The 120,346-nt window shown below is 43.8% G+C and overlaps 1 long non-coding RNA gene across 2 annotated transcripts; it reads left to right on the top strand.

Moving 5' to 3' along the window:
* Positions 1-25,701: 25,701 nt before the first annotated feature.
* Positions 25,702-80,039, top strand: LOC125395019 (uncharacterized). Of its 2 annotated transcripts, XR_014998809.2 has the most exons (4): positions 25,702-25,901; positions 49,197-49,355; positions 71,369-71,477; positions 80,001-80,039. It is a non-coding gene; the product is annotated as an uncharacterized LOC125395019 (long non-coding RNA). The 2 variants fall into 2 exon arrangements; XR_014998806.2 differs by lacking the exon at positions 80,001-80,039 and having other exon boundaries at positions 71,369-72,436.
* Positions 80,040-120,346: the final 40,307 nt, after the last annotated feature.

The following is a 120,346-nucleotide window of genomic DNA, read 5'->3' as shown; positions in this document are numbered from 1 at the left end:
AGGGCTATTTTAGTGGATTATAGTGACATAGACCTAATTGATGAACGATAGAAACATACCTTGTGTTCTCTCTCTCTCTCTCTCTCTCTCTCTCTCTCTCTCTGCCTCTCTCCCACCCCTCTCTATAACATCTTTCCTCTTCCCATCTCTTCCAGGGTCTATCCTACCCCAAGCTGGCTTCAACCTGCTGCAATCCTCCCACCCCCGAGTACTGAGATTATAGGAGTGCACTATTATACCAAACTCATATTTTTTCCCTTGATTTTGTCCACTGAATCCCATCTTCCCTTGCTTTCAGTAGCGTTTAAGAACGAAAATGCTGTGAGGATTATTTTATATAATCCCGTACACCTCACATGAGAATGACACCAATTTTGAGACGTGTAAAATAACAGTGCACCTCTGAAATCCTGCGAACCAGGAATTCCTTTTCAGTAAAACGTGTTAGGGGTGCACAGAACGTTGCAGAAAATAGAACAGTGTCCAGTGAAACCAGATGGGGGTCCACAGGCGCTTCCTGGAGGAGTGGGGGAAGTTACTGACCATAAAGAGCTGGGTGACCCGCTCTGGGAGCTGAGACAAGATGTGCCAAGTTCAAGGCCAGCATGGCGTGACAGAGTACAAGATCATTCTGGGATATTAGAGGGACCCTGTCAGGAAGAAAGTTTGTTGGATAGAGGTAATCCCATACTAGGGAAGCTAGCATGTCTGTTTTGCTTAACACTGCCTCCTCAGCCTGTTTTGGTACAAAAAGCTGTCAATAAATATTTGTTGTATGATTGAGGAAAGAGCTTTGTGGTGGTTTGAATGCTTAGTCACCAGGCACTGGAACTGTTTGAGAAGGATTAGAAGGAGTAGGAGGTGTGGCCTTGTTGGAAGAGGTAGGCTGTGAGGTTTCAAACCCTAGTCAGGCTCAGTGTCTCTCTGCTTTCTGCCTCTGGATCAGGGTACAAAATTCTCCGTTATTGCTCCAGCACCATGCCTATCTGCTTCCCACCACGATGACGACGGTCTAACTCTCTGAAATTGTAAGCAAGCTCTCAATTAAACCTTTTCTTTATAAGAGTTGCCTTGGTAATGGTGTCTCTTTACAGCAATAGAATACTGGCCAAGACAGGCTACTAATGTGTTGTCCTTCCAAGGAAACATGCTGGCATCGGGCCATTTGGAGACTGAAGACACCTTAACCCAATGCAGACATTTTCGGAGGCTTTGAATTAAAAACCCCTGTGCCTTCAGTACCTGCATCCTGCAAAGGAGTGAGTGCTGCTTCCATGCTGAGCTTCCTTCTTGACTGAGTGTGCGGTGCTCTCTGGAAGCAGCTGACATTGATTAGTACTCCCATGTAAACACCCGTATCTAAAGATATGAAGACGGCATCCACACATGAGAGCGAAAGAGAGGTGTGTCTTTCTGGGTCTGGCTTATCTCACTCAGAATGATTTTTGCTAGCTCCATCCAATTACTCGCAAATTTAATAATTTTATTTTCCTCAACATTGCATAATATTCTGTGTGTATATGTACTGCATTTTCATTGCCCATCCATCCAGTGATTAGACATCCAGCCGTTTCCGTGTCCGGGTATTATAAACAAAGTATCAATGAACATGGATGGGCACATATGTCTGCAGTAGGATGTAGACTCCTTTGGGAATATGCCAAGAAGTGGTATAGCTGTATCATATGGTAGACTTATTTTTAACCTGTAGAGTTACTTCCACATTGATTTCTATAGTATTTTCACTTCCACCAAAAATGCACCCCCTTTTTCAACATTTATTGTCTCCCCTCCCCGCAGAGCTGAGGATGGAACCCAGGGCCTTGCAGTTGGCTAGGCAAGTGCTCTACCAGCAGCTAAATCCTCAACCTTTTTTTTTTGTATTAGTTATTCTGACAGGGTAAAATGAAATCTCCATCTCAAAAGTAGCTTTAATTTGCATTTTCCTAGTGACTAAAGATATTGAATAGTAAAAGAAATATTTGTCCATTTGCATTGCTTCTTTTGAGAAGCCTTAAACTCAAAGAGATCCACCTGCCTCTGCCTTCTGAGTGCTGGGATTAAAGATGTGACCCACCACTTTCTGGCTTTTTAAAATCAGTACTTTTTTGTGTTTTGAAACAGGGTTTCTCTGTTTAGTCCTGGCTGTCCTGGAATCTGCTGTGTAGACCAGACTGGTCTCGAACTCAGAGATCCATTTGTCTCTGCCTCCTGAGTGCTGGGATTAAAGTCGTGTGCCACCACGGTTCAGCCAGTATGTTTGTTTTTATTACTGTATTTCTCTAGTATAATTTGAAATCTGGGATGTAAAACCTCCAGCAATGTTTCTTTTATTGATTATGATTCAGGATTGTTTTGGCTATCCTGGATCTTTTGATGAGGATTGTGTTGAATCTAAAGATTACTTTTGGTCATTTTCACAATATTAATCATATCAATCCATGAATATGGGAGTGTTTTTCATCTGATATCTTATTTAGTGTTTTTCTTCAGTGCCTTAAAATTTTCATTATAGAAGTCTTTAACTTCTTTGCTTGGATTTTTGCGATGGTTAATCTTGGTTGTCAATTTGGATGCATCTGGAATCAAGTAAAACACAGCTACTGGGCACTCGCATATACAAGACGTTTCCTTCATCCGATTATGTGAAGCAGGAAAACCTACTCTCAATGTGGGTGGCACCTTCCGGTGGCTGCCTGAACGAGAAGAAAGAGAAGAAGAAAATGACTTAGCCAGCTTACCATCAGTCTTGCTGGCAAAGTCACCTATCCTGTTAGAACCTATCCAGTGTTAGAACCAAGTTCTTCAGAATTCCCATGTCAACTGAAGACCAGAAGCTCTCAAGGTGGTCTTCAGGCCTATTGTGCCACATTGTGCATTGCTGAGACATCCAACCTGGACTGAATAATTACTGGGTGGTTGGCCTCTCCAGTATGAGACAGCCACTATTGGGACCACATCCCGTAAGTCAATCTAATGAATCCCTTTGAATACTCATTCTATCAGTTCTGTTTCTTTAGAGAGCCCAACTAACACAGATTTATTCCAAGATAGTTTATCTATAAAAATTTGATGCTATTGTGAATGAGACCGTTTCTTTGATTTCTTTCTTGGTATGTTTGTCATTGTGTCTGTCTGCCTGTCTGTCTATTGTTTTATTTTTTTGGGAGACCTTGATTGTCTTGTGTTACTTTTGTATCTCTACTGGGATCTGTGTATCAGAAGTAGTTTTTTTTTGTTTTGTTTTGTTTTTATTTCTCAAAGACAGGATCTTGCTATGTAGCTTTGGCTAGCCTGGGAGTCATAGAGCCTCACCTGCCTCTGCCTCCAGCGTGCTTGTCAATCGGTAAGGGCCACCACGCCCGATTTCATCTGAAGAAGTGTGTTGGTTGTGTCTTTTTTCTTTCAGCACAGGCATGTGTAGCGCTCAAGAGAAGATTAAGCTGAAAGAGGGTTGAGAACTTTGCTTTTGTGGAAGGAAAAGTTCCTGAAGGCTGCGGGTTCTGTTACTAGTCTCCCGCTGAGAGGCTGCTGACGTCATCCAAGCACTGGCGCGCCCCTTCCCGCTCCTCTCCTCTGCCGCCTTCTGATGCTGTTCCTCACGTCTGTCTGCTACCGTGAATAAGCTCTGATGCCTTGGTGTGAAAGATCTTGGGAAGCTGGGTGAGGGCTACGAAGACAGGAAGGGCAGGGCCTGCCTGGGATCCCAGAAGGATGGGTGGCTAATAGGCCGGGAAGGAGTGGGCCTCGTTTGGGGCATGGGACAGGAAACGCTGGAGGCACCTGGAGGTACGATCCTGGCGGAACTCTGAGGCCTGTGGTACGCGGCAGAGCGATGCCTAACCCCTGACTCCGAGAAGTGAGATCCCAGAAGAGACGAACTGCACACAGGGTGGGAAAGAACAGAGCTACCTGATGGGTGGGGTGGGAGGCCCCAAAGGTGCGGGATGGGAGGCCCCAAAAGTGCTGGTGAGTCTTTTGGGATAGGAAGGATCTGTCTTACACGACACCCACTAACTCAGGGGAGGAGTTGGTCTTTCCGCTGATGGCTTCATTCATTACTCAACAGAAGGATTTGGTGACATTATCACAGATGTATATTTTCTTCTATGGATTTTCACCCAGTGTTTATTTTACTGTTCGGCTGGCCCCGGTTTGGGTCACTGGTGCATTCTTTGAGATCCTCTAATAGTCGGCAGTGTGGCTGCAGACTCTCCCAAGTCCTGCCTTGGCCTTTGATCCTTCTCTCCCCCTTTCCTGACTACCAGCACTCCAGAGATGTCTGACAGCCTCCCGACCTGCTCCTTAGAAACAGTGCGTGAAGGAGCCCTGGTCCCTTTTACCTGAGAACAGGGTATTTAGAACCAGGATCTGGTTGCTCCTGGGGTGCCATTACATAAAAATGCTCTCAGGAGATGCTCTTAGAAGAATGCTATACTAACTCATGCACACGCACAATATAGATTTCATCTGTGTTACAGAGAGCCTCCAGTTCCAGTCTTGAGGGGGTACAGATCCTTCTAGCCCTTTGTCTTTTCCTACTTAGATTTTTTTTAATAGTTAGACACCTGACTCTTTTTTACCTCAGTGTATTTCCTGTTTTCTCAACCCCAACCAAGCGGACATTTACAAATGCTACTGTAGGTTTTCTTAAATCCTCTTTTTCCCCTCTGTGAAAGCAATTTCCCCCAGCTCCTCCACAGGTAGAAAAACTAGAAGCGCAAATTGTTTTTACAAGTTTTGGAAGCCATAGGTCCGGCAGCATGGAGCAGCCCTACCTGGAGTTCCAGCGACTCAGGAGGCTGAGGCTGTAGGATCACCGGAGTGAATCTAGACCAATGGTTCTCTACCTTCCTAATGCTGCGACTTTTTAATACGGTTACTCAATTATTTCATTGCTACTTCTTAACTAATTTTGCCACTGTTATGAATTATAATGTAAAATATCTGATATACAGGATATCTGATATGTGAACCCCAAAGGGGTCATGACCCCCAGGTTGAGAACCCCTGCTCTTAGAGTTTGAGACTAGCCTGAGGGACACACAACCAGACCCTAAATTAAACAACAAAATAAAAAAAAAAGCAGTAAGGTACCTTTAAGTAACTAAGACCCTAAGTAAGATATATTGTATACATATACTTTTCTGTTTGTTTCGATATTTGATACAAGGTTTCCATGTGCAGCTGGAGCTGACGGGGAGTTTGTGATGCTCCTGTCCCAACTGTGATCCTCCATGGCCTCTTTTCATTCTTTCTCTTCTTTCTCTAGAAACGTAGCATTGATGGGCCGGCAAGATGGCCTAGCAGGCGGAGATGCTTTCACTGAGCTTGATGTCCCGAGTTTCATCCTCAGGACCCACATGGTGTAAGGGAAGAACCAATTCTTCTCATTTCCACGCATGTACCATGGTATACATACCTGCCCCCTCCTCATGTAAATAAATTAAATGTAATAAGAACAGAAAGGTATAATGTTTGACCCGGAGTGCAAACGTTACCAGTGGCGAGGAACTGCCTAGTGTGTATAGGACTCTAGGTTTGAATCCCAGCACCGTCAAACAACCTCAAAAGGCACCAGCTTTGGCCTTGATTTTACCAGCTGTCTTGAGTTTGAGAGAGCTCCAGGAACAAAACTGCGTCTCTGTGGGCCTCATTGTCTAGAAGAATAATGTTTCCTTGGCCTGCTCACTAGCCTTGCCCCTGACTGTCATTCCTCTTATGAGTATTTGACTTATGTATCAGGAAATTCCCTTAACCAGTGTTGCATTTCATTGGTATCACATTGTGTTAAAGATGGCGTTTTAGCAGGGCTTTGTAATTCCCAGCTGTGTTATGTTGGCTGTGTCTTTAAGAAGGGCTGGCCCCTTTCCTTTTCTCTGTGTTAGAACTTCCCTGTAATAGAATGCAACCGTCTTATGCAGCTACCCAGAGGTCTAATCACAATGCAAAACCAACATCGCTAATCTGAACAGTCTCCATGGATGACAGCTCAGTGAAATAGCTATCAATTAACACCATAATCGTCAGTTTACATCGCCAACATTAAAATAGGCGATTGTTACTTCAATGAGGCTTTTGTGATTCCCTCCCCTCACTTCCTCTTCATAGGGTCTGGATATCCGGCAGGGGCCTGAGTTGAAAAGTTTAAACTGATGATCAAGTTAATTTTGTTTTAATTTCTTGATTAGGCTCTTTTATTGGTCATTCAGAAGAGAAAGCAATGGTTCTGGTCCTAGAATTCCTCCTCAGGTGTGGCAGGCCACCCTGTCTGGGTTTGAAAACCCTATAGCATCAAGTGCTATACCAGGTCTAATCAGTGCTGTTGTTGACAGCAGGACATGGAGGTTCTCATGTCAAAAAAACAAGCAGCAGGCTCTGTGTGACGTCACAGCCCGCGTCCGCTGAAAGTAACTGCAGAAAGTTCTTCACTTCCGGCGGGAATAATGGTCTCAGAGTCGCTAGGCTAGCTCAGGATAGTTGCAGGCTGCTGGAGAGGTGGGCGAGCCAGGAAAGGAAAGCACAGGAGAAAAGAAACTGAGTTTAGTGAGGGAAGAGCACCAAGGAAGAGTTTAGTGAGGGAAGAGCACCCTTTTTGTCTGCCTGTCTCTCGCGTGGTTACTTGGTTGGTGAAACCCCATTTCCTGTCCTGCAGGAGTGCCCCAGAAATACTTCCTACAGCCTGAACTTCTGCTTCTGCGTGGACACAGTCCCCTCCACACCCAGTCGTGTTCCACTAGCCAGGGCCCGAAGCTATGGAAGGAGAAACAGCACAACACACTGAGTCTTTGGCACCGGGCCACGGGCTTTGCCCACCCCTGAGTGGCACATTTCCATCTGTAGACAGAGTTTGGCTTAGAACTTGGAACCAATAGCTACCTTTCTCCTTGCGGATATTGAAGTGGAATTTAAAGAAAGCAGGCTGGTAAGTTGGAGCCCTGGAATGGAAGACCAGTGGGGTGATTGTCAGAATGTGGTTTGGTTCCTTTATTAGGTCTTTAATGCCTTGCCTTTAAAATAGTGAGAATCATGCCATCTTTGGGGGTCTTCAAATGATTAAGTGAGCAGACACAGGTCAAGTGCCTGGCCCCTTGCTGGCACTCACAAACGGCTTGTTACCAGTTCAGAGATGTTACAGTTTGAATTGGAAATGTCCCCCCTGCCCCCCATTCATTTCTGAATGCCTTTTCCCAGCTGGGACACTGTTTTGGGATGGTTAGATGGAGCACACTGGAGAGTTAGCCACTAGGGTTCTATGTGACAGTTATGTATTCTTTTGGCCCTGGCTTTGCTTTCTGATTCCCGATCTCCTTTGCTATGACCAGCCATGCTGCAGGCTCCGCCTTACCTCCCCTGCCCTCACAGACTAAACTGTCTAAAGGTGTGAGGCAAAATAGAGACACTTTTATTTATCTAACAATATTCTAAAATCAATACAACTTTGTTTTGCCTTTTGGGTCTCAGTGAAAGGGAATTTAAGGGTTTCTGTTGTTGTTTTGTTTTTAATCAAAGACGTGTCCATTAGTGTTTCCATTATAAGATGAATGGTCTAAGTCATCAGGGGGCTATTATGATGTATAACAACTTTACTAACCATCAATTCCTGAATTAAATCTTTCTGGGCAGCTGGGTTGGTGTCAGGTGGGCGTGAACCATGGAGAGATGTCATGTAGAGGTAGTACAGCAAACATCCTTGGTTCATGTCACATAGAGGTAGTACAGCAAACAGCCTTACTTCCCAGGACCACATCAGTTTACTGTGCGTGGTACAGTTGGCATCCCAAACACAGCCCACATTCTCTCTTCTCCTAATTTAAACAATCACGTTTAACCTGGGCGAGACAGTGCCCCTGCTTTCTGTGCTCACCGAGGAGAGACTCTAGGTGCATGACTTCCAATTGGTTGTCTTGCCCAATTCCTTCTTTAAATGCTTCCCCAACGCCAGACTACTGTGCCTCCTACATCTGGTTTGTGCATGGAGACTCCCAGGAGCTTCTCCTGCTGTGTGGGAGGGCACCGGTCTCACCTTGTGGTTCAGCCCCTCGGAGGTTGCGCTTGCTGCCTGGAGGAGCCGTCGACTCCGCAGACAGGGAACGTTTCATGGCACCCCTTTTCCACACCATCTGTCTGACCTGGACCCATTCCAAATACTTGGGTTCTGCCAGCGGAATGGCCTCTCTGCTACAGAAGCTTTGTAATCTGCTAATTGACAGGGTAAGGAAAATTTACATTTGGGTTACAGCTGAAAAGTTGGATGTTTCTTTGATGGGACTTTAAATGCCGACATATGCTGTGTTGGTTTTTGATTTTAGGCATCCCTGTTTGTGCACAACCCAGTGCCCTCCCCCGGGCTCTCTGCCTCATTGAGAACGTGACATCCTCAGGAGAAGAACACCAATATGACCTACCAGGGAATTAGCCTCTACGTAGTTTACTCATTAGCAATGATTTTATTATTATAATCTCTTTGTAGCAGGAGACAGATGGCAAAGGACTTTGCTTTATTGAGCAAGATGCAGGCTTGGACATAGCCTGGCTCACTTAATGGCTCACATCCTCAGGACTCACGCAGCCTGATAAGCATCTTTGCATTGATACAGGGCCTGGTCCTACATTCAGCACTCAATGCATGTGCAAAGCTGTTGACATTTCTTTTTTCTTTTGTTCTTCACAAGGGTGGCGGGCAGCGGAACCCTAAGACAGCATCGTTACGCTTGTACTGTTGAAGCTGTCACGTGTGCTTGTTCTCGTTTTGAAATGCTGCTTGAGGACCTGGTGTGAACAACAGTGTGGTCACACCTACTGATCCAGACCCACGCACCTAGAGCTCCGCCCGGCAGCCAGGAGCTCGTACGAGCGTGGTGTCTTAGCATGGCCCTGTCTCTGCAGGCTGCTCTCTCTGGTGCCACCAGCAACCTGTACTTGAGCCACGAAGGGAAGACGAGAATGGGAGAGGATTTCTTCCCTACCTTTGAAAACTTCAAAGTTCTTCCCAATCTGGTTCTGATGATCCCTGTCTCAGCGCAAAGCGCATATAAAGGTCTGAAATCCGCACGCTGATCGGAAATAGTTTTTAGAAAGTCAGGTTTAATCCCATGAGCCAAATGATCACTACCAACGGCGATCAGGGAAAAACCAAAGTCCACGGCAAACTCTAATTTGGCAAATGCATAAAAGGTTCAAAAGAGCAGAGGTCTCATTTACATTCCTCGCTCTTATATGGGATTTTCTTCTGTATTAGTAATTAAAGGGTGCAGGCTATGGAGCGCAACTATATCACATAATAGCCATCGGGAACACGCTAACAACTTCCTTGAAGTAACACACACTAGGGTGTTTATGGTTCGGTGTCTCATGGACTCTCTTTGATCTAAATTAGGATTCATTGGCAAACTCACAATAGGCTCCACATGTACCCCTCTCAACCTCTTTCTTTTAATCATGGAAATTAGAGATGGAAAATATCCATTAAGTCACTTAGTCCATTTCCCTGCCAGGGTGAAATTGTTGCCTGTGATTCGGGGGGTAATGCTCCGTCCAGCTTAAGCGTAAATGTCTCCTGGGATATGAGGGCTCTCGGTTTTATAATTTCTTCCCTTAAAATTCAGAGGGGAAAAAAATATAAAACGGAGAAAAGCTTCCTCCCTCCTTATGGCTTGGAGGGAGTGATGGCATGGTGGGCGAGTGTGTTTGCATGGCGTGGGCTTTCTGGAGACCCTTCCTTTGCTGCCGTGGGTCCTTTACCCATCACCTGCACAGGTGAGAGCAGCCTTCTCTCCAGCTTGTTTTACTGTTCAACCTGGTGGAATGATCCAGGTTCCTGAACCTCCCTGTCAGCTTGAGCTAGCAAGTTCTCTACTCCAACAGCTGGAGTTAGCAAATTCTCTACTCTTCTCAGCTTGAGCTAGCAAGCCCTCTAGGCTGGGAGAGGAGAGGCTGCTTATTTTAAACTCCACAGGGAAGCTTACAAGCTGCACAGCCCTGACCGAAGGAAGAGGTCACTGATGCAGCATGAGCTAATGACTGGACCGCTGCCTGGCTTGTGAGTGGCCTGTTGTTGCAATATTCTTATACTTTGGACTTTTGGCATCGGAATGGTACAAAGTGTGTGTCGTTGCACAATGACTTCCTTCTCTGACTCAGGTTCAGCAAACGGAGGAAGAAACTTGTCATTCGGCAGCTGCCTGCAGCCTCTCCAGCTGCGGAGGTCAGCTTTATGGAAAAGCCACAGAACCCACCGACCACGTCTGCAGTGGGCTTTCTGCAGTGCCTGAGACGTGATGACTGAAGAGGTAGTGATCCTCTGTGAGATTTGGTTTTGGGCTTGTGTGAGAGGTTCTGTTAAAATTTGGTAGTTAAGCTGGCATTTCAAATTCTGACCCAGATGTGTAGAGTGTGATCATTTGAATTATAAGATGGAAGTCTTCCCCCACCCAAATTCACCGCGGACTTCAGTAAATAGCTGATTTCCCACAAGCATTTGAAGAGGGATTCAGGATTGCAAAACCTGGTGTACTTAAGGAGGGGGGTTATTTACTACAGAAAGCCACAGCATGCTTCCATTAGAGAATGATGTCTAAACACGTGGCTTCTGTAACATATAATGTTTTCGTAAGATAATTCTTATTGTAAGTACCCTAAAGGTGATGAGAAACAATGGGCCTTTGAATGCATTAAAAGCAACAACAACAATGAACCAAGCAAGTAAGCAAACAAATAAAAAACAAACAGATAAAACATCTAGAGCTGTGGAAGTGACTCAGTTGACAAGACCTGAGTTTAGTCCCCAGCACCTATGTACAAGATAAATGCTATGCTATACACTTGTAACCCCAGGGCTGGTAGGGGCGGAAGCAGGAGTTTGCTGGCCAGGTGAACTGGCTGTCTCCAGGTCCATGAGAGATCCTATCTCAGAAAGTAAAGCGGAGGGTTGACCAGATGCCCAGCGCTTACTGCCTGTGCCTGCCAACCTCAGTTCCACCCCTGGGCCCCACATGGTGGGAGGAGATTACTGACTCTCACAAGCCCTCAGACCTCCACATGCATGTGGTGACGTGCACTCCCGCACTCGTACAGCTGTACTGATTAGTTTTGTCACCTTGACTCAAGCAAAATCACCTGGGAAGAGCCTCAACCCAAGGATCGCCCAGCTCACATTGACCTCTTGCCACGTCTGTGGGGCTTTTCCTTGATGGCTAGCTGATGCGTGAGAACCCAGCCCAAGGGATGGTGCTCCTCCTAGGCACGTGGGCCAGGATTGTCTAAGAGAGAGAGCTGATTAAGTCAGGAAAAGGAAGTCAGCGAGCACTTCCTTCCAGGGTCTGTGCTTCAGTGCCTGCCTCCAGATTCCTGCTTGAATTCCTGCAATGGCTTCCCTTCATGCTGGACTGTAAGGTGAAATAAAATAGCCCCACCCCAGGTTGATCTTGGTCAGTGCTTTGTCATAGCAACAGAGATGCTAACTGGAAGATCTCCCCCCAAAAATGATTAAATAACTGCAATACATTTAAAAATAATGATGAGGAAAAAATAATGATGAGGTGCTGAGCTGAAGGAGACACCTGGCCTCAGTCTCCAGCCTCTACGTGCGTATGAATTCATGTGAACCCCCACATGCACACATATGAACAGATTTCTCTCTCTCTCTCTCTCTCTCTCTCTCTCTCTCTCTCTCACACACACACACACACACACACACACACACGAGAATTGGTTAGATTTAGAATCTACTGACACATTTCTGATTTTGGATCCTCTCCTTAGCCAAAAAACTCAATTGCTGCAGCTGAGTTGGCAGGGATCGCTCATTGGAACAACTCCTTGTGTCGTCTAAGTATCTGGGTTTTCCATCTACCCAGATGTGGAGCAGGACCACGCCTGTGGGATAGTGGTCCAGCGTGAGGTCATGAGGCTGAAGGTCACACGCATCCTAGGAGTGACTGCAAGATGCTTCTGACCCATGCAATTTCTTTGGGCTTCCAGACTAAGGCAAGAGGCCCTTCCTCTACATCTCAACTCTACACAATAAAACGGTGTCGAGTCACTGTCATGAGTCACTGCTTGTCACCAAGACTAGCCCTGATTTTGTAGCTGCCTAATGTCTTGTTAAAGTCTGAGTATTTTGGTTTTGGTTGATGCCCAGTGCTGGCTCACACTTATTCTTCTGAATGTGATCTTTAAGAGTTGGGCAGCGTGATGCCTGGAAGGACCGCCAAGTCCCCAGATGACTAACCTAGTGATTGTCTAACGTCAGAAGATGGCTAGAGAAAGAAAGAGGCCCCGCTTAGCTCCGCGGGCCCTGTTTGCAGCAGGTAGGAACTTGCACTTTCATCCTGGACTTTCCTCAGCCAAAAGCTTATGATTAGTAGTCAGCAAAATAAACGCGAGGGTGGGGGAAAGCCATGAGTCAGAAGATTCAGGTAGAGAGGCACACAGACCCAGGTACTGGGAGCTGAATCCCAGAGTGGTGTGTTCAGCAAGAAATGAGGTGTATGAGAAAAACACAAGCATTTATATGAAACCTTCAGTCATGTTTAGGGTCATTTTCCCCCTGAGCAGCGATAGTGTATTGTCATACTTAGTCACATGGCGCATGCCGCTGGCCAACACGCTTGTAGAAGCCACAGGGCCCCAGGCACGCAGGACAGGTGCTCCATAGCATGGAGAGTTGCAAGGCCCCCAGCTGCTCAGGTTGCTTTCAAGGCATCTCCCATTCCCTGTGGGTCTAGTTACGGGAACCCCTGGCTCCAATCCTTCTGTCCATATCCTCAGGAAAGGAACGTAGCAGCTGAGCGACATTCTTGCCAAAAGGTTGCTGTGTTTGCTTGTCATAATATTAAGCCGGCCCTACCCAGGGGGACTCTGCAGCTATGTCTATACCTCTACCTGGACCTTCTGACTCATGGTTTCCCCAGCCTTTGTGTTTATTTTGATGAAGTAACCGTTAACTTTTGGCTGTGATCTTGGTAAATAAAGGTCTGATTTGTGGCTCAGTGGTGGCCTGCTTGCCTGACACTTGAGAGGTCCTTGGATGGATCTCTAGCACTGAAAGAAAAAAAAAAAGCACTAGCAACAAAATCCTAAACAAAACGACAAAATTACGAGATAAATGCGATAATCTAATACTGTCTAAATGTGGATCTGAAAAATTACTAGGCGATACTTTGGAAACTGTACCCGTATGTGTTGAGGCTGAATCTTGGTCTCTGTGGGTGTTACACTTTAAAACAACAAGTGGTAGTCGAGAAACACAGGTACAACCAATAAATAAACCAATAAATCATTGTATGTCACTAGGGGATTGTTTTTAAAATGGTGAAATGATTTTTAATAAGTTTGCAGACCCCTGATAAGACTATAAAGACATATACTGAAATTCCAATTTTGACTTCAAGACTCCTAACAGTTTAAGTTTTAAAATTACATTAAAACATTTGGTGTCTGTATATGAGTATGTGTGTGTATTTGTCTGTATTTGAGTGTGTGTCTCTATGTCTCTGTGTATGTGTGTTTGTATCTATCTGTATATGTGAGTGTACATGTGTGTGTATGTGTGTGTGTCGGAGTGGTGGGGATAGAATGTGGGGGTCAGGGAATGACTTTCAGGAGTTGGTTCTTTGCTTCCATCATCTGGGTCATAGGGATTGAACTCAGGACTCAGGTCATCAGCTTTGGCAGCAAATATCCTTACCTGCTGAGTCATCTTGCCAACCCCTCCAAACAGTTTTTTTAAATGGAAGGGAGGAGCCTGGCGATGTTGGTGCACGCCTTTAATCCCAGCACTTGGGAGGCAGAAGCAGGTGGATCTCAGTGACTTTGAGGCCAGCCTGGTCTACAAAGCAAGTTCCAGGACAGCCAGAGCTATTACACAGAGAAACGATCGGAAAAAAAAAATTAGAGGGAGGGAGGGAGGGAGGGAGGGAAGAAGGGAGAAACAGATGCGAGACTTGACTCGCATGTTCAGAAATTGCAAACACACTGTGCTTTCAAGGAAAGGGAAGCGTTTCTGTCTTATGGGCTCTGTCCGTGTGGATCAGGGCCTTGGGTGGCACCGTATCCCCTGGTTTCTCTCCGTAGTGTGCTCTGCAGGAATGTGGTGTGGTTGCTTCACAAGGATCCTGGGGAACTGGCCAGTGTGGGCTGTCATTACTCTAAGTGCTTTGCCGATAATTAGCATCTTTGCTTCTAGGTAAATTTTACATCCACATGGCTGAGTTTTCACTGTTACCCCATAATGGGGGACAGATGTGAGGTACTTGGCTTAAAATTCCAATCGGGGCACCTTATCCTTTTGCCTGATACAGATGCTGTCGCTGCAAGCTCCCCTTCCCCTTTACTCTGGTATCTCTAAATCTGTGACAAATTATTACCATATATTGCATGTGTGTGTATTTAAATATATTCACTATATTTATATGTATCTATATATTTCCTTGTAACTTCAGGTTTTTTTCCTTCTTTTTGGATATTGACACTTGCTATGTAGCTCAAGCTGGCTTCAGATTTGCTTGGTAGCCCAGGCTGGCCCTGAACTTAAGATCTTTCTGCTTCTACCTCCGAAGTGCTGGGATTCCATGCCCGCACCACCACCATCGGTCTTTGTACAATTTCTTGATTTAGGCCTTGGAAGTGACAGATAAATGAGATGTGCTTTTACTGTGTCCTTGTGCCTTCCCAGTCCGCCCAGTCCGCTGGCCTTTCTGTGAGCATCCCTCACTCCCTCCCCACTTGGTGGCCTTTGCCCTGAAGCTATGGAAAACAAGACTTTCTTGCCTGGCATTTATTTACTTCTGTCGGTTAGATTTTGGGTCAGTTTTTCCACATAAGGGCCATTTGAGATAAATTTGGGTATTGCTTTAGGAATTTCCCCCCACCAGCACCACTGTACCCCCTCAGCTTCCTTCCGGGAAGGGGTGGTTTGCCCCAGTCTCCACCCAGGGCCCCAGATTGGGCTCTGGTGGAGGAGAGGGAAGCTGTGTCTTTGTTGGATGAACTTGTACCTATGGTCTGGTAGAAGCTTCTGGAACCTTGTTAATGATGGGTTAAGAAAGGTGCCAACGAGCTTTTTAAAAACATTTAAATCTCCTAAACTACAGAAACCTCTGCTCTGTATCCACAGCAGGTTAAACCAATGTTGTTCAGGTGCACCCCAAAAGTGCTCCCTGGCTGGATGAATGAAAATCTCTATGTGCTCTTGGTACATGGCCACTGCCCAAAGACCCTTACCATGTGTATTTGGTCCCTGCTTCTCTGGACTCTGTGGGAGTCTCCATCCCTTCTTTACCACTGGAAGTGTGGCTCCTACATCAATCTAGACGGGAAGGTTGGTGTTTGGCATGTGTCACCCTGCTGTGAATCCTCTAAAGGAGGATCTGGTTTAGTTTTGCCTCTTGGAGGCTCTTTTCTGCACCCTGGTATCCTAGACCCATCTAGAGCTTTGAATCCCGAGTTGGTAAGTGTTTATCTGCCGCCCACAGAAGTGATCTAAGGTCAGTTAACTCACCCTTTCCCTAGAACACCCACTGCAAAATAGGGTTGCTATATAAAGTTAAGCAGGAAAACGAGTAATCTTTTCTAGATTGTACATTAGCATCATCTCCTTCTCTTCCCTCTCCTCCTCCCCTCTCAGCCCTCTCGCCCTTACACTGCAGCCAGGGACCCAGTCCTGTTTGCTCTCGGTCTAAATATGGGCCAAGTTCCTTAAGAATAACATTTTTTTCCCCCCAGAAAATAATTTTGTTTTAGAAAAAGATTTTTTGTAATTGTGTATGAAGTCACTGTGGATTAACATGATGTAGCATATATGTTGAAATATGTAATCTTTGGAAAAAGATAATGGCTCATATGCAAGATAATGTGGCTGGGGGGTGGGGGCAGGGAGAAGCCAGTTGACAGAGAAAGACTGGAAACTCTTCCTTACCTGGGGCTACCTATGACAAACAGCATTCTTAAGAAAAGCGCGTGTGTCTACGTGACTTGGACAGGGTCATGAGTCTTGTGGGCCAGCACTGTGGGACTGCGGACTTTCCCTGGAGTTCACCAGCCACTCCTACTGAACACCCAGAGTGCTGCCCCACCCCCAGCTTTTCTGGTTACAGGGCAGGGCAGGATATTACTACTGCTGGGCCGAGGACCATGGACTGAGAGCCACTGCCTTAAAACATGGCTACTTCCTGCGGCCTCCCAACTCTCCCCCAGACTCACTTGTTAAAAAATAGTTTGTTGAGTACAACCTGAGTCACTCACTTGAGTGACCAGCTGAGTCAGCTCTTCTAGAGAGGGGGCCTGGATGCGGCTTTGTCACTGGCGTTTCCTGATGAACCTTTTAATTCAGCTCCCTGGAGCTCACAAGAATCGTTTGGGTTTGTGAAGCGGCGTATTTATATCAGAAAGACAGTGACAGATATTTTTGCATAATGAAAAGTATCTTTAAGACTGCGAAAGGCAGCGTGAGAGAGAAATTTGAGAACTTGTGTTTGTCCTCACACCTTTATAACTTGCAGGTAGACATTTTTTAATAACTTGCATTTGCATTGTACTGAAATTTGTTTGGTGAGGCTGTCCTTTTCAACGACAAAAACCTCTCAGCTGTCAAACTGCATCAGAGATCTTTGAGAAGGATGAAGTTTTACTTGACTTATTGTTTAAAACATGACAGAGAACTTACTTGGTTGGCACCTAGGGCTGCTCTTCAGCGTCCTCCATGGTTGCTGAGGGTCGTATTTGCCTTTGTTGTTTAGCGCAGGGCCTGCCAGGTTCCAGAAGACCCTGTATGTTTTGAAAGAGGGCCATTTGGAAAGGGTCTCAGAATAATACAAGGGAAAACAGCCCTCCAAGCCTGTGTTAGAATAACAAATACTTTCGAATTGTTAATGGTTTATCTGGTAATTGGGGGGAAAACGTGAAGGCAGACAGAGAAGTGTTCTTCTCTCGTTTCATGAGACTTTCCAACCTCTTTCCATCCCAGCCTTAGCCTTTAGGACACTGATTCTGGCTCCTCGCTTGATAATTTGAGGTGAAAATTTAAACACCCCAGTGGGCTTTGTTTCAGGCTCCAGGACTGAGAATGTTTAAAAGAGCAGGAGAGAGTTGCTGAGATGTCTCGACAGGCCAGGCATCTCGGAGGAATTTTGACCTGCGTGGCTAAATCTGTATGTCCATTTATAAGTAATTAAATGTTTTCCTTTATAAAAGTTGCTGTGGGGGGCTGGAGAGATGGCTCAGAGGTTAAGAGCACTGACGGCTCTTCCAGAGGTACTGAGTTCAATTCCCAGCAACCACATGGTGGTTCATAACCATCTATGATGAGATCTGGTGCCCTCTTCTGGCATGCAAGCATACATGGAAGGAATGTTGTGTACATAATAAATAAATAAATAAATCTTTAAAAAAAAAGTTGCTGTGGTCATGGTGTCTCTTCACAGCAATCGAAACCCTAAGACAACTGCTTTTCAGATGAAATGATATCATTAGTTTGGACAGGAGCCAGATGTGGTGATTGTTGACCTGTAACCCCAACCATTTGGAGTCTGAACTAGGAGAATTGTGAGTTTGAGATCAATCTGGACTACATAACAAACTCTAGGACAACATTGGTTCGCAGCTAATCTCAACAAACAAACAACATAGGCCCTCCCCCCAACACACGCAGGCAACAAAAATAGTTCAGCCAAAATGTGTGTACCAAGGCACTTCGACCTGGCTCTTGTCCAAACAGATACTTCCCACTGAAGTTATTGGCAAGTGGTATTCTGGATAATTGACTGATTAGAAAATAATATTTGATAAAGGAGAGGTACAGCTTGCCGCTGTTGACTCGGGAAGTAGTAAATGTTATCTCACGGCTAACTGAATAAGCTCCAGTTCAAATAGAAGAAGACTTGGTGAGGTGAGCGAAACTATCCACATTGTTAGGGTTCCTTCTGTACAAAAGGCAGGTTTGCTGGGGACACCATTGCTGCTGCAGAAACCGGAAGAGACTGGTGTGGGCGTCCCCTCTGTCTGCTGTGGATACCATTAATGAGTAAAGAAACTGCCTTGGCCTGTAGATAGGGCAGAACTTAGATAGCCGGGGAAAATTAAATGGCATGCTGGGAAGAAGAAGGTGAAGTCAGAGAAACGCCATGGATCCACCGCCAGAGATGTGATGAAACTTTGCTGGTAGGCCATGACCTCATGGTGATACACAGATTAATGGAGATGGGTTAAATTAAGATGTAAGAGTTAGCCAATAAAAAGTTAGAGTTAATGGGCCAAACAGTGATTTAATTAATACGGTTTCTGTGTGATTATTTTGGTTCTGGGCAGCTGGGTCAAACAAGCAGCCCCCTCCTCCAACAAGAGACCTCATCTACTCCAGAACAGGAAGAGATCTCATCTACTCCAGAACAGGAAGAGGAGACCTCATCTGCTCCAGAACAGGAAGAGACCCCATCTACTCCAGAACAGGAAGAAACCCTATCTACTCCAGAACAGGAAGAGATCTCATCTGCTCCAGAACAGGAAGAGACCTCATCTACTCCAGAACAGGAAGAGACCCTATCTACTCCAGAACAGGAAGAGACCTCATCTACTCCAGAACAGGAAGAGACTTCATCTACTCCAGAACAGGAAGAGGAGACCTCATCTGCTCCAGAACAGGAAGAGATCTCATCTACTCCAGAACAGGAAAGATCTCATCTACTCCAGAACAGGAAGAGATCTCATCTACTCCAGAACAGGAAGAGATCTCATCTACTCCAGAACAGGAAGAGATCTCATCTACTCCAGAATAGGAAGAGACCTCATCTACTCCAGAACAGGAAGAGACCCTATCTACTCCAGAACAGGAAGAGACCTCATCTACTCCAGAACAGGAAGAGACCCCATCTACTCCAGAACAGGAAGAGACCCCATCTACTCCAGAACAGGAAGAGACCCTATCTACTCCAGAACAGGAAGAGACCCTATCTACTCCAGAACAGGAAGAGATCTCATCTACTCCAGAATAGAATAGATCTCATCTACTCCAGAACAGGAAGAGATCTCATCTACTCCAGAACAGGAAGAGGTCTCAACTACTCCAGAACAGAAAGACACCTCAACTACTCCAGAATAGGAAGAAACCTCACCTACTCCAGAACAGCTTATGATCACTGAGGTCACTGCAGAAATCCAAAAGTTCTTTTTTAACTAAAATAAAAAATAAACAACAGAATTATTTTTAAAAACCTAACTAAATTTAACTATTAAAATAGCACAGCCATGCCAAGAGTTCACTGACAGGCCACAAGCTGGCTGTGTGGAATGCGTTGTGAATCAGTGGTGTGTTTGTTTGTTCAAAGGTCAGGAGTCCAGGACAGCAGGATTCCTACGGTAGTGCCTCGGTGAACTCTCCTGGGAGCTCAACTAGTGAATTTACAGTGTATGAGACACTTATCCATACACTTGCATTCGTGTGTATGTGTGTGCGCGCGTGCGTGCGTGCATCCACACGCACACATACATACACATAATGAAGACTTGTTTTCAGGAAAAAACCAAGTTACCCGAGGTTAAGTTACCTGGAGTGTGGGTTGCACGTGAAGAAGCTACTTTTAAGGACAGAGACGATTTCTCTGACTCCCAGAGAAACAAGGAACTCTGCAGACAATAGAGTTTCCCCAGGCTCTAGAGGTGCAGCATATGTAGGCTCACGATAGTCCCAGCTGTGCTTCCCTAGGTAGAGGGCCTTGCTTGTTCAACATCCGAGGCCCAAGAAAACAGTGAAAGATAGGTCGGACCATTTTGTTAGCGGCTCTTCTGCCGGCCACTAAGGAAATATTGTGTATGTGGCGGCTGGAGAGGAGGCTCAGTGGTTAGAGCACCGGTTGCTCTTGCAGAGGGCCCCAGATGATCCCAGCACCGGTGTGACTGCTCACAATGGGCTGTCACTGCAGTCTGCAGGGATGTGACCTCTTTTACAGGCCTCCTCGGGTACTGGGAATGAAAGTGGTGCAAAGTCGCTTCCTTCACATTGACTGAGAGAATTCCCAAGGGGGCCAAGTCACAACAGGCTGGCGCTCAGTGGGGGGTGCTCCTCTTCCTTCAGAGAACCTTTTCTGGGCTCCCAGCTTGCCTCATGGATCATTTGCAGGGGGTGGGCGTGGGGGGAGGCATTAAATGTTCCAAGATTGTTCTAGCCACTTTCTCTAAGGTACTGGAAGATTCTCAGGAATCTGAAGAATTGGAGGCAGAGAAAACCAGCACTGACATTATTTTCCCCAATCACAGGAAGAAACTGAGTGGGCCAAGGCGGAGGGACTGTGAAGCACGGCCACTGTAGGCCATGCCCTGGAGGCAGAAGCCGCCCTCATGTCTCAGAGACACGATCAGAATTAGGATGCTTCCAGAGAGGTCTAGGCAAATCCTGGTCAGATGTAATTTCAGTCACTCATATTTCAAAACACGGCCTGTTTACCAGAGCAGGAGAGCTGCAGTTGCTCTCGTGTGCTGGTTTTGCACGTGACTTGAAGGAAGCCGCACCACAGGGCTGGGGAGACTGTTCTGTGGGGTGGTTGTTTTGGATCTGCCTCTAACCCCAGCTCTACAGACTCTTTCCACCATCTGTAAAGTCATATACTGATTTGCTTTGTTTGAAACAGGGTCTTTCTGTGTAGCCCTGGCTATCCTGGAACTCGCTATGTAGACCAGAATGGCTTCAAATTCAGAGATGCTCCTGTCTCTGCCTCTGAGTGCAGGGACTAAAGGTGTGTGCTAGCGTGCCAAGCCCATTAAATTGATTTTTACGGATCCTCACACTGTGGGATACATTACTTTTTAACTTTATTTTTTCTTAAGAGGAGATAGTCTTGTACTCTTCACTGGATTTCACAAAGGTACTAACCTTTCTTAGTACCTTAGTTTGTTTTCTGTAGCTATAACAAAACACCGGACGTTGGGTACTTCACAAGAACAGAGGTTTGTTGAACTTATTGTTCTGGAAGCTGAAAGCCCAAGAGCATGTCACTGAGCTTTTGTTTGGTGTCTGGTAGGGAATTTCTTGCTACATCTTGTCATGGCCCATAGAAAGGCAGAACAGACATGTCAGAGAAAGCTTGTTTTTGTAAGAGAAGCTCTTCCTCTATAACATTAATCCATCAATCCATGGATGCATTAATTCATGCAAGAAGGGTGCCCTCACCACCATCTCCAACTGCCATGAGGAATTTAGACATTGTCATTGTCTGAAATTTGAAGGGCACATTTAAACCACAGGTGGATGAGAAATTCAACCAAGTCAATGAGTTTTTTTCTCCCGCCTGTCATCCAAGCCTGGCCATTGTTAGGCGATGACTGGGCCTCGTCTTGGCCATGCTGGTCAGCATTTTAATCAGGTGGAAACTCTTCTTGGCTGTGACTGAAGAAGCCAAGCAGCAACTGGAATTTATGGAAGGTCATTCTCCTCGTTCCAAATTCTTTAACTTTCCCTATGCCCTTGGTCTCCGAGGAAGAAGTTCTCACCTTAGTAATATCCAGACTTCGTCTTTGGGCTCTACCCAGCATGCCTCAGGGTCAGTGACATAGTAAGCCAAGTAAGCGTGTCAGACAGCCTGGGGTCATCCCGGCTGCCTGACCTTGGGCGACAGGTCACCTCACCAAGCTTCTTCACCTTACTCCCCTGTAAGTGGGGCTGATGGCAGGGTCCACTTCATGAGATTATGGGGATTATGGGATTAGTATAGGAAAGAGATTCAGAATTCTTCTTGAGCTCTGGTCAGCCGGTTAAAAATTCTTCAGTGTTCAGTGTTCTCTTCCTCTGTATGTTCAGCTCAGCTGGAAAATCTGGGTGTTGTCCTCATGACCTTGAGGCTTAGCCTGTTTCTCTTGAGACTGTTTTACAGCAAGATTCTGCTCCTTTTCTTGGACCATGTCTCAAGGTCACTGGTGGGTCATATGTTGTCTGTTCAGTTCCCTTCTGTTTTCAAACCAAGGTGACTCAGGCCCTTCTTGACTCTTCAAGGTTTCCAATGGCTCGGGTCCCTGCCCTCAGGTTCTTCCCTGTTGCAAGGAGAGGCGACTTGTTTGTCCCGGCTGCCCGGCTAGCTTACACCTGAAATAACCACACAGAAACTGTATTAATTAAAACACTGCTTGGCCATTAGCTCTAACTTCTTATTGGCTAACTCTCACATATTCGTTTAACCCATTTTTATCTATCTGTGTTTCACCACAAGGTCGTGAAAAGTTTTAGCACATCTACCTCCAGCCATGGATCCATGGCATCCCTCTGACTCTGCTTTCTTTCTCCCAGAATTCAGTTCTGTCTTCTCCGCCTACCTAAGTTCTGCCCTATCAGCTAGGCCAAGGCAGTTTATTTATTCATTAACCAATGAAAGCAAGACACAGACAAAAGACACTCCTACACCACTTCCTGCTCTGTTCCCTCTGTGACCTGAGAGCTCTCAACAAGGCAGGCCTCAGCAGACCCCACAACTGTGCTCCCTCCAGCTGCAGTCCCTCTCAACAGGAGTGTCTCAGCCTCACTTCTTTTTGGTTCCCTGTGTCTGTTGCTCTGTTTCCCCTTCTCCCATTCTGGGCACATTTTAGGTTCCTTTGGCACCTGTCTATTTTGTGCAGATTTTTTTCCTTCCTTTCAACCTAACTTTTGTCTAGGGGAGCTGTGGAGCTCACCTGTTTATGCTTATCTGTTGGTGGAGTTTTTCTGTCCCAAAGCCTGCCTCAAATAATCACTCAGAGGCTAAAATTAATTACAAATGCTCAGCCCATAGCTCAGGCTTATTACTAACTAGCTCTTATAACTTCAGTTACCCATTTCTATTAATTTATGTATTGTCACATGGCTAATGGCTTTACCTGTCTTCCAGCAAGTCTTGTTCCCTCTGAGTCTCCTGGCGACTACTTTGACTCCTCCTTTCTTTATCCTAGCATTTTCTCTGTCTCAGGATGCCTTGCCAAATTGCTTCCTGCTCAGTTTATTGGCCAATCAGCTTTTTTTTTTAAATTAACAAGGAAAGCAACACATACTTACAGTGTACAGAAGGATTGCTCCACATCACTTGTTCTGAGCAGGTGACCTCTGGCAGATCATCACCAGGGACTCTGTCACATCATTACCAGGGAAAACATTCACTGCCTCCTGGGCTTCCTAACTGACCTTCTCAGTTCCCATTTAACAGCACATTTCAGTCTTCTGTTTACTCGTCTGTCTCTTCCAGGACGAGGTGAGGGGCAAAGGGCACATTCTGGGTCCCTGACACTTTGCTTTCTGGACAATGACAAGGGTCATAAAGTGAGAAACTGACAATTTATTATTTGGGTCACATCTGGGGCCCTCATAAGACAGGAGTTAACTCGCCCCCCAGGAAATAAAGGCAGGGCACATGGTGGATTGTGAGCTGGTCACAGGAAATAATTCAATCAATAGCCTACCAAACAAATGCAGCCAGTTGGGAGACAGAGTAGATGGAGTGGCCAGGACAAGTGATCACTCCCTCTGATTTGGTTGCGGAGAGACATAATCGGGTATGTGTCACTCCCTGGTTCAGCCTGCGAAGAGTTCAGAATGACCAGTCCCAATAAAGATCGTGCAGAGAAACGTTCTTCTAAGTCCCACTGTGAGTTGCATAAAAGCCACTAATCTCGCCGTCACTCTGGGAATCCTTTCTCACTGTCCCTCTGTAAATATGACTTCTTCTTGACCACCCCTTACCATTGTTCTTTGGTGGGAGCCAGCAGACTTGGCAGCCACTGGCTTGCGGTGCCTTTGGTGGCTGTTCATTGTCTGTACCCTAGCTGCCTGAGTTAGATTCCTCAAGAGCCGAGAAGGGCTCCTCAGAAGCCAGATTTGGCCACCCATCTCCAATTAAAGACATAATTTATAGGAAGGTAAGGCCTACCGGGCCAAAAGGAGTCATCCTGGAGTCTGCCTGGAGCTGTCAAAGGTCCTGTCTGTGCCTAGCCAATAAGAAGCGACCAAGTGGTATTTCCTGAGTGCCTAGCCAATGAGAGATGAGTGTGAAATGCCAGCTGTCCGCGGATCAGAACGCCTGGGTGCTGGGAGGGTGTATACGTGTTTCCTCACTGTTAAATAAATGAGTCTGATATAAACCTTCTGCCTGACTCCTGGCATCTGTGGTTGTTGATGCTGTGCCTTTTCACCCACTCCCCCGAGGAAGATGTTATCACCGAGCGATAACAATTATCTGTGAAAAGCAGAAAAAAAGAGACTTATTAGATGGGGCCACATTGGGAAGAACATGAAGGTCCAATGATCCCTTAGGACAGTAAGTAGTTCTCAACCTGCGGGCCTCCACCCCATTTGGAGTTTATCCTGCATATAAGATATTTACATTACAATTCATAACAGAAGCAAAATTAAAGTTGCGAAGTAGCAACGAAACACTTTGGTTTGGGGCGACCACAACTTGAAGAGCTGTAGGAAAGGCTCGCAGCATTAGGAAGGTTGAGGACCACTGTCTTAAGTCCATCTTCAGGGTCCCAGCACGAAGTTTGGGTTCAAACAGAAAATGAGGAGTAGAAGCCAAGCAACCCTAGTTAAAGTGTGGACCATCACCCCGCCACATCTTCACTCTAGTCTTTCCTGCAGGGTGGTCTGGTATGTCAGAACCGAGATTTCTCCAGGAGACAGGCTCCCCCGCTGGCTGGCAGCAGGCTCCCAGTCTTTTTGTTCTTTCTGCATGAGATTCGTGGAGGCAAGTCCAATGCCTTGGAGACCATTGTTTCAATAGTCTGATAGGCAAAGGGAAGGGCCCAAGCATCTCTTTAGAATATCTTAATTCCTGACTGGAAAGTTACAAGGCTTTAAGGAAACAAGACAGCTTTGTGATGTCCCAGTGCTGAAGGTGCTTGTTCAGATGGGGTCTCCCTATGCAGTGCTGGCTGTCCTGTTACTCATGATGTAGACCAGGCAACCCCGAGAGGAGGTGGGCGCTGTGTCAACGACCCTGTCTGTGGCTCGACACTTTTGAGCATGTGCTTTCCCCAAGCTCACTAACCCACTCCCAGTCTCAGGGGCGGCTTTTCTTAACAAACAACACTCTTTTGTGGTCTTGCTATAGAACCCTGGTACAGCTCTTTGTCCTGGGGCACAGTAACTCGGAAACTTCAGCCCGTGACCCTTGAACCCAGATCCACACCGCACGCCACTCTTACCATTCCAGAGGTCACAGCCTTGGAACCACCCAATCTTTAATTCTGAGCCTCCAATACTGTGATATAAGGAAACATTTCCCCCCATAAGTTTGCGCCTAAGATTCATTATACTAACACATTATACTAACTAACACAAAGCTGACCAGCGCACCTGCCCAACACAGAGAGGAAAGTCACCTTCCTACAGACTCCAGCTGTTGCCCAAGTACGCCTGTGTGGGGAGGGAAACCACCACCTCCTCTAACTATGGTGTTTATGGCCTACTCATTTAGCTTCTAGGCACAGCCAATATTGCTGAATCAGAACAAGTCTAGAGATTTATTTTTAGGTAAAAAGATCTTTAATGGCCCTCTAAAATTATTAGCGTAGCCATAGTAATGAGCAAGACAAAAACCCAAACCCTCGACCTTTGACTTCTGGAAAGATTGACTTGGATCCCAGAGATTAGAAACGAGAGTGGGGGGAGGGGTGGAGCGGCTTGCCTACGTCACTGTGTAATCAGTCCTCGCATTGCTTTGTTTACCTATGTTTGGGGTTTTGAGACAGGGTGTCTGCTTTGCAGCACACACTGGTTGTGAACTTAGCCTCTCGAATACGTGGGTTACATGCATGCAACTTCACATCTAGATCTCATGCTGGGCATTATTCATGATTCACACATCTGTCTTCTTTGAGGGAGAGGACCTTTGATCCAGAGAGACACCTGAGCTACTCTTTAGTATCTTAAATGCAGGGAAAGCACGTACATGGTAAGTACCGCAAAGTTACGGCCGTCATATCAGCGGGGTGAACGTTCGTTCACCACATTGCTCTGCTGACCATCCTCTGTTCTCATGCTGTGTTTTGAGAAATGGCTCACTGGGTAATGATGCAAATGGAAGTTGTTTTGCATGTGTGTGTGTGTGTGTGTATGTGTGTGTTTGTGTGTGTGTGTATTTGTGTGTGTGGATGACTTTGGGTATTATTTCTCAAGCACTGTATTATTATTATTATTATTGAGACAGGGTCTCTTATTAGCGTGGAGCTCTCTGAATTCAGGACCTTCTGCTGGCAAGCATTTTACCAACTGGACCACCCCGACTCCCCAGCCCCCCACCCCCATTCAAGAGTTACTTTTTTTTTGTTTGTTTGTTTGTTTTTTTTTTTTGGTTTTTCGAGACAGGGTTTCTCTGTAGCTTTAGCCTGTGGAACTAGCTCTTGTAGACCAGGCTGGCCTCGAACTCACAGAGATCTGCCTGCCTCTGCCTCCCGAGTACTGGGATTCTTTAATGCACTACCGCCACCCGAGTTGCATTTTTAAGATTCAAACTGAACACTTGTGGCATTATGTTTGGATTCCAGGCAGGAAGATACACAGCTGGACAGACCTGGATCCATCATCTCTGGTTCTGGGCTGAGGATGGGTGTGTGCCCTAAGCTTGACCAGGTGGAATATTGCCTAGGTATATATATATATATTTATATATATATATATATAATTAAAATATAAATAAATATAAATAAAATATATATATTTTATATAATATATATAATATTTATAAAATAAAATTTATAAAATATATATATAATATTTATAAAATAAAATTTATAAAATAAATATAAATAAAATATAATATATAATATATATATTATATATATATATAAATATATATATATTTAAATTTTTTATTATTATAAAGATTTACTTATTATATATTCAGTATTCTCAGTACTCTGCCTGCTGGCCAGAAGAGGGCACCAGATCTCATTACAGATGGTTGTGAGCCACCATGTGGTTGCTGGGAATTGAACTCAGGACCTTTGGAAGAGCAGCCAGTGCTCTTAACCTCTGAGCCATCGCTCCAGCCCCTGCCTAGGTATATTTTAGAAGCAGAAGCTAGAGGAAGGGAGAAGACTGTTTCTACTCTCTTTGATTCTAGGAAAATGCAAAGGACTCTTAAGTGGCTGTGGCTCTTGCTTTGGGTGGGAGAGGCGGCTGCGAGAAGGCAGTCAGTCAGCAGAAAAGAGCCGCTGAGCGGGAGGGACAAAGACGGGGGGGGGGGGGGGGGGGGGGAGGTCTTTGATGGGTTTGATTGGCTCCCATTGCTCACATGGCTTCTTTCTCCAGAAGTCTGGCTTCAGGAAAGAAGACAGTTTCCCCCTTTGTTGCTTTGGAAGCTAATGTTTTGCCACTAATGGTGGCTAGGGTTCTAACACAGGTGGATTTTGTTTTGCTTTGTTAGCCTAGCAAGTTTGGCCAGGGTGTCTTCTCTATGCTAGAACACAGGAGAGGTCCTATTATCTCTGTGAGCAGATATCTCTAAGCATGTTTTGTGTTTATTTCCCTCAAGTTCTACTTTGGCATTCACCATGTGTTACTTATTAAATGGTAAATTGGAAAAACCAAGGTAGAGACTCAGAGCCAACGGCAGGGTCAACTTCCTCCAGCTCCCAGGTTGTCTTTAACTGGGAAGTAATGTAGTTATATTGGAATCTCAAAAAAATAAAAGAAATAATTTAAAAAAAATGAGTTAAGTCAGACATGGGGGCAATAGACCTGTAATCCTGGTACACAGGAGCTCAAAGCAGGTAGAGAGGTGACCAGAGCTGACCCCTACTGCCCTGATATTTCAGACTAATAGGGTGAACTGTGTTCTGGAGATTTAGACAAATTTGAAGAGTAGAAAGAGGACATAGTTCCAGCTTTAAACCTGTGGGCTGGGATAGCTGGCTCAAGCACTGGATGAAGTCTCCAAGGGAGAGCGTGATTTTAAGTTTCATTGATTTGGCAAAGTCAGTCTGTCAATATTGGGTGGGAATAGGAATAATGAGATTTTTGTTCAGTTTTGTTCTGGGTTTTGGAAGAGATATTGTAGAATTCTTTGGTCTTAACTAAATGAGTGGAGATTGGAACTAGGAAAGGAAGACATTGGCCAAAGGTATCAGTTTCTTCTATCTATCTATCTATCTATCTATCTATCTATCTATCTATCTATCTATCTATCATTCATCTATCTATCTACATACATACATATCTATCTATCTATCAATCTATAAATCTATCATTTTTCCTTTTATTGAAAATAGACCTTTTCCTCACAAAATATATCCTGATTATGGTTTCTCCTCTCTTCATTCCTTCCAGTTCCTCCCCACTCCTCTTCCATTCAGATCCATCCTGGCTCTGTCTCTCATTAAGAAACAGACTTCTAAGGGATGATAATAGAATAAAATAATAAGATGAAGCAAAAATCAATACACCAGAATTGGACAAAACAAACAAGCAGAAGGAAAAGAGACCAAGAGAAGACATAAGAAGCAAAGACCTTGTCTGCACACTCAGGACTACCATAAGAAAACTAAACTGGAAGCCGTAATAAATATGCAAAGGATCTGCAGGTTTAAAAGAGAGGAGAAAAATATAAGTAAAATAAAATAAAAATAATAAGACTTTTTTAAATGAAGAACTCTAAAAGACATTATGAATCAAGGAAGCTCCAAAGAGAGGGTTGAGTTAATTTTCTGTTGACCATCTACTGCTGGGCCTATTGCCTACCCTTAAGAATAGTTTGTTTCTTCAGTAAGACTCCCTTGGAGGAAAGTAAATTTTCAAATTTTCACTTGCAAGTGGTTATCAATTGGAGATATCCTCTGGGTTGGAGATGGGGGCATGTGTCCCCTTCTTTCATTTCTAGGACCCCATGTGGTATAGACCCATGCAGGCCCTGTGCATGCTGCCTCAGTTTCTGTGAGTTTATATGTGCATTAGTGCATCAATCATGTTGGTTTAGAGGGCCTTTTTTTGTGTGTTCTCCCTGCCCTCTGGCTTTTGAACTGTTTCACCTTCTCTTCCACAGGCTCCCTGAGTCCTGAGGGAAGGAGTTTGATGGAGACATCCCTGTTCTGATGTCTCTCACCCTCTGTATGTCTGGCTATGGCTTTAGTTTTTGTTGTTTGATGTTTGTTTTATTTGATTAGAACAGTAGTATTTGGTTTTACCCTAGATCCCTGAGCTAAATAGTCTCAGGTTCTTGGTCATCTGAGCGATGTTGGGTATGGGTTTCATCTCACAAAGTGGGTCTTAAGTCAAATCAGATATTGATTGGCTACTCCCATAAGCTTTATGCTACACTTGCGTTAGCATATCTGCAGTCAAGACACCATTGTAGATCAAAGGGTTTATGACTGGGTTGGTATAGACAAAAGCTTCTGTCTTGCCTTGTCCCACAGTCATTCGGTCTCAAAAAAACACACAGGGGCTTATGTTAATTATAAACTGTTTGGCCAATTGCTTAGGCTTATTACTAACTAGCTCTTACAACTTAAATTAACCCATAATTCTTATCTGTTTAGCAACATGACTTGGTACATTTTCTCAGTAAGGCATTCTTATCTTGCTTCCTCTGCATCTGGCTGGTGACTGGGTCTCTGCCTTTCCTCTTCCCAGAATTCTTCTGAGGGTGTCAGGTTTTGGAGTTACGGTTATGAGCTCCCATATGGGTGATGGGAATTGAGCAGTCAGTGCTTTTAACTGCTGAACCGTCTCCCCAGCCTCTCATTTCGTTTTCTAACAGCTGAGTATACACCATTGTATACATGTACCATATTTTCTTTATCCATTCTTCTGTTGAGGGACATCTAGGTTGTTTCCAGTTTCTGGCTGTTACAAATAAAGCCCAAGAGAAGTAGAGCTGGATCTTGCTGTAGATCGATTCCTATCTTCCTGAGGAACCAGCGTTTCACAGAGTTTGTACCAGTTTACACTTCCACAAGCAATGAGTGAGTTTAATGATGCAAAGATGTGTTGCATTCTTTTATGTTGCATTTTGCTAACTCTGTGAAGCTGTGTTACCTTACCTACCTAAAATACCTGATTGGTTAAATAAAGAGCTGAAGGGCCAATAACTAGGCAGGAGAAAGGACAGGCAGGGCAGGCAGGCAGAGAAAATAAATAGAAGAAAAAATGTGGGAAGAGAGTGTTGAGGAATGGGAAAGGAAGGAGGACATATGGCTGTCACCCAGCTACACAGCAAACCACAGAGTAAGAAGTAAAGAACAGTATATAGAATAGAAAAAGGTAAAAATCCCAGAAGCATAAAGATAATTTAAGAAAAGTTGGCTATAAATAAGTAAAGCTAAGGCCAACCATTCATAAGAAAGAATAAGTCTCCATGTGATTATTTTGGAGGTGGGTGGTGGCACCCATCTAAGGAGCAAAGAGAAAAAAAAACCCAAAAAAACCAACAAATAAAAAAGAACTACAAACCAACTCTTGTTTCTTTGGTTGTTTTTATTGTTTTTATTTTTGTTTCTATTTTATTGATTTTAGTCTTGAATTTGATTATTTCTTGCTGTCTACGCTTTTGAGTGTGATCTTTTTCTTTTGGTTCTAGAGCATTCAGGTGTGCTGTATAAGTTGCTAGTATAAGATCTCTCCAATTTTTTAAATGTAGGTTCTTAGTGCTGTGAGTTTGCCTCTTGGAACAGCCTCCATTTTGTCCCATAAATGTAGGTATGCTACATATTCATTTTCGTTCACTTCTAGAAAGTCTTTATTTTCTGTCTTGACCCCTTTCTTTTGGTGTTGCTGAGTAGAGAGTGTTTCAGTTTCCATGAGTTTGTAACTTTTCCATTGTTTCTGGTGTTGGTATTGGGGTTTTATACATGGTGGTCAGCTAGGATGCAGGATATTTCAGTTTCTTTGTATTCAGTCTCCTGTTGAGACTTCCTTTGTGTCTAAGTGTGTGATCAGCTTTGGAGAAAGTTCCATGAGGCTCTGAGAAGAAGGTATATTCTTTTGTGTTTAGGTAAAATGTTCTTTATATATGTTAGAGTCATTTGATTTATCACTGCAGTGAGCTTCAGCATTTTGCTGCTTACTTTTTGTCTGGATGACCTGTCTATTGGCAAGAGTTGGGTAGTGAAGTCTCCCACTGCCAGTGTGTGAGGGTCAATATGTGGTCTAAGCTGTTCAAGTGTTTCTTTTACAAACTTCAGTTCCCTTGCACTTGGTGCACAGATGTATTGCAATGAATTACAATGTCCCCTTGGTGGAGTATCCTTCCATATCTCTTCTGATTACTTTTGGTTTGAAGTTTATTTTGTCATATGTTTAATTCATTTGCTTATAATATCTTTTTCCAACCCTTTTCACCCTGAAGTGTTGTCTGTCCTTGATGTTTCTTGGATGCAGCAGAAGGATGAATCCTGTTTTTGTATCCATTCTGTTAGTCTGTGTTTTTTTTTTTTTTTTCTCTTGAAATTGAGACCATTGATATTGGGAGATATCCATAAACTGTGTTTGCTGATTCCTGTTATTTTGCTGTTGTATTGCTGTTGTAGTAGTGTGTGTGTGTGTGTGTGTGTGTGTGTGTATTTCGATTAGAGTTTTCCTTGTAGTACCCTCTGAAGGACTGGATTTGTAGACAGATTCTGCTTAACTTTGGTCTTATTGTGCAATGTCCTACTTTCTCCATCTATTGTGATTGACAGTTTTGCTGGTTATAGTAGCCTGGGCTGGTGGTATCTGTGGTCTCTTAGCGTCAGTAGAACATCTGTCCAGGACTTTCTGTACTTCAGAGTCTCCACTGAGAAGTCAGGTGTTATTCTGTTTATTATGTCTTCGTAGATTTCTTTATGGGATTTATTCGTTTCCTCTTTAAGGACTGTCGTAGTTTGAAAGTAATTGGCCCCCATAATCTCTAGGGAGTGGCAATACTGGGAATTGCGGCTTTGTTGGAGTGGGTATGGCCTTCTTGGAGGAAGCATGTCGCTGTGGGGGGCAGACTTTGAGATTTCCTATGCTCAGGATACCGCCTAGTGTTTCAGTCAACTTTTCTGTTGCCTGCAAGATGCAGGATTCTCAGCTCTTCCAGCACTAGCAAGTCTGCCCGCATGCCGCCATGCCCCCACCCTCTGGAACTGTAAGAGAGCCTCCCCAAGTCAATGTTTTCTTTATAAGAGTTGTTGTGGTCATGCTGGCTCTTCACAGCAATAACAAATCCTAACTCAGATAAGGACCACTATTATATTCATAAAAGCTATTTTATGGCCTTTGTTTTGTGCGTCAAATATGTTGCAATACTCAAGGCCTGCTGTGGGGTGAGGCTGGGGGATCCGAACTGAAGCAGAGGAAGGCGATGTGAGAGTCTGCAGTGAGGCTACCAGTTCTCTGGCCAGAGAGGCCTGCAGAGGGAATGCCTGCTGAGGTTGGGGGCGGGGATAAAATGGTGAGCAGAGTGAAGGATGGTTAGCGGGAGATCCATGTGATCCGTTGGAGATGGGGACAGAGAGGAAGTGGAGACCGAGGAGGTACCTGGCCTGTTAGAGGAGGCGGGGATTGGCCTTGGAGGAGCAGAGGGAGAGGTGAAGATCTGCAATTAGCCTACCTGCTTCTCTCCCTTGTCGGTTTTTTTGGTTTTTCATGACAGGGTTTTCTCTGCGCTCTGGCTGTCCTGGAACTCACTTTGTAGACCAGGCTGGCCTTGAACTCACAGAGACTGACTGCCTCTGTCTCGCAGCTGGGAATACAAGAGTGTGCCATCCCCCCACCCCCCATTCTATAGCCATTTCTTAACCAAAACTCTTAGTTAAAGCAGAAAGAAAGGGAGACTCAGTCTGCTCGGAAACAGTTTTACATGGCAGAGGGAGTGACAGCTTTGGGTAATGGTTTTACTTGTGAATGCTAAAGACGTTTGTAACTGGAAGTTGTCTTGTGAGTACAAGCCTGCTGTTTTCCCACTAACGATCCTGGTTGGCCCGTTCTGTAACACGGTGCAGTGATGGCTCAGCAGCTTCTGTAACTTTGAAGTGCTGGGTGTCAAGGATCCCTTGGCGTCAGTCACTGCAGCAACCGGTCTGTCTACTCTGTGAACATCAGTGATTTCTCTTGGTGGCAAGGTCACAGGTGCTGTGATACAGGGTGGTTTGTTGTCCATATTCCTGGTGGAAGGAGTTACTAAGTTTCAGTCAGAGGTTGGTGAGAATGTGCTTTTTTTTTTTTTTTCCTCACTGGCGTCCAGGAACCTGTGGGGCAGAAGGCGATGTCTGTTTTGGTCAAGGCCAGGACTTTTTGAAGTTTTCTGCTTCCAACCCCTACCCCTGGGAAATGTTTGTGTGACCTTGGGCTTATGAATACATAAAATAGGTTTGCAAATAAAATATGGATTGTTAATAAATCATATGGAAACTTATTTTAAAACAATTCTTTGCTATCATATAATTTACTATTTATAAGAGAGGAAAGAAAATTGTATACTAATGAGATGACGTGCTTTGCTTGTTTTTTGGTTGAGAAGTAAGTCTTGCCTGAGTATTTGTTACTGTAGGATGCTCAATGCCTTCTGCATTTTCCAGTGTTGATCTGTATTTTGATTTTATAATCATCAATGCCAAGGAAGCCACGAGGTGTTTCAGGCAGGGTTTGCTAGGATAGTGTGTGGACACAGCTTGGGCCATGCACAGCAAACCCTCGAGTTGTTTGGAACCCAGGTGGCTGGGAAGATGCAACAGGGCCGCAGAAACACTGCAGATTCATTGCATGTTTGAGACTGAGTCAAATTTTGGTTGTTGCTCAGAAATGTTTCACTGTTGCCATTTTCCCCCCCCGAACTTCAGTTATGTGACCCCCATGCAAGAGACAGGGATCTAGGCTGACCTATTCTCACACTTTTCTGCACGACCCACTACATCCCCATCGAATGCGTGTACTTGGTCCAAATCGCCATCCACTCTGTAACCACGTCAGCATCTGCAGAATGTACGTTTCCTGTCACCCACCCTGCTAGTCGCTCCCTCCTCAGCTGTCTGCCCTTGCTGTTAGCACAGAGGCCTGGGTCTCAGCTGTGTGGGCCCCTTCCTGTGTTGTGACCTCCCCCTTCTCCTCCACGGGGCTTTTACATGTTTGCTACTTGAAATGTTTCCCACACCGTCTTCAGGGGTTAGCTATTTGGGAAGTCTTCCAGGTCTTTTCGGATCAGGGCCACTCCTCAGATCTGCGGTTGCGCTACTTTGTGTCATTCATTGGTTGAGTAACGTCTATCGACTCAACAGCTGAAGCACGCAGAAGAAAGGGTCCCATGCCACAGGCAGGACAGCGCTTGACAGAGAGTAAAGGCTCATTAAATATTTGAGTGAAGAAACGAACTAGTTATTAATCCTAACAAGCATTTAGAAACAGAAAATCCACTGATGGAGTAGGGGTTAGGAGGAAGAATGTTAGAGGCTGGGAGGTTAATCCGGGTTGTCAATGTTACGGGATTGGGGACCGGGTAGAAAACGGGTAAAGCATGTTCCTACATGGATCAGAGAGGAGGTTTCCTGAGACAGTTGGAGTGTATGTAGGTCGGTGAGCTGAGTAGAGAAGACCTACCCTGAACGGGGCGGAACTGTCTAGCAGTCTGGGCACCTGGAGAGAAGGACAGCCGAGAAGAAGGGGGTCCAGAGTGCAGGCCTGCTCCTGTTGCACGGCACCGCATGGCACTCCGAGTTCTTCAGCCTTTGGAAAGCACCGCATCGGTGCCTCCCCAGGGTCTCCCACACCTTCAGCCTCCAGCTGAGGCTGCATCTTTGTTTTTTCTTGTTCTGGGGCTTCTGGCTTTTCCCACTGAGTAGTTCCTGCCTTTCCTGGCTCTCCTCCAGTCCTCAGACAGCCACTGTGGTACATCCTCAGCTTCTGAATATGTGAACCAACCTGGTAAATCCCATCTTATTTGGTGGATTCTGTTGGTTCTATTCCTCTGTGGAATCCTGACTCACATACGACAGCAGGGCCAGTGATTGGCCCTCCTTTAGGGCAGAGGCTAAGCAAGCCAGGAAGTAGGAAAAAGGGTTTACCCTGAATTGATGTCTTTCAGTGTAACAGCAAAAGGGAACTCTTCCTGCACTAACGAGCCCCAAGAACACCGCTGTGTTACAGGAGAGAGTGACTTACGTGTCTAAGGTCATCTCCAAATATGAAGAAAAGGTTAAGCTACATTATTGATAGTCACATACTTAAACGTTACAAAAAATGACTTGAAAAAGCTACTTGGAAAATAAATATATAAGTTCTTATCATGGTACTGCACATGTGCTTATGTGTATACACATGCTTGTTTCCTGGAAATACATTATTTGATGTCAACATGTAGATATTTGTCATTATATTTAAAGCACCCTTTTAACAATATAGCTGGGAGATGAAATTTTCCGTGGGTTGATGATATCGGGAAAGAACGATATTAATCAGGCCACATTATGGGCGATTTCCTCCTAACTAGTTCCTCTGTTCTGTGATTCCCACCTCCAGCCAGACGTGATGCAGATGTAGCCCCCCGTGGAGAAGGCAGTTGTAAGGATGTGTGGTAGAGGTCCAACCTCCATAGCTAAGAAATGCTCCACGGTCACACTGGCTTGCGTGACATCATGGTAAGCGCCTGTCACATTCAGGGTTTGGCAGCAGATGCCAGGTGGAAGTCAAGCCATCACCGCGGCGACAGCATCCGTCTTCCTGTCCTCCGTAAATAAATGATTACTGACACCAGACTGCTATATGAGAACTCTTTTTGGGGGTGGGGAGAATATATAGCTATTTGTGCTGGGTTGGCACAAAATAGAGCGCCTTTTCCCTGATCCCTACAGGAAAAAGTGAGTCACTAAGCAGCTATTCTACGCTTCAAATATGAGGCAAAGCTTGGAGCATTCATTCCCAAGAAACTGTTGCCACATGGTATTCCATGTTTGTGAGCACCCCAGAACCTTGTCCAGGGCTTAGACTGAACATCAAGTTAGCTGGTTGGCTTCTGTCCGCGTTGGCTGAGTTTCAGCCTCTTAAAGCCAAAGCACACAAAAACCCTCCCTTGTGTGGGTCCAGTTGACGAGCCCAGTGTGGAAAAGCCATTGCCGGGCCAGCTGGGGCGAAGGGCTTGGTCTGCAGCCATCGGTGACTCATCGGGGCATTTTCATTCCCTCTTTTTCACTGGGCATGGACCCAGTGGCCCAAAGCAGGGCCTATGAAGCTGTCACAGCCTGTCGTATCCAAGTGACTTGAGATCCTTTGGCCCGGGACCATTGAAATGATAGACTATGGCCGTCTTCCCTGGGAACGCCCATGTAATGCCTGTTCAGGGAGCACTTCATTCACATGTGAGACTCCTGCAATTGTGGCTGGAAATTATGTATTGCTCCTACACAGGGGTTCTGCTCCTATCTAAACGAGTCCCTCGTACTCTACGGACGGGTCTGCACACCTATATCTAAACTGTGTGCAGTATGACTGGCCATGGAATCACAGTACAAAATGTTTGATGAAAAGCTACTCAGATTTCAAAAGAAAAAGAAGTTATCATTTTGCTTATAGTAATTTCTTTTATGAAGAACTGAGAAGAATTAGTGTGTGCAATGAGCTTTAGACTGGAGATTTATTACAGTACCTGTATCTTAGGTCTGTTGGTGAGAATACTAATGTCCGATGGAGACCAAAGACGGAGCTATCAATCAGGTTATTATGCTTCATTTTTATTGGGTAATTTCAGAGATTATAAATAATCTTTCTTATTTCTGTGTCATTGAGTTAAATATATACCAAATTTAAGACAAAAACTCAAAACAAAAATCCAAAAAAGACTAAAAGACTAGCGTTGACCTAGGAGATCTCATTCTAATCAAATATAAAACACAGGAAAATTCTTTATAAAATTAAAGTTCTCACTGGGTATGGAGGCACATGCCTTTAATCCCAGCAGAGACAGGTAAAATCCTGAATTTGAGACCAACTTGGTCTACAAAGCAAGTTCCAGGACGATCAGGGTTGCATGGAGAAACTCTGTCTCCAAAAGCCAAACCAAACTAAGAAAAAAACAAAACAAGCAAGCAAGCAACAACAAACACCCCCAAAACAAAATCAAAAAGCAAAGTAACCCTCCCCCCCCAGAAAAAAACAAAGAAAAATGAAATTCAAGTTCTAACATGTCGAAGAACTGGCTGGGGATTAAGGAAGCGCTTCTGTTCTAGGTACACAGTCCACTCAAGTTCATCACAAATGGCCAGAGTGGGAACTTCAAAATCTCCACGACAAGAATAAAATTAAACTTTAGTCGCCTTTTCTTCTTTAGACATGCTCTCATATTGCCCAGTCTGGCCTTGAACTCTTGGTCCTCCTGCCTGTACCTTCTAGGGTGTTGGAATTCCATAAAAGTGCCATTACACACACAGGCTTTTCTGTACTCTAGGGTGTGTATAAAGTAACAGAACCTGTGTTTTAGACTGTTTATCTTTTAGTTGGAATAAGAAATTAAAGAGTTGTTTAGGGACCATTTCTTGGAAGGAAGGATACAGATGTTTCAAATTGTGGGATGAACTGAGTCTCCAAAAATTGGAAGAAAGATTTTTTTCCCCCCAACTACACAGACATTTTAAAAGATTAATGACATCATTTCAAGAGTCAGTAAGACTTTCGTGGGCTGGAGAGATGGCTCAGCGGTTATGAGCACTTTTTATTCTTGTTAGCATGTGGGTTCGATGTCAGCACCCACATGTTGGGTCACAACTGCCAAAACCTCAGTCACAGAATGCACATGATACAGAAAACACTCTTTCTGTAGCAAACAGTCGCACATAAAATACAAAGCCTAAACTAAACATTTTCAGTAGATTTTGCTGAGCGAAAGTATTTTCATTCAAAAAGTTGGCTTATCTGTGGTTTGAAATACACAACATAGAAAGAGGTGGGTTCTGAATTGGAGTTCATATCACTAATTTATGAGAGTGGTGTGGCTGGCAATGATTTAGTATGTCTTGTAGGGCCTCTGTCAAAAGCAAGCCTTCGTTCCACACCTCTGGTTTTGAAATGCATTTCCCCTCAGCAATTATGAAGCCAGAAATGACTCTTTGCACCTGGTTCATGGTGCCTTTTACTGCTCACAGTGTTCCGTGAATGTAACACCCGGGGGTTTGGATGAGTTGGGTGAGTGCTTTATTTCTGCTCCGCACATCCTGAGATAGCGCGTGTAAATGGGTCTCCATTTTCCAAAGCTGACTGAGCACTGTGAAGGGATTTGTGGTCCCTGTAGAAAAGGTATTATAAAGCAGGGGAAGAAAAATGGGAAATACAAAAGGCTCAGCGAAAATTCCCCAAACAGCACAACAAAAAGATTTTCTGTAGTCATGGAGAGCCCTTTCGCACCCCAAATCCCATTTGAATGGCAGTCCCCACCTCATGAATAACGAGTGGAGAGCTGGCTACAGATAAAATGCCGATGCACGAGGTCCCATCTGTCGTTTGCTTGTTTAACTTCTCAGGTAGGGTCTGGATTCTTGCGGGAGCTTTGCACCTCCTCCTCCTGCTCTCCAGGAGCTCAGCATCCCATCTGGTGTTTTTCTCCTCAGTTAGTGATGTCTGCACCTCACACTCATCTGAGACCAGAGTCTAGAAGGTTAGACTGGACAGGGGATGCTGTGGACCACACCATTTGTTCAGACTCCATGAAATCACCTAATACACTCTCACTTTGGGCTTTGCTCATTAGGCTGCGGTCTCTTTATTCTTCCTGCTCTCCTCCCTCTACCTCATAAAGAGTTCTAGATTTATCGTAGGATGACACTAGGCTTTGCTGATTTTCTTAATCTTTTTTTTCTGTTTCTTTCCACTCTGTGCTTATACTTTTATCATTCTTGTTTTTTATTCAGTGTTCAAATGAGATGCTTAGCTTACTAACCCCCCCCCCCCCCGACAGGGTTTCTCTGTGTAGCTTTTTGGGAGCCTGTCTCAGAACTTATTTTGTAGACTGCGCTGGCCTCGAACTCACAGAGATCCATCCACCTGCCTCTGCCTCCCAAGCGCCGGGATTAAAGGTGTGTGCCACCACCACCTAGTTGGTTTTAAAAATCTCCCAATACTGTCAGTGATGGATTATGTATCTCTCTGTGTGTTGCAGCATCGGTGAGGTTCGATACGCTGGGTTTTCATCGCTTTAGGCAGAAATCCATGCTTTTTGAGTTGTGGTGTTGGGAACGGAACCCAGTGCCTTGTGCACAAGTGTGTTCCAATGAGCTATGGCCCCATCCCTTAGCTTTCTGTCACTGGCATCTGATCTCATACCATCCAAATGTCCTATGATCAGAAAACATGTTCTTTTTGATACTGGGTTTTGAATGTTTGTCCATGTGCTTGTTGGCTTAGAATTGTGGCAGTTTTTTTTAAAAAATATGTTCTCTGTATGTGCTTGGGAAGAAATATGCATCCCTTAATTGTTGGATCTGGGATTCTAGTCTCATTTGTCGGCATCCTACCAATCTGTTAACTCATCCTTATATGTTTGGGGTCTTCTGAGCCATCTTCATATTGTCTCACTTACAAGGTGCTTCAGAAAGTTGTGTGCATGTGTGCTTGGGCTCTCACAGGGGTTCCCTGGCTTCTCTGAACTTGGACCAGTGGGGGATGCTGGAATGAGACTGGGAATCCTTAGAGAGGTCCGAGTCTGAAGTCCTCAGCTCCTTCCCAGTGGCCTTTTGCCAAGGTCTGAAATCCTTTAAGGTCTGGGAATTCAGAGCTGGTCTCATGGATACATCACTGCTTACAGTTATGTGGTCATGTCTAGAGGTCACCTGTCACGTCTGGAGGTCACCTGCTGGGTCCTTAGACTTTTCCAGAAAGCCCAATCTGCTGTGAGACAATGGTCTGTACCCTGCCACTTGTATTTTAATGAAATGCTGATTGACCAGTAGCTAGGCAGGAAGTGTAGGCGAGGTGACCAGGCAGGAAGCAGAGGCAGGGCAATAAAAACAGGAGAATTCTGGGAAGAGGAAAGACACAGTCTGTAATTGTCACCCAGACACAGAGGAAGCAAGATGAGAATGCCTCCCTGATAAAAGGTACCAAGCCACGTGGCTGACACAGACAAGATTTATGGGTTACTGTAAGATATAAGAATTAGTTAATAAGAAGCCTGAGCTAATAGGCCTACCAGTTTATAATTAATGTAGACCTTTGTGTGTTTCTTTGGAACTGAATGGCTGCGGGACTGGGCTGGACAGAAACTTCTGTCAATACCAATCTTTTGAGTGTTTTCATAAAGTCACCCACCCGTGACAAGCTCAATGGAGGCCCAAGTCTCAATAGTTTACCCTGAGGCAATACCTGGCCCTGATATAGACCACAAACTGAGACTATCCAGGCACCATCCAGAAACAGACCATCGGAAGGAAATTCCTAACATTCCAACCATTGTAGATAGGATCACCTGCCAGCACACACCCATAGCTTCTCACCAGGACACCCCTAGACAAATGTCAGCCAATCAGGGGTCCTAAACCTTAGAAATCCCTCACCCACCACCTTTGCTGCTATAAAAACCCAACACTAACTGAGCTTGGGTTTTCCGACCACTCCAATACGATGGACACATGGAGAGTCAGAGTTTGCAAACTTGTATAAGCATAAAGGCTCTTTGCTTTTACATACAGGACTCAGTCTCCTACTTGGTTTTTGGGGGGACTCTGTGATCTGGGCATAACACTCAGGTGTGGCACCTCTATCTGCTGAGGGATTTCCTACCTTTCTCACAGGCCTCTTACTTAAGAAGGAACTTTGAGCACTTCTTGAGTAATGAGAGGAAATTACCCTGAAATTCCCTCATCTAACTCCAGGGAGACATCTAACTTCCCAGAAAGACAGTTAACATCTGATCACCCAGGGTTAGTCTGCTGGAAAACCTGCTGAAAGTCAGACATTAGCTTCGAGGGACTGTTACAAGACAGTGTCTGTCCCTTTGGCCACTAATTTCTAGGTAGATATATCTCTATCATTACTGTTAGAAATTAAAATTTGGAAAGATTAAAGTGTTACTTAATGTTAGTCCATTTATTTAATAAGTTATTTAGGAATAAGCATAAACCCTTTAACATAGCATTTTAATGCTTTAGAGATTTATGAAACTAATGTAAAGTGTATTACTGTTTGATGATTCATGTCTTAGTTTGTTCTACCATACCTGAATACCTGGATTCTCACATCTGTTTCTGTGTAGGCAGATTTTTCTTTGGACCACCAGCTCACAAAAAATGACACAGAGACTTATCATTACATGAAAGTTTGGCCTTATCTTAGCTTCTAGCTTTTATAACTTAAATTAATCCATATTTTTAAATATGTTCTTCCATGTGCCCATTACCTCAGCTTCATTTTGTCCACCTCATTCCTCTGCATCTGGTTGGCAATTTCCTTTTCTTCTTCTCAGAGCTCTCTCTGTCCGCCTGTGTCTACTGTCCAACTGTTGACCATTTAGTCATTTTATCAAACCAATCACAGTGACACATGTTCACACAGTATAAAGGAATATTCCACAACATTTCCCCCTTTTGTTCAAATAAAAAGAAAGATTTTAACTCTAACATAATAAAAATATAAGCAATAAGAACAATTATCAGGTAAGAATTATATTCACAATGTCTAGTCCATTGTACTTGGCATATTATGTATCTTATTTTGATGAATTTAAAGCTTTATGCCTAACCCATTTTTATCATAACTTGTATTACCATCTTAAGACGATCTTTTTAGACCTCACACCATTTTCTTAGGTAAATAACTTAGCTTTTATGTCTCTCAACCTTATAAACTTTACATTTCTTATGCAAGTTTCTTTTCTGAATTGGGTAAGAAGGAAAACGGTAAAACTATAACCATCTCATCTTTAACTCCATCAGAAACCTGAGAAGGATATAATATTACCTAAGTAAATAGAAAGCAACTTCCAAAACCATAGAAATGACAGAGACATCTGTCATGCCTAGATATAATCACCCAAGATTCCTCTGCAGCTTTGGGGCACCCATCTTCAACCTACAGGCCTAGAATATCTGACAGACTTCTGTGAAGCAGGAATTTTGAAGGATTGTCCTATCTTATCTTGGCAAAGTTTGGCCATTGCCTTTTTTGGTATCTTGCTCATCCAATTTGGAGATCATGCTGTCAGCAGTTGAAGCAAGGACAGTTTCTTGCCCAGATGGCTAGTTTTGCCACACAGAAAGAAAACTCTATGTGGAAGTTCTTCAATGCCCATCATCCTTTTTTGAAGTAAATTGGTGCTGCCAGGAGTAGATGTGTCTTACTATCATAAAAACTTTTCTATTAAACCATTTTAAATGCCATATTCTTTAGGTCTTTGAAATAGCCTGCATGAAGACCACCTGTATATCTTTGTTTGACCTTGAAGACATACTCAACATGACTACAAGTTTGATTGTTATAGGTGACTAACTACTAACCTACATTTCTTTATTATCCTAAATAATTTGTAATAATAACTTTCAAGGCCTAAAAATTTACATTACATTGTTAAATGAACTGTATAGGTACAACACCTTAAATAAGAGTAGAAATGTATGTACAGTATGTTCTAACAAAACTAACCTTAAATTTATATCAATATACAAAATTCTATACCAATGTAAAATATTTGAGACTAGTGATTGATCAAAAGTAGACTCAACAATCTACCCCTTTATCTCATTATTTCTATAATATATCCCCCCTTTTCTCCTTTAGGAAAGAGATCCTCAAATCTAATCTTTTTTTCGCTTTCTCCCTGACCATTGCCAATAACAATTTGTAACCAACCCCCCAAATGATGACAAACAACCATAACCCACTGAATGACCAAAAACCACCTACCCCACCTCTTGGGAATGTAGATGTTGTGTTCTCTAGACTGCTTCTTGTTGCCTGGGTCAATGGCATCTTTGGGGACCCTGAGAAAATTAGGATAATGGTTAAGTCCTGGGAGAGTTAGCTGCAACATTTATTGTCTAGTCTCTGAGCAATGGGAAAGAGCAAGGCTTATCTACAGTCCTGGCTGGAATAGTCTGTGAGGCTGGACCTTCTCAGCCAATGGCCTTGAAGCTGTGCTGGATGCAGAACTCTGAGGAAGCTGCAACAGAGGCACTCCGAGGCTGGATCACCTGGTCCCCTTCCTCTGAAAACACAAACTTCCAAAGGTAACATACATATCTGCATTAGTGCAAGTATGGAGTGTGCATTGTACACAAGTCAGTCAAAGATGATCTTTTTTTTTGTATTATGTTTGAGCAGGTAAAATATACATAACCTGTCTTGTAATTTTTTAGGATTTTTTCTTTTTGTCTGTAGCCAGGATTTTCAGGGGTTCTCTATCAACCTTGAATGAATCCACAGCCTTTTGGAAACTCTTCCCCAATGTAGTATATTCTTGACTTCGATTTTGAAGAGAGTTTAAAAATATATTGATTGGTTTAATTTCGCAGCTTTTATAATCCAGTGTCTCTCAGCAGCTATTTCTCTTCTCAACAATCAAAAAATTTAAAGTCAACAAAATACTTTATAGGATCCAGACTCTATGTGTATTTTCCATCTTTACGTGGATTATCCTTTTTATATTGTTTTATTCTCTCCTTAAAGACTATATCTTACTATTTATAAACTGTTTAATTTTTTCATGACTGTTTATACCCATTTCCTTTTCTTTTTTAAGCCTACGCACATTTTAAAAAACACACTGTAACCTGTTTAGAGATTTTTTTTTCCATCTGCATCTGTCTTTACTGAGCATCTGTAGCATTCTCTGATCTTGTGAGACAAATCTCACACTGCTTCGTCGGCCATCACGTGGTTCAGCTTAGCACATGGTGCTGGAGGCTGGTTCCAGCCACAGGCAGCAGCTGGTAGCCACGCCTCTGTTTGCCTCTGAGCACCAGCCTACCTGACAGACTGAAGGACTAAGAAGCTACATCAGGCTCCTTGTCCAGAACTTGCCCTAACTTCCTTAGGCCCTGTGTTTGAATATTCAAGCCTCCATGTTGGATGCCACATGTAGGCGAACTTTTCTTTGGGCTGCCAGCTCACAAAAAAATGATGCAGAGACTTATTATTAATTAATGGAAGCTCGGCCTTAGCTTAGGCTTGTTTCTAACTAGCTCTTATGACTTAAATTAACCCATATTTTTAAATCTATACTCTTCCATGCGCCTGCTGCCTCATCTTCGTTTTGCCTGCTTTCTTTGCATTTGACAGGCAACTCCCCTTTCTTCTTCCCAGAGCAGCCCCACCTATACCTCCTGCCTAGCTATTGGCTGTTTAGCTCTTTATTAAACCAATCACAGTGACACATCTTCACACGGTGTAAAAGAATATCCCACAACACTTCTGCATCTGTTTGGGGGTAAAGAATCTGGAAAAAATTCCCCTTCACAGACTCATTGTGGTTGGGAAGGGGGTTGGCGGCCTTTTCAGATAGGTGATCATGGGTATTCCTCTTGGATGCTTCACTAACAACAAGTGGGTTTTCAAAAAAGGTTTATCTTGTTTTATGTATGGTACATATGCTTGTATGTGTGTGTGGTACAGGAGGCCAGAAGGAGGTGTCAGATCCCTCAAGATGGAGTCACAGGCAACATTCGTGAGCCATCGGATGCGGATGCTGGGGTCTGAGTTCCGGTCCTCTGCAGAGCAGCAAGTGCTCACAAACACCGAGCCATCCCTCCAGCCCCAGTGGTAGATTTTGTTTTGTTTTTAAGATTTATTTATTTATGTATTTATGTTGGAGAGAGGCCACTAGTTTATTCCTGGCTGCTAAACCTCAAAATAATCACATAGAAACCGTATTAATTAAATCACTGCTTGGCCCATTAGCTCTAGCTCCTTATTGGCTAACTCTTACATCTGAATATAACCCATCTCCGTTAATCTGTGTATCACCACGTGGCAGTGGCTTACCCGGCAGAGTTCTCGTGTCTGTCACCAGCAGAGCTACACGGCTTCTCTCTGACTCTGCCTCCTTTCTCCCAGCATTCCATTTAGTCTCCACCCACCCTCGCTTACCTAAGTTCTGCCCTATCAACAGGCCAAGGCAGTTTCTTAATTCGTTAATGGTAATCACAGCACACAGAGGGAAACCCCACATCATATGTATATGTGTGTGTATACATACAGGTGTGCAGCCGCCTATGGAGAAGAGGGTGTCATGTCCCCTGGAGCTGTAGTTACAGACAGTTGTGAACCTACAGGCGTGGGTGCTGGGAAACCAACAAGAGCAGCTAAAGCTCATTATAATAGGGAATCATGAATGATTTCAGTGAGCCTTTTTTTCCTTTTCTTCTCAGGGGTGTGGGTGGACTGCGTGGCCTCACACCGGTGAGGCAAGTAATCTACTATTGAGTCACATTCCCAGGCTTATCAAGTTTGTCACAGGTGGTTAATTAACCTGTTGATACCTCTTGCCCTTTGAATGGGTTCAAGGTTCACAAGGGTACATTAGCACCCAGAAGAGAATGAGGAGGGCGTGGGCCACTGCCATAGTGACAGCACTGTGGATATCAGACCTCGCCTCATGTCTTGGAAAGGCTTCGTTCTGGACTCTGTGGGGTCTTGAATTTCAGCCTCATGGCGGAGCCGACCAGGAGAGGCCTGTGCTACCTCTCTGGGAAGTGGGGTTTAGAATGACGTTGTCCTTTCCATGTCCCAAGATGCAGTGGCTCAGCTGCCACTGATCAGCCTCTCATCTGCTCCTGAGGCACATTCCCTCTGGAGGCACAGTTCAGAGGAAGGGCCGCCAGGCCCTGAGCTGCTCTCTCCTTTTCTGAGCCTCAGCATCCCCAACCCTTTTCCATTTCTCCTCAGGACCTGACTTCTGCCTGGAGTTCCCCAGTGCTCCTCTCCTCCCCAGTGCCCCTCTCCTGTGAGGAGACCCTAACTTCCAGAGCAGAGCAGGCCAAGGGCTGGTGCTGTGGAGTCGGAGGGCGGGGACTTGATGACTCATCTCAAGCGCTGGTGTATTTATGGCTATACTGAAACCTGTATATCAGTTCCAGGGAAACACTCTCCCTGCAATGGCTTGGATTAGTCACCTTCGATGACCCATGTATTAAAGGCATGTCTCCCAACCCACACGTAGGTAGTAGAACCCTTAAGGGGTGGAGCCTGGTCGGAAGTCTTTCAGTTATAGGGAGGTGTGTCTTGAAGAGGGTTACTGGGACCCTGGTCACCTTCTCTTCTTTCTTATTTCCCACTATCTTGAGGAGAGTTGCTTCCTCCACCATGATGCCACAGACCCAGAGACAACCGTCTTCCATCCATCCTCATGGATGGAAGCCTCCAAAACTATGAGACAAAATTCACCATCTTCTTTTCCAAGTTCTCCTCCCGGGTTGCTAGAGTGATGAAAATCTGAGTAGTAAAATTCTGACGTTCTAGAATCATTCCCAGAAACACAATATGCATGGAGTCTTGCTCTTTAAGGCTAGAATGAATTAACGTGACCTTCAAGGGCACATTTTAGACCTTAGCCCAAAGAGTGTGCCCAACAGTAACACTCCTTCCCCCTCTCAGAATCGCACGACAGCAGCGAGAACTTACCCCAAACAGACAAAATCAGCAAAATAGACTCCCAGAGAACAAAACCTGCAGGGCAGACTCTGCAGCAAATGATTCACATCTCCGCCGAATCTGATGACCGCTGAAGCCACCCACAGCGATGTCGGAGATCATCAACAGACTGAGAGAAACTTTAGATCAAATCATCACCAAATTATTTGGAGGGGAAATGAGCCCAAATGCCCAGCCAAACATAAAAAAAATATATATGGATGGAAAAGAAATGGCTGAATACACTGAGTTACGTAAGAGTTTCAGAAAGAATTCATGGGGTTTCTGGAAGCACAATTTCATCAAGAACTGAAGGAAAATGAAAAGGGAGACAGCAGGCGTAATTGCTATGAGCAACAGCTTCCCGCTGAGAGAGAAGGGCTTTACCATCAGCTCGCTGAGAATACATCCAGGCAAATACCGAAAACATGGAAATAAACACTTCTCATAAAATCAGAACGCGAGGACAAAGGGACACCCAGAGACATGCCACGTGTAGCAGAACAGAGAGCGAGCAAAGGCCAGGTGAGGTGGTAATAGAAAAAGAGAAGCGAGAAAATTACATCTCCGTGGGCATCATTAGAGTGAGGGGAAGCAGGCAAATGGAAGGCGCTTAAAACGTAAGGGAGCAAAACATCAGAAAATGCCGCGGGTCAAATCCTGGAAGAGCAAATGATGCCACAAAGAAAATTTCTTTATAACAACACCAACAAAAAAAGGAACAGGGTGGAAGGGCAAAAGGGAAAATGGCAGCTAGGACTCAGGGAAACTGGGTCATACCTGACTGTCTTATTTCTGGCTATGTCTCCTTGGGTACCCGTTCTGAGCTTCCGGGTCAGGCTCTATGGTCTATGGCATCAAAGACTTAACCCAAGACGTCCGCTGCGTTTTGATAGCCTGACCCCTTTGGGCCCCTGACAGACTTACAAATCCTCGTCCCAAAGAAGTTCACACGCGCTTTCGCTGGGTGGGTTTTGCTATTTCCAGAGTCATGCGTAGTTTGAAAGGAGACGATGTACTTTTAGGGCGGGAATTCGAGTTCTCCCAACGGGCAAAACCCATCGACGACTTCCCGTTGTCTAAGCGTTTCCATTCTCTAAGCCACGTTGAGTTGAATCAAGCTTCGCTTCAGTCTCGGGAGGTTCTATTGGAACTGTTCGAGACCTTGTGGAAGGGAGTCAGCTGGTTAGCAGCGGAAGAATGGGTGAGAGGAAGCAGGGGTTGCTAAACTGTTTAGCAAGCTTTTGCTTTTTTTCCCCCAGCACCACTGTCTTTTTCATTTATTCTGCATTTCAGAAGCAATTAACCTGTATACTATTGGGATTTAGCCATCTCGGCTGGTCGCTTTCTACCCTTTATCATCTCGGATTCTTGGTCTCGTCTTCTCATCTGCTTTGAAATGGAGTGATTGGGAATCGAGCCTTGGAAGTGGACACGTTTAGAGAGAACAGTCCACGCACCTTAGGCGGTGCCAGGATTAGATAGAATAAGAAATACGGGGTGCAGGCCTCGGAATACTTGGTGGAAAAGATGTGTCTTGGTGCTGGGCAGGGCCAGGCCAGGAAGGCTGTGCAGGTGAGGTGTGACTTCTGGCAACAGTTCCGTGGAGAACTTGGTAAGAGGACATTATGTAAAGATTTTACAAATACGTTTACTTATCCATCAGTTTGTGTGGGTGTGTGGTGGCATGTGTGTGGGTCCCCACATCTGCGTGGAGTCTGGAGGACAACCGCAGGAGTCAGACCTCTCTCTCCACCTTTGGAGCTGGGTCCTTTGCCAGGTTGGGGGACAGGCGTCCCTAATTGCCGAGCCATCCAGCTGGCTCAAGAGGGGGATATTGTCGTTAAAACTCTTCTTGCGTCTCCTCCCTTCTTTGCTGGGGCCCCTACTAGAAGTGCTGCCTGGAGATTTCACAGATTAGCATCATTTGAAAGATAGATCCATCTTTAGATTGTAGATGAACATCTGCCAAGAGCCAGGCATGCTGCCCCATGCCTTTAATCTCAGCAGTCAGGAGCCAGAGGCTGGCTGATGGCTTCAGAATTCAAGACCAGCCTCACCTACAGAGTGAGTTCCAGGCAGGACAGAGTTGTTACATAGTGAACACCCCCTCACCCCCAACAACCCATTTATCCACTCAGTAGGTATTTATTGAGTACCTACTATGTGTCAGCCATTGTGTTACATTGTGAAAATACAATACATTGTAAACAAGATCTAAGTGGCCGGTGGGTGCCAATGGGCGGCTATGTCTGAGAGACTCCATCCAGAGAGAAGGGTGGATAACAGCTCACTGACAAGTGGATTAGAGGTCTGTTCTCCATTTGCCCTGGTCTGATGGTTCCTGAAGGTTGGCTTGTGGGACCTACATGAAGCAGCCAGGAGCAGAATCTCCGATTCTAGAAGAGGATTAATGTGCTCTGAGGAGACTGAAGGCAACGCACTGAGCAGAGTTTCAGCATTCGGCTCCAGCCTAAGGAAGCTGGCAGGGTGGCAGGAAGGTAACGGAAATCTCCAAGGCTGAAGAGATGCACTGCAGACACCATGAGTTTTACCATGAATAAAAACAGTGATAGGAACAAGTAGAGCATTTGAAAAAAAAAATGCTCCAAAACTAGGCAGCACAAACAGAGATAAATAAAACACACAGTAAAGAGACAAAATAATAAAATACTATAATTTGGCCTCCCAGCATGAAGAAGAAAGCGGAGACCAGAAGAATGGATTAGAATTCATGAGCCATTTGTTCAGCTTTGAATTGATGGAGCCCCGGCTGACTGGAGAGGCCAGAGTGAAAACTAGCTGAGGCCCCTGCAGAAACGGACCGCTCGCTCTTTCTTCCTCTGACAAGGTTAGTGTTATTAGTATTTTTTAAAGCCACAACTTTGGGGCTGGCAGTGTGCCTTGTCTGTGTTATTTCATAAAGGCCTGTAGGAAACGCCGACAGGGGCTCAGAGCTGCCGAGCGGTTTCTGAGCTGGCCCACAGGCCTCTCACGCGCCCTTCATTCCCTCTGTGCTTCGCTGCACCTTCCCAGGTCTCCAGGGTTTTGGTCCCAGCTATTCCTGGGTTCTGTGGGAGCAGCCCCGTTTGTCTCCCCTAACCACTTCCTCTCTGCCTTTCTCCTGCCTGGTTACCAGGCTTCCATCAACTTCCGCTCTTCCTATGTCACATCGATGCTGCTCCGTTATTGCCTCTTCTCATCCTCCTGAATGTATTTCTCTTTGAAAGGAAATGCGACGCGTATGCTCACTCTGGAAACCTCGAAATGCCAGTCCTGAGACGGCCACTGGTTTCTCATCGCAGTTCTATGCGGTAAAAGAATTCAGGGAAAAGAAAAGAAGTCGCCTAAGGTCTCTCGCGTGTGAGAATGAGGACCCACAGGCAGGGTTTTCTGGCTTCAAAGTCTAGACTTTGCATTTTATGTTAAATCGCCTCTGTTACAATGGAGTTCAGTTGGCTTTCAGCTGAGCTTCAGATCTTACGTTATTACATAGAAAATAATATCTTGTTCTTCTCAGGCAGGAGTGGTCATGAGATTTTGTTCATCTCCGGGAGAAAAATACAGTCAACCCTGCAAAATTATACATGTAAAATTTTTATATTAATTTGCTCATTTGAACTGCGTTATTAACGTGTAAACTGTTGTGAAAATACATGTCATTAAGGGAATTTTCTGGGTACAGCTAACACAGCCTTTTCTCCAAGACAGCAGTCATTGCAGGCAGCTTTGTGCTCAGCCCGAGCAAACATCCATCTGTGTCGGTATGCTGCTTTGGCTTGTTCTGTGCGCACACCATGATGTTTAACACTAGGTTTTCTTTTTTTGTTGTTTTGAGACACAGGGTTTCTCTGTATAGCCCTGCCTGCCTGGAACTCATTCTGTAGACCAGGCTGGCCTCGAACTCAGAGACTGGCCTGCTGTGCCTCCCGAGTGCTAGGGTTAAAGGTGTGTGCCACCACCACTTGCTGAACCTTAGGTTTTCTAGATCAATCTTCGTTTCGCTTCTAAAAAGCCTTATGAAACTTATCACCCAGTGTTACAAGGAGTGGAGGGCCCTTTGTTTGTCGTGGCCGCCCAGCTAGCTTACACTCGAAATAACCACACAGAAACTGTATTCATTAAAACACTGCTTAGCCCATTAGCTCTAATTTCTTATTGGCTAATTTTTACATCTTAATTTAACCCATTTCTATTAATCTGTGTATTGCCACGTGACTGTGGCTTACTGGCAAGATTCTAACCAGTGTCCGTCTCAGGCAGAAGATCCGTGGCGTCTCTTACTCTGCCCTTCTTCCCAGCATTCTGTTCTGTCTTCTCCGCCTTACCTAAGTTCTGCCCTATCAGGCCCAAAGCAGTTTCTTTATTCATTAGCCAATGAAAGCAACACATGAACAGAAGAAGCTCTTACACCAGCCTAGACTTACACTTATAATTCTGTCATTATTTGATAAAGGGTCTTTGTGATGGCTCAGCAGGTGAAGGCGGCTGCTGCAAAGGCTGACGGTCTGATTTCGATCCCTGGAACCCACATTTAGGTAGAGGTTGTGAGTCAGCTCCATCAAGCTGCCCTCTGACCTCTATAAGCCCGCCCTAGCATGCCCAGCCCCCCCCCACCTCACACATGCACCAATAATAAAACAAAACGTAAATATTAAAAATGTCTTGATATGGAAGTTTGTCTGAAATAAGTCATTGTTAACAAAGAAATGAGCAATTTCTTTCAGGTGTCCTTCACGCGATAGACTTTTTACCATGTGAAATTAAGTCGGTTTTCAGTGGCTGGTGTTGGTTAAGCAAAAGTCATTCTTCAGAAGTGCAGCGTGTTTTATATTTTACCCAATTTCATCCTTTTCTTTATTCCCGTTTCAGAGATCAGAATTCACAGCTTTAGCGTACAGTCATTCTCTGCAGAACGGCATCCTAGTCAGTAGCAGACTGCAAACATTACAGTGGACAAATCCTACTGCTGGTGGTGATACAGTATCTCTTACAGGGTCATAGTCAAACCCCTGTGGTAACCAAACCTTCTAAGGTGCCAGTCACAGGGGAGCAGCGCTCAGTAACTCTGCGTAGTCCACAGGACTGCACAGAACTAATAGCAATGCTACAAGTTTATGTGTTCACTACACTGTGGTTTTATCCTTATTGAAAGTGTGTGGCAAGTTGTAAAACAACAGTCTGTTGTAAAACCCATGCTTGGCTGGATGAACAACTCAGCAGGAGCGTGTTTGCCTAGCAGGCACAAGGCCCTGGGTTTCAGCACTACAAAACCCAAATCAGCAGCAACAACAGAAATCCCATGTGCTGTCTCACCCGGCAGTGGCCTTGCTGCAGCAAGGGTTTCAGGTCTCGAGATTAAATCCTTTTTGCTTGATCTGATATTTGCTCACCCTGTTTCCTCTGTTCTCAATCTGTAAATGGGTTTTATTAATTTATTTTTGACAGTTTCATACTTGTGCAAAATGTACTATGGTGATGCTCACCCCGTCACCCTCCTATTTCACATCTCCTCCCCCTGGTGACCCCCTTTTTCCCAACCAGTCTCCTCTCACTCTCGTGTCCTTCTTCATGGGTTACAGGTCTTGGGTCAGTGGTCCCAGCTGCTGTGTGTTCATGTTTGCGGCGGCCATGTCAGAGCCAGCAGACAGCATTTTACAACATTCCCCATCTACGACTCTTATGGTTTTCCCATTTTCTCTTTCATATGTCCCCTAGGTTTTGGAAGGGGTGATGTAGACATCCTGTTAGGACTGAGTGCTCAACTTGCTCTCAGCTGTGAGTCACTGTTTTAGCCGTCATTCACTGACATGAGAGGGTCTCAGACCAAGGCCAAGAACTATACTCGTCTAATGGATACAGACACAAATATTTAGGAGGAGGCTGGCTATATATCAGTGTAGCAAAACATCAGTAGTAGATTTCCTATAGTGGTTGTGACCTCCCTCAACATAGGCATTTTTTTTGTATTTGTTTTTCTGAGGCAGGGTTTCTCTATGTAGTTTTGGAGCCGGTCCTGAAAACTAGCTCTTGTAGACCAGTCTGGCCTCGAACTCACAGAGATCTGCCTGCCTCTGCCTCCTGAGTGCTGGGATTAAAGGTTTGTGCCACCACTGCCCAACTTCAACATAAGCTTTTGACCAGGTTTACGGTACCAGGCTAGGACTCTCTCTCACAGAGGACCAATCAGAAGGCAGTTGGTTTCTCCCAGAACAGTCATGCCACTATTGCACCATGCACGCCACCTTGTCTGGAAGGTTGGTAGGATAGCAGGTAAGACCGACAGCTGGTGAGATTGTTGATGCCTTTTCTCCCCCAGCAGTCAGCATAGTACCTTCTGGCACTGGTAAAGCTCACCATCTGGCAGGAAGTCTCCAGACAGTTCCAGCTTGGTTTCGTTGTGTGTAGTGTCTTTAGCAATTGGGTTTTACCATCTAGTTCTGGTGGACAACCAAGAGCTATAGCAATAGCCTGTGTTGTTTAGGGAACTCCCTAGCCAATAACCTACAGGGAGGCAGGCACCGCATATCAGGTACTGGACTTTTGGTTTTAAAAAAAACCTGTGACATCTGGGAGCAGCATTAGCAATACACACAAAGTTCAAGACCCATTTGATGTTTAAATTATATGTATATATATATATAATTATCTATGTTTATTATATACAAAACATATAAATATAAAATATAAATATATACTAGATAAGAAACATTACATTCATAAAAATGTAAATATATTAATAAAACAATATAATAAAATATAAAATAAATTTATGCATTTATTACATGAATAATATTATGCATAATAAAAATAGTTTATAAAGTAGTAGGCTTCTTCATGACTTCTTAAATACATTTTTAGTATTGGTCACACACACACACATACACACACACACACACATGCACACACACACACACACTTTTCACAGCCTAGGTACATGGTAGGCTGGCACCCAAGATTACATAAACTCCTATGATGTTTACACAGCTAAGAAATTGCCTAATACGTCCCTTTGCTTAAGGGTCATATGACTTTAATTGCCATTCTTTGTACAACACAGTAAACATACAACAATAAAAAAAGAAACAAAAACGGGGCTGCAGCGCATGGTTTAATGAGTCTACAGAGTTTTCTGACTTGTTTTCTCCCTTGTCTGGCATCGTCCTTACCTGTTGGAAGCAGTCTTCTAGTGACAGGTACCTCACCTCAGCGGCGCATGGTTGAGAGTGTGAGCTATGGCTCCACACGGCAAGACCGCCAGTCCTCGGCCTTGCTGCTAAGTGTCCCCAGGAGGCCTCTCACTGCCATCACAGCAATCTTAAGCTGGTTTCCAAGTGCTCCCCAGGGGCAGTCTTCTCTCTTTCCTTCCTCCCACCTCCAGTTTCCCTGCTATATTCCTGCAGATTGGCAGATGGACCTGAACAAACTTGGGCACCGAATCGCTCCTGGTGAGGGGACTGAGAGTGTGGGCTGATTTAGGGCCTGCTCCCTGGATACTGACAGCAGAGTCAGTTGAAGAGAGTTCTAGATGTCCAAGGGAGTCAGGGTGGAGTGACTCACCCCCTGACGTACTATGTACTATTCTCAGCTTGCTCTCGCCTCATGGCTAGCTTTGCCAGGGCCAGCTCCTTCCCCTCATGGGCCTCCAGTTCCACCATCTTTGTTTCAAAGCAAGCCAGAGGCTCTTCCCTTTCCTTCTTCTCTCCCCCGGAGGAAACAAAAAGAGGAAGGAGACAAGCCTTTAGAGGCCCCTCTTCATGGACTGAAGGGTGATTAGCGGGGTCCCTAGATTTCATGTGGTCAACACTTTTGTCTGGTGAGCCTAGAGCCTTCTTTAGGTGGAGCGTCTAGGCAGGCCCAGTCCTGTGGGGTCTCCCAGAGGCCTCCCAGAGAGTCTGAGTACACAGGCCCCCCTCCAGCTCCTCCTTGGTGGATCTCTGAAGTCTCATCAAGCTCCCATTTATTTCTTTATCCTACACACACTGGGAGTTCGACCCACTGTCTCTCATTTCTGAGGCCCGATTGAGGAACTATATTCAAAGTGGGCTGCAATTCTTCACACCGACTCCCCTCCTTTGCTTTCCTTCAAGGGGGTCTAAAATGTCTTCTGTTTTATAAGGTTTGTGTTGTTAACCTCTGTAGGCGACAACACAAATCACAAACATGAAACACATCGAGAAAGAGCCACCTGGCCAGGTGTGGTGTCGTACCCTTGGAGTCCCAGCTGAAGGATTTGAAGTTCAAGGCCAGCCAGGGCGGAAGAACAAAACTCTTTCAAAGCTCAAAACTAAGAACAAAAAGAAATAGCGGTTAACATGGTCCTGAATTTTATCCCAAGGTAAAATGCGAGTAGGTAGAGGCTTCTTTTAATCCTCCTTTCTCTAAACCCTCCTCATGTGCAGCGTGTTGGCCACTCCTCTGGACTTTGTTCTGTGAAGGCCTTTCTGGATTAGGTGCCTCTAAGGGACGTAGACAACAAAACACAAAGGTGATTTTACTTGTTCTCCTCCCTTGCACAATCAGCCAACGTAGCTGGCACCACACGTGTGTACTTTTTCTCACACCGGGGAATTCTCCCTCAGACATCGGTGTAGTTGAATTTTTGTGTCGGCTGCCGAGACTTATTACTACTAATTATGAAAGCTTGGCCTTAGTTTAGGCTTGTCCCACTAGCTCTTATAGCTTAAACTAACCTGCTTCTATTAATCTATGTTTTTGCCCATGGTTTTATACCTTTCTTTCATTCTGCATGTCCGACTCCCTCTGTGTCTCTCTGGCATGTCTCTCACATGCCTAGATTGATCCCGAGTTCCCCCCGTTACCCGGAAGTCCTGCCTATTCTCTCCTGCCTAGCTGCTGGCCATTCAGCTTTTTATTAAACCAACCACAATGACACATCTTCACACGGCGTAAACAACCATCCTGCCGCATGTCAGCAGGGAATCTTCTAATGCAATCCAGTCCCGACACTATCTGCCTGGAGAAGCTGTCCAATCCCACAAGACAAGGGCTCAGTACTCAAGACTTCTTCCCTTCCAAATATCCGTCAGGTAGACGATTATGACACAGACTGACTGGCAATAATCAGATTTCTATGACCCAATTTGCAGCATGGTTTTACACCAGCCCACTGGAGCATGGCCTTCACCTTCTCCCCCATTTCTCCTACCTTGCTAGAAACCTTCAGGTTACATTCCCAAAGCTAGCCACCAAGGTCTGTTCCCTTGTTTGGCCACTCCTTCCTCCTCCTCCTGAGGCTGACTACCAAGGTCCAGCTATCAAAGTATTGAATGGCATTCAGCAATCAACTGCCCCCTTTGGCTCACCTAATTAACGTGCCCAATTAAAGTTAAATACCTCATCCTAACCGGGGTTTCCCCTTTTACCTTTATAACTGCCGTTTGCCTGTATGCCAGTCTGTCTCCTCTATGCAGAGGCAGTCTGGTACCCCCTGGGACAAATACCCTTGCCCCTTTTCTTGGCTCCCTTCCCCTTTCCCCTCCTCCTCCAGGTCCTTTACCATAGGTCCCAGCCCATCCTAACACAGGCCTCCCCTTTCCCTCCTCTTAAAATTACACCTGCAAGGTCATTTGCTGCTCTTTTCTTCCTGAGTCGGAAAGCAGCCACTTTAACTTTTCTTCCCTGTTTAATAAAGGATCTCTCCGTGAAAACAGGTGTTTGGGGGTAGTTTGTGCTTAACTGGGGTCTGGGAGGGAGTCCCCACTGTACAGGGGTCTCCTTCAGAGTTCAAGTAATTTGGTAGAGCGGTATCCTTGTTAGGATTTCTGCTGGAATGATAAAACATTGTGACCAAAAGCAACTTGGGAGAAGAAAGGGTTTATTTCGTCTTATGTTTTTTTCCATCTTACGGTTTATAGCCCATCATGAAGAGATGGCCGGGTGGAAACTTGGAGGCAGGAAATGAAGCAGAGACCACGGAGGAACTTCCTGCCTTGTTCTCTAGGATTTGCTCAGCTTGCTACTTTTTATACAACCCAGGGCCACCTGCCTAGGGGTGGCGCTGCCGACAGTGGGCTCGGCTCTCCCACAGCAACTATTAATTTAAAAACTGCCATACAGATTTGCCTACGGGCAATCTGATTGGAGGTATTTTCTCAGGTGAGGTCCTTCTTCCCAGATAACTCTGGTTGGTGTCAAATCAACAAAACAAAGCAAACTGAAAAAAAAACCCCACCCCAAACCTCACTTGCCCACCCGCTGGCAAGTGTCCAGCAGAACTCACTTTAGTTAATCAGTTATTACAAGGACTTTTGTAGCTGGGGATGGCGGGATATATATACCTGTAGTCCTAGCGCTCAGAAGACAGAGACAGGCAGATCACTGCAAGTTTGGGGCCAGCAAGGGCAGCACGGTGTGACCCTTTTTCAAAACACAGAAACAAAACTAACTGGTCATGGTTGTCAACGCTTTTAATCCTTGTAGCCAGGAGGTGGAGACAGGTGGACCTCTGTGATTTTGAATTCACATAGTAAGTTTCAGGATAGTCAGGGCTGTGTAGTGAAGAGACCCTGTTGTTTTCTTAAGGGCCCATAACAAACAAATAAACGAAAACAAAACAAAAACCAACCACCAGTAACAAAAAAGTTACCATAGCAACAGAAAATGGACTTAGATACTTAAATCTGGGCTAGGGGGAAAGAGGTCATAGTGGCCATGTAAGCAGGGTGTGAACTGTTACCAGCTTGTGACTGGTCTCCACCACCAAAGAATCAGTAACACACTGACTTTCCCGGGACCACCCGGGTGTGAAGTAGAGGAGGTGAGCTGCAGAACCGAAGTGACTCTGGAGTCCACCAATGTACAGCTTAGTGTGGAGCCAGCTGCTGAGCTGCTCCATCGCCTGTGGGTCACACTACAGCCACCCGCCACCCTTCCGACAGCCCTCTTGGGTTGCCGTTGCCTTTCACATGTCCATGGTTTTAGGGAGGCTAGCGCCCGCTCATTACTCCGACTACCCAGTGCCCGTGAACCATGAGGTCCTAGCTCAGCTCTGCTTCCTTTGTTCTCAGTGACCTATCACCCAGGCACGGCTCTTGCCCTTGGGTGCTCGTCAATAAAGCCACAAGGCTTACAGCTCACAGAACAGTAACACCGTTTCTGCAGAGGGAAAGGTGGCTCTCTCGTACAGGTGTGGGCAAAGGTGCTGGTCCCGAGAGCCATTTGGGCTTGCTTCCAAAATTCAAACCAAACACACAGGCGTTAATTTATTTTTAGATTTGGAATTGTTCGGGAGCAACGCTCCGTTTCCCACAGCCTCTATTGTTCAGGTTTTTACAGAGGTTCATAAGGAAATGTTTTGAAATACCACAAGAAAGTCTGGGTTGGGTGGTGGGGGGGGGACAAGAACAGCGAGGAAGGAATACTGCAGAGGGAGCCTTTCTTTTTGATGGCCGTGGGGAGATGAAGATCTTGGAAGGGAGCCGGGGCTGTCATATTTCTGGCCCATTGTAAAGCCTGAGGCAGTTTGGCTAAACATCAAAATGTGGGGGCGTTCCTTTGAATTAAGCTTTACTGCACAGAGAACATATAGGAGGCATTCTATTTTCATGAAATTTGCAAGTGTTATCTCTTTTTTCTTTCTTCTTTTTTCTAGTGTGCGTGTGCGCGCGCATGCGCGATGGCGCGTGTCTGGAGGTCAGAGGACAACTTTGCTGGAGTCAGTTCTCCCACTTTTATGTTAGGCTGGGCACGCGCAGTAAGCGCTTTTTACTCATAAAACCACCTCGCTGGCCCTCATCTCTTCTTTCTTTTTGACTCTAGAGGAGCAGCGTCTTGGATACAGAGAGCTTGGTTACACACGGGGGACATCTCTGAGCTGTGGAGGACTTTTTTTTTCCTCTTTAGTAATGAATCGAGGGAGGGGGCCAGGAGAACATACTCGCCACAGAGAGCAGTAGGTTTCTTAGTATCTCGACACAGAGCACCCGGTCAGAAGCCAGTATCATGCGCGACGGGTGGCTTGCAGATTTGTGGATGCTTTCCTCTGAGAAAGGTTTTCAGGACGGAAATCGAATCATCATCATTTTAGTCATAGCTTTCATTAAATAAATTTGATAAGATCACAGTAGTTTTATTTATTTATATTTGATACAGGATCTCACACCACCCCCACCCCTCACCCCCAGTCACCCGAGAGCAGGGATTACATGTGTGTACTACTATGTCTGCCTGCTTCAACTTTTTTTTGTGTGTGAATGTTTGCCTGCAGGTAGCATATGCACACATACCTGCCTGGAGCCTCTGGAGGTCAGAAGATGGCTTTGGATCCCCTGGAGCTAGAGTTACACAGGGTTGTGAGCCACTATGTGGGTGCTGGGAATTGAACCCAGGTCCTTTGCAGGAACAAGTGCTCTTAACCTCTGAGCCATCTCTCCCCTACTTCAACTTAAATGGGATTTCGTTACTATAGAGAACAAAAGGAGAAAATTTAGTGCTTATTCATTTAAAAAATACCTTTCCAACATATTTAATCATAGTTGCATAATAGCAGTTAGGGGAGACCTTTCTAAAAGCACAAGTTAATGCAGCACTTTTCATTTTTTAAAATTCATTTCCAGCTTTTGGGTTGTGGAAATGTGAACACACCCACAGCGATGGAACAGTAAAACGAACCCCATGTACCTGTCACCACCTTCAATAACTGTAAACTCGTGGTCAATCTTAGCTGCCCCCCTTTTTTTTTCCCGTGCTTGTACTCTTCCTATTATTTTGAAGCAGATCCTGGTCACTGTACAATTTTGCCCGTAAGTATTTCAATATGCATCTCTAAAAGATAAGGATCCTTCCCCCTAACATTTTATTAGGAAAAAATTGGAAGCATACAGCAAAGTTGGAAGCCATACGCCCAGCCAGTTATATCGCTTTATTGTATAGACATCCATCTGTTCCCTCATCTGTCAGCCCTCCTGGTTTTAAAAATGCATTTCAAAGTAACTTGCAGACATCTGTAGACTCCCCTTTAAACACTTCAGCATGCACATTATGAGCTAGAGTTTAATAACTGTTTATGACTTTCTTCCCATTGAATACAACGTTTACATCACTGAAATATACATCTGAAGTACACACTGGCGGCATTTGACAGATGTAACCCACACTTCTGTTAAGACACAGAATATTGCCCTCAGTCCAGAAGGTTCCTCTTTTGCCTCTTCCTACTCAATTTCCACCAACACTCACACCCAACTTCGTTTTCTACCATATGGTTGGTAAAGCACTACTTTGGAGGTTTTATCTTGTCTGTTATGACCAGGGAGACTCAAGAGTGTGTATAATATAAACTTTTTCATTATAAAAATGTTTTATAATATAAACATTTTATTTAAAATTTTTTTTTCATGCAGGGGATTGAAGTCTGGCTCCCTGTATTTTAAGCACGTGCTCTACCCTCCCAGTCCCTAAACTTGCTCTTGGATTTGCCTTCTCCTTTCTCTGTTGTTCTGGGCTTGTACAGTGCCTCCCAGCTTTAATAGCGTACTTCATATTTCTAGCCCCATTTCTTCCCTCAGAGTGGACTCCTGTGCCTGTGTGCTGTTAGAATTTTGGTAGGTGCATCTATGAAGAACGGATGCATCATGGAGAGATGGGGCAGTGCCTGCTATGCGGAGAGAGCATAGTGTTGCCCGGTGGGGGTCAGAGGGGTCATGTAGTAGCAGCCTGGAGTGTATGCAGACACAGATTTGGCCCCCAGACTGGGTCCACCCTGGCTCTGGGTAATGACGGAGGCCTGAGATGTGGAATGGTTTGTCCTGCGCTCGGCCTCGCCTGCAAGAACCGCGCGGGACACAGGATCCTTCTGCAGAAATAGCTTTAATCCTCTTGGGAGCTAGAGCACAAGCCACATGGCGGAGACCCAGATATGATGGAACCCATCCCTTATATAGGAAACAGACCCTGCTTCGGACGTGTCACTCTTGGATTGGTCCGCTGCTCCCAGTCCTAGGTGATGCCTCGGGAGTAGGCGGGGATACAGAAGTGGAAAGTTACCAACACGTGTGCGTTCACCTGGCGGTGAAGCCGGATGTCAGCGCCATCTTGATGATGGAGAATGTGGCTGCGGCCCCCCACAATGGTTCACTTCTTGAATTGGTCTTCCTCAAAAGACCACCATTCATTGTCCATGATGCCACTGAGGGTGTTATGTGGGTTAGTGGTCTTGATGTGGCCAGGGACTGGGTTGATGTCTGAGACCTGTGTAGCCACGGAAGGCCATATAGATGTCCATCCATGGTCTATGATGCAGCCTGAAGCCATGTTGGTGTCTATGGGTCGTGCTACCACTGGGGTCCATATTAATGTGAGTGGGCTGAGCAGCTGAGAACCAATAAGCGACCTCCTTACAATAGGAAATAATCGAACAGTCTCCATTTACAGAATGGCACCCAATGTTGGGTAACATACATCCACATAAAGCCTAAGAAAGCTTAAATAAATAAATAAAAGGCTTCTAGACCCACAAGAAGCTAATTGGGTTAATTGGAGTCAATTGGAGCTTCTTGGTAGCCATTTTTTTTTTCAGCTAGGCTCTGTTTGCTGGCTACAAACAGAGAGACAGCTTCTTTAAGAGAAGGCTTCCTGGTTCAATGGCTCTGGTTCTTTTTGGGAGGTCCCATTACAGAGCATTTAAATGGGGTTTGTGTGCAGAATGTTACAAGTTGCTTAATGGCAGTATAGACCTAGACCTGCTTTGTCCCTGGAGTGGGAGGGCAGTGAGCATGGCTCACAGAGGTGGTGAATATACCTCCGCCATGTTGGACTGGATGGAGCCAGCAGCCAAAGCTGGAGCATTAGTTCTAGCTATGTCCACTTAGCATTTAAAAACAAAGCTCTCCTGGTTAGAAAACAATTGCAGATACACAATAAGACAGATTCACATGAAAAAGACCTCTGATTAGGGCACAGTGTTGGAGAAATGTACATGGGCTTAAGAGAGAGAGAAGAAAGAATACAGAAGTCATATATTACAGGAGTAAAGATAATAAGATAAATATTAAAAGTAATAGTGTAATAGAAAAAAGCCACGTAAAGATGGAAAATACACAAAGAGTCTGAATTATGAATATTATTGTATTTTCTTTGAATTTTTCTCTGTTAATGAGTTAACTGCAGAGAGGTATTTGATTGTGGGGGCTGTTAAGCTAAGCCAACATATATATTTTAAATGTATCTTGACTTCAAGATTTGGGCCTAAGGATATGTTACCTTGGGAAAGAGGTTCTGTTTTGGTTTCCACAGAAGATAAGAACCTGTGAATTTCTTCCAGGCTAATGTGGTTTGATGGAACAAGACCCTCAAAAGGTCTCCATGAACCTTAAGAATACTTTGCCCAATAAACGACAGGAAGCAGTTTGGAGAAAACTATGCTCACATTCCCAAAATGATTGTTTATAAATGTTTGTTTTCATCTAAAAGGGGTTGGGTATAAACTGTTAATGGTCACAGTCAATCTCTTTCTAAAGAAAAGTTGGGAGGATATGATATAGAGATAAATACTTTGCATTGGTATGGATTTTGGTCTATTGATAGAAATTTGAGGACAATTTTGTTAATATATGTATTTCTACTCTTGTTTAAGGTATTATGTTTATGCAATTCGTTTAAAAATGTAATGTATAACTAAGAAATACAGGTTAGTAAATAGTCATCTGTAATAGTCAAATTTGTAGTCATGTTAGTTAGGTTTTCTAGACGTACAGAGATATATTTAAGATGAATAGGTATTTTCCCAACCCTTCAAAGACCTATAGAATATGTCATTTAAAATGTTTTAAGAACTTAGACTTTTCTCCACAATGAGACATGTCTGCTTCTGGCAGCACTGATTACTTCAGAGAGAGTGATGGGCATCAAAGAAGCTTGTTCGGGAATTTGCCTTCAATGTGACAAGGCTAGCTATTTGGGCAAGAAAATTCTCTTGCCTAAACTGCTTGATGGTATGCTATATGACCTGGGCATGCAGGACCCACAGAAAAGTGACTGCTAAACTTTCCAAAAGATGGGATGGTACTTCAGGGTTCCTGTTTCATAGAGGAAACCACCAGACATTCTGCAAGACAAAGAAGAAAGTGACTGACAAACTGCCAATACAGGCAAAACAGTCTTTGAAATTTCCTGCTTCGTGGAACAGTCTGCTGGATACTATGGGCCTGTAGGCTAAAAATGGATGCCCCAACATTACAGAACTTTGGGTGATTGTCTTAGCAGTGATATGTCTCTGTCAATTCTAGAGTTTTGGAAGTTGATTACAATGCACTTCCTGTTTACTTAGGTAATATTACATCCTTCTGGGGTCTTTGATGGAGTTGAAGACAGATAGTTATAGTTTTCCTTAGTTATGATCAAAGATAAATTAGATATGAAACTTTAGACTCACAAAGAAATAATGTAACTGTAATTCTTGCTTGATACCTGTTTTGTTATATGTAATTTTACTATGTTAAAGTTAAAACCTTCCTTTTCATTTAGACAGAAAAGGAAAATGATGTGGGATTTCTCTCTGTATGCTACCATTGGCTAATAAAGAAGGTGCTTTGGACTATGATAGGACAGAACAGAGCTAGGTGGGGAAACTAAACTGAATGCAGAGAGAAAGAAGGTGGAGTCAGGGAGACACAATGTAGCTGCTGAAGGAGAAAGACGCTGGAACCTTACCGGTAGGCCGCAACATCATGGTGATACACAGATTGATAGAAATGGGTTAATTTAAGATGTACGAGGTAGTTGGGAATACGTCTAAGCTATTGGCCAGTGTTGTAATTAATATAGTTTCTGTGTGATTATTTGGGTCTATGTGGCCAGGAAATGAATGAGCAGTTTTCATTTACAGAAGGAGAGGCAGGAGAATGAAGGGTAGACAAAAAGGATCTGGTAACGAAAGTTTGGATTATACAGGGAAGGGCAGCCCATCCCCTGGGCTGGAGCAGTTAATGATAGGGAGTGTGGTATGCCAGACATACTTTGCAACAGGTAGGGACTAAGGAATGCTGGGAGAACCTGGCAGTCAGATCCACTTTGATATATTAAATAGTCACTTCAGGTTTGAGACCTAGCAGGGTTTGAGACCTAACAGGGTTTTCAGCTCCAAGTTTATTTGCATTTAAAGTCGTATTGGTTTTTTTTGTAGCTCTCTGAGCATGTCAGAAAAGGTCACTGACCTGATCTTTCCCAGGAAAGATCCTTTGGGAGTATAGACAGGAGTTACTCTGTCTACAAGATTTCTTACTCCATCTCTGGCCAATAAAACAGCCAGACTCGAAAGTGTTCCTAAATAACATTTAAAAAAGGCGATTTAGCATTAAAGCACTCGCCTATCATATGCGAAGTCCTGGCTTCAATCCCTTGCACCTCAAAGAGGAGACAAAAGTTATTTGTACCTTCTCTTCAGAATGCAGACTACCCGTTCCTTTGTAGTACGCGTGTCAGAGAATCCCTGTCCCCTGAAACTCCAGCGACTGCTTGACTGAATTGGCCCCTCTTCCCCTGACCCCGTCCCTGGGCCTCTAGGCCATGGCTTCTTTCCTGTTCATGTCTGGCTGAGGTCCTGCAGCCTGCTGAGCTGTTTGTGTGTGAGTCACCTCCCTCCTCTATGTATTCCTCTTTTCCGGCTCCCTCTCCGCCTGGAAGTAGTGTATCCTCTCTCTAGGTTATGCTGAAACCCACGCTCCTAAGGACTGGAGGGTAGACAACAGATGTTTCTAAAGGTTTAGGAATTTGCGAGTTTACACCAAAGACACACAAAAGATATTTTGTGTTTTTAATTCCAGAAATTCCTATATTTAAAAAACCTTGTATTTGCTTACTCAGATTCTCTCACTGCCCAGCTGTCTTATTCTCTCCACTCATCCTGAAATGCCTACTTGTTTTTATTACAAGTCAGCTTGGTTTTTGCTTTTCCTGTTTCTTTTCTAAGTTGCCCTTACTTTGGAAAGTGTCTTAAGATAATTTTTCTGGTTACACCAAATAAGAACTCATAGTACCAGTATTAAGATTGTGGTGGGTATGAAGAATTTAGTGTATATATATTTATTTATGATACAATATTTTACATAAACTATACAGAATATCGGCGCATATTTACATAAATACGTTAAGTTGCATGTAGTACGGCGTCACTATTTTCTATATATGGATAAAATTGTGACTTTAGTTATAGGTGAGACAATATTTTGAACTCTATATTCTTCCTTGTAAAACAGAGAGAATTCCAGCTTTTTGAAGGGTCAGTGTTTATATATATATATATATAAAATAAATATATATAAATATATATTATATACATGAACATATATGAATATATATATGTTCATCAGAGTTTTCTAGAGAAACAGAACTGGTAGAATGAATAGATATATTCATTCTATATTATATGGAATGAATAAAAACCCATTCTATGTTACATATTATACATAATTATGTTAAGTATTATTATTACGTTCTATATTTCTATAACATAAAATGAATATATTATATATTGTAAACACAATAATATGAATATATATTCATTCTATATATGGAGAATATATTATATATACTCATCTTATATATGGGATTTATTGGCATGGCGGACTGGCTTCCAGGTTATGGTCCTACTATCACAACAATGGCTGTCTCCTGATGGAAACTCCAAGAATCCAGTACTTGTCCCATCCACAAGGCTGGATGTCTCAGCTGGTCTTCAGAATATATCAAAATCCTGAAGAAGTAGACTCCATTACCAGCGAAGGAATGGACATGTAGAGAGAGAGTGAGGACAACCAGGCAAAGACTAGAAGCTTCTTTCTTGCTTTAATCTGGGATGCCATGAGAGGTGGTGGCCAGATTAAAAGTGGGTTCTTCCAACCTCCAATGATTTGTTTTAACTAAATATTCCTCACAGGTATGACCAGCAGCTTGGGTTTTTAGTTAATATCAGATGCAGTCAAGTTGACAACAAAGAATAGCCATCACATGTCCACCCCTTGGCAACTTAACACACAATCACATCTCCATATCATGCTAATTTTCAAATGCAAACAAGAACCAGGTCATAATCGTGCCTAACAGATATAACTATTTCATGAACAACTGCAAAAGGTTTATATATTTTAGACTATGTAGAAGTTAACTCATTTTTGGAAATAACCAGGCTAGCTAAAAGATAAACAATTATATTTTTATTTATTATAAGGGGAAAACTCATGAAACTGAAACGAGAAGTCTAAGCTCAGCTGTGTGGCGAGGGAACCACAGAGAGGGAACACGCACCTGGGTAACACCCTGACTGGGTTCCTCCTCTTAAAGATAGTTGGTTAACAAGGCTTCCCCATCAAGACTAGGCAGCAATATCCTTTGAGGGACATTCTTTTAATATCTTAAAACTTAATTATGGCAAACACTGATATTTTCTCATCTATCTTATTTACTCTTCTGTTGCTGTGAGCAGACACCAGGACCAAGGCAATTTATAAAAGAAAGCATTTAATTGCTTATAGTTTTAGGGGGTTAGTACATGATCACATGGTGGGAAGTAGACAGGCTTGATGCGGGGCAGTAGCTGCAGCTTTACATTCTGATCCACAGGCAGCAGATGGGAGCTGGTACAGGGAGACAGAGACAGAGAGACAGAGATAGAGACAGAGACTGAACTGATAAGCGCTTTTGAAACCTCAAAGCTCACTCCCAGTGATGCATCTCCAGTGAGGTCAAACCTCCTAATCCTTCCCCAAACAGTTCCACTCCCCATGACTAAGAATTCAAATATATGAGCCTAGCCGGCCTTTCTTATTTAGAACACCACAATACATGTGGAAACATTTTGTATACTAAAAGATATAAAAATAAACCTAAATATATATCAGCTAAGTGCTTAAGAGGATGAACACACACACACACACACACACACACACACACACACACACAGAGAGAGAGAGAGAGAGAGAGAGAGAGAGAGAGAGAGAGAGAGGTACCTAAATATTATTCACCCAGAGAATCTGGACATGGCATATTTATAATCCCAGGAGTTGGGAAGCTGAGACAGAACAATTTTCATGAGGTCAAAGCCAGTCTGGGCTACAGTGTGAGACTTACATTAAAAAAACATACATACACACACACACACATACATATATATATCTCACATATATCATATACAAATGTATATATTTATATATATGATTCAGCAATCAATATTTTAAAATATGCCAGGTAATATGGTAACACTTAATAATTACTTACCAAATCTGAACTATTATTTTAGTTTAGTAGTCTGACAATATTTGTTTAGTAGGCTAACAAGTATCTATTGACTTCTAAATCTAGCCATTGGATTTTTTGTTCAAATTAGTTGATATTTTCGCTCTTTGCGCAGCCATAGGGAGTCTAAACTGTGGGCAGAGCCATGGCAGGACAAGATTGTGAAATATTTCTTCTGCTCTTGTGACAGAGTATTGGTTCAAAGGAGTGGTGCAGCCAAAACTGTAACCAGAGGTGGTTTATTGACTATTTATGTCAACTTGACACAAACTATAGTCATCTGAGAGGAGGGAACTTCAACTGAGAAAATACCTCCACCAGATCTAGCTGTAGACAAGCCTGTAGAGCATTTCCTTTAATTGGTGATCAATAGGGGAGGGCCCAACCCATTGTAGGTGAGGTCATTCCAGGGCTGGTGGTCCTGGGCTCCATAAGAAAGCAGGCTGAGCAAGCCATGGGAACAAGCCAGTAAGCAGAACCCCTCCATGGCCTCTGCATCGGCTCCTGCCTCCAGGTCTCTGCCCTGTTTTAGTTCCTGTTCTGACTTCCTTCAGTGATGAACTACAGTGTGGAAGTACAAGCTCAATAAACCCTTTCCTCCCCAACTTGCTTTCTGGTCACGATGCTTCCAGAAAAATCTGAAGGAAAAATATTGTTACAGTAGTCTTGGATGGACTCCCACCTTAAGGTAGACTTTGGACACCCCCGCCCCCCCATTGCCCTGGTAACACTAGAAATGTAGGCATCAGCTTTGCCTAGCCTTAGGCATTAAAACCCCATACAAAAAGGTGGAGCTGTCAGGGCTTTGCTGAAACCAATAAAAGAAAACCACTTCCTCCTGATCCAAAGAGTGACATTTACCTTTGGCCCTGGGTGGAGACATGACATTCTGACCTACTCCAAAGATTACTGCGTTATATATTATTGCCTCTTCTCTTGAGAATTAATTCAGCTGAGACAGTCAATCATAGGCCTAGGAGACAAGCTCCGCCCCTTCCGCCCAGGAAGGCTGATTCTCCTGAAGACAGGCCAAGGAGAGGGGAGGAATAATTATCCTCTAAGGAGATAATGTGCTTACTCTTTCCAAATACTCCATGCAATTGCTTGCAGATCTTCCATAAAGCAGCGTTGCAGAGCAGGCCTGCTTTTCTCAGTTAGGAAAACAGAACTCTCCCTCTCTTCTGTTTCTAACCAAAGCCCGAGCACACTTTCCCTGATCCTCTGGACCCCTCATTCATTCTCTGATACTCTCCACTCCTATTTCCACCATGTTGCTGTTTGTCAGCCACGTGGTGGCTTGGCTGATCTCCTTTGATAAACAAACCACAAGTTCTTTCCTCCTCTTTCCCTCTCCCTTCCCCTTGCAGCTTGTTTTCTCTGTTGCTTTTCTCTCCAACACTAACAAAACTGTTCTTGAGCTTCCTGCTGAATCCATTTCTAAACTCTTTTATTAATGAGGCTAAGAATTGTGGGAAACATAGTCTTTTCTATCCAGAGATTAGCTGAGCCAGGATGACTCCTTTCTGAGAGAACACGTGTGAACTCTCCACATAAGTTTCTAGTTTCTAGTATCTGTGATAGAAATGCTGAGTCTCCTGAGTTGTGCCTTCCTTCCAAAACATCACAACCCTCCAAACCCCAGTAAGTCCATTACTACCAGATCACATTTCTCCATATAAATTCACCAGTTATATGAGAACGTGAGACCAAATTTTGAGCACTAGAGGAACAAAACCCTCTTGTTAGGAATAACATGGCAAGGGACTCCCTACCTAGTGAGCTTGCTTGCCAGAACTTGTTAGGGCTTTGGAAACTTCTGCAGAAATAAAAATGTCCTTAGCCAAGATACTTTGGTTGGTGTGGTCATTCTTGAGACCCTAGCCTCACTTCTAAGAGGACCCCAAGGAGGGTTCTGCAGTGACAGTATGCTAACAGTAGGGGCTATGAATCTGCTGTGGGGAGAAGGTCCAATGGGTTGGTGTGAAAGTAACGGCCCTTGTCTAAAACTACTCCTTGGTTGGAACTAACATTCCAGTTAGGTGTGTCAATTATCTCACTAAAGAATGGCCCCTCAAGTGGTCAGATCTGCTTAAGTCAGCTTAAGAGATAGAGAAATGATCATCTCTTTTAATGAGAAAAGTTCTTTTTCTTTCCAGAGTTCCAGCGATGAGCCAGCCTGCCATCATTTTGACTTAAAAGCCATCTTACAGTAAAGACAAACTAGGCTAATTGTTGTTTGATTAAACCTCTGTTTCTCAAGGTTTGGGCTATGCCCTACCTGTGACCTTGACTACAAATGATTCTGTACTGCCTGTTTCAGAAAATGGTAACCATGTCTTTGTTTTAAAAAATTACTATAACCATCTTGCAATTCTCCCTTCGTTTCAAAGGGGTTTAATGGCTACTTTGTTATGACATATGTTGTCTTGACTACCTTGCTATGACCACCTCGCAATCATGTCTTTGTTTCAGGATGTCATTATGACTAACTTGCTACGTTACAGAAGCTTATCTTCTGCTCCTGTAACTACTCAACCCTGAGCTATAAAATCCTTGTCTTCCTCATAGTTAATGCTGACATCTTGAACCCTGCTTTTAGGGAGAGATACGTGGTGTATATGAATAAAAATAAAAACTTCCTTTAGTTAATTGCTTGCTTTGACTAATTTGGTCATTATGATTTGGGTCAGAGGTCTTTCTCCTCCCATCTTTGTGATTAACGCCTACCCATAAGTGCAGCCACTTCTGGAACTTTAGCCAAGGGGCTTCAGAAGGCCGCCCACCCTTTTTTGATTACTCATAAAAGTATAACTTTCTCTTTTCTTCTTTCTCTCCCTGTTCTAAGCCTGCTCTCCTAGATTCCTTCTCTTAGGCCCCTCTCCCTGACACTTGGCTGCTTGTCTGTCACGTGACTGCCCTCCATTCTAGCTGAACTCAAATGGGGCTGGCTCTTTCTCTTCTTCCTTCTCTAGGCAGCAGCTGATGTCTACAGCTGCCTACCCTGGGGTTTCTTTTAAACTCTAAAAATTTGTCCTTAAAGAGAGATTACTTTCTTTTGACAAGGAAAAGAAAGCTCTGGCTGACCTAGAACTTACCATGTAGACCAGACTGGCCTTCAACTCACATAAATGTGCCTACCTCTGCCTTCTGAGTGCTAGGGTTAAAGGTGTGCACCATTAAACCAGCTACAGATTTCTCTTGGCTCTATTCTTGAAAGTTTTTTTTTTAATTAAGAAAAGTAGGAACCTCAAGAAGGGAGCTCAATTTCCCTAATAATCCTGGACTTTAGTTTAAAAAGGGAAAGATGGACACAGACAAGAAAGATACCATGTGACCTTGGAGACAACCACCTATAAACTAAGGAGAAAGGTCTGGAATATATCCTTTCCTTTGGGCCCTCAGAAGGAGCCGAGCCCACAGATAACATGAGTTTTGACCCTCCATAACTGTGAGGCTGTCTCTGGGTTTAAAGCTGCCCATTCTTGCTGCAGAGAACAAATGCACTCGTCAGTAAGCCAGAGGGTTTGGGGTTTGTGTGTGGATGAAGAGTTCTTGCTTTTGAGTGGGTAATACGTATTTGAGTCCCTTCCACTTTGTTTCTTTCTGTCCTGGTGACAAATTCCTGGTGGGAATTCTGTGGTCAGAGCCACGCCTGACCTCTAGTCCTGATCATCTGTGGAAACAGCTGACTTTCCTGTTGAATGGGCTACAGTGCTCACCCCAGTTGAGTGCTTACAGCATATTATGCTTGTAAAATGAATGGCAAGCTGCCTTTCTATTATAAAGTTATTCAATGAAAAGTCAGTTTGTACATCACATGACTTGATCCACCTCCACTCAAAATAATGTTAACTAGAGCAAGACACAAGGGCAGCCCATTCTCAGGTCTGGCCAGTGACTTGTGTGTGACCTGGTATAGAGAGACAGGTAGGGGCCTAGATAGCACCTGTATTAGTCAGAGTTCTCTAGAGTCACAGAACGTATGGAAATAGGAATGAATCCCCCCCCATCTCTCTCTCTCTCTGTGTCTCATATACATATATGGAATTTATTGAAATGACTTACAGGTTGCAGTCCAACTAATGCATCAATGGCTAGCTGGGAATGTAAAGTCCAAGACTGCTCAGTCTCACAGGCTGGGTGTCTCATCTAGTCTTCTGTGTATGCTGGAATCCTGAAGAAGTAGGCTCCGATGCCAGTCAAGGAGTGGATGTGGTGGCAGGGGGAGGGCAAGCAGGTGAAGAACGAGGGACCCTCCTTCCTCCATTGTCCTTCTATAGGCCTTCAGTAGTGTTGTGGGATTTCCCTCTATATGCTGTGAATATCATTGGTTAATAAAGGAACCACTTTGGGCCTATAGTAGAGCTACAGGGATGTAGAACTAGGTGGGAAAAACTAAACGGAATGCTGGGAGAAAGGATGAAGTGAGAGAGAAGCCATGAAGCCCTGCTGAAGCCAGATGCCAGAACTTTAACCAGTAAGCCACAGCCATGTGGTGATACACAGATTAATAGAAATGGGTTAAATTAATATGTAAGAGTTAGCCAATAAGAAGCTAGAGCTAATGGGCCAAGCAGTGATTTAATTAATACAGTTTCTATGTGGTTATTTCAGGTCTGAGCTGCTGGGCGGCTGGGAAATGAACAAGTGACCTCCTCACAACACAGTAGAAGGTGTGGCCCCATTAAAGGTGTCCCTTTCCTCCTCAAGATCTGGATTGAAGGTTTGTTGTCTTCCTGCCTAAAATCCGGATCACTCTCCATATCTGGATTGTAGCTCACTGCTGATATAGTCCAGCTGACATTCAAGAACAGGCATCACAACACCCTTGGCATTTGGACTGAAGAACACTGAAATAAGTTGCTAGTAGAACTTACTACTACACCCTGAAGAACCCTTACAACACCCTGAAGAACCGTGATACAGTCAGGGCCCAAAGGAATCTGAGGGCTGAAGTTCTGGGTAGAAGCAGCCAGGAGGATTCTAAGTTCTACTCAGTGAACAGAGCTTCAGCTGGAGGAAAATTGGGAATGGAGCCGAGGCAGGAGACTGGTCCTGTCCAACTCCTGCAGTCATCCTTTCTTAAGGGGGAAACAGGGAACATTTTTTTTCGCTTAACTGGAGATTCTGGCTGAAGAAAGAATGTTCTGCAGTAAAGCAAGAGGGCAGTCATATAAGTTATGTTCTTCCAGGTTCTTCTGTGAGCTTACTGTCACAGTTGGGCTGGGACCAAGGACACAGGGGAAGGAAGGCTACCAAGAGCAGGGGCAGACTGAGGATGGACACCATTTGTGGCCTCTCTGTCCCCTCTCTCTGAGACCACCCTGCTGGCCCCACCCCTGCTATCTGTCCCTTCTTATCCTGGCTTCTCTTGCTGAGAGCTGAATACTGCTGGCTTTGTGGCCAACAGAGATAGAGGCTGTAGACAGAGGGCTGGAAAAGCGAGACATGATCTATGGCACTTACGGTCTAACACAAAGATCGGAAGCAAATCAACAAACCCTGTCCAGTGTCATGCTATGAAGACACGAAAGAGGATGACTTTATGGATTGCCATGGAATGGTGGTGGCTGGCAGGTCTGTAGTCTTCCCAGGCCAGTCACGTGGGGCGGCTCCCAGTTTAGCGCTCTGCCGTTGCCATCTCTTGACTATCCAAATAGTAAAATTCAAAACTAAACAAGGGATTTTTGCATTTCTCTTTTTTATTTTACCTGGTCCTGCATGAGAAGCAAGGGAAAATGGGTCAGAACAATAAGGACATAGCTTGCCAAAGCACAAACCATTGGGTAGGTAGAGTAATTGTGTAAGGTGGCCAATTGATAAACCATAAACAGGGAGGAGGTGGTAGAATTCTTCTCTGAAGGCAAAGCAAACAAATAAACAAAACAAACAAACAAACAAACACAAAAGTTAGTACAGAGCCTCGCACTTCTGAAACCTTCACAGGAAGTCAGGGATGGGGCATCATCCTGGGGTAGCTGCCTGACTGTCCACGAATCCTTTGTGAACACAGAACACTTGAAGGAGGCAGAGTACTTCCGGGAGGCAGTAGATTTCACCTTTTCTGTTCATCCAAAGTTTTCAGAGGGCACCATTCCCCCGCCCCATGTTTAAAGAGTGCAGTGAACTGTAGACTCTTGTCAATGAGAACCTTCCACAGTCCCAAGAGACACAAGCATTGTCTTCACCCTAGTACACACAGCCTGCTCATTTAGGGATGAACGAATCAAGGCTGTTGGGACGGTAGCTTTTCTGAAGAAGGCTCACAGCTTACTCAAGAAGACATTCACAAGGAGGTGGTTTTTGTTATTTTCAAAGCGTCTAGGTGTGTGTGTGTGTGTGTGTATGTGTTTCAATCTGGTTTCTGTAAATATTTCAAGATGGTTGTTCACCACGATGAGGAAAGAGGCGGCACATTCCTTCAAGAACGAGGCCCAGCTGCTCTCTAGATTACATTTCAAGTGACTGGTTCCTGAATGATACTTGTGTCTTTGGTTGATTTTAATCCAGGCCTAAGAAATGAAAGAACAATTTTGTTCTTAGTACTCTGGAAATTTCCTGTTTCTGTTGAGCAGGATCGAGGACCCTGAAGAGTGAGGAGACTCTCGTGAGGGTGGGCTCCTCCTGGACTTGGATGCTTTGGTGGCTGGTGGAAGAGTTGGAGAAGAATCCTCAGCTATGAGGTGCCTTCTCCTGTGTGTCCTAGTGTGAAGGGAGCATCTTGTTTCCCAGACTATTTATTTTTCTGTTAGTGTTTCACTGGGGAAGGGGTGGTATTTTTATTTCTCATTATCTAGTTGATTTGAAGTCCATACCACGAAGGAAGGAAAATTACTAGTAGAGGCTTCAGAGGAGCGGTTACAATTACAGAAATTATGTTAGGAAAAAGAACGCCATCCTCGAGAAACTATTACTTGTCTTGTGGAGACACAATTAGGGAACAATAGAAGGCGGTACACAATCAAGAGCTGGCTGTGTAGGGTGGGCAGGGAGCAGCTCCACATGGATTCGGCGAACGGCCGAAGATCAGGACACAGCTCAGCATCTTGGGCAGCCATCGGCTTCCAGGGAGGAATGTCTGCATTTTCCTTGAGACTTAGACCACTTTGTGAATCTACCCTTAATGGATGGGATCAGATCTTTTTCTGCTTGGTGGCATTCTGGTGACAGTAGAGCCTGGATAAATGGGATGTGGAGATAAGTCACCTGCCGGCAGCTCTCCCTGGCATCCGAGGGAGCAGGCAGCAAGATGGCCTCCGCACAACAAGCGCTCGCTTCGGTCTCCCTGACAACAGCTTCTGCCGTGCGGAAAACCATTAAGAGGTGGATCACTGCGGTGATAGCCTGCATTTTCCAAGGGATAAATCTTTTCTGCAGCAGAGGATGGCAGCTAGATTTCAGTTCCCCTGGCTCCCCTCCTGTATGCCGTGCCCAGAGCAGCCAAAGGCCAGCAGTGGCTGATGGTAACTATTTCTCACAGGGTGTGAGGCAGCAGGGAGAAATGGCTCCTGATTTACAGAGACACCACCTTCTTAGCACACAGGGAGAAGATCTGCTAGGCCGTGGGTGTGAGCGGCTTTCAGCTGTTCCCTAGAAAGCGGGATGCCTATAGCTTTTGGAAGATCCTGCTACATCCCAAGTTTTGACCTGCATACACCCTGAAAGATAAATTCTTCATGGGGGGGGGGAGAATAAAAGCCATTTTCTCTGGCAGATATGGTGAGCATGAAAAGAAGCCCCAGCAATCAGGACTATATTCAAGTTCTAATTAAAGAGGGTAATTAATTGAGACCTGGCTCACCTGTCTGCCAGCAGGGCCGAAAACCTGCCTCAGTTGCTTCTTTCAGTCACAGGTTCAGTAGAACATGTACTGTTCATGGCATGGGGTTGTCTTGACTCCTTCTCCTGTTGTTCTAAAACACCTTGTAAACAACTGAAGGGAGAAAGGTGTGTTTCAGTTCACAGTTCAAGGGCTCGGCCCGCCATGGCAGCCAGTCAAGGCGTAGGAACTTGAAGCAACTGGCCACCTCACATCCACAATCAGGAAGTAGAGATTTAGCTTTTCCCTTTTTGTAGTCTAGACCCCAAGCTTGGGATGGTGCCCTCCACTCTTAGGGTCAGTCTGCCCGGCTCAGTTGACCTAATCAAAGCAAGCCTTCCCAGGTGTGCCCAGAGCTAAGTAATCCCTCACAGGTGAGGCCAGGCTAGTCTCTAGGCTACCCCAGATCCTGTCAGCTTGACAGCATTAATGCTCGCAGTAGCCGCGACCTCAGAAGAATGCTTTGTTTGACTATGGTTTTGTTCTTTTCTTTACTAAGTGTGAAAATACGAGCAAGCACATGGATTATTATGGTCACCGGATTATACCTACTGCAACACACCCCTTGTGCGATGGGTCAAACCCAGGGTTTCTTGCACGCTGGGGAAGCACCCCCAGTGAGCTACATCCCTGTCCTATGACTGGATTTTAGTGTGCATTTAAAAAGTTAAGTTCCCTTTGTGAGAAATGTCTTTCTACATCAATGAGTGAGGCACAAATAGTAAAAGAACGCTTTGTTTATTATCCATCAAAAACATTTTTGCTTTTGTATCTCAGGACCTGGATTGAGTCGCTGAGTTGAATTAGGCTGTGAAAGTGCAGCTTGCGTTCAAGATCCCTGAGTCCCAGTAATTTCAGAGATCTAAATGGAGACTATTACCTGGCAATTGAGATAGTAATAATGACAGCTCACAGTTCTCGAGGCTTTCTCACGTGCAGACGCTATGATTTTACATGTTCTTTCCCCGTAACCCTCATAACCAGCATGCTCCTTTGTGTTAGGTACTTTTCTCTCTCTGTGACCAAACACCATGACCAAGACGACTTATTAAAAGAAAGCATCTAATTAAACTTGCAGTTTCAGAGGCTTAGAGTCCTTGATGGTGGCCCAAGAGCATGGTGATGAGTTAACATCTTGAGTCACCAGTAGGAGGCAGAGAGGGAACACTGGGATGGGCATGAGTCTTCTGAGGCCTCAAAGCCCACCCCCCAGTGACACACCTCCTCCGACAGGGCTGAACTTCCTAATCCTTCCCAAAGAGGTCCACCAATGGGGCTTGAATGAACATGAAATGACATTTAAGCCCTGGCAATGCTGACGCATGTATGGGCAGCCTGTATACGGCAGTTCTGTTGAACTTGTCCATACTGGGTTTTATTCATGGTCTAAGTTGATGAGGACGACTGACCAGGTCTCTTCCTCAAGAGGGCACCAGATCTCATTATAGAGGGTTGTGTTGCTGGGAACTGAACTCAGGACCTTTGGAAGAACAGGCAGTGCTCTTAGCTGCTATTAAGCCATATGAATCCATGGAGGTAATTCTCATCCAAACCTCTGCATCCTTGTTTGGCAGACAAGGAACAAGACGTGAAAGATATAAACTTGGCCAGAGTTATAAGACCAAGAGAGTGGCGGAGCTGGGCCCACACTCACGCAGTTTAATGCCAAATCCACGTGCTTAACTGTTGAACTATTCCACACAGCATACTCTAAAGAAAATCTGTGTAAGCTGGGACATGGTTCAAAGCTGCTCAAGCAGGGTTTACCTTTTATTCAAGGCAGAGCATGTTTGCCTTGGTGCCCAAGAAGGCATGGTCTGGGTTCTTCAAGATCTGAGCAGCTTTCAACCGGTTCAGGTAACCGTCTCTTAAATTCTATGTCCCTGCCACAGAGACAGGAATTAGAAAAAGGAAATCTCGGGGAGAGAGAGAGAGAAAGAGAAAGAGAGAGAGAGAGAGAGAGAGAGAGAGAGAGAGAGATTTTATTTCCCCTAAGAAGTTGTTCAAATCCAAGTGTGGGCGGGATAACTACTTTTAATCACTCATTCATTCAGGCCGGTGACGTCACTTGTTTGACCTTGTTTACACAGTCTAAGAAGGTCATTCACGGGTCAGCTAATCAAGGCCTGCCACCTACTCAGGAAACAAGACCCTGATGGTAAAAGTCAGATTAACCCGGTTATTATCTGGCTTGCTGTATTTGCACTGGCCCTGCCCACATGTGCCCACAGCACCTCATCTTTCCTGTAAACGTAGGCAACACTGTATGTTTTTCCTACTTGCTAAACAAAAACCATTATGTATTGATTTTTCTTCAGAGAGTGCGCCAGAGAAATTTCCCTTAAGGATTCGAGCGAAAACAGTGAAAGTATTGTTCAATACATCATATTTCTGGAAAGGTTACCACTGATTTTTATTAGACACATGGGCTGAATTCCTTTAAGCATGCTTTTATTCCTCTTATGGGACTGGATTTGTTTAGTGTTTGGTTTTCAGGGTCTTTAAGGAATCCGCATGATAGCACAGGGAGGGACCTGAGGCCTGCGCACAGGACCTGTCTCTGCACCACATGGGTACCATCTAGCCACACCCGGGATTAAGATTATCTGGCTGAGCTAAACAGAGCCTTGTAACAGTTTACGCAAAAAACTCGTGAAAAAGGAAACCAAACTTCTCTTTAAAACGGAAGTGGCTAGCTATCTCTCCTGCTTCAAAAGCTGCCCCCACCCCATCTCTCACTGTTTTCCTGACCTCTGTGGATATTCCAAAGGCAATAGTGCACTTGCTAGAAGATTCAAAACTACCACCTACAAGAGAAAGCGTGGGATCTTTATCTTTCTGAGCCTGGGCTCCTTAATTCAGAATGATTGTTTCCCGCCCCACCCGTTACCTGTGAGTTTCATGATTTCATCTTTCTTAATAGCTAAATAATATTCCATCGTGTGGATATGTCACGTTTTCGCCGTCCGTTCATCAAGGATGTAAAAGGCAGAGGCCGTGGGTGTTTGAAGGCAGCAGTGTGGGCAGCTGCACGTTCGAACTCTGCGATGGTGCCGACGGCTGCTTCTGTTGTGTCTGGAAGACCGTTTCCTTGGAGTCACCCTCCACCTCCGGCTCTTGCAAGCCTTCTGCTCCCTTTCTTCATAGATCTCTGAGCATCTTGGACAAGCATGCAGAAACCAGTAATTGCGGTGACAATTCCCATCCTGCCATGTGAGACTCGGGTCCTGCCTGTCCCCATAATGACTTGAAAATGAGGAGTTACTGAACAAAGCACTTGGGAAGGCTTGTCATTTCAGCTAATTAGCTACTGCCTTTTAAAATTAGTTTGAGAAGTTTTGTACAGTGTGTTTCTGTCATGCTCGCCCCTCCCCCAGCCCCTCCCAAGTCGCCCCATGCCTATCCGGCCAACTCAGTGTCCCCTGCCCCATCCATCTAGTCCAGTTTGTGCTTCCCATTATTCTTGGAAGTGTGGCCTTCTGCTGAAGCATGGTTGACTTACCAGAAACAGCATCTTTTATTCTTTTATTCACTGCTGAATTTTTCCGTATTTTTTTATTTGAAATTTTTTTCTCATACAATATATTTTGATCATGGTTTCCTCTTTTGCAACTTCTCCTGCATCTCCCTGACCTCCTGACCTATCCACCCAACTTCATGTCCTTAAAACAAAACAAAAACAAACAAAGCAAAAGATGAAAATCAAAACAAGTAAAAAAAAAAACCCAATAGAACAAAAACTGCCAAATCAAAAAGAAAAGTCTGCAAAATAAAACAATTTATTTTTATTTTTTTAAAAAATATGTTTATTGATTGATCGATTTATTGATTTATTTGAGACAGAGTCTCTCTACATAGCCCTGGCTGTCCTGTAATTCACTATGTAGACCAGGCTGACCTCGGTCGGACTCAGAGATCCACCTCTCTCTGTTTCCTGAGTGCTGGGATCAAAAGCTTGTACTACCGTGCCCACTTTGATTTTCCTCATGTAGGATTCTACATGAGCTGGATTCAGAGGCGAATTGTGTGTGCTTTAATGAGAGTGGCGATACCCACTCCCGGTGTGGGCAGTGCCTTCTGGTGGCTGCCCAGATAAAGAGGGCTTGGCAGAAAGAGAATAACCTGTCTTTTGCCCGCATGGCTTGCCTCCTGTAGCTGAGTTGACTCACCCTGTTGTTGCTGCTGCTTCCATGGCAGATACCAGAACTAGTTTCATGGACTTCAGGACCTGTGGCTCTCCAAGAACTTTCTAGGCTTTCTGTGCCAGGTTGGTACGAATGAGGCAGCTAGCCTTGAGAACTGAGGTTCTTAGCCTCTCAGATATAAGACAAATATTATTATTTTAACATAAATTAATTTAAATATATGTATTATATATGAGTATATATTATATACTAATTTGTGATCTATCTATCTATCTATCTATCTATCTATCTATCTATCTATCTATCTATCTTCTTTTCCTTGAGAGAACCCTAATGCAATTGACTGATACAATTGGGATAAAAAGAGAAATTAAAATATCTTCATCTCTAGATAAGATAAGCAGATGGACTGTTTCCCTCAAGCACACTCATCTTATCAGTTTTTTTTTTCTCTTACCTTACTCAATAATTGTGACATAATGTTTAATCAAGCAGGAGAATGGAAAGCACAGCTATATAAACGGAGAGACCCTTGTTAACCCCTGGTTTCTCTAACCAACACAGAGGCCAAGGTTAGGAAGACTTGGCAGTCACCATCACAGGAGGTGATTGCCCCAGGGGCTTCAGGATGGTGACTGCTGGAGCCTAGGGGAGGCCTGAGGAGATCCCAGCAGACAACAGACAAAGATTCCACCTCTGAGTTCTCCCACCAGCTTGAGCTCCTTCAGCAGGAAGGAGATGATGGTGGAGGAAAACCTCCACCTTTTCTAGACTGCTAGTGTCTAATTTTGGTGGCCCATGAGTGTTCACGGGGCGGAAATCTACCGTTTTTCCAGACTCAAGAAAACCAAGTTCTAGTGAATTCGTGGTATCTCACTTCTCCTATGTTCATGTGAAAGATATATTCGCTGAGTGATGCAGAATTCAGCACCAAGAGAAAGACAGAAACAAAACCAGGCAAATAACAATCTACAACAAAGACACCAAAAAAAAAAAAAACACATCAACCAGGGGCCAATTTTACCCTTTCCAGAAGAATTCTCTACTGATGGTCGATTTACAAAATGTTCTCTTAACTAACAGGACCCTCTGTGGTACTTGGTGTGTCTTCCTTTTACAGAGACCCAGTTAACATGTGGTGTTTTGAAGGCTCTTGAATATTACAAACTCTTAAACTTAGCAAGGGTACAGGCGGGGCGTGCAGGCTACCTCTATTTTTCCTTGAGGTTTTAAATGAAATCAGTGGCCCCACTTACTTTTCTCAATTTTATTTTCCCATTAGGAAAGAACACGGCTCAGACGGATGTGCTGGAGGAAATGCGCCAGGAAATCCCAAGCAGGGCGCAATCAGTCACCATTAATGCTCCGAAGGATCAAAGCTACTTGAAGAAATACAGCCACTTATGGATGGACGGGAAAATTGAATTCATGAAGCCGTGCCTTCTCCATGGGCGATTTCCCGGAGCTGAAGTCCTAGAATTGCACACTGACCGTGAGTGCCGGGCTTTCCCCACTGCAGTTAGCACACTTTAAAGAACAGGTATTGAATTTTAGCTGATTCCAGCATCATCTTTTTCAACTCTATGGATAGCTGTTAAACCATAAAACATTTTGAGATTTAAAGCTTTTGCCTTGGAAGATTTTTTTTCCCTCTAGGGTCATCATCTATGAACTATTGTGTGAACAAATTGATTACTTTAAGATGGGAAAGTATTTAGTAGACATCTTCAAGTTGCTATTAAATCTTTTAAAAACCAATGAAAAGTTTGATATTTAAGGAACATTTGCTTAACCACGTAACCTATAGGTAGAGTAATTTGAGTCTGATGAAAGGGAATTAGAACAACACAAATCATTTGATGAGAGCATTCTCAGAGAATTCTAATGTAACTCAAATAATAAGCGTTTTCGTGGTTTTCTTTGCATGCTTATTTTTAGTCTCGGATTCTGCAAGTTACTAGGGAGTTGCTTTCATGCATGGGAAATGCAATTCTCCTCTTGTGCAAACTTGACACAATGCTTACCCCTCCGCTCTGATTGCATTTGCGTGCTCATTAATGTAATTGAAACGTGTAGCTTCCCCCAAAATTTTTACAGGCTCGTTCCTAATTAGTTGCTGGTATTTTCCCACATATTACATCAGGATAGTCAGGCAGGGCTAGTTATTGATGACAAGGGGAAAAGTTATGCAGAGGAAGGGAAGAGGGCTTTCGGCTCACTCCGGACCCATGGTGGTGGGGTCTGGTCAGTTCCCAGAGGGCTGATTGGAGAGCCAGAATGCTCTAGGCAGCAGCCATCTATGTTCGATGTACTTGAACTACTGAACTGGAGTGTGAAGAGACATGTGGGCATCAGGAACATTCACTCCAGAAAGAGGGTTCATCTACAAGAGACAATAGCTATCCTTCTTCCCCAGCTGGTCTCCAAACTGCAAATCAAAGGGCCTCGTGGTCACCTAGGTGTAGTCTGGGTATTTCCAGTGTGTTTGTAAGGTTTGACAGTGATGTTGCAATGGAAAGGTGTAGAAGAAAACAAGGCTTCTGATTCTCTTCAACCTCTGTCATCTGATATGGGTGAGTTCATCTGAGGGCACTCACTTCCTCACAGGGTTTATGTATGATAATTACACAGTCTTTGCAGCCAATCAGGATATGCCTACAAGGCTTAAACAAACGGATCAGAAGTTAGAAATTAAGCACAATGGAGATAGTCAGTAAAATAAAATTAGAGAAAATTTGTCAAGTTAAACAAAATATTTGAAAACTCATTTTTTTGTTCTTTATAGATCAATAGGGGTGAAATGGAAAGGATTACAGAATTCCTACTCTTACCTACTCTCATGTTTGCTTTGTTCTAGCCTCATTTCCCTGTCTGATAGAATTTGTATGCATCTCCAATGAGATAAGGTCACGGACATCTACAAGCTTTTGATTTAAAACCTTTTTAAATGTGTACCAGGCTAGCTTTGAACTCATGATCTTCTTGCCTCAGCTTTCTAAGTGCTGAGAATACAAGTATGGGCCACCAGTCCCAGCTAAAACGTCACCAAAATTGCTCTCAGTGGAATTGAATGAAAATGATTTGGTTGGTCAATTTGTTTGGTATCCTTCTTTCTAGTAATACCTTTTATTATAACTATTGCTATCATTATTATTAAAATTTTGTGTGTTTTGTCTGCATGTATGTTTGTGCACCATGTGCATGTAGTACCCACAGAGACCAGAAGAGGGCATCAAATGCCTTAGGACTGAAGTCACAGATGGTTGTGAGTAACCACATGGGTGCTGGGAATTGAACTCAGGTGCTCTGGAAGAGCAGCCAGTGCTCTGAACCTCTGAGCCATCTCTCTGCTCCCATCCCTCCTAAATGCATTACTTTCTTTTGGAAGTGACCAGTAAGTGAACTGAGGTTACCAAAAAATTAGAACCCAAAAGGTGAAAATTAGGAGAGACTGATTTCAGACTCTTAATGACTTCCAAAGATTGCTAGGAGATCTTTCCCATCTATGGCACACTATTGGGATAGGTCATGATGACCTGATTAATTTAAACAAAACCTTAGATGGTGACAAGGACTTAAATAGTCCCAGGAAATTTTCAGCTGAAGCAGAACGTGAACCCTGGCTAAGAGCTTATAGTAATTTTTTTTGGAGAGATTAACAACAACTATCCAAAAAGCAAGATAATTCAACTTATAAAGATAATTAATTGGATCATTTCTCACATAGTGTGGGACACACCAATAACTGGAGCCCCTACATTCTATACTGGTGCAAATCAATCAGGAAAGGCAGGTTACAAAACAGAAAATTTAAGTAAAGTTGAAAAAAGCCCTTATGATTCTGTCCAAAAGTCAGAATTATATGCTATTTTCATGGTACTCGGGGATTTTAAAGAACCTCTTAATATAGCTACTGATTTGCAATATGCAGAAATAGTTTTTTTTGTGTATTGAAACCACTGAATTTATACCAGATGATACTGAATTGACTTAATTATTTATTCAGTTATAAGATACAATCAGGAATAGGAAATATCACACATACAAGCACAATCTGATTCTAGATGGGTCTGCCAGGTCCTCTAGCACAAGATAATGCAACAATTAATAAATTATTGATTGAAAATGTGCTGAGGGCTTCAGAATTTCATAATAAGCATAATTTCAATAATAAAGATTTAAAAAAGACTTTTCCATCATGTGGCAACAAGCCAAGGGAATTATAAGGAAAGTCCTACTTATTCTTTATACAACCTGCTGGAGGTACCCCAATAAGTACTCAAAGGAATGGAATCTGGCAGATGGATGTGTTCCATTTTTTTTTAGAACTTGGAACAACACATCCTTGATACCTATTCAGGTTTTCAATGGACAACTGCTTTGAGTTCGGAAAAGGTTGATTCGGTAATCACACATTTGCTAGAAATTGTGGCCATCATGGGTATACCTGCACAAATAAAGACAGACATTGCTCACGCTTTATGTCTCTAAGAAAATAAAACAGGTTTTTTGCTTATTATAAGGTGTATTACAGGTATACCACATAATCCTTCAGGGCAGGCCATTACAGAAAGATCAAACTGAACTCTAAAGGATATGTTAAATAAACTGAAAGGAATAATAAAGACCCCCAAAGTGGATTGCATAATAATTTATTAACTTTGAATTTTCTAAATGCTAATGAGAAAAGAACATCAGCTACAGAGAGAGACATTGGATAGTAGAAAAAAAAACTATGGAATTAAATCAGCTGATATACTTAAAGATGTACTGACTTTATAATGGAAACCAGGATATTTGTTATGTTGAGGAAGGAATTTTGCTTTTGTTTTTACAGGACAAGAAAAAGCTATAGATACTATCAAAATTGATAAAGATTCAATTTGAACAAGAGACACTTATTAATTAGAAGAGATGATAGCTCACCAAACAGCATGGCTCTTTAATCTAAACTAATGCACAAAAGTAACAAATACTTTTCATTTGATCAGATATAACTTGTCAAAAGAGAATCTCCCCAAAATTAGGATTTGGGAAGGGTTTTGTTTCTGTCTTTTCAGGAGAATAACGGTATCCATCTTAGAAATCTAAAGACCACCGGACAAATAAGACATCTGAAGAAAAGGGACAAATCATCCAGAAAAAAATGTTTTAAGAAAAAGAGTAAATGGCATTTAAGCATTTTTAATAACATAAGTTCTTTTGTATGACAATGAGGCATGTCTGCTACTGGTAGCACCGATCTACTTCAGAGAAGATAATGGGCATCAAAGAAACTCCACATGGAGTTTACTTTCTTTGTGACAAAATAAGCCATTGGGCAATAAAATGCCCTTGTCTCAATGGCTGACAGTATGCTGTCCTAACTGGGCAAGAAGGACACAAAAGAAAGTAACTGCCAAACTTGTCAAGACAAAGAGGGTCAGCCCTTCAGAATAGCCTGCTTTACATATCTGTTGGATATGCTAGGCCTATAGGCCAAAGATGAATGCCCCAACATTGGGATCACATGTCTTTAATACCAGCACTAGGGAGGTGGAGACAGGAGTGATATGGCTGGGCAGAGAGAGGAATATAAAGGGGGAAGAGACAGGAACTCAGTGGAGTGTAGAGTCTAAGGTTGGTGGAGAACATTGCAGGATCACTCCTTTATTTGTCTGAACTTGGTAGAGGTGAGATTTCTCTAGTGGCTTTGTTTTGCTTTTCTGATCTTTAGGCAAGCTTTATTTATGAAAACACAGATACTATACCACTATAGCAATAGCTGTTGCCCACTACGGAGAGAAACACCACTGTCTAGGGCTGAGATTGGTACTCATCTATGGGTATAAGCATAACTATGTAGAAGGCAGCCTGACAACATGTTCACTTAGTAACACTGCTTACAGTAGGAGGCATGAATTCCCTCCTACGGAGCAGAAAGCAATTGGTTACTCCAGTAATAGTCATGCCATTGTTGTACCATGGGCACATCTTGCCTGGCAGGTTAGTTACAGAATGCAGGGTTTGAGTCTAGTTAATACCATTGGTGCCTTTTGTTCTCTAGTGACTTCATAGCATGTTCTAGTACCATAAAGGCTAGCAAGCAGGGAGGACGTTCTCAGGTCAGTTTCAGCTTGATTCCTCTTTGTCCTGTAACCAAAGTGTATTGTGTCTTCTGCAATAAGGCCTTACTATCTAGTTCTTACCATCCAAGTGGGAAAATAAGGCCAGTGGCAATAGCCTGGGTTATTTTGAGGAACTCTTGGGCTACCATTTACATTGACGTATCTCTCTGGCACCAAGATTTTCATTTTCTTCATTTTCATGTCTTCTGGGGAAACATTGTCCACCCATGTGGACCACCATGTTCAAACTCCTTTTAAAAATAATTGTGTTTCTACACTAGCTTAAAGAAGTAGTGGATTTCCATATACGTTTCTCATACAGCTTTATTTTGGTTAGCTCGCTTCCCATCCATTGTCTCCCTTGTCCATTTATTCCTATCCCTGTTTAATCAAACCTTAAGTCTCCAGTGTCTCCCCTCCCCCTTCGTATCCTGTGCACCAACAGCTTGCTTTTGATGGGCCTTGTGGTGCTCATCTGTAACCCCAGCATTCAGGAGACTGGGGCAGGAGGATACCTTGACTACCACGCTGGCTAGAATTAGAGTGAGACTCTGTCTAAAAACAGACAGATAAATACATGAGTTGAAAGGCATGGTTGTACTGTTTTTTAAGCTCACAGGTTGGCTGTTAAGTGCCGTGAAAGTCAGCACTTCTTTAAAGCATTTGGTGCTCAGCTGAAGCTCTTGGTTGACCCCAGTATCTAGTAGCAGCAAGAAGGCCTTCCTGATCTAGTGCGCTATGCTGACCGCCAGCTGCACAACCTGAGGGGCTTGGTTTCCTCGTAAGAAAAACAAACCAGATTGTAGGCCAGGTTGACCTCTGGGTGTCCCAAACTTGCACACTCCAGGTAATCATGTGAAGTTCTTATTCAGATGCAAGGGAATCAATCACTCGTGGATCTATCTAGTTCAGAGATGGATTCTGGCTCAGAGGTGTGCAGCAAGGCCTAGGGCTGAGTGTTCACTGCCCTTGCTTTTTCAAAGGCCAGAACTTTGTTTTCCCTGCTAGAACGCTACATGAGAAACAAGTTATTATAAGCTGGATACCATGACTCACACCTACAATTCCAGCACCCATGAAGCCGAGGCAGTGGATTACCCAAGCTTGAGGCCACATAGTGAGTACCAGGCCAACCAGTGCTATAAATGGCAAGACACTGTCTCAAACAATGACAACAAGCAAACAAAGCTACAACAACAAAACACACTGTGGGCTCTGAGAGAGTGAGATGGTGTCCTTTCAGTGGAAACCAAGGCCGGGAGCATTGAGGCTACTTGGGAAGTGGGGACGGGGGGGTCTAAGCCCAGGAAGATGGGCATGAAAGAATGATGCTTGTCAAAGGGAAAGGTTCTCGGTTTGAGTTGGGCTGGGGGTGGGGTTTGAGGTAAATTTGTGGATGGAGGTGGGATTGAACCCAAGAGGATTTGCAAGGAGAATTGAATCTAATTTCCTATTGTGTTTAATCCTTAATTGGGACCCGGCAGAACAACACGAGCCCCCTATCTCTTTAATACTTTCCAAGGAGAGCCACTGTAAAACTTCAGCATTTCTGAATTTAATCTGAATTTAATCCATTACAGGCTCCTATACTTAATGAAATTACAACAATTCAACAAATGATATAATTGCCATAAATACTGCTTTAATATAATTATGTGTAGCTCACTGGAACATGCTATTGCATTCCACAATATAATTATGACATATGCTGTTATCAAATTCCTTATCGAAGGCATGCAATGAATGCAGCTAACATGTTAATCAGGTGTTAGGGTTTCCACCTGACAATGTCCCAATTTAACAAAATGATAGGATAGTAAATACATTTTTCAGACGGCTAGGTGTGAGGGCTGAGACAAAAGTGAGGGTGATTATGGTTCGTAGATTTGGAAGTGAGGCCTCTGGATGACCCCCTATGAATGCCTGAGGGTAGTTAAAATGCATTTGCCTTCCTACATATGCTGCTTTTTATATTGTTTTTTGGATCATTTTCTTAGGATAAACTCTCTAAACCAAGGTGGGCACAAGGCTTAGCATTATACAGTGTCAAAGAGCATTTTAAGAGAGATGTTTCAAAGAGAGGCGTTTCAAAGACAGGCTTCTGCTCTGTGTGATTTGTCTGTCCTAGCCCCTATTACGAGCACTGTAAATTTGGTTATACTCTGATTTCTAGCTTGTAGGAGCACTGCAGGGGCCTCCCGTGAGTGGGTGATCTCATCCACAGCTGGCTTTCTGAGACCTTCAGGGAACTGACTCTTCATTGTTTAGAGGCAGAGGCTCACATGTTGCAGGATGGATTTGAACTTAGCATGTAGTTGAGGATGACTTTGAATTTCGGATATTCATGCCTTCATTTCCCAAATGCAGGAATTATGGGATTGTGTTACCAGGCCCAGTTTATATGGCACTGGGAACTGAATCCAGGGCCTGGTATATGTGGAGCATGCCCTCCACCAGCTGAGCTGTATCACCAGTCCTCGAAAAGCTGAGGTTTTGAAGGAATAGCCCACTCTGGGGGTTGAGTATCACTTTCTTCTTTTCTGCTGCAAGAGTCGTTCATTGACTGGTCATAGGTGATATCAAGATAGCCTAAACTGATGGCTGGCTCTGTCTGATAGTGATGATGACGAGGCTTCCTCCAGCATCACTGAAACAAAAGCTTTTCTCTCTCAGGTCCAGCCTGTGGCATGACCAGAGACAAGTCACACACTATAATAGCAGCCGGCACCCAGTGGTACCTCTTGTCTTCATGGAAACCCAAATTCATGAATCCCACTTTCTAGATGGGGAAACTGAGTCTGGAGATGCTCTTCTCCTACTGTGGGGACACTCAGCAGCAGTCCTACAGAGCTAGGATTACAGCTAAGGGAGACCACGGAACGGAAGGCCTTTGGACCACAATTTCAGAATGCTGTTGACACTGTTTTATCTGGAGCATCAAGATTTGCATCAAGAAATTCTTAAGTAACATTTAATTACTGACTGGTTCTAAGATGTGGTAAAGTGAAAAGTGAGGTCAGGGTTTTGTTGCGACTGTGCAGGCTGGCAGAGGGTGAGGAGCTGTGGCATTTACGGCAGGAAGCTGTTGTTTAGCTTCGGAGAAACCTACACACCCGAGAGAGGAAAACTAGGGACCTTACAAAGTATGATTGCTTACTTTTCAATTTCAGTCTTTCAAGTAGTCTAATACTTCCTGGGACAAATAGAGTTTACTATGGAAATGTTTTCTTTGAAGATGCAATTTAAAGACAGATTTCTTGTACTCTCATTTGTGAATATATTGTCAACAAATTGCACATATTTATTCAACTTGTTCAAATAAAAGTCCAATAAGGCTCAGAAATAGATTTCTCAGCAATTTGAATTTCTGATGCAGGGAAGGCAGAGAAGAGCTTGCTGCTTCATTCATTCTCCTTGGATTAAAATCCAGGCAAAATGAGAGGCACGAGGAAATATTTAGGCTGTGGATTTGTTAGTAGCTATAACTATAGTAATGGTTTCATATGTATATACATGCATATAAATGTGAAGTACACATCTAACCAAGTGCAACTTATTGCATGTCATGTCTCATTAGAGCAATAAAGTCAGTAGACAAAAACCAAAGTAGAATAAAACTAATCCAATATAAGAAAGTCATTAAGTAATTTGAGATAGGGTTTCCCTGTGAAGACCACACTGATCTCAAACTCCTGCCTCTGTCTCCTCCAGGTTGTGGGAATATAGATGTGTGTCACCATGCACACAAGCTTGTGATGTGGTGTGTGTGTGCAAGTGTGCACACCCATGCTTGTGTGTTTGGAGGCTAGAAGTGGATGCTATGTCTCCCCTATTGTTCTCCACTCCCTATTTTTTTAAACAAGGTCTTCCATTGACCTGGGGCTCTTTGATATGCTAGATTGGCTTGCCAGCAACTCCTTGGGATTCTGGGGGCTCAGACTGCTCTCAGAGGGGATCTTTTCCCCCTCCTTGTCCCTTTCCCCTTTGCTGTGGGACAATGATCTTGTATCCTGTAAAGATTTGTCACTTGTATTGGTTTAAGAAAATGCTGATTGGCCAGTAGCCAGGCAGGAAGTATAGGTAGAGTGACCAGAATATGGGAATTCTGGGAAGAGGAAAGGTTTAGTCTGCAGTTGTCACCTAGATGCAGAGGAAGCAAGATGAAAATGCCTTGCTGATAAAAGGTACCAAACCACATGGCTAAAACAGACAAGAATTTTGGGTTAAGGTGTAAGAGTTAGTTAATAAGAAGCCTGAGATAATAGGCCACCCAGTTTATAATTAACGTAGGCCTCTGTGTGTTTCTTTGGGACTGAATGACTGTGGGACAAGGCAGGACAGAAACTGCTGTCAACAAATGGCGACCAAATGGCTGGGGCTGACACATATGGTCTGCTACCCACTTCAGGTCCAGGTCCTTGTGCACCTGCTCAGGGTTAGGAGAAAAGCAGCTGAGAGGACGCCAGCAGCACAGCACTCTCTGCCTGGGTAACTGGCCAGATTGGTTCTGCTAGGTGTACACAGGCAGGAGAGCATGCTGGATTCCTGCCTCCACACACAGAGATATTTCCAGGCTACTCAGTGTGCTGCATGGCAGATTTAGCTTTTACTCAGATAAAAAGGGTTTATGTACTGCTTGCCCAGAGTTGAGGTGGTGAGGACGGCTTCTACCCAGCAGTCCCAAGCAGGTGATAAACTACCTCAGCCATATTGAAAGACTCAGAGAGGTGGAGCCGGCATCCAGGGCTACTGAGACCAAGCTGCTTACCATTTTAAAAGTGCTCCTGGTCAGAAAATTATCACAGATACACAATAAAGACAAATTCAGATATAAAAGACCTCTAAATGAATCACAGTGTTCAATAAATGTATGTAGGCTTGAGAGAGATAAGAAACAGTTAAAAGAAAAGTAAATGGTTTTAAAAAGTAAAACAAAGTCTTTAAAGAGACAGAGTACAGACAGTCATAGATTAAAAGAGTATAAAGAAAAATAAGCTACATAAAGATGGAATATATACAGGGAGTATGGATTATGTATATCATTGTGTTTTCTTTGAAATTTTTGACTGTGAATGAGTTAAGTACAGAGAGACATCTCATTGCATGAACTGCTAAGCTAAACCAACATACACACACACATACACACATACACATACACACACACATACACATACACACACATACAGATACACACACATACACATACACACACATACACACACATACACATACACACATACACACACATACACATACACACACATACACATACACATACACACACATACACACACATACACATACACACACATACACACACATACACATACACACACATACACATACACACATACACATACACACACATACATACATACACATACACTCATACATACACATACACACATACACATACACATACACACACATACACACACACATACACATACACACACATACACATACACACACATACACATACACACACATACACATACACACACATACACATACACACACATACACATACACACACACATACACACACATACATACACACACATACACACACACACACATACACAAACACATATATTAAAGGTATCTTGACTTCAAAATTTGGGCCTAAGAATATTTTGCTTTGAAAAAGAGGTTCTGCTTTTGTTTCCATAGAAGACGAGAACCTGTGGATTCCTGCCAGACTAATGTGGTTTGATGAACCAAAATCCCCCTGAAGAATCTCTGATAGGAATGGATTTCCCATATGATACAACATTTCAGAAGACCTCTGTTGGAGTTTTCTTTGAATTCTACATCCAGAACAGCCTCAAGACTGCTGGATGAGATGCTCCATCCGCACAGAATATTCCAGTCAGGACTTGACCATAATCCTTAATTTTCTTTAGATCCCCATAAGATTATCAGCACCCCCAATTAGTAGGAAGTATTCTAGAAAACTATGCCCAAATTCCCAAAAGTTTGTCTTTGTTTAGAGTGTTGGTTACAAGTTGTTATGTTAATAATAATAAAAAAAGCTAAACAAAGGAGATTAGATTCAGAGTCCTTGTTTGTTTGTTTTTTTTTAAAGGGGGGTTAAGCATGGTGGGATAATAGTCTTGTGTCCTATAAAGATTTGTCACTTGTATTGGTTTAATAAAATGCTGATTGGCCAGTGGCCAGGCAGGAAATATAGGTGGGGAGGTGGGGAGATCAGAACAGGAGAATTCTGGGAAGAGGAAAGGCTCAGTCTGCAGTCATCATCCAGACACAGAGAAAGCAAGAGGAGAATGCCTCACTGATAAAGGTACCAAGCCATGTAGCTAACACAGACAAGAATTATGGGTTAAAATATAAGAGTTAGTTAATAAGAAGCCTGAGATAATAGGCCAACCAGTTTATAATTAATGTAGGCCTTTGCGTGTTTCTTTGGGACTGAACAGATGAGGGACCAGGTGGGACAGAAACTTCTGTCAACACCCCTTCCCCTCCTCTCTTGTCCTCCTTGTTCCCCTGTTATACACACACACACACACACACACACACACACACACACACACACACACACATTCCTTGCTTCAGAATTTGAAATAATTTTTGTTTTCATATATGAAGGTGAAATATGACACAAAAAAGATGCAGACCATTCCAATTTAATTCCCTGGAGTTGGCAGGCAATGAAATTCAGGAAGGTCACTTGGAATTTGAAATAGCAGCATTCACCTTCAAGTGTGACTCTGAGATGAGTTAATGTTTGGCAGGAGTGAGGAAGGTTTCAATCTGCATGGCAACAAGAAAAGGTGACAGAATGGCCTGTGAAATGGAAACACTTAATTGCACTGGCATGTAATTAAACACACAAATCTGTAAGTCTAAAGAGCTAAATAACATATTTGGCAAGTACATATGTATTTTTTTTCTGGGCTGAGGGAAGAGTCATTAAAATGATATTTTTTTTTTGCAGAAAATAGAGAAATTTTTGCTTTTTCTAAGAATAGAACTTTATGTAGCTTCAGCATCCATCCTGGCAGTAGAAAGTTAGGGACAACTGTAGGGACATGGGGAGGGAAACGAACCTTTGCTCTGGAGTCTGACTGGGGTCTTACCAGCTGAGAGAAAAAAGCTCCAGTCCAATTAAGAAAATTCACTGTGGAGTTTGTCTACACACAGACATTATGTCTTTTATATGGAGACATTTCAAACTTATGAACAGGAGAGAGGAACCAGTGGGGGAGGCTAGGGCCTGGAGCCTTGAAAATGAGCAATTCTGTTTCTTGTCCTTGACAACTAGTCCTGTCTTGGCTGGAAGCCGTGAGTGTCCTTGGTTCTGTTGGCAGTAATGTCCTGGCTGGAGGCCTGATAGACCAAAATATTTAGAGGCACTGGTTTATGTGCTGGTTTATTGTTCTTAATCTTTCTTCTCCTTTACATAGCAGGTTTAATGAGCACAGCTGCCTGGAAGCATTGCATGATGGGACTTCTGGAGGAGGTGTCTGGAACTCCAGTCAAGATGCTGAGCTGGCAAGGTGCATGGCAAAGGACCAACCGGCTCCCCCCAAGCCCATGCCTCATCCCAGTAAAGTTTTCTGAACTCCTTGGGGATTTTTCTTAACTGCTCACCTATAATAAAATGTTTTCTGCAACTCACTCTTCTGTTGTCCGTGAAATGCAGTCATGAGATAATGGAGGTGGAATTTTAGTGGTCATTGATTACCAGCCCTCTAGCCCCTGATACTGCTCCCCTGAGGTGAGAAGACTGTCACAGTGCAGAAGACCCTTCACCTTGCTTTTCCCCTTTGTCAATACAAGTGTTAAAAAACCAAAGAGTCATGCGTAAGACCTCCATGTATATGATCTCTGGGTACTTGTTCCTTTCCAGGTGCAATTCCTGTGAATTTTTCTGGGAATATTACAAACAAAACTACACACTTCATTTGCATCAAAAGAAAGTGCTGATGCTGGCAGGTTTTGTGTCACTTTGACACAGGCTCTAGTCATTTGAAAGATGGGAATCTCAGTTGAGAACATACCTCCGTAAGATCTGGCTGCAGGCGAGCCTATAGAATATTTTTAAATTAGTAATTGATGTGGGAGAGCTCAGTCTATTGTGGATGGTCCTATCTCTGGGATGGTGGTCCTGGGTTCTGTAAGGGAGCAGGATGAGCAAGCCATGGAAGTAAGACAGTAATTAGTGTGATGGCCAAAGTTATGTTTTAAGTTTAAATTGCTATGATTAATAGATCCATAAAGCAAAAATGCTTTAAACCTGTAAGCCCCACTTGCCCAAGGACAGATAACTTCCTCGAATGCTGGGGGCTGTTGTTCATGTAAGACAACAAGACACGTGTGTTTTCACATCTGTAAACGAGCCTGGTTGTCCCAACTGCTCAAGCCTGATCATACGTAGGCTGGAAGTACGTCAGGATGTGTGCTTGTCCCTGACTGGATGAAGGCAGGAAGTATGTAGTCTTGTGGGAGTTGCCTTTATAAGACCCTGACTAATGTAATTCACAGCCATACTCTGGGAATCCCAGGTATGGATGTGACCAGTGCCCATCATCCTGTCCAGTATTTAATAAAGCTTGTTTCAAATTTGGCTAAAAAAAATTGTGGTGGTGGTCTTGTTCTCACCTGGAAGAATCAACATTTTCTGGAGGCCCCAGTGGGATCAGACCATCCACCCAGGTTTTAAAGACAGACCTTTACTTTGGGACCCCATGGCTGAAGGGCCACCTCAGGAGGTATGCACCTTGAGACTTTGCGAGGTTCCAAGGCATGCTTTTGGGTTGCAGACTGTCAGAGTGAACTGCCATGCTGAGAAAAGCTGTAAGTATGGATGGGGGCCTTCCTTGGTAATTTTCTGTGACTTCCGGCCTTTGGGATCCCTATCTGGGATGGGAGGAGCTCAACAAGACCCAGTCTTCTCCTGTCTAGGGCAAAAAGCGTGTCGTCACCCGCCCACCTGGTTCTGGTTGTTTAGAAAGTTTTGTGGTTCTGTGTTTCTGCTGTGTTCATAATTTTTGTTGCAAACATGTGACAGAAATGTGTCAGACTCAGTTGAATGTATGAATGATGGTGGCCACTGCATGTTTTTTTTCTGACTGATTTCCTATGAGTGTGTGTGAGCTTTCTGTGTGCTGTGTTTATTGGTTCTGTTTTTGCTCTCTCTGCCACTGTCAGCCTCCAGCCACCACCACTAATGATGTTTGCTGTGGCTGATTTGATGGCCAGGGCTCAGAATTGTAGGGAGGCCGCTTGCTTGTTCCTGGCTGTCCAGACTCAAAATAATCACACAGAAACTGTATTAATTGAGTCACTGCTTGGCCTATTAGCCCTAGCTTCTTATTGGCTAACTCTTACATCTTAATTTAACCTATTTCTATTAACCTACGTATTGCCACATGGCTGTGGCTTACTGGCAAGATTCCTTCTGGCATCTGTCTCTTGCAGGGCTACATGGCTTCTCCTGACTCTGCCTTCTTTCTCCCAGCATTCAGTTTAGTTTTTCCTGCCTAGTTCTGTTCTGCCCTGCTATAGGTCCAAGGCAGTTTCTTTATTAATCAATGTTAATCACAGCATAAAGAGGGGAATCCCATATCACAGAATTTATCTCTGGGCTTCCTGGTCACAGAATTCAGTTTGGCAGGGATTCAGATGTCTTTTGGGTGTGCATGACATTAAAGTTGTTTTATGCTTACCTGAAAAGCTGGCTCTAAAGTTGGGTTATGACTCTTCCTCCTCTAGACCCAAGCATACCTGTTTAACCTCCAACCATCCTGTGTCAGGCAGGCCACCTGATTTTGTGACAGGGATCAGAGAGCAAAACAAAACAGCTAAAAAAAAATTTAGACAACTGGTTTCATTTAACTGCCTAAAACTTCTGCTAAGTTATAAACCTTATCTTAAGAGTTGTAAGACTATTAGGTGAATTTCCTGTACTTCAAGATTTGTAAGTGTATCGGGTATGGTCAAAAATGTGTAAAATATGTAACAAAAAATTAACTTAAAACTTGTAACACAAAGGGTTGATAATTAAAAATCTATATGTAAGAAATCTTAAAGGAACTGTGTGGTGTGATGCCTTCTTGGGATAGAAGTGACTTGTGTCTTGCTGTCATCTTAGCTGCTGTTTGCCACCGTGAGGGAGGCAGCCACATAGCTGGCAATGTTGTTGGTTTGGAGAGGGTGGATGTCATGTAACTTTACTGCTATCTTTAAGGTGACCATAAAGTATAATCTAACCATGGAGTTAACAACAGGTCTCCAAGATATTTTGGGTTAGGATGGATTTTTGTATGATAATTCTTGTCCTGAAAATAATCATAAAAACAAGGTTTTACAGTATTTAAAAACAATGCTTGTTTAGTAAGGTATTAAAGCGGCACCTCTGTGTGCTGACAATCAGTCTTTGTGATGTTAGAGTCACAGGTGGTATTGGTTTTAAAGGCATGAAGGGGTCATGCAGAGCAACTAAGGTGTGGCACTGAGTGTCAGGGTGGAAGTTCCTAAGGAGTGCCCAGGAGAGGGACCCTAGCAGTTTTGAAGATGCCAGTGCCATGTGATGGCCACCAGAAACAACAACCACAATGAAGTTAAGCCAGCTGCTGAGGGTGGGGATAGAGAGGTGATCTGCACCCCAAGGCTTGTGGCTGAATCCCAGATGCTGAGCATGGAGTTGCTTGCACCCTTGGACTTGGGTTTTACCTTGTCCAGACTATGGATGTGCCCTTCTTCTTCCCTCCTGAAGTAAAAAGTGTACTTTATTTCTGATATTATAGGAACCCACAGTTGAGAGATTTTAAACTTTTTAAAAAAGAAATTTTAGAATTCTATTAAAATTTTAAATAAAGCTGGGTGGGATGGTGCACACCTTTAATCAAAGTGCTCAAGAGGCAGAGGCAGGTGGATCTCCATGAGTTCGAAGCCAGTCTGGTCTACAGAGCAAGTTCCAGGACAGTCAGGGCTACACAGAGATACCCTGTCTCAAAATAAATAAATAAAAATAAATAGATATTTTCTTTAAATATTTAAGTTTATAAAGCTTTGGGTAGTTTTAAGTTTATAAAATGTGTTATGATGTCTTTTAAAATATATAATCCTAAAAATAAATAAATAAAAGGCTAAAGATAACTCTCATTTCAATTTAATTTTGATGAGTTGTATGTATATGAAAATCCATTCTTTTTACAAATTTCTAATTTATTGGAATATATATTTTCAAGATAAGAGTTAATGATTTTCTAAATTTCATTGGTATCTATTATGATTTCATCTCTAATTATATAAATTTGTGACTTTCTTTCAGTTAATTTGGCTAAAGTTTTGTCAATCTTATCTTTTCAAAGAACCAACTGTTTGGTTTGTTGATTCTTTGTATATATGTTTATGTATATGGCTGTTGTTCCCACTTAAACTATATCCTGATCTTAATGACTTCTTCCCAGCTACTGACATGGAGTTTGACTTCTGTCTTCTTTTCTAAGGCCCTAAGAGTAAGTTGTTTGTTAGAGATCTTTCTTGTTTCTTAGTGTAGGCATTTAGGGAGCTATAAGCGTTCCTCTTTCATTAGATCTCACAGGTTTTTGTCATGTTGTTGTAGCGACATTTCATTTGTATTTTAATAAATAAAGCTTGCCTGAAGACCAGAGGGTGAAATAGCCACTCTGGCCAGCCTTACAGACCAGGCAGTGGTGACACACATCTTTAATCCCAGTAGCCACACTATTTGCCATAGAAACCAGGTGATGCACATCTTTAATTCCAGCATTAGAGAGGAATATAAGATAGGAGGAGACAACTCTCAGACACAGCCTCATTCTGAGACTCCTGGAGGTGGGATTATGATTTCTGACTGAAGGTAGAGGTAAGAGCCGGTGCCTGGCTGTTTTGCTTTTCTGACCTTCAGGTTGAACCCCAATTTCTGTTTCTGGGGGTTTTTGTTATCTGTGTGACATGTTGTATTTTCATTTGCATTTGTTTCTATGAATTTTTAAGGCTTATGTCTTGATTTCTCTGTGGGTTTGTCTGTATTCCAAGGTTCTCTAGTTGGTTGGTACTTTTGTTCCAAGGGGATCAGATACAATCAAACTTCATTTTTCTCTATTTGCTGAAACTTGCTTTGTATCGAATGTAAGATCCATTTTAGTAGTTTGGGTTGGCAGTTGTCTTTCAGACTTGAACTAGGTCATTCCAAGCCCTTTGGCTTTTAATTTCAGTTGAATGATCTGCAGTTATTTCGAAGGGCTTGCCTTTATATGTGGATTGGTGTTTCTCTCTGGTTGCTTTTAATATACTTTCCCTGTTCTATATGGTAAAAGCAGTTTGTTTTCTGGTCTTGTCTGTTTGGTGTTCTAAATGTCTCTTGTATCTTGTTTGGTATTTATTTTCCTGACTCTGGGAAAGTTTCTGTTAAGATTCATTTGGAAATGTTTTCCACATTTTTAGAATGGGATTCTTCTCCTTGTTTTTTGTCTATAACCTATAGCTTTGGTCTTCTCAGACTGTCAAGCATATCTCAAAATTCCTACTGGTACCTTCTTATAATTTTATGTTTGTCCTTGTTTGACCATTCAAATTTCTCCATCTTATCTTCAGCTCTGATATTCTGTACTGTTCTTGATCTGTTTGACCAGTGAGACTTTCCATAAAGATTTCTATGTCTTTGTAGAATTCCTCTTTCTTACCACAAAATGTTTCTTGCAGTACTGTGTTGGTGTTTCCTTGCCTGAGGTTGGGTTTTTTGTTTTTTTATTATTTTTATTTTTGTTTTGTTTTGTTTTTTTCATCAGCTATACTATTTCAGTTGAATTATTTGCAGTGTTGAAGTTGGACTTGGACGTGGTAGGGTTGAGATAAGTAATTCAGAAAATAGCTATTGGTCCAGAAACTCAGGGTGACTGATGAAGACTCTGTGTTAGTCACTCAGTGGAATATCAAGTGTGAGAACAGACACAACCGCTGGGTGTACCATTGTGCAAATGCTGCACTAGCCTGTTAACAGCAGCAGCTCCTTTGACTTCATAATTGTCGGAAGATAGACAGATAAGGGTCGTCTAGATGATACTCAGATTTTAGTCAGTCAGATCTGGGGTGGGAGGAAGGAGGTGGATGGGGCTAGGGGTAAAGATTAGATCAACCTGGAGAGAAAAGCTGAGGTGGGTAAAGTATCTGAGAGGACGGAGCTGGGGTGAGGTCATAGTCTGCGGAGTTTAGAAACTTTTAAAAGCTGTGGAAGGTTCTAGTCAGGAGGTCAAAAGAGGAGCTGGATAAGAATGAGAGAAAGAGGCGCAGGAACAAGAGAGGGAATAGAAGAGCCATGGGTGAACCGTGCAGTAAAGAATGCCCTGTGGTAGACTGGGTGAGGTGACACACGTAGCAATCCTAAGACCTAGCTGAGTAATTTACTGACAATAGCCAAAACCACTGTAAGACATACATGCAAGAGGGGAGATTAAAAGATAGAAAATAAGGAATCCAGAGAATGTTTATGGACGGAATGGCTGGCACAGCTGCCCTGAATTAAGAGTGGCGGGCTCCAGGTGGCTCTGTGTGCAGGGAGGACAAATGGAAATTCCTGGTCTCGGCCACCTTTGTGTCCCGTGTCGTCCTGGCATGTAGGGAAGTGGAGGCTGTGATTCCCTTCCTGGTGATCCCCTTAGAGCTCTGAGCTCCACTGTGGCCTCTCCTGACCCTGCTGGTCAAGAGTATGTGAGGAACAGCGCTTCCCTTGAGGTTTCTGCTGCTGCCCCTTGGACAGAGTCATTGGGCCATGTGGTGTCAGTTCAAGAAGGTTTGCAGCTGACCTATCTGAGCAGTTGAGTTTACATGGTGCTGAGCTTTTTAATGGAAGTGACCTTATTTAAATGTTTGGGCCAAGGACTGGGAAGTGATAATGGCCTGCTCATTGGTTAAGGACACTACCTGCTCTTGCAGAGGACCCAGGTTAGGTTTCTAGCACCCTTATCGTGACTCAGAAGCATCCACAACTCTGGTGCCAGGGACATCTGGTGCTCTCTTCCTACCTCTGTAAGCGCTCGGCCCACATGGCACATATACTTATATGCAGACAAAACACTCATTCACATTATATAAGTAAATACATAACTTAAACGTTGGAGACAGCTCTGCAGGGAGGTATGTCCCTAGGACAGGAGACTGCGAAGTCTATAACTTGCCTTGATCACCCAACTGATCAGAGATGGGACAGTAATATTTCAGCGCAGGGGACTGGAGAGATGGTTCAGAGGTTAAGAGCACTGGTTGCTCTTCCGAAAGACCTGGGTTTGATTCCCATGCTCAGATAATGACTTACAACTGTCTGCAACTCCAATTCCAGGGAACCTGATGCCCTCTTCTGGCTCTGTGGGTACCAGGCAAGCACCTGGTAGTGAACAGACATGCACACAGGCGAAACAACCATGCACATAAGATAATAAAATATTTTAGTGTAAGTCTCTCTCTGTCTCCCAGACTATGTTCTTTCCTAGTCAAAGAGGCTGCCTTCTAAGGACTACATGATTGAAAAGTACTTTCTGGATTTCAGCACAAAGGGCCTGCCTTCACAGAGCACACGCACACATGTGCACGAGGTGGTGGTACATGGCACGGTTACTGCCTAACCCTTATGTCTTGACGATCTACCCAGATTTAAATCTTATTACTAATTTTAAAACTTTTTTCCAATTAGAGAAATACTCTCAGAGACAAAAGTAACTATAAACAAAACCAAAATCCGGATAAAATTGTCCATTAGGCAAAGAGCCGGGTGCGTTAACGTCGAACAAGAGACGCTGCAAGAAAGTCAGCAATCATGAGGACAGCCCTCAGCACCAGCACATACACACCTACTGTGTGCTGGGTGTTCATGTTTGTCAAGAGGCATATTTCCAAAATGCCTTAGGTTACCTTTAACTCCGGCAAGATAAAGAGGAAGGAAGGGAGGGCGGGAGGAAAGGAGAGAGAGAGAGATGGGAGAGAGAGAGAGAGAGAGAGAGAGAGAGAGAGAGAGAGAGAGAGAAAGAGGGAATAACAACACATGCTAGCTAGCTGCTGGTATACATTGCCTTCCCACACTGCAAACCTTCAGGCTGAAAAACTATAATCCAAACTTTGGCTTCTGTGAAAGGTTTCTGAGGTTTTTGTGGTGAACCTGGACTCTCACCATTTTCAGAATAATGTCTTCCTTATTTGATGGCTGGATGAATTGATTGCAGTGCTTCAGACAGAGCCCAGGACTTGACGTGTGCTAGACAAACGCTCTACAAACCAGCCATGCCTCAGTCTTTCTTTTCCTTATTTTCTTTTTCCTCAGAAAATGGGGGATTTGACGTTTCATGAGATTATTTGTGACTTACATCGAAAATGAGTAAAAATATATTTAACGAGAGGACAGAAATCCAGATAGGTTCATTTGCAGTGGCTTGCTTCCATAAAACAGAACAAAACACACCTACATTTGTACGTGTATGAGTGTGTGGATGCATGCACGTGTGCCACCAAGTCCATGCGAAGGTCAGAGGCCAACTTAATGGAGTTGCTTCTCTTCCACTGTGTAGGTCTTCCTGATACCCAGCTGAGGTTGATAGGCTTGGCGGCAAGTGACTAAATCTAATGAGCCATCTTGCTAGCCCTCAGTAGCCTGCTTCTTAACAGACATATTTTTCCTGTTGTGTTAAAGTCTGTTTTTTCTTTCTTCCAAAGTCTGATATTTTTGTATAAAAACAAATAAGCCCAAACAAAAAAGCACAATATGTTGTTGTATCCCAACTTAATTTATTTAACTTTCATTAATTTAATTTTGTCAATTTGCTTTGCATAATGAATTCAAGCTACGTTACTAATGAGAAGGATTCTGGCAAAGCCAAAAAAGGTGTGTGTGCTCATGCATTCATGCCTGTGTGTGTTGTCTTTGTATGTATGTTATGTGTTTGTGTGTGTATTTGTGTGTGTGTGTTTGTATGTTGTCTTTGTGTAATTTGTATGTCTGTGTGAGTTTATCTGTGCATCTTGCTTCTGTGTGTACAGTGTGTGTGTGTGTGTGTATGGTGTGTGTGTGTGTGTGTGTGTATGGTGTGTGTGTATGGGGTGTGTGTATATATGTTATGTGTGTGTGTGTGTGTGTGTGTGTGTGTGTGCACTTAATTAAAGGATGGAGGTGGGACTTGGCAGGGGTCCTTATTGGTAAACAATGTAAGTCAGTAGCCTGCATGGGAGTTTTCTGGAAAGAGGAAGCTCCCGAAATGGCTGTCCACGAGGCGGCGGCTTGGCTGTCCGAGGAGGTGTCTGTTATCAGAGGGAAATGTGTTCTTTCTGAGTTGAGGTCGGTTCTGTGCCCTGAACCGGGTGATTTTTCGTTTTTTGTTCTGATAACAAGCTGGTGCTGAGCTTCAGTGAACTGAGAAATTGTACATTCTTAGAAAAGGCTGTCTAAAGATAACAGTTCAGTGTTTCTTGGTAATGTACTCGGGATGAATCTGATAATTTAAAGCCCACTTCACCAAAGTGGGAGTGCTGCTTGCACCCTCTCTTTATCTTCAATTATGTCTAATCTGGTTCTAATTCAAACACGGTGCCGCTGTTGTCAGTTCAAATATAGATTTTAAATGTTTTATGCTTCTCCACTGGGAAGGTTTAAAATGTATGCCGGCTGTCTGTCAGGACTGTGCCTGCCGGAGGGATCTAATAAAGTTTTAGGTAAATTGAAAGGAAATAAAAGAGTACTTAAAACTGACATGATTCCCAGTTCATGAGACGGAACATGCTTAACGAACGGCAGTTTGGGGAAAGTTACGGTGCCGTCTGTGGGTCACCGACTTCCCCTCTACAGAGCTCTCCTTGAATAAATACCTCGTGCCTTTCAGCTTTACAGGCAGGAGTTCAAAAACCAATTTAGAAATCAGGGCCGAGTCGGGCTTGCTGCAAGCAGGGCCTCATAAGCATATAGGTACCAGGACTATAATCCATGCCATTTCATTCCACGCGATGACACTTCCATCTCAGAGAGCAGATTGGAAAACAGAGTTGCGCTTTTCAATCACAGAATGGGATGCGGTCGTTGCTGGTAATGGAATCCTTTCTCTGCTGATTTATGTAGATGCGCCGCGGGCCTCTGAGCGCCATAGAATATCAAAGCAGAAACAGGTTCTGAGATGGTATCGGGCGGGGCCCGTGTGGAGGTTATGTGTGTCCAAGTACTACCTTGAGAAATGTAGGGAGAAATGGGGAAGGAATGTTTTATTGATGCTCAGAGGGCGTCTCTGTCTTCCACACTGCCATTTTCTCGCCAGGAGTGTCGCATTGGGGCTTAAAGGTGAAGGTGCTGGTGCAGTTTGTTACTGTAGAGAATTTTTTGGGGGCTTGCTTCTAATCCCTTTTGGACCGCCAATGGGTATATCTCTTGCTGCATTGGGCTGTCTCCCCGGGTTTGGTTTCGGAAGAATTGTACTGGAGTGGTCTTTAAATGTTAATTGGAATTTGTGCTTAAAAGGAAAAGGCTTTGGAGTTTTAAAACCATAATCCTTCCAGGTGCCCAACTTCTCTTGCCCCTAAGTTTTATTTTCAGAGCCACAATATTTTTATCTGAGGTAAGACCTTAGTATGATGAAGAACGGTGTAACTGAGCTGATTCCCAGGAGAAAAATAAATTTAAGTAAATTTAAATTACTGCTCCCTTAGCGTGCTTTGGTTTGGCCCTTTTTAGAACGGATAGTAAAAAATCTAAAAGGGCACTTCTTTCCTGGCGACCCCTGTATCTTCTTTTTCTGTGAAGTCTTAAGGTCAATTCCTCTAAACAAGCAATACTTTCTCCTTACCCAGACTCTAGAGAGGCAAGAAAATTCTCTGCGCGCTTGTTGCTTTAGGCGTGTTCCTTTAGACAATCTGGACACGCATGTGTTCCAGCTAGACCGTGCAGTGGGAAGTTGGACTCCTGCCCCCCCCCCCCCCCCCCCCCCCCCGCTCCCCTGCAGAGAGTATGGTTTACTCTTTCCCACTGGGCGTGGCTTATGCCTTTGTGCTGGGCACAGAGGATATTTCACAGATGAAGAGAAGGTGAGAGACCAGCTTGATGGCTGGGCACTGCCTCACACACACACACACACACACACACACACACACATTCTAGATCAGGGATACCCCCAAAGCCAAAAAATGCCTTCCGTGGTTCCCAATGAGCCTAGGCTACCCTCTGTCTACAGTTCTTCTCTGAGCTGTTTCTTCAGTTTGGGCACCAGCACACATTCTGTCTGGGAATCAGGAGAATCAGGATTACTGTCATAAGGTTGCCTCCGTCCCTCTTCTAGCACAGTGGGTAGGTCTGCCTTGTCTCAGGTTTTGTTTTATTTTCTCCATAAAGAGCATCTTCTGGGGACTGGAGAGATGGCTCAGAGGTTAAGAGCATTGCCTGCTCTTCCAAATGTCATGAGTTCAATTCCCAACAACCACATGGTGGCTCACAACCATCTGTAATGGGGTCTGGTGCCCTCTTCTGGCCTGCAGGCATACACACAGACAGAATATTGTATACATAATAAAATAAATAAGTATTTTTTAAAAAAGATCATCTTCTGTGTCCCTCTTGGAAACACAACCCCTTTGGACCATATAGTCCTTATTTAAAAAAAAAAAGAGAAAGCAAGTACTAATTAAAATCGTATTCACTAATTCTGAAGTTGTTGTTGGGGGAGGGGGCTGCTTGTTGGTCCTGGCTGCAAGTTGTCATTTGGGGGAACTTACCTGGCTGAGGTTTTCTTTATAGCGCTAACCATTGTGAGCCTCTAGGATGGGTAGAGGGCTGCAATAATGTCACTTTACTATTTTTTCCAAGTCTTGGCAAGTTTTTCAGCAGAAGGGAGGGAAAGAGAAGGGAAAAAAATTTAGAGATTTCAGTGGGTGCTGGCTGAAGGCACACTATTGTTAGACTCTGTCCCCAGTAAGACGAGGGAGTGGGAAGGAGAGCATCAGAATGTCATCAAAATCAAGGGCAAGACGAGTAAGTCACAAATAACGAACACTGGCCGGAAGTCACACCAGCATCCATAGTCAAAGGGAAGTGTGTTCAGGGGGCTGTCAGACTTTTGACATTAATGGAGGCCCCCAAGCACAACAAGGAGAAAATATATATTACGTGGAGATATTTTTTTTTTTTGACTAAGTACATTATACATTGATGATCCATTTGTACTCCCCCGCAGACACAAGTTAATCTGGGGGTGCAGGCTGGCTGCTTCAGAAACTTAATGAAATGACACTCAAAAGTGGAGTCGCTGCTGTGCATCCTGCAAAGGCGAAGTGGGAGGAAGAGGCAAAACTGGGGCGGAGGTGGAGAGTAGGAGAGAGATTAGAGGGCTTGGTAGAGAATTTAGCTGATGTCTTTCTGTTGACGGCTGATGGCTGAAATCTACACACACTCCCAAGCACAGACTGCAAACAGCAGCGACGCCTGAGCAGTATTCGTCCAAGGACAAAGACAGACAGCGTCTTCTGGATTAGAAAGAGATTCAAGATGTCTCCATCCACCTTGAGGCAGATTACCAGAGGCCAGGTAGCTTGTACAGAGAAGAGATTTATTTCCCACAGTTTGGAAGCCTGTCCAAGGTCAAGATGCTGACATCAGCAATGGCCTAGTGTCACCTGGGGCAGGGGTAAGAGAAGAAGGAGAAGGAAGGGGTTAGGGAGACTGAACTTGCTTTCAGAACAAACCCAGTAATGATGTTAGTCTCATGGCGGCAACGTTAATGCACTCATAAGGAATGCGGCCTCATCACCTCTCCGGAGACCCAGCTCTCAGCACCGTAGTGGTAGTAGGTCTTGCTTTCTGGCTTTGGTGTCCTATTTTAAGCTTTAGAAAAGCATGTTTAATTTTCTGTGTATGAGTGTTTTGTCTGCATGTTTGTATGTGCGTGCCTGGTGCCTGCGGAGGCCAGAAGAGGGTGTTGGAATTGGAGTTATAGAAGGTTATGAGTTGCCATGTGGGTGCTGGGAACCAAACCCAAGTCCTTTGCAAAAGCATCAAGTACTCTTAACCACTGAGCTATCTCTCCAGTCCCCTTATTTAAATCTTACTACTAGCTATAAGATAGTATTCACTATTACGTGCATTATTTATATAATTTAACCTATGTGCTATGGGTTTTAAGTTTTAAATAACTGTCATGTTGGATACTCCTTTTACTTTCTTTTAAAATGAATTTTTCAGACTCTCGAACTGTGTTTGAGATTCATTTATGTTTAAATACGTTTGTTTGTTTGTTTGTTTACTTATTGTGCGTGTTTATATGTGTGCTTGTGTACTCTGTATGGCCGCTCATAACACAGCACTTGTGCTGTGGTCACAGGACAACCTATGAGGGATCAGCGCTCTCCTTCTACCATGTGGGACTCTGGGGTTGAACTCAGGTTGTCAGGCGTGGTTGAAAACACCTTTGTCTACTGAGCCAAATTGTTGACCTTTCTTATTTATGTTTTATTTGTTTGTTTGTTTGAGACAGGTTTTCTCTGTGTAGCCCTGATTGTCCTGGAACTCACTCTGTAGACCAGGCTGGTCTCGAACTCATAGAGATCCACCTGCCTCTGCCTCTTGAGCGCTGGGATTAAAGGTGTGTGCCACCACTGTCTGGCCTTATTTATTTTTGAGACAGAGTCTTATCCTGTAGCCCTGGTTGGCTTGAAAATGCTATGCAAATTAGGGCAGCCGTGAACTCACTATTATCCTTCTGCCCTAGCCTTCTGAACGCAGGATTTCAGTGTCAGCCCCCATGCCTGGCAAATAATTGAGATTAATATTTTGGTTATTGTCAAGTATTAGAATACACCACTTAATTTGTTCCTTTCCCCAGGAGGAAAAAAAATGGACACATAAAAGAGAACAGGGGTCCCAGCAGAGACTACTGCAGCAGAACAGGGGTCCCAGTGGAGACTACTACAGCAGAAGACAGTTCAGCGACAGGAAAGTACACCAAGCTTTCTTAAGCTTTACACAATATAGTAGTTTCATATATGAAGACCCAACACGCCAGGAAAAACTTTTTTTTAAACATCAGTTGTGTAAAGGTGTGACTGTGGGAAAGAGGGTGTAATTTGGTGGTAAAGAACAGGGGGACCCAGCAGGCCTTTGCTTAGTTTCTTCTTGGCACCTGGGAAGAGGACCAGGCCCTCTGGCCTGAGGGTCTTCTGACCTACATTCATGGGTGGCAGGTCACAGAATTCTTTTAGGACTGTGTTTCCAGTGAGAGAAGAGAGAACACAGAGAGTTGATCTGGTGTGTGTGTGTGTGTGTGTGTGTGTGTGTGTGTGTGTGTGTGTGTGGGTATGTGTGTGTTCAAATCCCTTCAGTTAAAAAGACAGTATGGTAAGGTGTCATATTTGGGGAATTTATACTCACCAAAGACACATAGGAATTTTTTGTTCTACCCCTATACCAATATACCTGTTATAAAATATATTAATTTTGCGAATCTGATGGATTGCAATAGCACTTTATTATCATTATAGCTTAAATTCCAGTGTCTTTTATTTTAGAAGAGGTTGAATAGGTTTCTTTTGTTTATCATACATTTGGAAATTCTCTTTTGTGTAAGTTATATCTGCTGTGGGACAATGGTTTTACCTTGTAAAGATTTGTTTCTTGTACTTGTTTAATAAAATGCTGATTGACCAATAGTCAGGCAGGAAGTAGGGGTGGGGCAATGAGAACAGGAGAATTCTGGGAAGAGGGACGTTTCAGTCTGCAGTTATCATCCAGACACAGAGCAAGCAAGATGTGACTGCCTTGCTGAGAAAGGTACCAAGGCACGTGGCTAACACAGACAAGAATAATATGCTAATAAAAATGTAAGAAAGAGTTAATAAGAAGCCTGAGCTAATAGGTCAATTAGTTTATAATTAATGTAGACCTCTGTGTGTTTCTTTGGTGCTAAACGGCTGTGGGACCTGGTGGGACAAAAACCTCTGTCAACATATATCATTTTGCTTTTGTATATATGTTTTCGAAACAAAGTCTCTCTAGCTAGCTCAGGCTGGCCCTGAATTCACGGCATGCCTCAACTTTCTAAATGCTAGATTACAGGCACACGCTACCATAGCTGCCTCTCTTTTATTTTTGATGGCTTTTATTTTTATTGGTGAGTTGTAAAGCTTGAACCTAGGGTCTTGTTCAAGACCTAACCCTGGGCTCAACAGCTGAGCACACCTGAATCTTTGCTAATGCACGGAGACTCTTGTCCATAGGGCCGAGTCTTTATTTTAAGACAGTCAAACCCAGCATCTTCCTTTAGGACTATGTTTTGGTTTTTGCATCTGAGGCTCTTTCCCTACTCTGATTTAAAATAGGCTGCTTCTGCCTCAGAGTCTCACCTGTGCCTCTTAGCTTCTAGGGAAGGAGGTATGATCCGGGGGTGTATCCCTGAATGACTTCCCACTGACTGTGGTGCTGTTTTGGACAGATATCAGTGTTTCTCACATGTTGGGCGATTTCTAGATGTTGTTTGTTCTTAAATGCACTGTTTACACAGTTTTTATGACCATCTCCTTGAAGGATGGCTCTACCCTTAATACAACTTTCTAGCTGAGTGTGGTAGCTCACACCTGTAACCGCAGTACCTGGGAAGCAGAGGCAGGAGGATTCCTGTGAGTTTGAGGTCAGCCTGGGTTACTTAGAGAGACTCTCACTCAGAAACAAAACAAAAATGAAACACACCACTTAACAGTAACGCTAACATCAACTTTACAACGCTCCGGCCAGTCTTTGTTCTTTATTCTTCTCTCCGCACGTGAAGATCACCTTGTCAAGTCATGGGAAATGGTCTTTTAGGGTTTTGATTAGAAGTACATTGAATTTATAGATTGATTTGGGAGAGTTATCATTTTTACGCATCGAGTCTTTTCTTCCTGAGCAGGGTGTATATTACACAGCTCTTCTTTATGTCCGTTGGTAAGGTTTTATAGCTCTCCCTTGTATATCTTTGGTTAGATTTATTCTTAAAAGGCTTAGATATATTTTTGCTGTTGCAATACATCTTCAAAAGAATCACTTTGTCTAATTGATGGTTGGTGATGTTCGGTGGCGAATTTGTGCATGGCTGACTATGTCTGTACAATATTGATTAAAATAATATCGTTCTGGGCCCATTAATGATAGTTCCTCTTTTTAGCATTTTGTGTTTTTTTTTCAGAAAATGATTCATTTTGCTTAATTTTCAATATTATTAGTATAAACTATGTTTTCCCTTCTCTGTTCAAATTAATGCCCCCCTCTCTTCTGCCGCCCCCACGGCTCAACTATTTCTTCTGTAAGAAATCTATCAGCTGTAAGAAATCTATCAGCTGTCTTGACTTTTGAATAATTTATTTGTTTGAGTTTTGGAAGTTTCTTCATTTTCTTTCTCATAAACTTTTAACTTTTGTTGATACCTATTATTCTCTTTGGTTTTGTCTCCCTCCCATCTCAGGTTATTAGCTTAGTGACTTTTTTTTAAGGTTCTATATTTTATCACCGAAAAAACCAATTAGCTCACGTGAAGAAGCTAGTAGAAAATCAGACCCCCAATTTAACCTTGAGCCAGACCGCAAAGGTGGGAAACCTTTGGCTCCATCATGTGGGATAGATCACCACAGTTCAGCATGAAGCCTCAGCGCGCCGTCGTGGGAATCCGTACAGAGCCAGCTTTGTTCTTCGCCGGTGTCTTCCGGAGTTGGACCTGATTTTGTTACCACCTACATTTGAATCCGTTGGGGGACAGGGCGGTTTCTCTTTCGTTTCTTGGCCAAGAATCTCCTGATTCCAAAGACTGGAGAGGAGACAGATGAGAAGTCGCTTCACGTCTGTGGTGCAAAACAGCCGAGGAAAGAGCCAATCAAAGCACAGCTGGGAGGCGGAGCTTAGCTGCCACGTAGCCTTAAAGAGTCTTTTGTCCCCAGTGTGTTTACTGCACAAAACACCTCTTTATAAATATCTTTATCACTATCTTGCAAATTTCGGTACATTCACGTTTGGTTCTCAGTTCTCATTTTCATCAAAATTTTATCTTCTGCCCACAAATTATTTAGAAATTTAAAATTTCTGAGTATTTAAAGGGTTGCATTTCAGTATTCAAATATTTGGGTGTATGTATGTGACCGGTGTGCAGGTGTGTGGTGTGTGGGTGTGTGTTTGTGCTAGTGAGTCAGAGACCAGATGTGAGGTGTCTTCCTTTATCGCTCTCTAGTTAATTATTTCACATTTATTTATTTATTTGACATATATATGTGGGGTGTGAGAGCGCGCTACAGCATGCTTGGGAAGGTCAGAGAACAACTTTTGGGAGCTGGCTCTCTCCTTCCGCGTAGGCTCTAAACAGGGATGGGCCTGAATTTTCGAGAAACTCAGCCTTGAGGCAAGCACCTCTACCCAGACACGACCTCTCACGCAATCAGAAGTTGGCTATTTTTGTTAGGTTGGCAGTCTAGCAAGCTCCTGGGCTCTGTGTGCCTTCAGTTCCCTTAGCCTGCTGGGGCTACAGGGGTGCATGGCTACCTGCTGGTTTTATGTGGCCTTTGGAGTTCCTGCTCAGAGCCTTTTGCTTGCATAGCAGGTGCTCTTACCTTGGAGACAGATCCCCAGCCCCTCGTTATTCATTTAAAACTTCATTATCTTGTAGTCAGACTACACACTGAGTAGCGAGATTCTTGGAGATGTTGAGACTTGCCTGTCTTAACATGTGACTTACTACTTTTAGACTGGGTTGATTTATTAGTCATTTAGGGAAGTGTGCCAATATCTCTCATTATGGCTGTGGATTTATTTCTTTTAGTAACTTGTCCAGGTTTCGCTGGCGTACACGCACATGTGGGAGATAAGATTATTCTATAGTTGTTATGTATATTTTAAGAATTTACTTTCTGTTTATGACAGGTGATATGTTAAATTTTATAGCAATGGGATAAAGTTTTCTTTCTTAAAAATTAAAAAATATTACATTTTTTTTTGTGCGTACCTGCATGTGTATATGCAAGCTATAGCGTGCATGTGGAAATGAGAGGACGACTTACTAGATTCAGTTTTCTCCTAACGTGTGGGTTTTGGGGATCGAACACTGGTCCTCGGGTTTGGCGTGGCAAGCCCCTTTGCACAAAGAGCCATCTCTTCAGGCCAAGATAAAGTTTTCTTGTAATGTAATGTATGTAAAGAAAAATAGCTGATTCAAAGGACAGTGCTAGGTATTTGATGGTTTAAGCTGTAGGTGATCGTAGAAGTCATGTAGGTCAAAGAGGAGGGCCCAGAAGTCTGCTCCTGTCTCACTCTACCCTGGGCATCCATGCACAATGATTTGTGGTTCTGTGTGGGTTTTGTTTTTGTTTTTTTGGAGAAGGGTATATGTAACCTCAGACTGGTCTTGAACTCACTATGTATCCAAGGATAAAATCAAAATAGCCACATGTCTGAGCCCTCTATATAATTCCAGAATCACTTTGTGTAATCCAGGCTCCTTGAACGACACATCCAGTTCTCCCCTTTTTGCGCCCATCTTGGGAGGATCCTTTGGCACATCCAGCTCTGCATTGGCTTTGCTTTGACGGCCAGGCAACCCTGCAGGTCAGCCCAGGCGCCTCCTCCAGGCAGCCCTCCAGGTAATCTTCACACGGGAAACCGGGCCTCTCCTGCCATACACCTTCCCACTCGAGTTGGCTTCCCCTGGCTGTATCCCTAAGTCACTTGATTGGACCCTGTTCAAGTTGTATCTCTTTTCCTGTTTGTTGGCTGACTGAGCAAAAGAGAACTGACTGTGTACGGAAAGGGAGGTGCAGAGTGAGTGGCTGCTGGCAACCCGAGGGGCCGTGTCACTTCTTTCTCTCCAGACTTCAGTTGCCTCTGGAACCCCACAGAGATGATGAGAAAGGAGCTGAGCACCGGCTTTGCTGGGGTCCCAAGGCTTTGCGTGTGCAACGTGTAAGCACCGAAGAAAGTCAGCCAGCGAGAGCAAAGCCCAGGTCCATGAAATCCTGCGAAATGAAAAGTATGCAAGCTTACTAAAAGAATACTCAGCCGTTGCTCCAAACCTAGTTAGCAGCCTTTAAAATCATTTTATGATAATGTTCATTAGTTAGCAAAGTCCCAAGAGGAGGAAATGTTTATAATTTCTTCTGTAAATGAAAGGTCTTTATGTGTCAGTTGTGGTAGTACAACCCCCGTAATTCCGGCACTCAGGACGCAGTGGCAGGAGGATTGCTACAAGTTTGAGGCCATCCTGGTCTGTAGAGTGGGTTCCTGGTTAACCAGGGTATATAGTGAGACCTTGTCTCAAAAATTTTAATTAATGAGTTAATAAAATATTTACTTATAATACCAACCTAGGTGTGTGTGTGTGAGCATGTGCATGTAAATGCATGTGTACAGAGACCAGGGACTACCCTAGGTGTCTTCCCCTATTGCTCTCAGCCTGTATTTTGAACCAGGGTCTTTCACTGAACCTGGAGCTTGGCAATTTGACTATACCAACTGGGCAATAAACCCCAATAATCTTCCTGTCTCCATCTCCCCAGTGATAGGGTCATAGGCACCAATATACCTGCTTTAAATAAATATTTATTTACTTTTAAGGATTTCGTATGCAGTTCCTGTATTTACATCATGTCCCCCTCCCTCTGCTCTGTCCAGCTTCTCCTGTGACTCCCTCATTCCCTCTTGGGTACATGGCCTTCTATTCTTTAATTTATTATTGCTACACACACACACACACTCACACACACACACACACATGTTTACATACACACATACATTTATAAATAGAACCTGCTGAGTCCTTAATCTCAAATGCTCCCACTTGTAAATGAAAGGTTACAGGCAGTTAATGGCTTCTTAGAGGGTGAGATTCAATCTTCTACAGAGATGAGCCCCTTGAAAGGTTGTTCAGTCCCAAGTAGTCATTCCTAAACACGTATCCACACACGTCTTGTTCTTTTCCATGTGCGCTGGGGAGCAAACTCAGGTCCTCGTGCTCTGGTGGCAAACACTGACTGAGCCATCTCTCTAGCCCCTGCCGTAGCTTTGAGCATCTTAGCATCAGAAGAACTTGGGTAAAGCACTTTTTCATAGTTGCGTCTCACGCCTTTGCCACTCAACACGGCTTCTCTCCAGGAGCCAATACAATGGCCTTGAGAGCAGTACTGTTCAGAGACGTGGCCGGGGTGAGGATCTCACAATGAAAGGTAAATTTAAAGTGCCCATCCCCTGTCTTCCCCCATTGAAGTTATGTTAGCACACTTCAGAATATAAACTAGATATCGGTTATGTCCAGGATGGTCTTTCCTAAATTATATTCTATTGATCATTACTTCACAAAGTGTAAATAGGTGTTGGGGTGAAAACCTGTTTGAAAAGGAGCTCCTTCCAACACATGTTTCAGGACCTTAAAGGCTCCAGGAAGTCTGTAGTAAAATTCCGCTGAATTGCATTACATCAAGTATTTCCCAACATTTGTTTGACTATATTTTTTCAAATTAGCATATTATAGAAACGTATTATTCATCTCGAAATAGTATTAAAAATTGGCTTATTTGGGGTACACGTCTCATATAGTAAAGATTATTCTCTCAAATACAGAATATCAACTCTCTACTCCTAAACAGAGGATTAATGAACATATTAAAGAACTTGAAGTGTGCATCAGAAACATTTTTAAATGCTGTCAATAACTCATAAAAATATACTTTATGCCATGTGGCAATATTGAAAATGCTGCACGATACATTAGAGCTATCAGATTACACCCACTACCCTATAATCGTCTACTCATACGTTTATATGTTTTTATGTTGTATCTGAAAAAATGACTCCTGTCATAAACATTATGCAAGAATTATAAAAATATACTTTAACTGCAACCATAAAGGATTCTGTGAAACAAGATAATGCTTCAGATAATGATGCTACCAGGATGAGAGAATGATTAAAAATTTCTGCATCTCTGAACTTCAGAGCAACGGGCAGTGGGGAAGTAATTTTTACCCAGGACCCAATGTTAGGAGGAAAGAAATTGGTGTTTATTTCCGAGAACTTCGGGGACAAATGTAAGGACAAAGTGTGGCAAGGCTGAGGAGACACTGGTCCAACAGGCGTCAGGGAAGATGAGGATCCGAGTCTGGGAGCAGCCTGAAGAGAACATGGCTGGCATGCTGAGTGCCAAGGAGGGGTAGAGACCCTACAAACGAATGATGTGAGCATCAAGAAGCCCGAAGCAGGCAAATGGGCTGGAGGAGGGGAGGGTCTGGACGCCAACATGCATCCCGACAGTCATTTGTGCTTGACTGTCATGAGTAAGGACAAGCCAAGGTAGATGGCCATGTATCTGTTCTGGAAACAGGATTGCCTCCCTAAGTCCCTAGTCCAGCTGAGCGAATGTTCCACATAGCATATGTGCCCTCTGGGGCCAAGGATGCTTCAATCAGAAGAGGACACTGGCCTACCTTCCACACCCTCTCCTATTTGGGGGCACTCTTAGACTGCTGAAGTATCTGGAATACCTTGCCAGCTGCCTTGTTCCTCCACAGGGAGAAAGATGTGTTTTCCAGGAAAGGGCAGGCTCACTTTGCTGTCAGCTTGTAGGGGTCAGACTTTGGACAGATCAGATAGCCCGTGTGTCATTCATGGTATCTGGAAAGTCTCCATCCATCAGAGAGCAAGCGGGGCACACCTGTCGGACTCAGGGGTTGCTTTTTATTAAAAAAGCATGGCCAGGACTCTAGCCAGGGAGCAGAACAGCTCAGCAATCATCACAGAAGCTTCCCCCTGCAGCAGATGGGAACAAATACAGAGATGCACAACCAGGCAATATGCAGAGTATGAGAGACTTTGAAACACTCAGCTCTAAATGGGATGTCTCCATCAAATGCCTCCCTCTGCTCAGGACTCAGGGAGCCCCCAGGAAGAGGAAGCTTGTAGGACACCAAGGAAACAAAGTCCTCTAAATCGACACGAACGATGCACATATGAACTCACAGAGACCGAGGCAGCATCCAAGGGCCTGCACGGGTCTGCTCTAGAGCTGTCCTGGAGCTGAAAGGAGAGGTGGACACTTGCCCCCACCCCTGATCTGGAAGCCATCTCCAGTGGATAACCACTTGAAAATAAAACTGTAGCTTCCTCCAAGGGAGTCTTACTAGGGAAGCAAATTACTCTGAAGGGTAGGCGACAGGCATAGCAATAGATGGCTAGAACAAAATGAACCAATGGTGTCTTTGGAGGCTCCTTGTCTCATAATGTCACACTAGGGCTCTTTCTCTCTTTTTTTTTTTCATTTTTAAATTTTATATTATCATTTTTATTTTATTTTATTTTTATTTTTCTTCTCCCTTTTAATATTTTTATTCTATGGATTCTTTGCCTATACAGCATGGCTTCCAGCTTAGTGTTTTTATGGGACTCCTGAGTGTGCAAACAAGAGGGTCTCTGTTTCCTGTGCCTTCTCTTGGGCTCTTTCCCTTCTGTTCACGTTCAATTCCAATGTGTTAGTTTTGTTTTGTCATACTATTATATTATATTATAATCTTATAGAAGCCTGTTTGTTTTCTAATGAGAAACCGAAAGTGGGTGGAATGAGATGGGAGAGGAGGTGGGGAGAAGCTGGGAGGATAGAGGGAGGGGAAACCATAATCAGGATATTGTATGTGAGTAAAAAAATCCATTTTCAGTAAAAGTAAGTAAGTAAGTAAGTAAGTAAATAAATAAATAAGCATACAGTTAGAAGAATGTTGCCACCTCCTCAGAAGCTGATCTTTCTGATCAGTGTTAAACGGAAGTGTATTGGAGTTTTGAAATGAATTGAGATCCCAGAGGAGTTGATAAGACACAATGAGTGAGCAAGGCCACACAGTGTGCCCAGCATCAAGGCAGTCCTAATGAATATCTGTGCACACTCATGATGCACACATCTAGTTTGGTTTAAGTAAAAGGAAATGGTAGAAATTGTGACGTGTTTATAGTAAGACTTCTTCAGTGTATTCTCAAATGTGTCTAGGTGCCTGAAGGAACAGACACTTCAGACATAAACCATAACACCCGTGTGTGTCTTCGTATTGTTTACTTTGTGACTGAGAGCTTAAGCCGAGCTTAAGCAAAGAGGACCATTTCAGATCTCAACTGTAATATCCTGCCTCTGGCTTCCGAATCTCATACTGTGAAATTCTTGTATCCTAACTTCAGCGGTTCGTAAAGTCACAAGAACCCCAATCGTGTTCAAAAGTCCAAGTCTCTCCTGTTTAACAAGATTGCTCTAGCTACTGCCACCACGGATGTCCCACCTATCAGCGACCAAGAACAAGGCTAAGTATAGACATGGCGTCATCTACTGAGAAGTCTAATCTAACACGCTGGCTGTGTAGACCCTGAAAGTGACAGCCTCTAGGGGAGATGGGTACAAAGTCCAAGGCTGGTGTTTTAGCTTCTGTTGCTGGGAAGTCTCTGAGACAAGCAGCCGAGGGAAAAGGTCTATTGTTGGCTCGTAGCTTCGGAGTTTTCGATCCACGATAGATTGGCCCTTCTTGTTCTTAAGTCTGTAATAAAGTGCCACACCGTGGACCGCGTGGACAAACAAAGCTGCCTTCCTCGTGTCTGGGATGCGAAAAAGGAATACTCTGAGGCCTCTAACCCCCTTTGAGGGCGCCCCACCCCAGTGGCCTAATGACCTCATACGGGCCTGAACTCTATGAGGCAGTGCCGAGTTGGATGGGATGTTTAAGATCCAAACTCTAGCCCTGGGTTTCCCGCCTGTGAGGTCTCACCCGGCAATTCCATCTGAGGGCTTATAATGTCAGGGTGGCAGTCCCACTGGGTAGAAGAAGACATGTGGCCTAGGCTCAGAGCCTTGAAGTCTTCTGGTTATATCCCACACTGCACCCTGCTGAGATAACTTTTGGAATGACTTTTAAAAGGCAGAGCGCCAGCCCAGCTGTAACACTTTGTGAGAACAGATCACTTACCCACGAGGACGGACATTTTATACGACTCTTGGCACCGGGAACTGGAGTCCATAGACGTGGGTAAGAGGTGGAGGAGCAGGTGGTCTCCCTTCTGATCACTTCTTGCAGCCATTCCCTTCTGGAGTCTGCACTGCCTGTGCTTCTGCTTTGGAACTCTGCGGGGTGGGATTCCATGATTCGCTTGTTTCAGGGCACACTGGCAGGGTCCCATTGAGCGAGGCCTCACAACTGCTGCCTCAGCAGTTCTTGCTCTCCCTGACAAGTGATTAGCAGCCAAGAAGCCAAGTCATTATCCTGGTAGGGATAATTAGCTCTGCTCCTCAGAAGTCACACAGACAAGGTTCCGCGCGGAGGTGGGATCTGGCTCCCAGGAGGCCACTGCCGTGGGTTTTACTACTCTTGTTTCCGTTTTGATGGTGGGCAGACAAGTGTAAGCTTGGCCTGAAGATCCCCTTCCACTTTTTTTTTTCTGCCTGGCACAGTTGCTTGTCCCAAGGGGCAGCCCAAAGTCCAGATTTTACCAATTGCATCATTAGGATGTCAATTAAGGTGCTGTTTTTCTCCTATAAATGGGCAATTGGAGCACGCTTGATTAAATCCCTGTTTTTCTACCTTGTAGACAGTGCTTGGTTCCTCCATTGTTTGGCTCAAGGGGGTGACAGATCCATGGGGTCAGAAGCAATGATCGCTGTCTCAATTCAGTTATTGATCTACTAGATGCTGAAAACCATGATTTTCTTCGTCTCCAATTTGCTCTTTGTCATTGAAGTCCGAGAAGTTGCCCTGTGTACTATTTAATTATTCAGTGGTATGGTTTGTATGAAAAAAAAAAGAGGTATAAATATCCAGTTCTCTTATCAGTTTTCAAAGTACCGACTGTCTCCCCTTCAAGGATAAAGAGTAAGCTAATGTGATTTTTAAAACTAAATATTAAAAAGATTTCATGGGGCCAGAGAGATGGCTCGGTGGTTAAGAAACTGACTGCTCCTCCAGAGGACCTGGGTTCGATTCCCAGCACCCACATGTAAGTTCCAGGGAAATCAACATCCTCTTCTGGCCTCTACCAGCACCAGGCATGCACATGGTGTACAGACATACTTGCAGGCAAATCACCCACTCACATAAAATAAAAACAAATAAACCTCAAAAATATCTTTTAAAAATCATTAATTAAAATGATACCGGTGTCTTGCTATGATTGTCATTGTACTTACTTATATTCAAGCTGTGTGACAGCCCTGACCCGTGAGAGACGTTTCCACGTAGCTCCTGGACCCGTTTGGCAAGACACTAGGCATCTTCGATAGCTTCTTTGCTCTTAGATACAATCAGAGACTTTTGACTTTAATTCTGTTATCCCTGGAAAGCACAAAGCATATAACTGTAGCTTCCAGCTCCAGCTGTACAAAAAGTGTGACTTCAGTGGGATTTCTAATGGCTGTCCTCATTCGCTGGGAGGGTAGCAAGTGTCCTCAAAGGAAGTGCGGGTACCCTGTCACAGCCCTAAGCTGCACTTGGGCAATCGGCCACACAGCGTAACACATGTAGGATTAGGGATCAACAGAGTTATAAACACAGACACAGAAACACCGATCACTGATACGTCTGGAAGCAGACAGGTCAGATTGCCGTCAATATTTCAAATGTATAGGTTTAATTCCGAAATAGCACAAGGTGCACCCAGAACTGTAGGATACCTCCAACGGACAGTTCAGACTGGGATTGACTCCCTATCCCTCATTCAGGAAGCCTGGGCTCCCCGTGCTGAAGTGCTCAGTATGTGAGGTGGCACCTGTGGGAATGGCAGTCAGACTCTGAGGAGAACACAGACACGTACAGTCCAGAGCCTGCATACCCTCGCTGCCCCATCACACCCAGGAGTGACGAGGAAAGGCAGGTGGGCTCTTAGGCTGTTTATCGGGACCAGCAGCTTCCTTCTCTTCCTTCTCTATTTTAGAAAAAGACCCTAAACGTCAGATTATCATCATTGTCCCTTCTCTGTTCTCATTTGTCACTTTTTAAATCAAATTCTCTTTATGAGAGGAGGTGGTGAGTGCTGAGTGTAAGAACGGGAAGTGGTGGGCACTTCATCCAAGTCGAACCGATCAGCGGGCACCCGCGGGCCAGTTCGAATGTTCGGGTGGCTGGAGAGCCTGGCAGTGAAGGGTGTTCACGCGATGGGTATTTCCCACCACAGGACAAAGAAATAGAAGAAAAGACAGCTTGAGGTGATGGCATGACTTCTGCACCCTGGGCAATATTCAGCCCCTTGTAAAGCTTGATTTTTTTTTTTTCTGAACTACTCTTGAATTCCCTAAAATACCTAAGAATTGCTATAGTGCATCTTGTTCTTGCTTCGACTAGCTCAAATGAAGTTCTATTTCTCGCAACCAAAAAATACTCCAATAAAATGTGATTCTTCTGGGGTAGTTGTGGTGGGGGGGGTCAATTCATGATCTGTTGTAATCGACCCGGCGTGGAGTGCTGATGTGTAGTTTGAGACAAGGGGAACGATTTGAAATCGAGGGCTGAGTCTGGACAATGATGCCCATTCCCTACTTTGGCCTAGATATCCCAGAGGCCCCCAGCCTATAGCCAAGAAAGGGGAATTTCTGAGAAATTGCAAAGCCACCGACTATGCTCTCTCTCTCTCTGGGCAAACAGGCGAGTTCATTCCGCATGCCACATTGCGATTCTGTAGTTTAGAATCTCGAAGTTCCCAAGCCTGGAATCCTGAGTGGAAAATTGGGCCCCCCAAGGCCCATGGCTGTTGGCCTTGAGGTAAGTGTCACCCTTTGTTCCTACCATGGGAAGTTCAATTTAGAGCAATTTGGAATGATTCCCTTCAGTCTCAGGGCATCATTAGGTATTTCAAGGCTGGTGGTTAGCTTGGTAAAAACCACTTCCCCATATTAGAAGATCACAGGGACTATTGAAGAGACATCACAGAGTGTATGATTTTAAGCAAGTCATAGTTTTCAGATTACCAGTATTTCAGACAGTTTAAAAAGTGCTTGTGTCTTGTACATAAACACAATCTGTAGAGGAAAGCTCACCTTGACCTTGGAAGATGTCTCTTTAGTGCCGCATGGAAATGTTGTGGTCTCCATGGGCAGCAGAGGATATTCATGAACGCTTTGTTTTATTTTACCTTTCTTCTAGCCCAGATGTAAGCCAATTACTGTGAACCTTGGTGAACGAATATGGACCACAGTTTAGGGCTAATAGCTCCCTTAAATCCTGGCACGCAGCAGACACATTGTGTTTACTGTTGATTGGCTCACTAGCGCAACTCTCATTTTAATCCTGTAAGATCAGCGTTCTTTAGTCAGAGGACATCCATGTCTGTGGAATTTTGAGGTGCTCAACTCTTAATGTGATAGACGGTGTACATATCCAGGGATGCCAGCAGATTTATGTAGAGAACTGTCACCACCACACACGGGCTACTGGAACTCTGACTTTTGGCAGCACTGGGAATGGAACCCAGGGCCTGACATGCATGGCAGGCTAGCACTTACCAATCGAGCTACATCCCAAGTCTAATATTTATGTTTCACAGACGAATATTTCTTTTAAAAGTACATCCATCCTAATGAATGGTTTTCTTTCTTTCTTTCTTTCTTTCTTTCTTTCTTTCTTTCTTTCTTTCTTTCTTTCTTCCTTCCTTCCTTCCTTCCTTCCTTCCTTCCTTCCTTCCTTCTTCCCTTCCTTTCTTTCTTTTTCTTTCTTTCTTTTATTTTTTTGGAGACAGTGTTTCTCTGTGTAGCTCTGTCTGTTCTGGAACTTGCTCTGTAGACCAGGCTGGCCTTGAATTCTGCCTGCCTCTGCCTCCGAGTGCTGGGATTAAAGGTGTGCATCACCATACCCAGCACTCCTCCAGTTTTGAAGGTGCATCTGGGTGATTAGGGCTACTTTTGAGAAAGCGCTACAATGAAATCTGCTCAAATCTTTCTCAGCGATGAGAGTCTCACTCTAGCTAGTGCTGGACTGCTGGCGTTCTCCAGGCTAGCTGCCTAGCTTTTGGAAGGTTCTCCAGATTTTGCCTTTCATCTTGTTGTAGGATTCCTGGGGTTGTAGATGAGCCACCGTGTCAGGCTTTGTATGCACACCCCAGAAACTGAACTCATGGTTTCAGGCTTTTATGATAGGTGGTGTTGCCAGCCGAGCCATCACACCAGTTGACTCGGAGTCAATGCATCCTAACGAGGTTGTTTCCACCGCTTGCGGAGTGTTGCCCTGGACCACTGAAGATTCTTTCAGTGGCCTGCTTTTCTAAGCCGTGCTAACTGGGGGGTCATATTGCAGTGTAGATTCATCTTCTGGGTCTGAGCCAGAGTCTATGAGTTTCTCATGAGCTCTGGTCATGCCGAAGCTTCTGGTTCACAGGCCACATTTTTGATGCAGGATCTTAAGACCCAGAAAATATTCTAAGGTCTTGTTTTCATTCTGTTCTTTCTTTTTCTTTTCTTTTCTTGTGGCAGGGTCTCCTCATGTAATCCAGGCTGGTCTTAAATGTGTCATTGTTCTGCCTCAGGTTCCTGAGGGTCCTGGGTGGTATAATATGCTCAGTATT

Source organism: Myodes glareolus, chromosome 21, assembly GCF_982192425.1.
Source record: "Myodes glareolus chromosome 21, mMyoGla1.1, whole genome shotgun sequence".
NCBI lineage: Eukaryota > Metazoa > Chordata > Mammalia > Rodentia > Cricetidae > Myodes > Myodes glareolus.
This window is presented reverse-complemented; position numbering and strand designations above follow the sequence as displayed.